The sequence below is a fragment of the Aquarana catesbeiana genome, linkage group LG13, assembly GCF_042186555.1.
Source record: "Aquarana catesbeiana isolate 2022-GZ linkage group LG13, ASM4218655v1, whole genome shotgun sequence".
NCBI lineage: Eukaryota > Metazoa > Chordata > Amphibia > Anura > Ranidae > Aquarana > Aquarana catesbeiana.
The window spans coordinates 193633357-193772393 of NC_133336.1; the positions used below are offsets into that span (position 1 = coordinate 193633357).

The window sequence follows — 139037 nt, forward strand, 5'->3', positions numbered from 1 at the left end:
TGCCAGTTCACCAGAAGGAGTAGCGGCACTAGTACTGCTCTGCTCCATATGAGGGACCTGCGGTTCTTGCACTTCAAGGACAGAAGAAGAAGTTCGGGGTCTGGTACGCCTGACCCTAGCAGGGACCACAACTCCATCGTCAGAGCTATCTGTCATGGAGCCGCTGTCCTCTACAGGATCGTATTCTGAGCCTGAACTTGACAGATGAGTGACTTCCTCTTCACTATCTGTCATGCTCAGAAACGTGTAGGCCTCTTCACTAGTGTACCTTCGATTTGCCATTTTGGCCTCTAAATTTAGGGGTACACTAGTGAGACTCACAGGCAAAAAAGCTCCTGACTGTCAGCGACTGATTCAAAACGCTACCAAAAAACTGTTAGCGATCGCAGGGATCAGGCCTGACTCTGCGAACGCTGCAGTTATGTGTGCTTAGTGTTTTGTGACAGTTATCGATCGATACTGCACTTGGGTGGGGTGGGCTGGGCCGAGGAGCAAAACGCAGGTGCTAGCAGGTATCTGGGCTGATCCCGCTAACACTGCGTTTTTTTGGGGGGCCCTAAACTGCTGGGGAGTATAGATCTGATCGGATCAGATATCGATCCGCTCAGATACTATAGCACTAAGGGAGGTGTATGCTGCGTGCGTGGGTTTTAGCGGTACTGGCGCTAACCTGACGCTGCCTGGGGCGACGCAGACCTTATCTGACCCTAAAAACTTAACTTATATCACCGCCGGGCAATTAGGGGGTTAAACCTTTATAAGGTAATAAACGGCGGGTGCCCTAAAACTATAATAAACTATAAAAAACAAACCAACTAACCAGCGTCACCCGTAACAATTATATGGTGATCACTGGTGAAAGGGTTAACTAGGGGGCAATCAAGGGGTTAAAACCTTTAGAAGGTAGTATATGGGGGTCCCTGTCGCTATAAAACACTGACAGCGAACCTATATACTTACCTCCCTAACTAGCGTCACCTGTGTCACTAATACAGCGATCAGAAAAACGATCGCTTAGTGACACTGGCGACGGGGGGTGATCATGGGGTTAAAACTTTATTAGGGGGGGTTAGGGGGGTACCCTGGACCTAAGGGGGGTACCCTAGACCTAAAGGGGGCTAACCTAACTGCCCTAACACTTATAACTGACACAAACTGACACCAATGCAATAATCAGAAAAAAAAAAAAACCTGCTATTGGTGTCAGTATGTGTGGGGGTACAGGGGGGTGATCGGGGGGTGACTGGGGGGTGACAGGGGGGTGACAAGTGTGCCTGCGTGTTCTACTGTATGTGTAGTGTTGGTGCAAACTTACTTGGATGTCTTCTCTCCTCGGCGCCGGACGAAAAGACCGACTCGAGGAGGGATGACATCACTTCCTCCGCTTCTGTTTACATTCACAGAAGCCGAGGAAGCACATCATTGGCCAGGAGCGATCGCGAGGGGGGAGCCACGAATGAGTGGCCTCCCCCTCACCTTCGATCGACCCTGACCTCGATCCGACCGCCGCTGGCACCGGGGGGGGTCCGATCGGACCCCCCACCCGCGGGCAGGCAAGGACGTACCTGTAAGTCCTTTTGCCTGCTCGTGCCATTCTGCCGACGTATATAGTCGTGCGGCGGTCGGCAAGTGGTTAAAGGAAGCTCCCAGTAGAAATACACATTATAATATTGCTGCCCTTTTCCTGAAAATGCTGATTTCCTGTCTTTAATGCTGATCCTCTGGTCTACATTGCTGCCCCGGAACATGTATGCAGATCAGAAGATCTGGTGTCACTTGTGGCCTATTTGCTCCAAGTCAAATTGGAAAAACTGGATTCCACTACTGGGCTTTGTTGTTGCAAAAATTCAAAACAGCTCTTTATTGTACACTATCCATCAAGTATTGAATTCTTATAACTTGTTATTGCTGATCTTATAGGTGATCCACTGAGGACAGATGCAATAGAAGTAAATGTGAGTATTACAAAGTGCCTTAAACAAGTTTGGTAAGTGTTGTCTTATAGTGGTTGTGGGTGATGAGTGCCCCTTTAAATGTCAGTAGTGTGTGACCCCTTAAATGTTGGTGGTAAGTGGCGAGTGTTCCGGTAATGCTGGTGGTCAATTCTGTTTTCCTCCAAAACATTGGTGGTCAGTGTACCTTTTTATAGCCTATATACTCTGTACTCTCTTGATGTTCAGTGGTGGTCAGTGGGTCCCCCTTCTTGTTGCTCAATGTGCCCCTTTACAAGTCTATATACCCTGTATATACGAAAAAAGCTGCGTTATATATTAATAATCAAAAAAATGTGACCTAAAAGATATTCATAAAATAAACATGAACAACTCATAATGTCACACCAAAAGATGAATAATCGCTGGTAAATTGTGCTGAATAAACATAAAAGTGAATATATTGAATACAAAAACATATTGAATACAAAAATATATCAATAATAAATATATGATAGAGTCCCGTCCAATGGGCTATTTAGAAAGAAATCCCACTGAAAGTGCAGTTCTTAGTGATTGTCCCAGTGATGATATCTTAGCCTTTCATATGTTAGTTAGTGGCATACGTCCACAACACCATAGGAGATGTGGTAAAGTGCGATAGAAAAGTTCCTCCACCAGTGATCTCGATGCCGCCCACCAGCTTTTTAGATCTCTTTTTTAAGGAGATTGTGAGTGCCTGTGGCTGTTATCCCCAGCCAAGGGTCTTTAATACTTGGATGGCTAGACGTCACCGGACTCTCTATGTGGGATGTCCTCTGTGGTAGTAGGTACACGCTCCAACAACTTCCCTCGCGTCTCCGCTCTATACTCTCCGGGAAAAGAACGTACCCAGTACTTCCTGCAAGCCTAATTTTCTTCCGGGTAGTGCCCGGAAATTTTATGACTATCTTTTAGGTCACATTTTTTTAATTATTAATATATAGCACAGCTTTTTTCGTATATATTGTATTTAGTGTGTGTGTCTCACATTGTAGTTGCAGCTTGGTTCTTTTTATTGTTTTTTTTTAAGTTTTACTTGTATAGCGCAGTATTATTACTTTTTCTATATACCCTGTACCCTCTGGATGTTCAGTGGTGGTCAGTGGGCCCTTCTCCTAGCTGCTCAATATGCCCCCTTTCTTTGGTGGTCAGTAGGAGCAGCTTTACCTACAAAATGACCGGAGAAGAAGAATGCAGAAGATCATCAGAATTGGCAGCAGAGGAGGAAAGGACGGCCTCACAAATGTAAACAGTAGTACTGTTTACATTTGTGATTGCTGTGATTGGCCATCGCAGCAATCAAAAGGCACAGAGTTAATCAAAATGTCTCTGTGCCTAATGAGTGCACTGGTTAAATTACTGTGCTAAACCACAGTATGTCAAACGAAAACTAAAAGCAGCTAACACTAAAACAAAGTCCAAACGTAATAAAATATACAGTGTAGCGCTACAATGAGAAGACAATGAACTATGATGTCCAATAGAATGATAAAGCGAAAAATTAGTGAACGAAATATAAAGTCCAATATTCACTGAAGAGGACTGTAAAAATTAAAGAAAATTCAAAAGGTAAGTCCATCCCATGCTTGATAGCCAATCTCCAATTGAACACGGACTACACAAACAGTTTAAAAAAATAACTGTGCAGTGATGAATATAAAACAATCTTCTGTAGAAGGAATAAGATGGGTACTCTTCCCGGATGTGGTGGACACACTTACCATACGGCAGTGGGTCAATTGGGCTTGTGTGGGCCAAATGCCACAGGGTTACGGTTTGGCAGGTAAGACAGCCACTCTGTAGGGGATGGTTCCACTCCTCATCCGTGGTGGTCCAACCGGACAAAACCTTGGATCCCAGCAACTCTCCACCGTAATGTGTGGCTTCCACCTTGTGGGGGAGCGGTCTGGAAGTTGTTGGTGTGCATAAAATGGACTCGATCGGGCCGGGATAAAAATAAGAAAAAATGGAGGAACTCCATATGGTGCAGGTCAACAAAACCCGAAAAGCATTTATTTTAAAAAAACAGTACATGACATTCAATGAGTACAGGTACTGGTGATCACAAGTATAAAAAGTATATAAAAATCAATAATGGGAGCAAGCATAGGACACCCTGAAATAAGGCATAGTTACTCATGCCTTATTTCTGCAATGCCATTTAAAAACAGCCATCTTCCTGCCATTTTGATACAGTCCAGCAGAAGGGAGTTGGTTGTGTTGTTTTATTATGACTTTGTTTTATCTATTTATGTGTATTTTTTATTTAGAATCCTATCTACTCTGCTATGAGGCCCAAATCTATGCGTCGTTTGGCGGCCGCCCAAGAAATGTCCGATGAGCCAGAAAGCATCTATCAGAACATTTAATCCTCACCCGTCTTCTACTGGGCCTACCAACTACTAATGTAAATGGACTGACTTATAACAAGTTGGTTTCATGTCTTTTGTTTGACTTGGTGGTGTGTTTTTGGATTTTTATAGGATTTGTTGCAAAAAGTGGCAGTTGATGAAGGAAAAAACTGGCAGTTGGTCGTCAGAGTACCGACAAGCATCTGAGTTGTGAAGTTTAACAGCAGATTTTTGCAAGTATTCCTTTCTAAAAGACCACCATGAGTTGAATAAAAACAAGCTAGGTTTCACAAAGGCAGCCAATTAGGAGTTAGCTTTCCTTCTTAAGCTACAGTTGACTAAATGACGTGTTGTATGTTGTAATTTGATTGGTTGCTGGGAGTAGAAGATGTGCTGTCAAGGCTTAAAATATCTTCTAGTTCCAAGCCAGTTTAATACCATTGCACTTGTTTTTTGTTGTACAATACCCGAGAATTGCTGCAAACATTTTTTTTGTGTTTTAAGTAAATTATAATATTGTTTTTGGATATTTACAAGTCTATAAACTGACCTTCAATAGTATCTCTTCCATCATGTTGATAAAATGTATACCAACATTATGTGGTTGATTTACTAAAGGCAAATAGACTGTGCACTTTGCAAAATGCAATTGCTCCAGAGCTTAGTAAATGATCAGAAGCTCTGCTGACTTCAATCATCCAATCATGTGCAAGCAAAAATGCTGTTTTTTTTTTTTACCTTGCACGTGATTGGGTATTCTTTGCAAAGTGAAGGTTTACTTCATTTACTAAGCTCTGGAGCAACTGTACTTGCAGAGGGCAACTGTACTTTACAAAGGACACGGTCTATTTGCCTTTAGTAAATCAACCCCTTTACAGTGTGTGTAAGTGGAGACACTTGAGGGGGGTCTCAAATGGTATTGGAACTGCACATAACTGTCAATGCTGATACACTGAAGCCCATAATTTATATCAGAGGTCACCAAACTTTCTAAACAAGGGGCCAGCTTACTGTCCTTAAGATTTTATCGGGGCCAGACTGTGCCCAGGGGGAGTAAACAATGCCCCAGCTTTGGTATTGGGGGAGAAATAGTACCCCATTGTTGGTGTCAGTGGGAGGAATTATGCCCCATTGTTGGTGTCAGTGACCAGAATATTGCCTCAAGGGCAAAATAAAAGCAAGTAAAAAGGCCTCATCCGATACCAAGGCCGCAGTTTGAAGTAGTTTATTTTACCAAAAAAGGTTTACTGTCAGTTACAGTGCCTTGAAAAAGTATTCACACCCCTTGAAATTTTCCACATTTCATCATGTTACAACCAAAACAAAAATGTATTTTATTGGGATTTTATGTGATAGACCAACACAAAGTGACACATAATTGTAAAGTAGAAGGAAAATGATAAATAGTTTTCAAAATGTTTTAAAAATAAATATGTGAAAAGTGTGGGGTACATTTGTATTCAGCCCCCCTGAGTCAATACTTTGTAGAACCGCCTTTCTCTGCAATTACAGCTGCAAGTCTTTTTGGGGATGTCTCTACCAGCTTTACTTAGCTAGAGAGGGACAATTTTGCCCATTCTTCTTTGCAAAATATCTCAAGCTCTGCAGGGCCGATCCTAGGGTCACTGGCGCCTGGGTGCAGAAATATTTCTGGCGCCCCCACATGGGCGTGGTCATCTTACCAACTCCTCCCCTTTACAAACGATTCTATGGCAACGACTCAAATACAGAGCTGCTCCTCTAAGAAGTCTTCGTTACCCTGAAATCCTCCCATGATCTCTTAACAATAAAGAAAATACAGGAAGAGAGAACACTAATGAGACCTGGAGGGGAGTCTCTCTGATGCACACAGAGAGGGCTTCTGTTAGAAAGAGTCCCAAGACATAATACAGGATACGGTCAAAGACTGCAGACATGATACAAGAGATGGTCAGAGACTGCAGACATAGTACAGGAGATGATCAGAGACTGCAGACATAATACAGGAGATGATCAGAGACTGCAGACATAGTACAGGAGATGATCAGAGACTGCATACATAGTACAGGAGATGGTCAGAGACTGTAGACATGATACAAGAGACAGTCAGAGACTGCAGACATGGTACAGGAGATGATCAGAGACTGCAGACATAGTACAGGAGATGGTCAGAGACTGCAGACATGGTACAGGAGATGATCAGAGACTGCAGACATGATACAAGAGATGGTCGGAGACTGCAGACATAGTACAGGAGATGGTCAGAGACTGCAGACATAGTACAGGAGATGATCAGAGACTGCAGACATGATACAAGAGACAGTCAGAGACTGCAGACATAGTACAGGAGATGATCAGAGACTGCAGACATTACACAGGAGATGATCAGAGACTGCAGACATAGTACAGGAGATGATCAGAGACTGCAGACATGATACAAGAGACAGTCAGAGACTGTAGACATGATACAAGAGACAGTCAGAGACTGCAGACATGGTACAGAAGCTGGTCAGAAATTGCAGACATGATACAAGAGACAGTCAGAGACTGTAGACATGATACAAGAGACAGTCAGAGACTGCAGACATAGTACAGGAGATGGTCAGAGACTGCAGACATAATACAGGAGATTATCAGAGACTGCAGACATAGTACAGGAGATGATCAGAGACTGCAGACATGATACAAGAGACAGTCAGAGACTGTAGACATGATACAAGAGACAGTCAGAGACTGCAGACATAGTACAGGAGATGATCAGAGACTGCAGACATGGTACAGGAGATTATCAGAGACTGCAGACATAGTACAGGAGATGATCAGAGACTGCAGACATGGTACAGGAGATGATCAGAGACTGTAGACATGGTACAGGAGATGATCATAAACTGCAGACATAGTACAGGAGATGATCAGAGACTGCAGACATGGTACAGGAGATGATCAGAGACTGTAGACATAGTACAGGACTGCAGACATGGTACAGGAGATGATCAGAGACTGCAGACATAGTACAGGAGATGGTCAGAGACTGTAGACATGGTACAAGAGACAGTCAGAGACTGCAGACATAGTACAGGAGGTGGTCAGAGACTGCAGACATGGTGCAGGAGATGATCAGAGACTGCAGACATAGTACAGGAGATGGTCAGAGACTGTAGACATGATACAAGAGACAGTCAGAGACTGCAGACATAGTACAGGAGATGGTCAGAGACTGCAGACATTATACAAGAGATGGTCAGAGACTGCAGACATAATACAGGAGATGGTCAGAGACTACAGACAAGATAGAATAGATGGTCAGAGACTGTAGACATGGTACAGGATACGGTCAAAGACTGCAGACATGATACAAGAGATGGTCAGAGACTGCAGACATAGTACAGGAGATGATCAGAGACTTCAGACATGGTACAGGAGATGATCAGAGACTGCAGACATAGTACAGGAGATGGTCAGAAACTGTAGACATGATACAAGAGACAGTCAGAGACTGCAGTCATAGTACAGGAGATGATCAGAGACTGCAGACATAGTACAGGAGATGGTCAGAGACTGCAGACATGATACAAGAGATGGTCAGAGACTGCAGACATAGTACAGGAGATGATCAGAGACTGCAGACATGGTACAGGAGATGATCAGAGACTGCAGACATGGTACAGGAGATGTTCAGAGACTGCAGACATGGTACAGGAGATGATCAGAGACTGCAGACATGGTACAGGAGATGTTCAGAGACTGCAGACATAGTACAGGAGATGGTCAGAGACTGTAGACATGATACAAGAGACAGTCAGAGACTGCAGACATAGTACAGGAGGTGGTCAGAGACTGTAGACATGATACAAGAGACAGTCAGAGTCTGCAGTCATAGTACAGGAGATGATCAGAGACTGCAGACATAGTACAGGAGATGATCAGAGACTGCAGACATGGTACAGGAGATGATCAGAGACTGTAGACATGGTACAGGAGATGATCAGAGACTGCAGACATAGTACAGGAGATAATCAGAGACTGCAGACATGGTACAGGAGATGATCAGAGACTGCAGACATAGTACAGGAGATGGTCAGAGACTGTAGACATGATACAAGAGTCAGTCAGAGACTGCAGACATAGTACAGGAGATGATCAGAGGCTGCCGACATAGTACAGGAGATGATCAGAGACTGTAGACATGATACAAGAGACAGCCAGAGACTGCAGACATAGTACAGGAGGTGGTCAGAGACTGCAGACATGGTGCAGGAGATGATTAGAGACTGCAGACATAGTACAGGAGATGGTCAGAGACTGTAGACATGATACAAGAGACAGTCAGAGACTGCAGACATAGTACAGGAGATGGTCAGAGACTGCAGACATGATACAAGAGATGGTCAGAGACTGCAGACATAATACAGGAGATGGTCAGAGACTACAGACAAGATAGAATAGATGGTCAGAGACTGTAGACATGGTACAGGAGATGATCAGAGACTGCAGACATGGTACAGGAGATGATCAGAGACTGTAGACATGGTACAGGAGATGATCGGAGACTGTAGACATGGTACAGGAGATGATCAGAGACTGCAGACATAGTACAGGAGATGATCAGAGACTGCAGACATGGTACAGGAGATGATCAGAGACTGCAGACATAGTACAGGAGATGGTCAGAGACTGTAGACATGATACAAGAGACAGTCAGAGACTGCAGACATAGTACAGGAGATGGTCAGAGACTGCAGACATGATACAAGAGATGGTCAGAGACTGCAGACATAATACAGGAGATGGTCAGAGACTACAGACAAGATAGAATAGATGGTCAGAGACTGTAGACATGATACAAGAGACAGTCAGACACTGCAGACATGGTACAGAAGCTGGTCAGAGATTGCAGACATGATACAAGAGATGGTCAGAGACTGCAGACATGATACAAGAGATGGTCAGAGACTGCAGACATGATACAAGAGATGGTCAGAGACTGCAGACATGATACAGGAGATGGTCAGAGACTGCAGACATGATACAAGAGATGGTCAGAGACTGCAGACATGATACAAGAGAAGGTCAGAGACTGCAGACATGATACAGGAGATGGTCAGAGACTGCAGACATGATACAAGAGAAGGTCAGAGACTGAAGACATGATACGATACAGGAGATGGTCAGAGACTGCAGTTCCTATGGACGTTAGTAGATAATGGCCGATCGGCCCTCTCACCTGACCCAGCGATGGTTCCTCTGATCAGGAGTCAGCTCACTCTGAATTGCCCATGGTGACTCCGCTGGGTAGAACCCAGATCTGTATTCTGGCAATGACTCCATTCCTTTCTCTGCCAGGGATGGCACCAGGCTGTGTGTCTTTCACTCTGGTGGCGCAGGGCAGTGGGGTTTCCTCTCTGATGGTGTTCCCTCAGCACTGCCCTCTCCCTCTGGAGTCCTGGGTGTACTTCCCTGAAAGCTTTCCCAGGCTCCTGTATCTCTCTCTCTCTCCCATTCAGCTGAGCCTGCTGTGTGGGCTGCAGTTTCCGTGTTACAGTGGGGCTGCCAGTCCTCGGGACTACATGTCCCATAATCCTCTTCTCCTTTTTCTATTCTATTTTTCCCTAGCTTTCCGGGGGAAGAAACATAGTGGGAGGCTGTGCTGGCCAGTGCCGCTCACTAGTATAGCAGTGCACGTGCGGAGGAGAGGGAGAGGGAGGGGAAGGGGCGAAAGGAGAGCCCGCAGCTGCAGTGACGGCACTAGGGTTGGTGTCACCAGGTGCGGTATAACATGGTGTCACCCTCCTTCCACCAACTTTAGTCCCCCCTTCGTCAGTGCAGACCCCCCACTAAGTATAAACCCCTCTCTCAGTACAGACCCCCCTTCATCAGTATGGACCCCCCCAGGACAAACCACCCCCCTCCATTAGTAGACCCCCACCAGGACAACCCCCCCTCCATTAGTACAGATCCCCCCAGGACAAAGCCCCCCTTCATTAGTACAGACCCCCCAGGACAACCCCCCTCCATTAGTACAGACCCCCAGGACAAACCCCCCCTCTATTAGTACAGACCCCCAGGACAAACCCCCTCCATTAGTACAGACCCCCCAGGAGAACCCCCCTCCACTAGTACAGACCCCCACAGGACAAATCCCCCCTTCATTAGTACAGACCCCCCAGGACAAACCCTCCTCCATTAGTACAGACCCCCCTAGGACAAACCCCCACTATTACTACAGACCCCCCAGGAAAACCCCCCCTCCACTAGTACAGACCCCCACAGGACAAATCCCCCCTTCATTAGTACAGACCCCCCAGGACAAACCCCCCCTCCTCTAGTACAGACCGCCCACCAGGACAAACCCCCCTCCAATAGTACAGACCCCCCAAGAGGACAAACCCCCCTCCATTAGTACAAACCCCCCCCAGGACATCCCCCCTCCATTAGTACAGACCCTCCCGGACAAACACCCCCCTCCATTAGTACAGACTCCCCCAGAACAACCCCCCTCCATTAGTACAGACCCCCCCAGGACAACCCCCTCCATTAGTACAGACCCCCAGGACAAACACCCCCCTCCATTAGTACAGACCCCTAGGACAAACACCCCCCTCCATTAGTACAGACCCCCAGGACAAATCCCTCCATTAGTACAGACCCCCCAGGACAAATCCCCCCCTTCATTAGTACAGACCCCCCAGATCAACCCCCCTTCATTAGTACAGACCCCCCAAGACAACTCCCCCTCCATTAGTACAGACCCCCCAGGACAACCCCCCCATTAGTACAGACCCCCAGGACAACCCCCCCATTAGTACAGACCCCCAGGACAACCCCCCATTAGTACAGACCCCCAGGACAACCCCCCCATTAGTATAGACCCCCCAGGACAACCCCCCATTAGTACAGACCCCCAGGACAACCCCCCCATTAGTACAGACCCCCCAGGACAACCCCCCATTAGTACAGACCCCCCCGGACAACCCCCCCATTAGTACAGACCCCCAGGAAAACCCCCCATTAGTACAGACCCCCCAGGACAACCCCCCCATTAGTACAGACCCCCCAGGACAGCCCCCCATTAGTACAGACCCCCCAGGACAACCCCCTCATTAGTACAGACCCCCCAGGATAGCCCCCCCATTAGTACAGACCCCCAGGACAACCCCCCATTAGTACAGACCCCCAGGACAACCCCCCATTAGTACAGACCCCCCAGGACAACCCCCCCATTAGTACAGACCCCCCAGGACAACCCCCCCATTAGTACAAACCCCCCAGGACAACCCCCCATTAGTACAGACCGCCCCAGGGACAAACCTCCCTCTATCAGTACAGACACATAACACCCGTGCGGCAGCTAGAGAGGACAGTGTGAAGCCGCGCCGCCCGGGTGAAGAACAGATCGAGACAGGCAGCAGCTTAGGCGGGAGTGAGAGACAGAGGAGAGAACCTGTGTCAGGCTGCAGGCACGGGCCGCCCCCCCCTCCTCCCCCCAGCGAAGTCACTGCGCGGCTGGTCTCTCTCAACACAGAGACCAGTCGCTCAGATCTCCGGCGGCTGCTCTCCTCTGAGCGGAGGAGGAGGGAGGGGGGACAGGCACTAGCAGTGAAAAGCACAGCGGCCGCTCCGCAGCGGTGACCTGCGGACAGAGCTATCCAGAAGTGTCCAGAAGCACGGAGGGGAGAATGAGGAGGGAGGGGAGCACTCTGGCGCTTCAGCGCCCCCACCTCTCTGGCGCCTGGGTGCACTGCACCCCGTGCACCCGCCTGGGACCGGCCCTGAAGCTCTGTCAGATTGGATGGAGAGCGTCTGTGAATAGCAATTTTCAAGTCTTGCCACAGATTCTCAATTGGATTTAGATCTGGACTTTGGGCCATTCTAACACATGAATATGCTTTGCTCTAAACAATTCCATTGTAGCTCTGGCTGTATATTTAGGGTCGTTGTCCTGCTGGAAGGCGAACCTCTGCCCCAGTATCAAGTCTTTTGCAGACTCTAACATGTTTTCCTCTAAGAAAGCCCTGTATTTGGCTCCATCCATCTTCCCATCAACTCTGACCAGCTTCCCTGTCCCTGCTGAAGAAAAGCATCCCCACAACATAATGCTGCCACCACCATGTTTCACGGTGGGGATGGTGTGTTCAGGGTGATGTGCAGTGTTAGTTTTCCACCACACATAGCGATTTACTTTAAAGCCATAAAGTTTAATTTTGGTCTCACCTGACCAGAGCACCTTCTTCCACATGTTTGCTGTGTCCCCCACATGGCTCCTCACAATCTTCAAATGGGACTTCTTATGGCTTTCTTTCAACAATGACTTTCTTCTTGCCATTCTTCCATAAAGGGCAGATTTGTGGAGAGCACGACTAATTGTTGTCCTGTGGACAGATTCTCCTATCTGAGCTGTGGATTTCTGCAGCTTCTCCAGAGTTACCATGGATGCCTTGGCTACTTCTCTGATGAATGCTCTCCTTGCTGGCCTGTCAGTTTAGGTGGACGGCCATGTCTTGGTAGTTTTGCAGTTGTGCTATACTCTTTATATTTTCGGATGATGGATTGAACAGTGCTCCGTGAGATGTTCAAAGATTGGGATATTTTTTTTATAACCTAACCCTGCTTTAAACCTCTCCACAACTATATCCCTGACCTGTCTGGTGTGTTCCTTGGCCTTCATGATGCTGTTTGTTCAATAACATTCTCTAACATACCTCTGAGGGCTTCACAGAACAGCTGTATTTATACTGAGATTCAATTACACACAGAAACTCTATTTACTAATTGAGTGACTTTTGAAGGCAATTGGTTCCACTAGATTTTAGTTAGGGGTATCAGAGTAAAGGGGGCTGAATACAAATACACCCCCCACACTTTTCATATATTTATTTGTAAATAATTTGGAAAACCATTTATCATTTTCCTTCCACTTCACAATTATGGGTCACTTTGTGTTGGTCTATCACATAAAATCCCAATAAAAAACATTTACGTTTTTGGTTGTAACATGACAAAACATGGAAAATGTCAAGGGGAATGAAGACTTTTTCAAGGCACTGTATCCTCATAGTATTTTACTGTACATACAAAATGTCTTCTGACACCGCTCACTTCCTATACCCACAAACAGAGATCTAATCTATCATCACTGGCCACAACAAGACCGCTCTCTATACATCTTCCTTCCTGTTCAAATTAGAATCCTGAGTCAAATCTTGTATTAATCTCTATGCTATGTTAGACTTAATTTATTTTTAAAAGCCCAATTCCAGATGAAACTTTTCTTTGGCAAACATGTGCGGTATGTTGTACAATAAAAGTAGAGTTTTCCTTTAATAATCCTGCTTTAGTTTTTGTATTCCATTCCTTTATGTTACGCTGTCAGTACATTTACTGGACTGGAAAATGTGCGCAAACCCCAAAGGTTAATAAATAAATGAGTGATGGGGCCACCACCTAAGTGTAGCCATTTAAATATATAAATAGAACATAAAAACATATATGCACTCACTATATCAATTGAAGGGTGGGCAGATCCTAAATATCATCCATGCCAAGTATGTCCGGGAAATGGCCAGGGATGGCAGAGTTCAGCTATCATTGCTCTTTGTTGGCTACTGCACTGTGATGTTAACAAGGAGCTGGACAATTTTATATACCGACCAATGTATCAGATGATTACCTTCGTCCATGATTACTATTTTCTGTAAATCTTTCAAAATAAGTAAAGGTTTCTAGAACCTGGAAAATGTGCGCAAACCCCAAAGGTTAATAAATAAATTAGAGATGGGGCCACCACCTGTGTAGCCATTTATTAGTATATAGTATATATTTATTAGTATAAATAGAACATAAAAACATATATGCACTCACTATATCAAGTGAAGGGTGGGCAGATCATAACTATCATCCATGCCAAGTATGTCTGGGAAGTGGATGTATAGAATAATTCTACGCTACCCTAAAAAGAAACACAGAAGCAGCCAACACGACCAACAAAGTATAAGATTGCAAAACAACAAAAAAGTGTGGCGCTAAACAATGTCACATATAACTGTAAACCAGTCAATAAGGAATGAGAAGGATCAATTGTGTCTGCTATGAACAGGTAGTCCTCATGTGGACATTACAGATGGGTAGTCCTTATGACAATATGTTGTAAACGAAATAATGAAGGATTATATAGACATCTCGAATAAAAATCAGCTCACTACCACCGAGAGATGAAGAGGCTTACCAGATGAGATGGACCCAATGAGGCATACGCCGGATTGGGTCGGACAAGGCTTGGGTAGTGAGTGGCTGTGTATACTCCGAGAAGGATGTGATCTCGTGGATTTGCTGTATTCCTCCAGATAGCACCAGGAACTTGAGAGGTGTACGCAATCTCCCGGATGTGGGAGGTCATGTAGATCTTAAGGAGGTGGTGGGGTGTTCCGTGGGTGAACCCCGCAAAGACCTGAAAGGTTTGGTATGGATTTTGAGTGGGACCCCTACGCCATTTTTTTTTAAATTTTGGTTCGGGGTTGCCCTGTGGGGAAATCCCATGCCGTTTTCATTATTTGAACTTTTATGTGTATTGTCAGACTGACAATTCATTAATAGCCGTGAGTAGTTTTAAATTACTTTTTTTCCTTTGAAATGTCATTTTGCTGTCAGACTGTTCTAAACACGGGAAACATGCGTCCTTTACAGGCATACTATAGACACCCCCCAGGTACAAAATTTAAAAAGGAATATTACACTTTTATTGTTTCAATTTAGGCATTATCTAAATCACTGCTCCCAAAAAAACTTTTTTTGCATTGATCCATGTCCCCTGGGGCAGGACCCAGGTCTCCAAACACTTTTTATGACAATATCATGCATATAAGCCTTTAAAATGAGCACTTTTGATTTCTCCCATAGACTTTTAAAGGGTGTTCCGCGGCTTTCGAAATTGCTTGCGAACACCCCAAATTGTTCGCTGTTCGGCGAACTGGCGAACAGCCGATGTTTGAGTCGAACATGAATAATGGAATAGATGCGTATTCCATTACGGGCCTGTTCTCAGGCACATATCTGTACCCTGTGGTAGCAAACTGCTGCATTTTTTAATCTATTTAGTTTATCTTTTGTTTTTAATGTTAACTCCTTTGAATGCTGATGGAGTTTTTTTGAATAAAAAGTTATTATACTTACTACACCATGGGAGCCTCCTATTTTTCTTTCTATGAGGGAGCCATTGTGAACACCTTAACTCAATAGTAAGGAAATTACCCGGATGCTCAGTAGGACTGTGGTGGAGAGGAGATTGTGATCGTAATACCCCATGCAGTCTGCCCCCTCTGGGGCTGGTGGATCCGGGAAGCCATTGGGAAAACCAACAGCACGGAAATCATCCAGAATGCCCTACACGATTGGTGTGGAGAGGAGATCATGATTGAGATACCTTACGCTGGTTGCCCCTTCTGGGGCTGTTGGATTCGGTGAGTGGGGACCCATAAGGGGGAGCACAAAAGTCACAGGAATTATCTGAGAGCACTCAAGTCACGGTTTTCTTTTGCTAAGAAAATTGCTTGGAACACTGGGTTTGAACAGTTTTTCACTCTAAGGACTATAATCACAAAAAAAAATTTTAATTGATTCTTTTCTGCACTAACTAGTTCGAGATGCAATTATTTGATCACTGGACTTTGATTATGATGTGTATTTCTTTGCAATACATTTATATATATACATTTATTTGCACTGTTTAGGCAAAGTTTATTATATGCTTTGGATATTATTTGCACTAGTAGAGCACATATATGTTTTACGTTTATATGTTATAGCCACTTCACTTTGTGGTGGTATATGGTGCAGACCTATCACAGCTGTAGGGGCCTCAGCACATATCCCTTACTTATAGGGTTTGTTCGAACTACCATTGAAGACAGCTCCTTGTCTAATCATTTATTTACTTTTGCTGTTATATATATATATAATTATAGACCTATAATTTTGGTAACTAATTTTTCCTGCTGGTATTAGGTACTTCTACTAGGATCATAAAATCACCTGGGGATATAACATAACCTAAACCCCCCCCCATACACTAACCCATTCAACCCCATAGAGAGCGCCATACCCCTTTTCAATTTAATTCAAATAATCAACGGAGAATCCTTAGGGAAGCTCCTTTAGGGGGGCAGCATACCTAAACGATTGTTCTAAGTGCAGCTTTCACATTTATTTTATTAGGCAGTTGATTCTACTAGCTGCAGTATAATCATTATATATACATCCCAGTTTTGTGCAGCTACATCTCACTGCAGGCCAATAGTATGTCTGGAAGGCCAACAAGGAGAGGCAGACAGTCACAAGCCAATAAATGAGGGCAAGCAGGCTCTGTGTCTAGAGGCAGCAGTGCTGGTCGTGGACACGGTGCATCTAGGGTTGCCACCTCATCCCTTTAAAATCGAACACACATTAATTACACAGGTTCTGTGGCTGATTAAGGTGGTAATTAAACTCACTTGGTGCCTTAGCTGCATTAAATTAGCCTCAGAACCTGTGTAATTCATATGTGTTCGGGTTTAAAGGGATGAGGTGGCAACTCTAGGTGCATCCTCATTAGGGATGAGCTTCGAGTTCGAGTCGAACTCATGTTCGACTCGAACACTGGCTGTTCGCAAGTTCGCCGAACAGCGAACAATTTGGGGTGTTCGCGGCAAATTCGAATGCCGCGGCATACCCTTTAAAAGTCTATGGGAGAAATCAAAAGTGCTAATTTTAAAGGCTTATATGCAAGTTATTGTCATAAAAAGTGTTTGGGGACCTGGGTCCTGCCCCAGGGGACATGAATCAATGCAAAAAAAAGTTTTAAAAACGGTTGTTTTTTCAGGAGCAGTGATTTTAATAATGCTTAAAGTCAAACAATAAAAGTGTAATATCCCTTTAAATTTCATAGCTGGGGGGTGTCTATAGTATGCCTGTAAAGGGGCGCATGTTTCCTGTGCTTACTCGTGGCTATTGCATTGCCGACAATACACATAGAAGTTCATTGATAAAAACAGCATGGGAATTCCCCACAGGGGAACCCCGAACCAAAATTTAAAAAAAAAATGACTTGGGAGTCCCCCTAAATTCCATACCAGGCCCTTCAGGTCTGGTATGGATATTAAGGGGAACCCCGGCCAAAATTAAAAAAAAAAATGACGTGGGGTTCCCCCTAAATTCCATACCAGACCCTTCAGGTCTGGTATGGATTTTAAGGGGAACCCGCGCCAAAAAAAAAAAAAAAAAAAAACGGCGTGGGGTCCCCCCAAGAATCCATACCAGACCCTTATCCGAGCACGCAACCTGGCAGGCCGCAGGAAAAGAGGGGGGGACGAGAGTGCGCCCCCCCCTCCTGAACCGTACCAGGCCACATGCCCTCAACATAGTTACATAGTTACATATAGTTACATAGTAGGTGAGGTTGAAAAAAGACACAAGTCCATCAAGTCCAACCTATGTGTGTGATTATGTGTCAGTATTACATTACATATCCCTGTATATTGCGGTCATTCAGGTGATTATCTAATAGTTTCTTGAAGCTATCAATGCTCCCCGCTGAGACCACCGCCTGTGGAAGGGAATTCCACATCCTTGCCGCTCTTACAGTAAAGAACCCTCTACGTAGTTTAAGGTTAAACCTCTTTTCCTCTAATTGCAATGAGTGGCCACGAGTCTTATTAAACTCTCTTCTGCGAAAAAGTTTTATCCCTATTGTGGGGTCACCAGTACAGTATTTGTAAATTGAAATCATATCCCCTCTCAAGCGTCTCTTCTCCAGAGAGAATAAGTTCAGTGCTCGCAACCTTTCCTCATAACTAAGATCCTCCAGACCCTTTATTAGCTTTGTTGCCCTTCTTTGTACTCGCTCCATTTCCAGTACGTCCCTCCTGAGGACTGGTGCCCAGAACTGGACAGCATACTCCAGGTGCGGGCGGACCAGAGTCTTGTAGAGCGGGAGAATTATCGTTTTATCTCTGCAGTTGATCCCCCTTTTAATGCATGCCAATATTCTGTTTGCTTTATTAGCAGCAGCTTGGCATTGCATGCCGTTGCTGAGCCTATCATCCACTAGGACCCCCAAGTCCTTTTCCATCCTAGATTCCCCCAGAGGTTCTCCCCCCAGTGTATAGATTGCATTCATATTTTTGACACCCAAATGCATTATTTTACATTTTTCTACATTGAACCTCATTTGCCATGTAGTCGCCCACCCCATTAATTTGTTCAGGTCTTTTTGCAAGATTTCCACATCCTGCTGAGAAGTTATTGCCCTGCTTAGCTTAGTATCATCTGCAAATACAGAGATGGAACTGTTTATCCCATCCTCCAGGTCATTTATGAACAAATTAAATAGGATTGGTCCCAGCACAGAACCCTGGGGGACCCCACTACCCACCCCTGACCATTCTGAGTACTCCCCATTTATCACCACCCTCTGAACACGCCCTTGTAGCCAGTTTTCAATCCATGTACTCACCCTATGGTCCATGCCAACGCACCTTATTTTGTACAGTAAACGTTTATGGGGAACTGTGTCAAATGCTTTTGCAAAATCCAGATACACCACGTCTACGGGCCTTCCTTTATCTAGATGGCAACTCACCTCCTCATAGAAGGTTAATAGATTGGTTTGGCAAGAACGATTCTTCATGAATCCATGCTGATTACTGCTAATGATATCATTCTTATTACTAAAATCTTGTATATAGTCCCTTATCATCCCCTCCAAGAGTTTACATACTATTGATGTTAGGCTAACTGGTCTGTAATTCCCAGGGATGTTTTTTGGGCCCTTTTTAAATATTGGTGCTACATTGGCTTTTCTCCAATCAGCTGGCACCATTCCAGTCAATAGACTGTCTGTAAAAATTAGGAACAACGGTCTGGCAATCACCTGACTGAGTTCCCTAAGTACCCTCGGATGCAAGCCATCTGGTCCCGGTGATTTATTAATGTTAAGTTTCTCAAGTCTAATTTTAATTCCGTCCTCTGTTAACCATGTAGGTGCTTCCTGTGTTGTGTCATGAGGATAAACACTGCAGTTTTGGTTACTGAAGCCCCCCGATTCACTCGTGAATACTGAGGAGAAGAATAAATTCAATACCTCTGCCATCTCCCCATCCTTTGTAACCAGATGTCCTTCCTCATTCTTTATGGGGCCAATATGGTCTGTCCTCCCTTTTTTACTGTTTACATACTTAAAGAATTTCTTGGGATTTTTTTTGCTCTCCTCCGCTATGTGTCTTTCATGTTCTATCTTAGCCATCCTAATTGCACCCTTACATTTCTTATTGCATTCTTTATAAATTCTGAATGCTGTGGATGATCCCTCAACCTTGTATTTTTTGAAGGCCTTCTCCTTTGCTTTTATATGCATTTTTACATTGGAGTTAAGCCATCCAGGATGTTTGTTCGCTCTTTTAAATTTATTACCCAATGGGATACATTGGCTAATGCCCTTGTTTAATATGCTCTTAAAGCAAACCCATCTCTCCTCTGTATTCTTTGTTCCTAATATTTTATCCCAATTTATGCCTTTTAGCAAGGTTTGTAGTTTAGGGAAGTTGGCTCTTTTGAAATTCAGTGTCTTTGTGTTCCCTTCATGTCTCCTATTTGTGTGATTTATACTGAAACTAATTGACCTGTGATCGCTGTTACCTAAATTGCCCCGTATTTCCACATCTGTTATCAGGTCTGTATTGTTGGTAATCAGTAGATCTAGTAATGTTTTATTTCTAGTTGGTGCGTCTACCATCTGACCCATAAAATTGTCCTGCAAGACATTAAGGAACTGGCGAGCCTTAAATGAATGCGCGGTTCCCTCCGCCCAGTCTATGTCTGGATAATTAAAATCCCCCATTATGATAACACTTCCCATCCTTGCTGCTAATCCAATTTGTGATAGGAGATCCGTCTCCACTTCCTCCCTCAGGTTAGGGGGCCTATAGCATACTCCCAGTATTATTTTCCCCTTAGCTTCATCCCTTTGGAGCTCTACCCATAAAGATTCCACCTCCTCCCTAGCCCCCTCAGTGATGTCATCTCTCACATTCACTTGTACATTATTCTTGATATATAGGCATACCCCTCCCCCTTTTTTACCCTCTCTATCCTTGCGGTATAGGGTATACCCTTGAATGTTTGCCAGCCAATCATGAGAGCTGTTGAACCAGGTCTCTGAAATTCCCACAAAATCCAAATCCTCCTTGTACAACAGTATCTCTAGTTCACCCATCTTGTCCGCCAGGCTCCTGGCATTGGTGAACATGCCACATAGTTTAGACCGGTCGCATATTGTCCTCGTATTGGGTGTTTCAAGATTGCAACTTGGACTTGCTACTATACTCACCTTGTGTTTTTGTGCTTTGGTTAACCTACCACTAATGCCCCCAATACTACCCTCTGGAATATCTTCCGCGCTGGCTATCACTGTCTCTGGACCCTCCCCCCCATCGCCTAGTTTAAAAACCCCTCTAACTTTTTGGCCATCTTCATTCCCAGCAGATCTGCACCCTCCTCATTTAGGTGCAGTCCGTCCCTTCTATAGTACCGGTTACCCGGTAGCCCCCAAAACACCTTGTCCCCATGTTGATGAGGCAAGGGCCTCATCCCCACAACCCTGGCCGGTGGTTGTGGGGGTCTGCGGGCGGGGGGCTTATCGGAATCTGGAAGCCCCCTTTAACAAGGGGACCCCAGATCCCGGCCCCCCCTGTGTGAAACGGTAAGGGGGTACTTACCCCTACCATTTCACTAAAAAACTGTCAAAAATGTTAAAAATGACAAGAGACAGTTTTTGACAATTCCTTTATTTAAATGCTTCTTCTTTCTTCTATCTTCCTTCATCTTCTTCTTCTGGCTCTTCTGGTTCTTCCTCCGGCGTTCTCATCCAGCATCTCCTCTGTTAGGTCTTCTATCTTCTTCTCCTCGGGCCGCTCCGCACCCATGGCATGGGGGGAGGCTCCCGCTCTTCTCTTCTTCTTTTCTTCTCTTCTTACTTCTTCTCTTCTTCTCTTCTTCATTTTCTTCTCCGGGCCGCTCCGCACCCATGCTGGCATGGAGGGAGGCTCCCGCTGTGTGACGGCGTCTCCTCGTCTGATGCTTCTTAAATTACGGGGACGGGGCCACCCGATGACTCCGCCCCCCTCTGACGCACGGGACATGAAGGGACTTCCCTGTGGCATTCCCCGTGACGTCACAGGGAAGTCCCGTCAAGTCACCGTGCGTCAGAGGGGGGCGGGGTCACCGGGTGGCACCGCCCCCGTTATTTAAGAACGTCAGACGAGGAGACGCCGTCACACAGCGGGAGCCTCCCTCCATGCCAGCATGGGTGCGGAGCAGCCCGGAGAAGAAAATGAAGAAGAGAAGAAGAGAAGAAGAGAAGAAGAGAAGAAGAGGAGAAGAGGAGAAGAGGAGAGCGGGAGCCTCCCCCCATGCCATGGGTGCGGAGCGGCCCGAGAAGAAGAAGATAGAAGACGCCGCAGAGGAGATGCTGGACGAGAACGCCGGAGGAAGAACCAGAAGAGCCAGAAGAACCAGAAGAAGAAGATGAAGGAAGATAGAAGAAAGAAGAAGCATTTAAATAAAGGAATTGTCAAAAACTGTCTCTTGTCATTTTTAACATTTTTGACAGTTTTTTAGTGAAATGGTAGGGGTAAGTACCCCCTTACCATTTCACACAGGGGGGGGCGGGATCTGGGGGTCCTCTTGTTAAAGGGGGCTTCCAGATTCCGATAAGCCCCCCGCCCGCAGACCCCCACAACCACCGGCCAGGGTTGTGGGGATGAGGCCCTTGTCCTCATCAACATGGGGACAAGGTGTTTTTGGGGGCTACCCCAAAGCACCCTCCCAATGTTGGGGGCATGTGGCCTGGTACGGTTCAGGAGGGGGGGCCGCACTCTCGTCCCCCCCTCTTTCCTGCGGCCTGCCAGGTTGCGTGCTCGGATAAGGGTCTGGTATGGATTTTTGGGGGGACCCCACGCCGTTTTTTTTTGGCGCGGGGTTCCCCTTAAAATCCATACCAGACCTGAAGGGTCTGGTATGGAATTTAGGGGGAACCCCACGTCATTTTTTTTTTTAAATTTTGGGCGGGGTTCCCCTTAATATCCATACCAGACCTGAAGGGCCTGGTATGGAATTTAGGGGGACTCCCATGTCATTTTTTTTTTTAAATTATGGTTCGGGGTTCCCCTGTGGGGAATTCCCATGCTGTTTTTATCAATGAACTTCTTTGTGTATTGTCGGCAATGCAATAGCCGCGAGTAGTTTTAAATGGGTTTTTCCTTCGAAATGTCATTTTGCTGTCAGACTGTTCTAAACACGGGAAACATGCGCCCCTTTACAGGCATACTATAGACACCCCCCAGCTACGAAATTTAAAGGGATATTACACTTTTATTGTTTGACTTTAAGCATTATTAAAATCACTGCTCCTGAAAAAACGGCCGTTTTTAAAACTTTTTTTTGCATTGATCCATGTCCCCTGGGGCAGGACCAGGTCCCCAAACACTTTTTATGACAATAACTTGCATATAAGCTTTTAAAATAAGCACTTTTGATTATTCATGTTCGTATCCCATAGACTTTAACGGTGTTCGCGTGTTCGAACGAACTTTTTTCCTGTTCGCACGTTCTGGTGCGAGCCGAACAGGGGGGTGTTCGGCTCATCCCTAATCCTCATCAGCACATGGCCGTGGGACATGCTTTGCCTTTTTTTTGGCAGCTGGCCATGTTGAGCCGCAATATGCGGAAGACTTGGTCAAGTGGATGACCAAGCCGTCCTCATCCTCCTCATCCTCCTCATCCTCCTCATGGCATCAGTCACTCCTTCCCTAGCCCCACCATGTCCTCCTGAGGAGTCCCTCGAACTGTTTGACCACAGTATTGGGTAAATGCTCCAGGAGGGTGCCCAGCATTTTGAAGGCTCAGATGATGGTACTCAGCTAGAGGAATCAGTAACGTGAGCCCAGACAGAGGGGGTGCCCAAGAAGGACAGCAATCTGGCAGTCATGTTCCCCCTGCTGCAGCATACTGCCAGGTTTGCTCCAGTGATGAGGAGGGAGAGGATGATTAGGTCACTGACTCCACGTGGGTGCCTGATAGGAGAGAGGAGGAGGAGGAGGCACATCAGCAATGAAGCAGGATGCCCTCCAGGGGCCAGTCTAAGGGCAGCACACTGACTGCATCACACTGCAGAGCTCCGCATGGAGGAGGATTGTGTCAGCATGGAGGTGGAGCCTGGCACGCAGCATCAGCAGCAGTCTTTAAGGGATCATTTACAGTCCCAAGAAACCCATGGACTTGTAAGTGGCTGGGAGGAGGTGGCTGCGGATCATGTCATCCTTAGTGACCCAGAGGACTCTGAACCTAATGCCTCAGCAAATCTACGCTGCATGGCCTCCCTGGTCCTGCAAAGTCTGCGGAAGGATCCTCGTATTCGTGGTATCAAGGAGGGGGATCGTTTTTGGCTGGCAACCCTCCTTGATTCACGTTACAAGGGTAAGGTTGCGGACCTTATCTTGCTGTCGCAGAGGGAGCAGAGGATGAAACATCTTCGGGAGGCCTTGCAGAAAGGTCTGTGCAACGCGTTCCCAGAGACTGGGAGGTTACAAACTCCTGTTCCTGGACAACGTGTTGCTGAGGCTTCGGTCAGTCAAAGAAGGAGCGGTGGAGAAGGTTGCCGTCTGACCGATGCGTTCAGACAAATTTTTAGTCCGCAGCCCCAAGGTATGGTCGCTTTTAGCAACCATCACCAGCGTCTGTTTTACATGGTGCAGGAATACCTAGGGGCAAGATTTGACTTGGACACCTTTCCCACCGAAAATCCTCTGGGTTACTGGGTCTTGAGGATGGATCACTGGCCAGAGCTTGCACAGTATGCAATTGAGCTACTGGCCTGTCCTGCATCCAACGTTCTTTCAGAACACACATTCAGTGCTGCTGGAGGCTTTGTAACCGATCACAGGGTGCGCCTGTCCACTCACTCGGTCGATCGACTGACCTTCATAAAAATGAATCAGTCTTGGATCTCCACCAGATACCAAGCACCTGATGCTGATGTAACTGAATACATTTTTTTTTAAATATCAGATCCCTTCAAGACTGCCTATGCTGATGCTGAGTGACTATCCTGTTATGCTGAGTGACTATCCTCTTCCTCCTCAATGATCATGCTGATAGCTTGTATAAATATTTTTGTTTCCTGTGCTCCAACAAGAGTATCTGTGAGGTGTTGCAGTGTTGTGGCACCAGCACCAGTGCCTAAGGCCCAATTTTTCAGCCCCTGTTTAACAGGGGCGTGTAATTACAATTTTTAATGCAATACTTTGCAGCAGGGCTCGTTGCTGCGCTCCAACTAGAGTATGTGTGAGGGGTTGCAGTGTTGTGGCACCAGCACCAGTGCCTAAGGCCCAATTTTTCTTCCCCTGTTCAACAGGGACATGTAATTACAATTCTTGATCTAATGTTTCACAGCAGGGCCCGTTCCAGCGCCCACAAAGAGTAAGTGTGAGGACTTACAGTGTTGTGGCACCAGCACCACCACCATTACCAAAGGCCCAGTTTTTCTGCCCCTGTTCAACAGGTGCATGTAATTACAATTCTTGATCTAATATTTCACAGCAGGGCCCTGTGAGGGCTTACAGTGTTGTGGCAACACCAACACCTAAGGCCACAATTTCTGCAGAGTATATAGGGCAGGCCCCTACTTTCAAACATCCAACTTGCAAACGACTCCTACTTGCAAACAGAAGGAGACAACAGGAAGTGAGATGAAATCTACCCCTAGGAAGGGAAATTCTCTCCTGTAAGAGTTAATATGGGAAAAACGTTTCTCCTTTCCACTGATGCTTTATCACCAATCCTTGTTTCACTAAAAACCCCAAATTTTCTAAAAACATTTGCCATTGGGACAGAAAGTGAGGTGAAATCTTCTGAAGAGGAGCACAGACAGCAAAACAAATGTCACAGGGGTGATAACCCTTCCCTATGTTTTCCGAAAAGTTTAAAATCGATTTTTTGACTGGAGCTAAACATGTTAAAAATGTACCAGTTCAAAATTACATTCTACTTAACAACAAACCTGTCCCTGTCTTGTTTGCACCGCCTGAATACTGCTGTTCAGAGTATATAGGGCCTGGTGGCCCCACGCCTTTCCTTTTTTTAATTTGGGTGTGGGGTTCCCCTTAATATCCATACAAGACCCAAAGGGCCTGGTAATGGACTGGGGGGTACCCATGCCGTTTGTCTCACTGATTTTCATCCATATTGTCAGGACCCGACATTACATTATAGCCGCAAGCAGTTTTAAATGACTTTTATTCCTTTAAAAATTTCATTTTGTGCAGGGACTGTTTTACGCATGTGAAACACGCGCCACTTTACAGGCATACTATAGACACCCCCCCAGGTACGATATTTAAAGGAATATTTCACTTTTTTTTTTACTTTAAGCATCATTAAATCACTGCTCCTGAAAAAACGGCCATTTTTAAAACTTTTTTTTTTGCATTGATACATATCCCCTGGGGCAGGACCCGGGTCCCCAAACCCTTTTTAGGACAATACCATGCAAATTAGCCTTTAAAATTAGCACTTTTGATTTCGAACGTTGGAGTCCCATAGACGTCAATGGGGTTCTAAAGTTTGTGCGAATTTTCGGTCCGTTCGCAGGTTCTGGTGCGAACCGAACCGGGGGGTGTTCGGCTCATCCCTAATACCGACAAATGGATCAGATGATTACATTCGTCCATGATTGCGATTTTTTGTAAATAAGTAAAGGTTTCTATCTACTTTGGAGTATATGTCCACCCTAAACATTTTTTTTTATATTTTTGGATAAAGTAGAGAAGGATTAGAACCACTGTTGGGTTTTTACTGCCATGTGATTCCATTAGAGACATTTCTTACCTACTGTGAAGTTTCGTACAAACGATCGGATTGTTGGCCAACAAAACCGTGGAATTTTGTCCGAAGGGCATTGGCCCAAACTTGTCTTGCATACACACAGCCACACAATTGTTGGCCAACAAATATGAACGTAGTGATGTCCTACATTGTTTTTCAGCTCTTTAGCGCCACCCTTTGGGCTCCTTCTGCTAATTTCGTGTTAGTAGAAGTTTGGTGAGTGTTGATTTGCGCTTTCCATTTCGCACTTTTCAGTTAGTTTCTGAACGGCCGTTCGTCATCCAGACATGTTGCGGAATCGGAGGAGATAATGTGTTATTTATTATTGGCCTTGGAGTTATTGCTTTGACATTTTTTTTTGGTTAAATAATGATTTGATTTGATATATTTTCTATATTTTTGGATGCATAGTATGCACTTTTTGGTTAAGTTCTATTGGCAGATAGTATGTCTAATTTTATTTGTTTTCTTTTTTAATGCACAATAAAAAAATTGTGTAGAATAATACTTGGCTATGTGTTTTACTTCAAATGACAGTTTGGGAGTAGGCAGGTACATTTTAAAATACAATGTAAAATTGACAAGAAACACCAACATAGTTGTATCTTTGATCTTAAAAACTACGGGCTAATGGTGTTGTGGTAACTTTCCCAAATTAAAAAAAAAAAAAAAAAAGCATAATAACATTATTCTTGATATCACTAGAAAAAAAAAAAAATCCTTTGAAAATTACGTTTGGCAGAACTCCATCAGTATCACCAGCAAAGCAGCTTCATTATTATCCCATTAAAGAAGAAGAGAATTGTGCGTTGCATTTCGAGATTTCATAATTTGCCGCGTCACAAATGTTAATTCTGCATTATCAACGCTAGTTTACAAGAGCGACCACTTCTGGCTCGTCCTTGCTTCCGAGCATGCGTGTTTGTACTTTGGAACTTTTGTCCGACAGACTTGTGTACACACGCTCGGAAAATCTGACAACACACATTTGTTGGCGGAAAATTTGAAAACATACCATCCAACATTTGTCCACGGAAAGTCCGACAACAGTTGTCCGATGGAGTGTACACACGGTTGGATTTTCCGCCAACAGCCTGAAATCACACATTTCCAGTTGGAAAATCCGATTGAGTGTACCAGCTTTGAGAGTAACAATGGGCTTTACCAGACCAGTAGGAGAGGTAAAATCTGCAACAAGAACACAAGAAAAAAATACAGCGGAAGAAAGAAACAAAGAAACCAAAACAAATTAAGTTATGTGTAATCAAATGGAATGACACAGGGAAAAAAGTATTGAAAACGCTACCTGAAATGTATTTAATACTTCATACAAAATATTTTGTTGGTAATGACAGCTTCAAGACGCCTCCTGTATGGAGGAACGAGTCGCATGTATTGCTCAGGTGTGATTTTGGCCCATTCTTCCACACAAACAGTCTTTAAATCTTGAAGGTTCCGTGCGCCTCTTCTATGAACTCTGATCTTTAGTTCTTTCTATAGATTTTCTATTGGATTCAAGTCAGGTGATTGGCTGAGCCATTCTAGCAGCTTTATTTTCTTTCTGTGAAACCAATTGAGAGATTACTTGGCTTTGTGTTTGAGATCAATCTCTTGCTGAAATGTCCACCCTCGTTTCATCTTCATCATCCTGATAGATGGCAGCAGATTTTAATCAAGAATGTCTTGGTACATTTTTCCATTCATCCTTCCTTCAACAATATGAAGTTTGCCATTACCGTATGGGAAAAAACAGCCCCACACCATGATTATCCCACCTCCAAACTTCACTGTTGGTATGAGGGTGTTTTTGGGGTGATGTGCAGTGTGACATGACCTCCAAACATAGTGTGTATTATGGCATCCAAAGAGTTCAATTTTGGTTTCCTCTGACCAGATTATATTCTCCCAGTATTTCACAGGCTTGTCTAAATGTTGTGCAGCAAACTTTAAATGACCTTCATCATGCTTTTTCTTCAGCAATGGAGTCTTGCGTGGTGAGTGTACATACAGGCCATGGCAGTTTAGTGTGTTACTTATGGTTTTCTTTAAAACAATTGTACCTGCTAATTCCAGGTCCTTGGCTCTTGGACAACTTCTGATATTTCTTTCTTTTCACTCCTCTGTCAGAAATCTTGCAAGGAGCACCTGGTCATGGCCTATTTATGGTGAAATTATGTCCTTTCCACTTTAGGATTATGGCCCCAACAGTGCTCACTGTCATCAGTATGTTTTGCAACAAGAGGCTGCAAAAGTCTTGAGTGAGCTCTTTGCTTTTACCCATCTTGAGATGTTTCGTGTGCAACACCTGGGTACTGAGACACCTTTTTATAGGCCATCATTTGAGACTGAACCAGCTGATATTAATTTGCACTGACAAGGGGCTTTCTAATTACTGATAGATTGCATCTGGTGTCTTGGCTTTCAATGCTTTTTTACACCTCCCTTTCCTCATGTGTTCAGAAAGTCTGACCGTGTGTACGCGGCATAACTGAACTCAGAGCAGAGACCTCACTAATAGAGCCCCGAGAGATAGAAGAGACTGTCATATGGTTTAACTCTCCATCAAACCACAAACCTTTAAAACACAAAACCCCTAAACCAAACTCTAACCTCTAAACAAAGTTATATAAGCTAATTATACCATTTCCTATGGTATACTTACCTCATCCTCTGATGGGAGCCTCTGTACTATCAGCATGTAGTTCTGCTGGAAAAGCAATGAAGCATTTTAGATCTTTGTATTATTTAAAAGTTTTTAACACCTATTGTAAATCCCAAAAATGTTGTATGCTCAAAAAATTAATATCAAAAAACAAAAAACCTTCTACACAGTTGAGAAGTCAAAGAACTCCTATGAATCCAATAGTGTAAGTGTAACATAAGTATATTGTATGTTCCATTTATTTCTTGCTTATTTACTTATTTTTTATTATGCAATGAGTATTTGCATCCTGTTATTTTACTGTATATGTATATAACATTTCCCAACTTTTAATATCTTCTTTTCTAACCTGAGAGAGTAGCCCATTCCAGTTAGCTAGGTGCTTAAAAAACTACAAGCAATGCACAACAATACCTCAAAACAGAACATTTTATATATAGCTCAAAAAAGTTAACTACGGGAGGCTCTGAGTCTTTTTCTTCCCACAATCCCCTTGGATCCCAGATTTTTTTCAGAGATACCTTGGTTCTGTACTATATAGTTATTAGCATTAGTCTATCCTAAAGCATCATCATTTTTCTTGGGACAGATAGGGCTTTTATTTGGTAGCTGGTTTGGATATATATATTATTATTTTCTAGGTTTTTGAAAGCTCAATGTGAAAATTCATGTTTTACTTAAGGAGATCTTTATTCCCACCTTCTTTAATTTAAAGTTTAAGATTTTGGTAAAGGATTTTCATAGAGCAAAAGAATGAATTTCACATCTGGTATAGTAGACATCAAGGTACATACATCATTCTGTGCAATAATATTAAACCTTTTTTATTAACATTAACTCTTTATTCAGAATATCACAGTAGTGTTACAGTATATGAACGTGTCATATATGATCATAGTAAGCCTTCTTGTAAGTCACCGAAGGATGTGTCTGTTGTGAGCGCCTATTTTGGAAGAGATCTAGCCTATAAATCCCATCCTTTTCTTTCATGAAGATCATTCTGCCACATTCCGTAAACATCCCAGGTGACATGGATGATATGATGAGCTGCTCATACTACATAGGCCAGCTGGATGGTGGAATGGTCTTGGGAAGAAGAAGATGAGCAAAGATGTTGGTATTGGAGCTGCCTAGCAATATTAATTAAATCATTTTGTTAAAGCCGGTTATTAAGTTGGGTGCTACCATTCATCTTGTGGATGGGGGTGTGGCTTTGTTAAAAATGAGCTATTCCTCCTTTTCCCATCCACTGCCCACCAGTTAGATGAAGAATTTAGATTCATTTTGAGTTCAACTGAACCTATTGGGGTTTATTTACTAAATTGGGTGCAGATCTGCATAGAAACCAATCAGTTTCCATGTTTTTTTTGTCAAAGCTTAATTGAACAAGCTGAATTAGAAACCTGAATGCCTACCATGCACGGCTGTACCAGATCTTGCTCTCTCCAGTTTTAGTAGATCAACCCCCCTGAACTCTCTCCGGTCTCCCCCCAAACATATCAACACTCACTTCTAGATAGCACCCTACGCACAATCTCTATTCTAGACATAAACCTCTCTCCTTTACTCTAGTCACCTCTTCATACTTGCGTATGTAAGACATCTCAGGTGCTTCTCCTCTCCGCCGGAATTTCCTTCTATTTTCTGTTACTCAGACTGTTACTGGTGGTCAAAACGTTCCTATCCTGAACGCAATTCTTTCGTGTTCAGGAGGGGGAGGTTGAGGGTGGTTGAAGCTCCCCTAGGCGCAGCAGCTTCTAAACGCTGGTAAAGCCCATGTGTACATGGACACATAGGCTTTTATGGAGTTGAGTTTAGGAGCTTTGGCAAAAAAAACGCCAAAAGCTCCTAAACTCTAGTTTAGAAGCTGTAATGTACATGAAGCCTTATAGTGGACCTGACAGTAATTTTACAAGTCTTCAGAAATACATTTCTCACATACCACTTAGTGGTGATGTTGGGTGATTGAGCTAGGTCACATAGGAGCAGGGAAGGAGTCCTTAGCGCTATGTCACCTAAAAATCATGACCTGTAGCTTAACACAGGGCTTCCTTTTCCTTACTTTCTGTTATGGTTATTTTCATTTTCGATAGCAATGATAGTATGTGCCTAATCCCCAACAATTACAACAGTTCCAATGGAAAAGAGTATCTTTTTCACATGGTAGATGCTGCTGTAGTATACCCCCGAGTCTATCACCTGTAGATCATGTATTTTGAAAGCATTACTGTCAGCTTGCAGGTGTATTTCGATATGCATTTGCTGTCTTTTCAGCTTTTAACTGGAGCTAATGGGTCTTCCATATCCCAATTGTGGCAATACTAAAAAAAAAAATAAATTGTGCTGCTAAGTTTTCCACTTTCAGACAAGAACCACCTGTAGGCAGTGTGTGTGGTTAGTCCAGCAGTCGGCTCAGGCTGGGGAAGGGGTTAAATATGTTTGGCTCAGTTCCCGGGCTTCTGGTTTTGGAAGGCCCATCTGTGAAATAAAGAGGGGGACAGCTAAGCCTCAAAGATAGATAGCCGGTAATCGGAATGGAGCACAAAGGGTCAAGGGTATGGAGATCCACCTGTGAACGCTCATCTCTAAGTCAGGGAACTACCTAAATGTTAGATTTTTCACATTACCGCAGTCTCTGCCTGGTCCCATACATTGATGGGCACTCTGTGCAAGTGTTACCCTATGTGCATGGGTGCAGTAGAATCCGCCTACAACATGGTGCAGTCAGGAAGGAGGCACTCCTCCTACAAACCAACATGAACACAAAGCAAACCATTGTTAGCATCAATCAAAATAGTCTGAAATGTATATTATAATCTCCCACAACCATGAGGCTGATATGAAAGAAATGTCTCCAGAAGGTAAAACGTAAAGATAACATGGGAAAAATAATAAATATAAACTACATGTAGCTCACACCTACATAAACTTGTTTGACATCCCATTCTAATACCATGGATATTAATATAGAGCTGCCCCCTCCTCCCCCAACTTTGAAGCTATAACAGCCTCAACTTCCTTTGAAAGGCTTTTTGCAAGATTTTGGAGGGTGTCTGAGAGAATTTGTGTGCATTCAGCAAAAATAGCATTTTTTAGGTCAGGTATTGATGTTGGATTGATATTGAACAAGAAGCCTTGATTTGCAATGGACTTTGTAGTTCATCCCCAAAGGTTTTCAGTAGGGTTGAGGTGAGGGGATCTGTATAGGACACTAGAGTTCCTCCACACCTAACTGGTCCAACCATTTCTTTATGGAGCTGACCACCATTTATGATATCAGGTACTGATACTCAATGAGAAGACCTGGCTTGCAATCGCTGCTTCAATTCATTCCAAAGGTGTTCCGTAGAGTTGAGGTCAGGGTTCTGTAAAGATATTCCACACCAAACTGGTCAAACCATGTCTTTATGGAACTGGCTTTGTACACAGGGGCAAATCCGTGCTGGAACAGAAAAGGGTCTTCACCAAACTGTTACCCATAAGTGTGTGCAGCCTATTGCATTAGGGTGTGCACCCAAAAGCTCAAACACACATGCCTTTCGCTGCCGCGTCAGTTGCAAGGGGCAGTGAATGAATGGGAAGTTCTCTGTGCTGAGTGGCTTTCTTTTCATTCACAAACTGAAGCATAGTAAACACAGTTTACTAAAATTACAGGTTTACTAGCCCCTTCCCCTGCTCTCCATCCTGGAAAATCCCCTGCAGCATTTGAGGGGAAAGGAGGGAAGTCAGCAGGACCAGAGGGGCTAACAAGGGAGGGGGGAGCCTGGGCATAAAATATAAATGTAAGCAAGTATATCTCTAAAATAAAATTGCTAGGTCCGAATTGTGGAAAAAAAAAATATAACCATGCAGATAAGTAAGTGTCACATAAATGCACTAGTATTATGTACTTTAAACTGTAAAGACACATACACACTTAACAAATAAAATCAAGTCCCCATATAGATCCAATATTTACAGTATAGTGCACTCACAATTGTATATAAGATATGCACAGTAAAAATGAATGGTCAGTGTACAGCTCCTCACCATACTTCCAGGTTCCATCAGACCAGAAATTATGTCACAGGCCCCACCTAACATGTTGCGTCAGTGGTCAGCTTCCAGGTTTTATTGTCAAATTTCAAAAGTACAAAAAATAAGGTATAGACCCGGAAAAGAGACTCTGGCACCTTAGAAAAGTGGACTATAGCGACCAAACACAGGAGACAAAATCAAAAATAATATAAAACATACTTTTTATTATACATTGTTAAAAGAGGAAGTTAAAAAACATATACATACACCCCTATACATATAGGAGAAATAGCGCCTTTACATAAGCTGTGAGTTGCTCCAAAGGACAGGTGTAGTCACATCTACCACAAAATGGATATTGTCCAATATGGATGGTGCAAAATTGGATCTGATGCTTAAAAGGTCAACGCGTTTCACCAGATATATGGCTTCTTCAGGAGCCAAGAGCGGAGCACACAATCGGAAGCAGCTCAGGTGATCCATCCACCCATCTAGGCTCAGGGTGGGCACAGGGGCACAAGGAGCTAATATCTTTCCACAAAAGCAGGTAGAGGTGACCAGGACAAAAGCTAGGAGATACATCTGTGCAGATACATGGAAAACAGCACAATTAAGAGACTGTTCATATGAAAATATATGGTGCCCTTCCAATATGGTTGGATTGTGTCCAAGATATAACTTGTACAGGATTCACAGATCCCAAAAATAATAAAAGGGGATGATCATCCTAGTTCCCATATTCAAATGGAGCCAGGTGGTTATTCAACATACGAGGGAACAAATGAAAACTGGCTACTGTCCAAGGGATGACCATTCTCAAATTGGAGATAAAGAGAGGAAGACATGTTTGTAGTACAAATCATGAGAACAGCTTATGGGAAACTTTGGTCCCCCTATAGATACAGCGCAGTAAGTAGGTGTTGACACCCAGGGGGAAATGTGTTATTGGCAGGATCATCAGGTCAAAATAAAGGGAAAAGACAACTAATGCTGCCACCACACCTAAGGGTAAGTATGCTGCAATATATGACATTTTGTTTTTTGGTTGAGATACACTTCTTCAGGCAGCAGAGGGTGCTGTTTACCACAAGGCACTTTCCAATAGTAATATGTAAGGCACTTAAAGCGTAACTCCACTTTTGTTGAGAAAAAAAATTCCCATCTGGGTGATCTATGTACATTGCAAGGATTATAACAAACTTTTTTGCAGATTCCTACCTTTTGTTATTCTGAAGAAATCCATGTGTGTTTGTCTGTACCTCTGTTCTGAGTGAGTCTAATGGGAGTGGTTTCATAATTATCAGTCAGGTGTGGAGATGCGCAACACTAATGAGAAAATCTGCTGTGAAATGCATCCCTTTAGACGTGTTCCTATTGAAAGTATCTCTCAAAAAATGACATTTTTGTAGCAGGGGATGCTGGAAATCTGACTTGTATCTAAGGCCCCATTCACACTAGCGCGTTTTTTGATGCATTTTGCATTTTGCAGAAATGCACGGGAATTTTTTAACATGGGTTCCTATGGAACATGTTCACATCAATGCTTTTTTGTATCTCTGCGTTTTTGGAAAGGGTCGGGGACTTTTTTTCATGCAAAAAGCAGCGTTTTGCATGTAATGGTTTTCAATGGACAAGCATCAAAAACGCAAGTGCACCGTTTTTGCAGCGTTTTTGATGCGTTTTTGGTGCGTTTTTGGTGCGTTTTTGCCGTTTTTTTTTTTTTTTTGTAATTTTTTTTTAAGACTGTAAAAAAAAATGAAAAAAAAAAAAAAAAACAAAAAAAAACGCAAAACGCAAATCGCGGCAAAAACGCGGCTCAAAAACGTGCCAAGCATGAAAAAAAAACCTCCAAAAACGCTCAAAAGCAACATGCATAGGTGTGAATCGAGCCTTAGGCAGACTTCTGGGAAAATTGGTGAGCCAATCACACAAGCAGGAAATGATGTTTCTGGGGAGGGATCAGTGCACACTATGTGTACAGAAAACCTCCAGGTAGCCATATTGCAATGTATTCTCAGAAAATTACATTGGCGGCAGATTGAAAAGGAAAGGTAATTTTTAATAACATTCAATTACAATATGATAAGTGTCTCAATTATATGCGCTATATTATTTTTTTCCCTATGAAAGTGGAGTTACACTTTCCAGAGGAAGTAAACCCTGGTGGGTTTTTCTTCCTTTTTTCTTCCCTGCAAAGTAAAGGCATAATGTGCTAGTATACATTGCATACTAGCACATTATGTGACACTTACCTGCAAACGCAAACACTTACGGCACACGCTCCTGAAGAAACGGCACGGGTGTCTGTTCCTTCAGAGCGCATGTGCCGATGACATCATTGGCGCAGTATACAGTAAACATCTCCTAAACGGTGCACGTTTAAGAGATATTTACAGTACCTTTAAGTAAGTCTTATTCTAGGCTTACCTATAGGTACAACTTGCACAGGGAGGTTTACAACCTCTTTAAAGTAGAACGATAGACAAAACTTTTATTTTCATTTTGGTTAGAGTAAGGGAGGGTTATAACTTCTGTAAGGTTTATTTTTGCCATTTTTGTTTCATTTGGGAGATTTCCCTTCACTTCCTGTCCTATAGCCAAACAGGAAGTGAAAGGAAATCCCTGCAATTTAAGGTAATCTCTTGGGGACCCCCTATTTTTCCATTCATCCTTCCATCAATGACATGAAGTTTGTCAGAACCGTATGCTGAAAAACAGCTCCACACCATGATGTTCCCATCTCCAAACTTCAACGTTGGCTGTATGCGAGCGTACATACAGATCATCGCGGTTGAGTGCATTACTTATTGTTTTCTTTGAAACAATTGTACCTGCTATTTCCAGGTCTTTCTGAAGCTCTCCACAAGTGGTCCTTGGCTCTTGGACAACTCTTCTGATAATTCTTTTCACTCCTCTATCAGAAATCATGAGAGGAGCACCTGGTCATGGTCGGTTTATGGATAAATGATGTTCTTTCCACTTCCGGATTATGGCTCCAACAGTGCTCACTGGACAATTCAGAAATTTGAAAATCCTTCTGTAATCAATGCCATCAGTATGTTTTGCAACAATAAAGTTACAAAGGTCTTGAGAGAGGGCTTTGCTTTTACCCGTCGTGTGACCAATCACAGCTAGTATCACAAGGTTTACAATGCATGGCATGAAAGGAAGCCATTCATTGTTTACAACTGTCATGTGATCTGTTGTGATTGGTCACAGCAGTCACATGGTACCGGCAGTGAGCCAATACACTGATCAGTCATCTACTGTGTCCCTGGTGGACAGATCATGCCGGAGTACGGCCTGGATCGGCCACACAAGAACAATAAGGTTCCCACCCGTCATTTTACAATGACATGTGCAGGAAGCAGCTAAAGACCACAGGATACAACAGGAGCACTTCCTTTGCTATGATATTGCTTGGTCATACTGAGATTCTCCAATATCCCAATATGTCTCTGCTCTAATCCGACTGCCAGTTGGAGACATTCCAGGAGACTGACAAAGGATACACCCTATAAGGTATAGTTGCCAACAGTCATGATTTGGCCGGGACATTCACGGAATTCAGACCCATGTCCCGGTCTGAGAATGTCCCGGCCAGAATCCCAGGAAACTGGCTTTGTCCCAGGCAGGAGTGGACTGGGCCGGGGTGTCTGATCCCTCATAACAAAACTCGCTCTGCCGTCACCTAGTGTCATCCTGGCCTGCCCACATAGTAAGCTGGGTGGACTGGTAGTCGGGACTGGGTGATGGAGGGAGAGATGTAGCAGGCAACATGAGTCAGCTACTGACTGAGGAGGTATCAAGAGCCGGGCTGCATCTCAGCCAATGGGTGTGCTGGTACCATTATCGGCAGTGTGCATGGAGCTGCTGTGGAGCCGCGTTACTGTCAGGTGAGGTGAACAGTACTGGAATCTGTAAAGAACAAAGTATAGCCAAACCTGTATGCAGCAGTGTCTCTCTCCCTCCTTCTCTCTCCCTCTCCCTCCCTCTCCCCCCTCTCTACATCTCTCTTCCTCTCTCTCTATATATCTCTCTCTCTCTCCCTCACTCACTGTCCCTCTCACTCTCTCTCTTCCGATCTATCTTTCTCTCTCTCTCTCCCCCTCTTCCTCTCTCTCTCCCTCACCCCATCTTTTTCACTCTCTATCTCCCTCTTTCTCTCCCCCATCTCTCTATCTCTCCCTTTCTCCCTCCCTCTCTCCCTCTTTCCCTCTACCTCCCTCTCACCCCCCTCTCTCTCTTTTTCTCTTGCTCTCTCTCCCCCCTTCTCTCTCTCTCTCTCCCCATCTCTCTCCCCCTCTCTCTCTCCCTCTCTCTCCCCCAGACACAGCACGGGAGGGGATGAGGAGGTCTTTGGTACCCTTAAAGCCAGGTCGTCATTTGGCCATGGGTTTTTCAAGCTTAAAAGCAACACTAAGAAAACTGCCAGCACACACAATCTAGGTAGGCAACTGTCTGTCTTCCTGTAAAACTTCCAGCCTAACTGCTGACAGGGAATGACATTTGCTGGTACTTGTAGTCCTTTAGAATTGTCCAGGCCCTCCATCCCTCTTTTTCTCTTTCTTTCTCTCTCCCTCTTTCTCTTTTGGGATGCCTGCCTTTACACGAGAAGGCCTGGCTCGCAGTCTTCACTCTAATTCATCCCAAAGGTGTTCTATCAGGTTGAGGTCAGGACTCTGTGCAGGCCACTCAAGTTCCTCCACCCCAAACTCACTCATCCATGTCTTTATGGATCTTGCTTTGGGCACTGGAGGAGGGGGGATTATGGTGTGGGGATGTTTTTCAGGGGTTGGGCTTGGCCCCTTAGTTCTAAGTGAAGGGAACTCTTAAGCCGTCAGCATACCAAGACATTTTGGACAATTTTACGCTCCCAACTTTATGGGAACAGTTTGGAGATGGCCTCTTCCTGTTCCAACATGACTGTGCACCAGTGCACAAAGCAATGTCCATAAGGACATGGATGAGCGAGTTTGGGGTGGAGGAACTTGACTGGTCTGCACAGAGTCCTGACCTCAACCTGATAGAACACCTTTGGGATGAATTAGAGCAGAGACTACGAGCCAGGCCTTCTCGTCCAACATCAGTGCCTGACCTAACAAATGCCCTTCTGGAAGAATGGTCAAACATTCCCATAGGCACGCTCCTAAACCTTGTGGACATCCTTCCCAGAAGAGTTGAAGCTGTTATAGCTGCAAAGGGTGGGCCAACTCAACATTGAACCCTACGGACTAAAGCCTTGTACACACAATCGGATTTTCCGATGGGAATTGTGTGATGACAGACTGTTGGCCTAAAATCCGACCGTTTGTACGATCCTTCGGACAATTGTTGTCGGATTTTCCGCGGCCAAATGTTGGATGGTAGGCTTATAAATTTTCCGTGGACAAATGTCTGTTGTCAGATTTTCCAAGCGTGTGTACACAAGTCTGTCGGACAAAAGTCCAAAGTACAAACACGCATGCTCAGAAGCAAGGACGAGCCAGAAGCGGTTGGTCTTGTAAACTAGCGTTCGTAATGGAGAATTAACATTCGTGACGCAGGAAATTATGAAATCTTGAAATGCAGCGCACAATTCTCTTCTTCTTTAATGGGATAATAATGAAGCTGCTTTGCTGCTGATACTGATGGAGTTATTGCAAACAAATTTTCAAAGGCTTTTTTTTTCTACTGATTTTAAGAATAATATTATTATGGTTGTTATTTTTTTATTTGTGCAAGTTATCACAACACCATTATCTGGTAGTTTTTAAGGTCAAAGATACAACTATGTTGGTGTCCCTTGTTAATTTTACATTGTATTTTTTAAACTGTAACTGCCTACTCCCAAAATGTCATTTGAAGTAAAACACATAGCCAAGTATTATTCTACACAATTTTTTTATTGTGCATTAAAAAAAGAAAACAAATAAAATTAGACATGCTATCTGCCAATAGAACTTTACCAAAAAGTGCATTCTATGCATCCAAAAATATAGCAAATATATCAAATCAAATCATTATTCAACCAAAAAATAAAATAAAAGCCTCATGCATGTGTCCTGCTTCTTAATATGGGGGGTCACCAATGCCAAGAGTTGGTGAAAGCAGGGATCCGTCATCCGGAGATAATTACGAAAATCATCCTGATTATTCTCCTGGAGCTCCCGCAGCAAAGGCATATGACATAATTGGTCACGATTAATAAAGCAACCAATTTTTAGTCCAAGAAATCCTCCTCCTCCTGTTCCTGGACTGGACTTGGGTCAAAGCAATAACTCCAAAGCCAATAATAAATAACATGTTATCTTCTCCGATTCCGCAACATGGCTGGTTGACGAACGGACGTTCAGAAACGAACTGAAAAGCGCAAATCAACACTCACCAAACTTCTACTAACACGAAATTAGCAGAAGGAGCCCAAAGGGTGGCGCCTGACAATTGAACTTCCTCTTTATTGGCTCTTAGTACATCTAGTACGTCACTAGGTTTGTGTTTGTTGGCCGACAATTCCTTGCTGTATGCAAGAAAAGTTCCTGGCCAACGCCCTTCAGACAAAAGTCTGACATTTCGTCTGCGGAAAATCCGATCGTGTGTACGAGGCTTTAGACTGGGACGTCATTAAAGTTGATGTGCGTGTAAAGGTAGGCGTCCCAATACTTTTGACAATATAGTTTATATAAATGTTATCTCTATTGTGGTAAATTTGATGCCTCTCTATAATTAGTGCTCAGTCACCAGTCAAGGCAATAATTGTGACTGCTTTTTGATTTTCATGCTGTTATACTAAAAATAGAACAGCCAGAACAATAAAAATTGCAAGTGATTGTTGGAAAGGAAAGGTTTATTTATTATATGTTTATGTGATTAATTAAGTAAATAAATCATAATCCTTACATTTTATAAACATAATAAATCTGCAGATTTTTAAAGCACGTTTCATACTTCCCCATAGCGGTTTCACAGAGGACATAACATCTCCTCCTTCTTCCTTCCTTCATACTACAGACACATCTTTTTACAATTAAATTGGTAAAAAAACAACCTTCTTGCACATTTTTCTGTCATCATGTGTCCAGAATTATCGGTAATATTGGTCTGTAAGTACAGCTCACTTAAATCTATACCATTTTCTCATGTTGTAGCATTACATACATACCTAATTATTGGGAACAAAAATATTATAACAATCAATTCATTGTTCTGTCCACACCAAGTATAAAAAAATACTGGTTATGTTTTTTTTATAAACAATTGCATTTATTTAAAATGAAATATATGTTTTACCTCTTTTTATTTTTAATTTTTATCTTATGTTGCTCAGTGCTGCTGATCTCCTGCAGTCTCTTTACAGTCACTTAAGGGAGAGAGTGCAAAATCTGGTACAACCAATCAGCTTTCAGTTTGTTTGTTTTTTTTTTGTTGCCAAAGCTTAAAAAAACAAGCTGAAGTTAGAAGCTGATTGGCTCCCGTGCACAGCTGCACTCTGCCGTTTTTAGTAAATCCACCTCCATACTGCCTACCTGCATTCATCTTAAGGAGCGTGCATGTAGAAGTATCCAAATGCACATGACGTTTCTCAGGTCAGTGTTGAAGTCTGGCATTTGGGCTTAAAATATCGCAGAAATAAAACTCACCGGCCACTTTATTAGGTACACCTTGCTAGTAAAGGGTTGGACCCCCTTTTGCCTTCAGAACTGCCTTAACCACTTCCTTACCGGGCACTTAAACCCCCCTCCTGCCCAGTCCAATTTTCAGCTTTCAGTGCTGACGCACTTTGAATGACAATAGTTCGGTTATACAACACTGTACCCAAATGAAATTGTTATCATTTTGTTCACACAAATAGAGCTTTCTTTTGGTGGTATTTAATCATCACTCAGTTTTTTTTTTGTTTTTTTCTGCTAAACAAACAAAAAAGACAGAAATTAAACAAAAGTAGTTTGTTATAAAATTTTGCAAACGGGTAATTTTTCTCCTTCATTGATATTCGCTGATGAGGCTGCACTGATGGGCACTGATGGGCAATTATGGACACTGATGGACTGCTCTGATAGGCACAGATAAGGCGACACTGATAGGCCCTGATGGGTGGCCCTGATGGGCACTGATATATGTCACTGATGGGCACTGATAAGCTGGCACTGATGTCCCTTGATGGGTGGCACTGATGGGTGGCACTGATGAGTGGCACTGATGGGTGGCCATGATGGGCACTGATATATGTCACTGATAGGCACTGATAAGATGGCACTGATGGGTGGCCCCGATGGGCACTGATATATGTCACTGATGGGCACTGATAGGTGGCACTGGTGGGCACTGGTAGGTGGCACTGATGGGCACTGGTAGGTGGTATTGATAGGCAGCACTGGTGATGAGGCACTGATTGGTAACATTTATAGGTGGCACTGTGGGCACTGATAGGTGACACTGTGGCCACCGAGAGGTGACACTGTGGGCACTGATGGGTGGTGACACTGTGGGCACTGATGGGTGGTACTGTGGGCACTGCACTGGTAGGTGGCGCTGGTGGGCACTGGTATGCGGCACTGTTGTGCACTGGTAGGTGGCACAGGTGGGCACAGAAGCCTCTGCAGAGGCTCTCCACGATCGGGATTGATGTCCCTCTCACAGCCGCCAGTGATTGGCTTTTTTTCTCGGAAACCAGCTGCACAGTGGAGGTAGGTATGACATGTTTGTTATTTTAAAAAAATAGAAAAAGAGGGTTTACAATCACTTTAATCCTTTAATGGCTGAGCTGTGAATTGTCAAAAAGCAGGGTAGAGATGGTACAATGGCTTTACATATGGAAGACAGGTGGGGTAAAAGGCCCTCGACCCTGTTGAAGGATGGTTGTTCTAGTTTGATGTAGATGGCCTCCTTCACGCTTCGTAAGAATGGTTGTCCTCTCTATCTCCATAATGCTTGTAAACCCCCCTGAAAGCCAGGCATGTCTTTACAACACATTATACTAGCATTTCCTGTGGCCACACCTACCCATGTATGACAATATGTAGTGATAATGGCACATCTATTTGTAGCTCTATATGGGAGCATTAATAGAGGGTGACAATGCTGCCACATCAATCATAGAGTGTATGCAAAGACAGAAGTGTTGGGGAAACACTTTTATAACAAGATTTTTCATTCCTGCACAAGCAAGACGGAGAGTGGCAAAAAAAATAGTTGAAGAAAAAGGTAATACATATTTTTATTTTCGAGATGAGGACCTAGACACTTTACTATCCTCTGTGAAAGAAATACTCCCGATTTATTAATTAAAATAATTATATAGTTAGATAGTACAAAGTATTTTTTTACTAATCTCTTTTTGTCTCTTTTACAGTGCTGATGGTGGGGAAATCAGGTAAGTAGACATGATTTTCTGGGATGATTTTTCCTATGCCTAGTTCTCAGTGGTCCCTCATTTGGAGGGACTGTCCCGCTTTTGTAACTAAATCCTTCTGTTTCTCTTTCCTGCCTAAATACCCCTCTCTTTTCTCTGGCGTATAGCAATAGTTGTTCCTTTTGCTACAAACCTTTCAATCATCCTTTAGATCAGCCTTTCTCAATCTTTTTTTCCCAGATGAACCCCTAAAATAGATTTTAGGTCTCGAGGAAACCCTACTTAAAGCGATTCATCAGCAGTCAGTGAAACAAATGGTCCTAGTGTAGGCAGGTTGCCTACAGTATGTTAGTTAGGCAGTTGGCTGGCCAAAGTTAGGAAGGGGTTAAACCTGCTTCTGCAGTTTCCCAGTCTTTTCTGGGCTCTGCCCTCTCCCCTTCACTGTAAATAAAAGGGGGGAGGGCTCTGTACGGTGGGCTGCTGCTGCCTGCATGGGAGAAAGGCAGGACAAGCCCAAAGATGTGATCTCCAGCTACTCTCCAAAGTTCCCACATTTAGGAGAATGTTACGATGTTGGCAGCGGAGGACTGCTGCGCCTTGCAGTCCGTCGGAAAGCACTGGGAGTCCAAAGATCTGCCAGATCCTGGAGAACATCAAACATGGACTACTACCTTCACCACTTCAATACAGGGCACTTTTGCCCCTTCCTGCCCAGGACATGTTTCAGCTTTCAGCGCTGTCACACTTTGAATGACAATTGCGCGGTCATGCAACACTGTACCCAAACTAGATTGTATAATTTTCTTCCCACAAATAGAGCTTTCTTTTGGTGGTATTTGATCATTAAAAAATTTAAAAAAAAACACTGGGGTTTTTTTTTTTTTTTTTTGCTAAACAAACTAAAAAAGAATGGCATTTTTGAAAAAAAAAGTTTTTCTTTGTTTCTGTCATACAATTTTGTTTTCTCCTTCACTGATGGGCACTGATGAGGTGGCACTGATGGGCACTGATGAGATGGCACTGATGGGTACTAATAGAGGGTGACAATGTTGCCACATCATAGAGTGCATGCAAAGACAGAAGTGTGGGGGAAACTGATAAGGTGGCACTGATGGGCACTGATGAGGAGGCACTAATATGTAGAACTGAGGGGCACTGATAGGCGACACTGATATGCAGCACTGATGGGCTCTGATAGGCGGCACTGATTTGCCAAGTGGTGTTGGCCCCTGAACTGTGCAGGCACCACCAAATGGGGGTACAGCTCATGGAACGCCTAGCATCCTGAGCAGGGACCCTGGTTGAGAATGGCTGCTTTAGATTCTTGCATTGGCTGATTCTATATGCAAATATAAAGGAAAATAAACAGTGAAAAAGCCTTGTGGAGTTTTAATGACCATTCTTGCACTTTGTCCTGATAGTGTAGCACTAACTCACGGTGGAGCTGCTGGTTAAAGCAGGTCTGTTACCTTCACCTTGCTTCCCTTGGTTTCACCGGCACCGGCCGGGTATATGGGTTCCGTTGAGTTTACTTCTGGACGACACACACACCAACACTGGAGTACGTTTTCAATGCTTTATTGAACAAACAAACTTTAGGAAGTAACAGGAAAGAGGCGGAAAAGGAAACTTTCAGGAGAAACACAAATATCTTCTTATAGAATCTTAGTAACTAATGTCCCGGTAGAATTCAGATAATTAGGTGAAATGTGCTCCCCTTGTGGGACACACTCCTTGCTCGTCTGGATAGGCCTCTCTCACCGGTCTAGCAGCCAGTACGCAGCACGAACCAAAAGTCTCTGCCACAGACTCATTAGGGGGGTAAATCCGTACGATCCTCTGCCACAGGATGTATCAGATTTTCTCTGCAGTGAAAGTCAGTCACAGTGCCTGAACCTTTAAGCCGAACCGGCAACACTATGCTGTATAGTTACTTCTTTTGGATACGTCCTTCGACCGAGTCACCAGGCCCCTCTATAGACCAGCACGCTGCGTGATCTTTCCAAGACGGGTCCTCCCCTGGGATCTCCTTAGCCGTCCAGCTTCATCACACAGGACCGACAGCTCAGGACCATTCCTCAGCCGCGGTTATAGGCCCCAGACAAGCCTCTGGACCCACCCCTGCGCCACAGCATCGTGGGCCTCCCGATCGGAGGACCACGAGGTAGCTCCTTAATGCATACCTGTCGGCCAGGAGGGCCAGCAGGTGGCTAAAAAAACCATTGAACATGGCGTCTGTCCCATAAATACCCTCTTCCCAGAATGCAATTCGGAGGACCACCTCCACCGAGCTTGTCTCCGAGACAGGGGAGCATCTATACACTTCGACACATTGCCTTTCCAACACTGACCAGTGATAACAGCGACACCCACCGGTCAGCACGGAAGCACACACAACGTCAGCCAAGCTGGAACAAAGGCAAACTTTTAACCTTCCTAACACACAATTTACTAAATTTACCTAACCTGCGGTAGATTGTAAATCTACCAGCGCTACAATGGCATTATCAGGGTATGGCACGGGGTCTGTCATTTGCCCAAATTTTCTGCGCTAAAAGGTTTTCCTTTTTCCCATCTTAAAATGTTGGGAGATATTCCTATTTGCCACAAATGGGGAACCACACTTGCCCCCCATATTATAACACAAATATGTCTATTTCATTATATATACATTTTTTAATTTCAAGAGTAAAAAAAAGTCAATATTAGGCAGTAAGAAATTCCTCCAGTACAAGAGTATGTAGCCATGTAGAACGTGTTATGTAGTATAATATTACGACTGTGTGTGGTATACATCAACATTAATAGCCTTTATTACCCTCTAAAAGAGGCAATAGATTATATACCAATTATGGCCTTCCCAATGGTACATAATACAAAGATTTTTTATGTTTTAAAGTAAAGCTGGGCTGCCCTTTATGATCTATGACCCTTCTTCATACTCAATTTATCACTACACAACATGCAAAATGATATACCAACCCCCTAGTAAAAGTGTCCACACTGGTTGAGAGACGACCGAAAGCAACACAACTTCTTGTCTATAAACTCAATAAATTCAGTAAACCTTCTTTTAGGTTAGGTTTATATGGCCATTGTACCTCCTGTTGTAAAACAGCCTGTAGTATACAGAATTCAGTAGCTCAAGCTGAAGACACACAAGTAAAGTAGTCAGAGCATTGACTCATCTCCCTACCCCCTCACTTTCTTTAGACATTTCTGGCAGTCAAAGCACGGCTAAAGACGGGAAGATTCTGCTATGCTGTCTCTTTTTGTAACTTATAGTGCTCTGGGAATCCTTTGTCATGTATAAAAAGAATCTATACTCCTAATAATATAATACAATTAAATCAAACACATTATTCTATTTTGGAGGTCATATAATTCCCTTCGGGATTAGTCAGATTGCCACCTCCACCCTTTACCCACTTTTAGGGTTAATTGAACCCAATTCACAGACCCTGTGAATTGGGTTTAGAGAGCCTGTTCAGTCTATACCTGTCCAAACTCATTAGACCAAAACAGATTTATATCATAAAGAACACAGATGAAAGGATTGGCTGCAGAGAAAATATATTCTACAATTTTACAGATCTCTGATTGTATCTTTTTTTTCTGTACTGTCTCTTTAATAATTGACAGTCTTACTTTGTAGGATCTTCGGTGAGACCTGTGGTGACCTTCAAGCCAAACTGGGACAAGATCTTCACAACTGAGTCTCTAACAATGACCTGTAATGTGGGGAAACCTATTCCAGCAGATATGAGATACACCTGGTACAAGAATAATAATCTGATACACAGAGGACAAATCTTTGTTATCCAAAGTGCAAAACAAGATAACAGTGGGAATTACCAGTGTAAAGGCTCCAATACTGACAGAAGTGACCCGGTCAGACTGGATGTCAGTAATGGTGAGTAAATATTCTGTACAGGGAATGTGTTATGGTTTTGGTCAATGTATTTTCTGTTAAATTCACAAGTTTATAAAATGATATTTATTTTTGCAATATTTATATACAACCTTAGCTTTACAAATGGGCAACTAATACCCAGTAAATCCATCACACTCACTTTGCAAAGCACTCCTGGATGCATGTTTAACCACTTCAGCCCCGGAAGGTTTTACCCCCCCCCCGCCGTTACGTTAAAGAGGGGGTCCGCCGAAAAAAAATATTAAAAGCCAGCAGCTACAAATACTGTAGCTGTTGACTTTTAATATATGGACACTTACCTGGCAGCCAAAGCCGAGCCATCTATTGGCTCTCGGCTGCTGCCCCTGCCATCCTCGGTAAGGGAATGAGGAAGTGACGCCGTGTGGCTTCACTTTCTGGTTCCCTACTACGCATGTGCGAGTCACGCTGCGCGTCCTCTCTGATCCCTGTTGTGTTCTGGGACCTGTGTGTCTCCCAGAATACACCGGGGGGAGGACAGAGTAGGCGCCGGAAGTGGTGTAGGTCACCGCAAGCGCCACGGTGATCTATGCGAGGAAGTGGGAGCAAATACCTGTATTAGACAGGCATCGGCTCCCCCCCCCCCCCTGAAAGGTGCCAAATGTGACACCGGAGGGGGGTGAGGAATCCAAAAAGTGGAAGTTCCATTTTTGGGTGGAACTCCACTTTAACTTACGATTATGCGGTCGTGCGACGCTGTACCCGAATAAATTTGATGTCCTTTTTTGCCCCACAAATAGAGCTTTTTCTTTTGGTGGTATTTGATCACCTCTGTGGTTCTTATTTTTTGTGCTATAACCAAAAACATTTTTTTAAAAAAAACAATATTCTTTACTTTCTGCTTTAAAACATCGAATTTCTTCATCAAATTTAGGCCAATGTCTATTCTGCTACATATCTTTGGTAAAAAAAAAAAAAAATCCCAATAAGCGTATATTGATTGGTTTGCGCAAAAGTTATCGCGTCTACAAACTATGTGATATTTTTATGGCATTTTTATTTATTCATTCATTTTTACTAGTAATGGCGGCGATCAGTGATTTTTAGCGGGACTGTGACATTGTGGTGGACAAACTGGACACCTAACTGACACTTTGACATTTTTTTGGGAACCAGTGACACTAATACAGTGATAAGTGCTAAAAATATGCACTATTACTGTACTAATGACACTGGCAGGGAAGGGGTTAACACCAGGGGCGATCAAAGGGTTAAATGTGTGCCTAGGGGGTGCTTGCTAACTGTGTGGGGGATGGACTCACTGGATGAATACAGAGATCCGTGTTCCTGCTTAGACCACTGTGTTCTTCCCTGTCAGAACAGGGATCTGCCTTGTTTACATAAGCAGATCCCTGTTCTGCCTCTCTGTGGAGTGATCGCGGGTGGCCCCGGCGGACATTGCGCCCCCCGGACCTGCTGATTGGTTCCCTCTCTGCCCCTCCCCCGCTGTCTATTACACAAAATGACGTACAGGTATGTTGTCTCACACAATAGAGCCGTCCTGCCGCAGTATATGTACTGCAGTCGGTCAGCAAGTGGTTAAGGGAAACTTGTACTAATTTAAGGAAATCACCCAGATTCCTTTTGGCTTAAAGTGTATCTAAACCCAAGAATAAAAGTTGAATGTATTGCAGCTTACCTTTCCCTAGATGTGTTGGTTGAATTTGTTTAATTTTCTTTATTTTCACCTGGTAATCCTGCCAGGAACACAACCTCATGTCCTAGGGTGTGTGACAATGCGAGGCCTTGCCACTGTGAAGACAAGAGCGCAGGACTCCGGAGTATCGATTAGGAGCGGAGAAAACTGTTTTTACTGCTTTCTCCAGATTTTGGTATTCTCGGATTGGGCTCCATAGTTTGGAGATTTCAAAGTGTTTTGGGAGGGAAGAAATCCACAACACAGTGTCCAGGTCTTGCTGAAGACCAGCAGGATGTGGGTCCAGGTGCGCACAGCCCTTATAATTGTAGGTTTCAGCATAGCTCAGGACTTCCTTTAGGAGACAGCGGTGTGCCCCCGTTTAGAGACAGAGGTGTTCTACTCAACTGAGACAGCACTTCATTCTAGAGGAGAGATTCTGTGTCCACAGGACTGAGAGAGAGTTGAGACGGCTGAGAGAGTCTGGGAGACTAGAGACTGGGAGAGCCAGTGTCTTGGTACCTGTTCCCTCAGGTTGGTAATTGACATAATATCAGACGATTGGGAGGAGATATTGGGAAGAGGTAGATCATTGTTAGACAGACCTTGCTGTAATGTGATTTGTATATATTGATATGTTTCAGGCTGGGTGATCCTGCAGGCTCCTCTCTACATTCATGAAGGTGACGATGTGACTCTGAGATGTCACCATTATCCCGGATATTCTGGAGGAAGGACGATATTTATCAAGGATAACACTGCAATAAGATACTGGGGATCCGATTCTGTATTCCGTATTACAAACATAAGTATTGATAGATCTGGTAAATATACATGTGGAAAAGTGGTCTCTGGAGGTCGTCAGGAGTCCTCAGAAGTATCTATTTCTGTCAAAGGTAAGTCCTTCTAGTTGGATTTGGGTGGGGATGTCGCAGTGTGTTATGTCCAAGATCTTCCGCTAACTAGTTTATATCAGGTTGGGCTCATCTTTGTGTCAGGTTATCATTCTCACTGCACCTCCATATTGATTTTCTATATTTTCTAATTATATACAATATCATAGTTGCCAACATTTCACCAAAATTTTTAGGGACACTTTTTTTTGCAGAAAGTCAGCGTAGGCGGAGCCGTGTGTTAATAAGGGGCATCCATTTTTGTGGGTGTGTCTGGTATTTAAAGAAATTGCAGCGTGCGAATCGCAAAAATGGGTGTGGTTTAAATTACACTAAATACTGGGTTGTGGCTTAAAAAGGGGTGTGGTTAAATAGAGTCTGTTTACATCCGCCTGTCCATAGGGATGCATGGACCTTCCCATGTGATAGGGGCCTTAGTTACATACATAGTTACATAGTAGGTGAGGTAGAAAAAAGACACAAGTCCATCAAGTCCAACCCATGTGTGTGATTATAGGTCAGTATTACATTGTATATCCCTGTATGTTGCGGTCGTTCAGGTGCTTATCTAATAGTTTTTTGAAACTATCGACGCTCCCCGCTGAGACCACCGCCTGTGGAAGGGAATTCCACATCCTTGCAGTAAAGAGCTCTCTACGTAGTTTAAGGTTAAACCTCTTCTCTTCTAATTTTAATGAGTGGCCACGAGTCTTATTAAACTCCCTTATGCGGAAAAGTTTTATCCCTATTGTGGGGTCACCAGTACAGTATTTGTACATTGAAATCATATCCCCTCTCAAGCGTCTCTTCTCCAGAGAGAATAAGTTCAGTGCTCACAACCTTTCCTCATAACTAAGATCCTCCAGACCCTTTATTATCTTTGTTGCCCTTCTTTGTACTCGCTCCATTTCCAGCACATAAAGTGATGGGGTCAGCAAGGAGTGACTGGGATAAATTGGTTGCTGTTAGTTGACATGTAGAACTCTCCTGATTATAAGAAATTGGCCAGTGCAATTTTAAACCCAATTTCTCACAGTCCAGTGACTGCTGGATAAAAAAAAACTTTACCTTTAAAGTGCCTCTTTACCATCAGAGCCCACTTTTACCATCAGTGCAGTCTAATCACTGCAGTCTCATCAGTGTCCATCAGTATAGCCTATTAATGCCCATCAGTGCAGTCTCATCAGAGCAGTCTCGTCAGTGCAATCTCATCAAAGCAGTCTCGTCAGAGCGGTCTCGTCAGTGCAATCTCATCAGAGTAGTCTCTTCAGTGCAATCTCATCAGAGCAGTCTCAACAGTGCAATCTCATCAGAGCAGTCTCAACAGTGCAATCTCATCAGAGCAGTCTCGTCAGTGCAGTCTCATCAGAGAAGTCTCTTCAGTGCAATCTCATCAGAGCAGTCTCGTTAGTGCAATCTCATTAGAGCAGTCTCGTTAGTGCAATCTCATTAGAGCAGTCTCGTCAGAGCGGTCTCGTCAGTGCAATCTCATCAGAGCAGTCTCATCAGTGCAGTCTCATCAGAGTAGTCTCTTCAGTGCAATCTCATCAGAGCAGTCCCAACAGTGCAATCTCATCAGAGCAGTCTCATCAGAGCGGTCTCGTCAGTGCAATCTCATCAGAGCAGTCTCAACAGTGCAATCTCATCAGAGCAGTCTCATCAGAGCGGTCTCGTCAGTGCAATCTCATCAGAGCAGTCTCGTCAGTGCAGTCTCATCAGAGAAGTCTCTTCAGTGCAATCTCATCAGAGCAGTCTCGTTAGCGCAGTCTCATCAGTGCAATCTCATCAGAGCAGTCTCGTCAGAGCGGTCTCATCAATGCAATCTCATCAGAGCAGTCTCGTCAGTGCAGTCTCATCAGTGCAATCTCATCAGAGCAGTCTTGTCAGAGTGGTCTAGTCAGTACAGCCTCATCAGAGAAGTCTCTTCAGTGCAATCTCATCAGAGCAGTCTCGTAAGTGCAGTCTCGTCAGTGCAGTCTCGTCAGAGCAGTCTCATCAGTGCAGCCTCATCAGTGCAGTCTCGCCAGTGCAATCTCATCAGAGTGGTCTCATCAGAGCATTCTCATCAGAGCAGTCTCATCAGAGCAGTCTTTTCAGTGACATCTCATCAGTGCAATCTCATCAGTGCAGCCCCATCAGAGCAGTCTCATCAGAGCAGTCACGTGAGTGCAATCTCATCAGAGCAGTCTCATCAGTGCAGTCTCATCAGTGCAATGTCGTCAGTGCAATCTTGTTAGTGCAGTCACCAACCTAGTAGTGAGAAGGACCTACCTGGTCCTAGCCACTCCAGCCGAGCTCCGCTCACTATCCGCGGGCTCAGCAAGCAGATCAAGGAAGAACCCATACCTTTAGCGGTTTACCAGAGTCTTACATCTCAGGCCAATAGGATGGAAGTAGTCCCATCAGTCCCGTAAGTCCTGCACCTCTTTTTCCTTGCTTCCCCCTAAAGGAAAGCTGCCAGAAAATAGAAAACCTCAGATTACATTCCTGTATGCCTTGGTCATTGCATTGCTTCCCATGACCAACTTTAGTCGGTAGACTCTCACCAGACTTTTTATCCAGAGCACTTCTTCACTATCTATGGTACAACCCTATCACTATTTTGGGGATCTCCAGTGTCTACCTAGGCACTTACACTGTGTGTTCACTACAAGGGCCCCAACCCTAACCATGGCATCATCTAGTGGTCAGTTTGGGGAACTACAACTGTGCCACTACACTACAGCTCCTTCCCACAATGCTAGACATATTAAGACAATGCACTCTCCGTGTTACTATTACAACATACATATAGTTAAAAATGTGGCGAATAGTTGCTCAATCTGATACAACTCTTCTTTTCAGTGACCATCAAGTTAAATTGTTCATTGGTAAAATGTGTGATCTTTTTGTTTTACAGAACTATTCAGAGCTCCTGAAATAAAAGTGAAGCCAAACCCAGTGCTGGAAGGAGATCACATGACCCTGACATGTGACACGAGTCTCAGCCCACACAGACAGACGGATCTTCAATTCGCTTTCTACAGAGATCAACTGACTGTTCAGAATTTCACTTTATCTAATCAATATGGAGTCGAAATGATTCAGCTGAAGGACTCCGGGAAATATTATTGTGAAGCAAAAACTTTAAACAGTAATGTGAAAAAGAGAAGCAAGGAGTTGAATATTGAAATAAATGGTAAGTACAATTCAAGATTTGAACTATATTTGGATAGTAGATGTGTATAGATTATTTTTCACTGTACACTGTGTATGTACACACATTTTGTATTCATTTACACATCTTTTATATAGCTTTGCACTTTTCTTTGGCACAGTGGAGTAAGAGGGATTGAGGCTGGGTTCACACTATACTACACGACAATAGTATATTACACGACAATAGTACGACTTTCATCCTACTTTGCTCTGCGACATTGATCCTACATTGGTCCTACATTCATCCAACTTTTATGAACAGGATACTACTTTGATCCGACTTTTCAGATAGTACACTTGTCCTTTGACCAATCAAAACTAACACACACAATGGGAGGGGCTACAGCAGGGGGCAGGAAATAACACAATGTCGGATGCCAAAGTCAGATGGTTAGGACAAGGATCCGACTTTGATCCTACTTCAATGATAGTCAATGGGCTGAAGTAGGATCAAAGTCGGACCAAGGTGGTACAGGGAGCTTTTCTAAAGTCGGAACGACTTGTGTCCGACCAGTTAGGACGGCTCCAATAGGGAAATATTGAATTTCACACGTCATGCGACATTAGCTTCCAATGTCGGAGCGTTTGTCGGACCAGTGTGAACCCAGCCTAAGGCTGGGTTCACACTGGTGCGACACGACAGCCGTCCTACTTTGGATCTGACTTTGCCCTGCGCCATGAAGCCGGCATGTGTCCGACTTTCAATGAACGGGGATCCGACTTGGATCCCCGCCAATGTGTTTGGTATGAATCTTTAGGGGGAACTCCGTGCCAAATTTTAAATAAAAAAACAGCATGGGTTCCCCCTCCAAGAGCATACCAGGCCTTTGGGTCTGGTATGGACCTTGAGGGGAACCCCCTACACCGAAAAAACGGCGTGGGGGTCCCCCCAAATCCATACCAGACCCTTATCCGAGCACGCAGCCCGGCCGGACAGGAATGGGGGTGGGGACGAGTGAGCGCCCCCCCTCTCCTGAACCGTACCAGGCCGCATGCCCTCAACATGGGGGGTTGGTGCCTTGGGGGAGGGGGGCGCGCTGCGGCCCCCCACCCCAAAGCACCTTGTCCCCATGTTGATGAGGACAAGGGCCTCTTCCCGACAACCCTGGCCGTTGGTTGTCGGGGTCTGCGGGAGGAGGGCTTATCGGAATCCGGGAGCCCCCCTTTAATAAGATCCCGGCCCCCCACCCTATGTGAATGAGTATGGGGTACATGGTACCCCTACCCATTCACCTAGGGAAAAGTGTCAATAAAAAAAAAAAAACAGTACACAGGTTTCAAGATTAATTTATTGGGCAGCTCCGGGATCTTCTTCCGACTTCGGGGGGAGGGGGTGTCTTCTTCCGACTTCTCCCGGTGTTCCGCCTCTTCTCCCGGGCCCCGCCGCTATCTTCTTCCAGCTCTATTGCCAGCGAGGGGCCCGGTCTGCTGCCGCTGTCTTGTCGCCGCTGTCTCGCCGCTTCTTCTCTTCATCTCTTCTTCCGATGTTGACACGACGCTCTCTCGGGCTGGAATGCTCTCTGTGCGCTCTGCTATGGCTTATATAGGCAGTGACCCCGCCCCCTTATGCCGTCACAGTCCCTGGGCATGCTGGGACTGTGACGGCGTAAGGGGGCGGGGTCATCGGGTGATGACCACGCCCCCTAAACCGTCACAGTCCCAGCATGCCCAGGGACTGTGATGGCATAAGGGGGCGGAGTCACCGCCTATATAAGTCAGAGCGGAGCGCACAGAGAGCATTCCAGCCCGAGAGAGCGTCGTGTCAACATCAGGAGAAGAGGGCAGAAGGCAGAAGATTGAAGACCGGGCTCCTCTGCTATAGCAAAAGAGCGGCAAAAGAGCAGAAAATAGCGGAGGAGCCCGGCAGAAGATCCGGAGAGCGCGGAGAAGAACCGGAGAGACCCCCGAAGAGAAGAAGGCAGCAGACCGGGCTCCTCCGCTATAGCAAAAGAGCAGAAGATAGCAGAGGAGCCCGGCAGAAGACCCGGAGAGCGCGGAGAAGAACCGGAGAGACCCCCGAAGTCGGAAGAAGACCCCCAAAGCCGGAAGAAGACCCCCGGAGCTGTCTAATAAATTACTTTAAAAATCTGTGTAGTGTTTTTTTTTAATTGACACTTTTTCCCTAGGTGAATGGGTAGGGGTACGATGTACCCCATACTCATTCACATAGGATGGGGGGCCGGGATCTGGGGGCCCCCTTATTAAAGGGGGCTCCCGGATTCCGATAAGCCCCCCGCCCGCAGACCCCGACAACCAACGGCCAGGGTTGTCGGGAAGAGGCCCTTGTCCTCATCAACATGGGGACAAGGTGCTTTGGGGGGGGCCCGCAGTGCGCCCCCCTCTCCCCCAAGGCACCAACCCCCCCATGTTGAGGGCATGCGGCCTGGTACAGTTCAGGAGGGGGGGGCGTTCACTCGTCCCCACCCCCATTCCTGTCTGGCCGGGCTGCGTGCTCGGATAAGGGTCTGGTATGGATTTGGGGGGACCCCCACGCCGTTTTTTTGGCGTAGGGGGTTCCCCTTAAGGTCCATACCAGACCCAAGGGCCTGGTATGCTCTTGAAGGGGGAACCCATGCCGGTTTTTTATTTAAAATTTGGCGCGGAGTTCCCCCTCAAGATCATCTGAGCACAAGTCGCATGCCCGAAGTCGAACCATGCGAGACCGTGATCCGACTTTGATCCGATTTCAGTGATAGTCATTGGGCTGAAGTAGGATCAAAGTCGGACCAAAGTAGTACAGGGAGCATTTTCAAAGTCGGACCTACTTGTGTCGGACCAGTTAAGACGGCTCCCATAGTGAAACACTGATTTTCACACGTCATGCGACATGAGCTCCCAATGTCGGAGCGTTTGTCGGACCAGTGTGAACCCAGCCTCAGGGGCGGTTTATTTGTATATCTCTTGCTACAAACCATTGTCTATTTAATTACCACCTGCAGCCATGGATGCCATTAATTTTCTGTCTAACAGACGGATAATCCCGGAGGATATCTTCTCCGCTAATCAGATAATCACTGATGGCGAGGAAGATGTCTCGGGATCTTTAAAGAAGTTGGAAAATCTTTTGGAGAAACAAGTTAAAACTTGATGGGATATTTTCACGTTTGAACATTAAGCAAAGGAGAATCTCATTTTTAGAAGCCTGAGATGGGAGGTGTCCCCTCAGGATGGTCGTACTGAATAAGTATATGGATGAATGGCTGGAAGTGATTTCTATTCATTGACCACTGATGATATATCACTATTTCCCTTTTTTTAGACTCACAAGCAGTCATCCATATTTTTTATTAATGGGATCAGATTGTGTTTCAGTCATGGTTTGTCCTGTGCAGCTGTATGATAGTTTCATGACTAATATATATAGCTTATATTTTAAACTAGACAAATTCATTATCTCCTGTTGAAATGTTCATTTTAATTTAATAATATTTTTTCATTTTTATTGGTTGCTTTTCCACAGTATCACTGTAACTAGTGGTGGATTATAAATTAGGATATGTCATATGTCATATATGGTAATGCTGGACGCAGCATTCTAACTACACACCGTAAAAATGTTTGTGATCCAATTTTTTTATTCAGTTTTTGCACCTGCGCTTCACAGTCAGGGGGAAACGATGTGTGAGCATGTGCAGAGCAGGAGGTCACATGACTGATGATGATCACATGACTGATCATAGATAGTATATAAGGATTGATGAACCGTCCGTGTGGCCAATCCCATTTGAAGAAGTCTTTTCGACGAAACATGTCTGGGGCGTGGTTACACAGCATTCCATCGCACTTGACATTAGACGCCCCTGTCTGAGGAGGACTACACCGATCGGATGGCTGGGCCTTAGAAGGTTGGGTGAGAGATACACCAGTTTACACTTCAGGTCCGCTGTGACCGCAGTGCACCATTGGATCACTGGTCCTGTTGCTTGCTGTGGATTTTTTTAAAGGCTTTTATGTTTCAGTTTAAAAGTGAGTGTAACCATTGAAGTGTGTTTGGAGTGATTTTAATAAATCTGTCAAAATGGTATCACGCTATGTGGAGCAATTTATTCATTTTTTCACATATGGAACTGGCTTGATTGGATTCACGGTTCATCACATGCAACCCAGGTGTGTTTTTTTTTTTTTCTGCAGAAACCCAGGTGTGGTTTAATTGCTGTTTTGCCGAACACGAGAGTGGGAGGCTATACAATCTGGTGAGTGCGCTATCACGGTGGTGTGGTGGAAGAGTAGAAGATTTATCACACAAGAAGATTGAAAAACAACTGTTGAGCTTGATCATTCATTTCTTGTAATTTATTATCTATAGCGACACTTTTCACTGTGTGCTAAAAAAAAAAAAAAATTTTCATGATAAAAATTTTTTTTTTCATGATACTATTATTTTTATGTATAAGTAGAAGGTCATAGGCATCATGCTGCTCTGACCCATTATTTTAAACAATTTTTTATTAGCGCCGCTATCGCTATCTGTACACGTGTGAGAGGTATAGTTTTGGGATTCGGATCAATTTACGTATTTATTTAAGTGGCAGCTTTTTTCACTGTACACTGTGTATGTACACACATTTTGTATTCATTTACACATCTTTTAAATAGCTTTGCACTTTTCTTTGGTGCAGTGGAGTAAGAGGGATTCAGGGGCGGTTTATTTGTATATCTCTTGCTACAAACCATAGTAAGAAGGACCTACCTGGTCCTAGCCACTCCAGCCGAGCTCCGCTCACCATCCGCGGGCAAGCAGATCAAGGAAGAACCCATACCTTTAGCGGTTTACCAGAGTCTTACATCTCAGGCCAATAGGATGGAAGTAGTCCCATCAGTCCCGTAAGTCCTGCACCTCTTTTTCCTTGCTTCCCCCTAAAGGAAAGCTGCCAGAAAATAGAAAACCTCAGATTACATTCCTGTATGCCTTGGTCATTGCATTGCTTCCCATGACCAACTTTAGTCGGTAGACTCTCACCAGACTTTTTATCCAGAGCACTTCTTCACTATCTATGGTACAACCCTATCACTATTTTGGGGATCTCCAGTGTCTACCTAGGCACTTACACTGTGTGTTCACTACAAGGGCCCCAACCCTAACCATGGCATCATCTAGTGGTCAGTTTGGGGAACTACACCTGTACCACTACACTACAGCTCCTTCCCACAATGCTAGACATATTAAGACAATGCGCTTTCTGTGTTACTATGACAACATGCATATAGTTAAAAATGTGGAGAATAGTTGCTCAATCTGATACAACTCTTCTTTTCAGTGACCTTCAAGTTAAATTGTTCATTGGTAAAATGTGTGATCTTTTTGTTTTACAGAACTATTCAGAGCTCCTGAAATAAAAGTGAAGCCAAACCCGGTGCTGGAAGGAGATCACATGACCCTGACATGTGACACGAGTCTCAGGCCACACAGACAGACGGATCTTCAATTCGCTTTCTACAGAGATCAACTGACTGTTCAGAATTTCACTTTATCTAATCAATATGGAGTTGAAATGGTTCAGCTGAAGGACTCCGGGAAATATTATTGTGAAGCAAAAACTTTAAACAGTAATGTAAAAAGGAGAAGCGATGAGTTGAATATTGAAATAAATGGTAAGTATAATTCAAGATTTGATCTATATTCAGATAGTAGATGTGTATAGATTATTTTTGGAAATTAAGACTATCATTTAGTGTCACTTTCAAGGTAAATCTCTCCAATAGGACACAGTTGGCAAAGAACAGGTGTTAGTGTTAAACTATTGCTTACACCACCCAGAAATGGAAAATGGCTTTAGATATACTCTAAGTGCTAAAGGTTTTGCTTTCCTATGACATTGTTGATTTATCACCACCTTAAATGGCTTACTTCTGTACTTCTTTCTTCCTTTCGCTCAGCTCCCAGACTAGAGGCAGAACCCCCTCAGCCCCGGGGTCCCCTCTCTTGCTAAACGATACAGCTTCCTCACTCCATCTTCCACCCGAATCCCCTGCTGGCAAGGCTTTACAATATTTAAGGGCTAATGCCAGCCCTCCTGCCTTAGGATTGGCCAGATTACCATAAATATGCAGATTAGTGCTTCCTAGCCTCCACTCACTAGCTTCCAGAAACTTCCCCCTTTTCTTAGAATGGGGGGGGGGGTACCAGAGGCCTGACCTTTAGAGCCCTCCAGCCTGGCCTACAGTAACCTGACCTAATTACACAGACTTACACAACTACCATGAGTCAAAAACACTAATTGACCTACACTAGTCTAGCACTAGAGGGTGCTACGTGAGTAAAGACCTTGCTGTGGGCTTTGGGTGTACTTGTGCTAGAAGGGATCTAAGTACCAAACGTTTGCTACGTGGATTTGTGGCTTCTCTGATAGAGTTCTAGATTTACTGACTATTACCTGTTATCTCCAGGAAAGATTGCTGTAAGTGTAAGATTAGTGAGAAGTTTGCCCACCCATTATTGTTATTGATCGTTTTTTGGAGTATCCTGTGACCCGAAACCCATCTCCTGTTAAAGTTCTTCAGCAATAAATATTAAAAAGCCATCCCTTAGACTAATGCCCCGAACAAATGTTGGATGTGAGCTTGTTGGCGGAAAGTCCGACCGTGTGTATGCTCCATCGAACATTTGTTGTCTCAAATTTTCCGCCAACAAATGTTTGTTGTCAGACTTTCCTATCATGTGTACACAAGTCCGTCAGGCAAAAAAAAAACGCATGCTCGGAATCAAGTACGAGCCGGAGATATAACTAGCGTTCGTAATGGAGATATCACATACGTCACTGCGTTCGTAATTGTTCGCCAACATTTGTGTGATCGTGTGTATGCAAGACAAGTTGGAGCCAACATCCTTAAAACAAAAATCCACAGTTTTGTTGTCGGAAAGTCCGATCGTGTGTATGGGGCATTAGCTTGTATAGTCATGTGTGTGGGACTGTATGTGTGACCATAGGCATGCGCACAGGGTGTGCCAGGTGTGCCTGGGCACACCCTAATCACCCTGTGCTGCACAGATTTCCTCTGCTGCTTGGCTGCAGAGAAAGGGATTGGGGAATCTCTGTCTCAAAAGTGAGACATCAGGGGTCGGTCTAGACCCCTGATATTTCACCAAAGCCCCCAATGGGCTCGTAAAAGATTGTAAAAAAAAAAATAATAATACATTTTTGCAAAAAAAATGTAAAAATGTAAAAAAAAATAAAATAATAATTGCTCTACTGACACCAACTTCTGCTCTACTGTCCATTACCCTACTGCTATATATAGTTATATATATATATATATATATATATATATATATATATATATATAGAGATATATCTCTATATATATATATCTCTATATATATATATATCTCTATCTATCTATCTATATATATATAATATATATATATCAAAAGGGTGCTTCTACTAAATACTGAGCAAAGGGTCTGAATACTTAGGACCATGTGATATTTCAGTTTTTCTTTTTTTAATAAATCTGCAAAAATGTCAACAATTCTGTGTTTTTCTCTTAATATGGGGTGCTGTGTGTACATTAATGAGGAAAAAAATTAACTTAAATGATTTTCGCAAATGGCTGCAATATAACAAAGAGTGAAAAATTTAAGGGGGTCTGAATACTTTCCGTCCCCACTGTATATATATACATACATACACAATATATACACACAGATATGTGTTTGAGCTTTGGGGTGCACACCCTAATGCAATAGGCTGCGCACACCTGTGTGTGTGACTGTTAGCCTCTGTACGTTTGTGGGAGACCTGGTCATATTCTCAGTGGCCCCTTTGGGTGTAAGCGCTACATACAGCACATACACTTTAAAAATTGAAAACCTGTACCATGTGTAGCACCCCTTGTGTAAAGTAGCTAAATTTAGTTGGGCCTCTTTTGTAGCCAGAGAAGCCAGGGTTAATTTGTTGAGTTAGGTTGGCAGAGTTCCGAGGGCTGAGTCTCTGTCGCCTCCCTCTGGCTTCTAGAAGCTCCTGGAGAGTTTTAGAAGTTAGATGGCGAAGGGGCAGAGATAAGGCCTGAATATTTATGGATTCTCCTCCAATCCCTCGGTAAGGGATGAGTATTCTGGAGCCTGGCCATGTGGGAGCAGAGTCCAGGGTCCAGTGGCCTGGTTTGTGCTGGGGGGCTCTGCCTCCAGGCAGAAGGAGATAGAAGGAAGGTGCCAGAGAGGAATAAAGAGAGAAGGAGAGGAAGCCTCACCCCCTTCCAGCCTCAGCTAGGCTTAGCTGAGTCACCCTGGAAGCCATTGGGATCTGTCCAGCAAGAGGCCTGTTCAGCAGTCACCACATGAACTACAGGAACTTTCCAAGGGACTGAGTGAGTAGCTTCAATGCTATATCCCAGAGCCTATAGAGGTGAAGCAGTCCGGTTCATTACCCAGCTAGCTATCTACAAGGGACAGCATAGAGACATTTAAGCCATCATAGCTACCCTACATCTCTGACTGGGGATTGTAGAGAGGAGCCAGGTGCTTTGGCATTACTCTGAGGAGGGGGAGTACCTACAGTAAGAAGTTTCAGATTGTCCTTTTCCAGTTGGGCTATTCAGTTTGTTGTACTGGAACACAGCCTTGTGCCCTGTTCTGGAAGCCAGAGACAGTTGTTCCATGTTTTTCGAGTTCTATTATATTACAGTTCTGGGCATCCCATACCACCCTTTCCCCATCCAAGTTGATTCCCCTAATAAACTAAAAACAAAACAAAGCCCTTGGACTGGTTTCTGTCTGCAGAGTGTGTCCTTAAAATACCTGTTGCCTGGCTGTGTATGTAAAGGGGGACCATCAAATCTAGCGTCCCTTACGGGAGTAGCGCTACACATGATTATTCAGAATGGATGTTTCCATTCAAGAGACCTCAAAAATCAATAAAATAATGTGTGTGTGTTGTAACTTTAGCTGATCAGTATTCATGAATTAAACAATCAATCCCAAATCCAGGACTAGGGATGAGTATGAGCAGTAGCAGCCGGAGGCGATGGCACTACCCCCCCCCGCTCGCTGTCTGCCGATCAGTCCAGCACTTACCCCATGTAGGTGGCAGGTGGTGGCTTTGGTGTCCTCTCCTCCAGCACGTCGGTTTCTGCCATGCGTCTCCTTCTCCTAGGTGCTAGGCGTCTAATAGGATCTCCTGATGTTTTGGCCAATCAGGAAACGGGTCTCACGACCTGCTTCCTGATTGTCGGGGAGGTGATTTAGTGTGAAAATAGCAAATACTCATTTGCTATTGTCACACAACTGGGTGGGATCTGCGCCCCGAGCCCACCCTTATTTGAAGCTTATTAGAGCCTCTGGCTCTAATCACATGCTTCAAACCCCCCCCCCCCCATTGGAATCCATAGTCTGGCATCCTGTATGTCGATCAGCTGGCCGGACGCATGGATGGGGGGAGGAGCCACCACTTAGTATTGATTAAGACCTGCAGATGATTGGCCCAGTACAAGTGACAGGTGGACTTGCACACTTGGGTTCAGATCCCTGTCCGAACACACCCAGGCTCATCTTCACTCTACATGGCACCATAGGCTTGCACACAGGGTGATTAAGGTGTGTCTGGGCACACACCTAATCACCCCGCGCGCTAGTGCCTTATCATCCAGTTTTCAGGGCATATGGCCCCGAGGGAAGGGGAGCCCACTGTGCCCTGTCACAGTACACCTCCAGTAATCCATTGTATCAGCAACGCTGGACCTGCTCCATCATTTCCTATGGTGTTTCTGCCTGCGAGTTGTGGCGGGTGCACTGTGCCAATCTTGTAATGTCTCACTGGTAGGATCGGCAGTGCCAGTGTACAGTGTGCTATTCACACAGGACAGAGGAGGCTGCATCTACCCCGTCCATACTCCACCGCCTTACAAAACCTGCTGGTGTGAAAAAGCTTTTTATGGAAGTGGCAGAATTAAATACAGAGCACACAGCAGCTCTAATCCTGACTGCCTGAGCCAAGAGAGCAGCTTGGGACCATGATTGTGAGTAGCAGGAATACTGAACATCCTCCTTCTCTCTCGCCTTCTCTCACCTCCTCTCTCTCCTACTCTCTCTCTCTCTCTCTCTTCCCTCTCCCTGGAACCCCCCTCTCTTCCCTCTCTCTCTTCCCTCTCTTCCTTTTTCTCTTACCCTCCACCTACCTCTCTCTCTCTCTCACCCCCTTTCTCTCTCTCTCTCACCCTCTTTCTCTCTATCGCCCTCTCTGTCTCTCTCTCTCTCTCTTACTTACCCTAATCTCTCTTTGTCACCTCTTTCTCACCCCCTCTCTATCTCTCTCTCACTTCCCTCTCTCTTCCTCACCCTCATCCCTTTTTTCACCCCCCCTCCCTCTCTCCCCTCTGTCTCTATTGCCCCCTCACCCCCTTTCTCTCACCCCCCCTCTCTCCCCTCTGTCTCTCTTGCCCCCTCACCCCCCTCTTTCTCTCTCTCTCTCTCTCTCTCTCTCTCTCTCTCTCTCTCTCTCATCCCTCCCCTCTCTCTCACCCCCCTTCCTCTCTCACCCCTCTGTCTTTCTCTCACCCTTCCTCCCCCCCCCCCATATTCTTCTCTCTCCCCCCACCTCTTTAACCCCCTCCCTACCTCCATCTCCTACTTTCTCATCTCTCTCTCCCTTCTATCTCTATCTCTCTTCCCCCTTCTTCCTCTCCTTCCCCCTTCTGTTTCTATCCCCTCATGCCCTCTTCCCCTCTTAGTTTCTAATAGGATATTTCAGGTCCTTGATAAAAAATGCGCTGTTAGTAGATTTTCTATGTTTTCATATTAAAAACATAAAGTTTTTTTGGAGGTTGGCAACACTATCAGGAAGGAGCCTAATGGGAGCCGAACGGCCGCACAAGGCAAGTGACCCCTCAATCATTAGGCATTGTTACTGTACTACATAACCAACGGCGCTACCTACACCCCCCAGAAACCACACTCAACTTTTGCCACAGCACGCTGCTAGTGCCTCACTTTCATTGGGGCCCAAATTATGTTCTTGCACTCAGGCCCACTGATTTCATAAAACGTCCCTGCCATACGCATTAGCATTATCGCTCTGTGTGTCGGCAGGGAGATGGGAAATGTATTAAAACATTAAAAAATGTTTTAATACATTTTTAATTGTTTGTTTACATTTATTTAAGAGTATGTGTGTATATAAATATATATATATGTAGCCATGGTGTTGCAGCTAATAACAAACAATCCGCCAAATCACCCCACTGCCAGACTTCATACATCCTTTCCAGAGACAATGAACAGTCTTTTGCGACCTTTGTTTTTTTTGTTTTATTGGTGGGTACAACTTGGATAGGGATTGGAATATGGGATGCCCATAGGATTTATAATTGCCATCATATTTATAATTGAAGCACAAAAGCACAATGTTAGAGCCAGAAGATTGAATGCGCAAATTGAATTAGATAAGAATCTCCTCCTGCATCTCCATGCAGACTCCTCCTGCGGCTCAACCTCTGCAGACTATTCCATCTAATGCCGCGTACACACGAGCGGAATTTCCGACAGAAAGAGTCCAATGGGAGCTTTTCATCGTATATTCCGACAGTGTGTATGCCCCATCGGACTTTTTCCATCGAAAATTCAGACGGACTTAGATAGAGAACATGTTCTCTTTTTTTCCGACGGAACAAATTACTATTGGAAAAAACGCTTGTCTGTATGCTGTTCCGACACACAAAAAACTATGCATGCTCTGAAGCAAGTACGAGACGGAAGCGCTCGGCCTTTCTAGTGCCGTTGTACGTGTTGTATGTCACTGCATTCTGGACGGTCGGAATTTGGTGTGACCGTGTGTATGCAAGACAGCTTGAGCGGAATTCCTTAGGAACTCCGTCGGAAAAACCTTCAGAGTTTATTCCGACGGCAAAACCGGTCATGTGTAAGTTCTCTTACCATCACCGTGTGAAGGACAGAGACATCACTAATGACCGTGTAAAAGCAATGAAATATGACACCTCCTCTTCTATTGAACAGTAGGGGCCCACTCTGAATAAGCCTCCCTACTGTGGCTCTGGTTACTCCCTGCCACTAGGCCTGAGGCCTGCAGCACCTCTCCCCGGAGGCCTATTGGGTTAAAAGCATATCTTCTAGGAAATATAGCCAACCCAGCTTGCAAATCATGCGCCTACAGGCCACATCGACTTGACACAGATCCCCACAGTCTCTTTTCAGGACTCCCCATCATGACCGTGTACTAGCAGAGTTCTCTCATAGACTCCTTGGCACCTCCAGCCCTCCACTGTGGTAACACTCACCGACCTTCCAACAGCCCTGAGTCCTTGATGAGGAACTTTGACTGGACCATACGTACCGACAGCTTCACCTGCCCTTCTGCTCCAGGAGTTCCCTGCCATCCGACCGTGTGGTGGCAGAGACATTGCCAATGACCGTGTAGAGGCAATGTTCCCTCACAGCTCTCCCCGGGCCTTCTCCTGCGATCGGCACACCCCCCCCCCTCCCAGATGGAGATGGCCTCCTGCTACTGTCTAACATGCCATTCCTCACTTCACTCAGCCGACTTCTGCCCCAGTGGCATATCACCTCAGCTTATATATGAGGCCCGCCCCCTGCCAATACCGATGAGGATTGATCAGGGCTCACACACAAGCTGCCTACCACTTCAGTTCTAGGCCCAGCCCCCTTTTCTAGAACATTCTCCTCAGAAGCAGGGGAGGCTCCCCAGAACTGATGTGCAGGTGGTCACACCCACTGCTACTCTGACCACTCCCAGCCCCCAGATCAAAACAAACAGGCCTAGCATGCAGCATACGCTTGCCTAAATTTGCCTGTGCTGGATAACCTAGTAAAAATAAACCTTACTAGCACCTACCTATTGGTAGAGGGTGCTACATTCACCCTCCACCAAAAATCACAGCTGTCCTCAGCTGTGGAAAAGAATTTACAAAAATTCCTCCTGGGCCCAGGAGTAAAGGGCATCCCCCCAAAAAAAAAATATATATATATATATATATATATATATATATATATATACACTCTGATTATATATTTACATTGTACAATCATACACACATCCTAACGTACAGGTCCCTGTAGCTACAGTCATACAAGTGGAGGCAGAGCACTACTCTCGGGGGGAGGAATACTCTGCCTAGCACAGGTCTTCATCTGTTGTCCCACGGTGGGGATGGACAGCCGTCCCATCCCTGTGTTCCTTAGAGAAGACAAAACATACACACAGTTTAACTATACACTAACTATACAACATTCACCAGGTAGAGGGGGTTATCATCCTCCACTTGGTAAATAACACATTTTTTTTTTTCAAATGTATCAGAAATGGCATGCAGTCCTCTGCTTTTACACTTACTCCCTAAAAAGGAGTCTTATGCCGCGTACACACGAGCGGATTTCCGGCATACTTGGTCCGGCGGACCAGAGTCTGCCGGACAATCCGCCCGTGTGTAGGCTCCGGCGGACTTTTCCGGCGGACTTTTTCCCAAAAGCCCGCCGGACCTAGATTTGAAACAAGTTTTAAATCTTTCCGTCGGACTCAGCTTCTGGCGGAAAGTCCGCTCGTCTGTGTGCTGGTCCGACGGAAAGCCCCCTCGTGTGTATGCTTGTCCAACGGACCAGATACGACGCGAGGGCAGGGTATTGCATTTCGCTCTCGCTGCAATAGGAAAAACAAATTTTCCTATTGCGGCGAGCGCGGGGCATACCAGGCCCTTAGGTCTGGTATGGATTATAAAGGGGAACCCCTACGCCGAAAAAACGGCGTGGGGTCCCCCCTAGAATCCATACCAGACCCCGATCCGAGCACGCAGCCCGGCCGGTCAGGAAAGGGGGTGGGGATGAGCGAGCGCCCCCGCCCTCCTGAACCGTACCAGGCCGCATGCCCTCAACATGGGGGGTGGGTACTTTGGGGGAGGGGGGCCCTGCGGGCCCCCCCCACCCCAAAGCACCTTGTCCCCATGTTGATGAGGACAAGGGCCTCTTTCCGACAACCCTGGCCGTTAGTTGTCGGGGTCTGCAGGCGGGGGGCTTATCGGAATCCGGGAGCCCCCTATAAGAGGGCCCCCAGATCCCGCCCCCCCACCCTATGTGAATGAGTATGGGGTACATGGTACCCCTACCCATTCACCTAGCGAAAAAGTGTCAATAATAAAACACACTACACAGGTTTTTAAAATAATTTATTAAACAGCTCCGGGGGGGGGATCTTCCTCCGGCTTCGGGGGTCTTCTTCCGGCTTCGGGGGTCCCTCCGGTTCATCTTCTCCCGGCGTCCGGTTGGTTCTTCTCTGCTCTCTCCGGCCTCTTCTCCCGGTGTTCCAGTTCTTCGGCCGCCTCCTCCGCTGTCTTCAGGTAGCTCTCTTGCCAGCGGAGGTCCGGACTTCTGGGCTTCTTGTCTTCTCTTCTCTTCTCCAGATGTTGACACGACGCTCTCACCGGCTGAAATGCTCTCTGAGGGCTCCGTTGTGACTTATATAGGCAGAGATCCCGCCCCCTATGATGTCACAGTCCCTGGGCATGCTGGGACTGTGACGTTTTAGGGGGCGTGGTCAACATCACCCAGTGACCACGCCCCCTAAAACGTCACAGTCCCAGCATGCCCAGGGACTGTGACATCATAGGGGGCGAGGTCTCCGCCTATATAAGTCACAACGGAGCCCTCAGAGAGCAGTCCAGCCGGAGAGAGCGTCGTGTCAACATCTGGAGAAGAGAAGAGAAGACAAGAAGCCCAGAAGTCCGGACCTCCGCTGGCAAGAGAGCTACCTGAAGACAGCGGAGGAGCCGGCCGAAGAACTGGAACACCGGGAGAAGAGGCCGGAGAGAGCGGAGAAGAACCAACCGGACGCCGGGAGAAGATGAACCGGAGGGACCCCCGAAGCCGGAGGAAGATCCCCCCGGAGCTGTTTAATACATTATTTTAAAAACCTGTGTAGTGTGTTTTATTATTGACACTTTTTCCCTAGGTGAATGGGTAGGGGTACCATGTACCCCATACTCATTCACATAGGGTGGGGGGCCGGGATCTGGGGGCCCTCTTATTAAAGGGGGCTCCCGTATTCCGATAAGCCCCCCGCCCGCAGACCCCGACAACCAACGGCCAGGGTTGTCGGGAAGAGGCCCTTGTCCTCATCAACATGGGGACAAGGTGCTTTGGGGGAGGGGGGGGCCCGCAGGGCCCCCCCTCCCCCAAAGCACCCACCCCCCCATGTTGAGGGCATGCGGCCTGGTATGGTTCAGGAGGGGGGGGGCGCTCGCTCATCCCCACCCCCTTTCCTGACCGGCCGGGCTGCGTGCTCGGATCGGGGTCTGGTATGGATTCCAGGGGGGACCTCACGCCGTTTTTTCGGCGTAGGGATTTCCCTTTATAATCCATACCAGACCTAAGGGCCTGGTATACCCCGCGACGGGGCTCGCAAGGTGTCAATCTCGCCGATAAAAGCGGCAAGATTGACTTCCTTTTCTAGTCCCGTCGCACCTGAGTCACGTTCAAAATGAACGGACTTGTCCGTGTGTGGGCAAGTCCGTTCATTCTGAAAGTCCGCCGCAACTCCGGTGAAGGTCCGTCGGAAAGACGGGCGGACTTAGCCCGCCGGAAAGTCCGGTCGTGTGTGGGCAAGTCCGTCCGTTTTAAAGTCCGGCGCACCTGGCGGACAAAGTCCGTCAGAAAGTGTGCCGGGCCAAGTATGCCAGAAAGTCCGACCGTGTGTACGCGGCATAAGAGACCTCCTGCAGAGTGCAGCCTTATCAAACATGCCAGTATTAAGAAAAGGAAACCTTCTGGTTGCTTCTAGTAGGAGGGGCCCCTCCCGAAAGTCAGGTAGCAAGAAGGTTTAACAGGAACAGTGCATCCTAGTGTCCATGATAACTTTCCTTCCATTAGGCACCCTGGGTGGTGGGCAAAAGCTGTCCCTGCAAAATTTTCAAACTGTCATTGAAGAGGACCACCCAGGCCCTGCCCTGTCCTTGCAGTCCTGGTGGCTGGCTCCATGTGGGCTGCACAACACAGCAGTCCTTCCTCACACATAGAACCTGGGATCCCGCAATCTCCTCCGACTATCCCCCTCTCCTCTGACTGAGACTGAATGGCTCCTGGTAAGCCGACCCGCCTTCACAATCAGGACTCAGTCTCTGTGAATTACACAACCCAAACTCCACTTCTGCTTGATGACTTTGAAACGGGCCCAGACAGCACTCTCTGGGACCCAGAGCGGCTTGGGGACGTGCCAAAAGACCCATACAATGTCATCCTCCCACTGTCCCCATGAGCTATCTATGATGTTCCCCTTTTCCCGGCAGGACACAGGCACTTGGGGCCTTAATGACCCATTGCCTGTAGGTGGGTGCCCTGGTCTGGGTAGTGGAAGGCTGATTTGTGAAGATCCTGTTGGTTTGCGCTGGGGTCCATGCTGGAGACTGTGGTTTCTCCATTTTGTCAGATGGGGTATCAACAGAGGGGGAATCTCCGGTTTCCCATTCTTCCTAACTGGAGCCCACCTTGGGGGAGGACCAGGAGAACAAATTCTCCACTGACCCGAACCTCTTCAACACTCTGGGTGAACCCCAATCTATGACCCGGCCCTCGCTCACCACATCCAGCTCACCTGAAGGTATTCCCTCCTGCAGCATGGGCTCCCACTGGATTGGCACAGCAAGGGTCTTATGCCCCGTACACACGATCGGACATTGATCTGACATTCCGACAACAAAATCCATGGATTTTTTGTGACGGATGTTGGCTCAAACTTGTCTTGCATACACATGGTCACACAAAGTCGGTCGGAAATTGCAAACGTCAAGAACGCAGTGACGTACAACACGTACGACGAGCCGAGAAAAATGAAGTTCAATAGCCAGTGCTGCTCTTCTGCTTGATTCCGAGCATGCGTGGAACTTTGTACGCTGGAATTGTGTACATACGATCGGAATTTGCGCGAACGGATTTTGTTGTCGGAAAATTTGAGAACCAGATCTCAAATTTTGTGCCTCAGAAATTCCAATGGAAACTGTCCGATGGAGCCTACATACGGCCAGAATTTCCGACAACAAGCTCCGATCGCACATTTTACGTCGGAAAGTCTCACTGTGTGTACGGGGCATTACTTGGAGCCGGCTCTTCAGGGATATCAACCGGAGGCCGCACACTGACTCCTGCAGCCTCCGGGCCCCTGGTCAGGCCATGGGTCTCCAAAGCAGTCTCTTCTCCTCCTATGTCCTGGAACTCTGGGGTAGACGCACCTGTCAGACACTCCTCTCCATCATGGGCCTCTCCGGCCCTCCGAATGTTCTGCGGCTGCAGCGTGCATAGTCCCGTGAGCGGATGGATAGTGTAGTATCTCGATTCCCGCTGCACCGGCCCTAAGCGGGTTAGTGCATCCCCACAGTGACCGCACCGGGCCCAGGCGCTGACTCCGATCGTCGGTAGATGGCACCTAGAACACAGCATGCATAGCTGCTCCACTCCTCCGATCACTACCAAGGCGAGTCCCCCACAAAGTTCCAATCAGATGCCAGTGTCAACCAGCACCCGGTCCTGTATTTCAGGCAATCGCTGTACATCGGGCATCTTCCGATCACCCTCCGCCATCTTCCTCCACCTCGTGTCTGGTTGCGCAGCACGCTGAGTTCTTTTCTGTCCTCCGCTGGGGCGTGACTCCGTCCACATGCTCGTTGGTTTAGCGTGCGAGGAACTGTAAGCTTCAAACAAGCTTCAAACAGTGTGCGCTGTAGTGACACAGGCGCTGATTAATTGCAGGCACGGTCCAGGCTTAGCTTTAAAACTGCGTCAGAGCTGGAACTGAAAGCAGGCAAACTGTACAACGATAACCATTAAACATAGTAAAGTCTCTCCTGTGATATCCTACTGTGTGGGACTGACTGTGCAACATCCCGTCAAAGACACCCCCTCGTTGCCTTCCGTTACTAGGGGCAACAGCAGATATCCTCAACTCCTTTTACTGTGTTAAGCAGGATTAATAAAGTCAAACATTTTATCTTCTCTGCAATGCAGTGAACAATGCCTGTGCCATGCAGAGTGCTGGACATATTTCTAATCCGGACTGCGATCGCTCGTTGTGGTTTCCACGGGTGATAGCACAAGGTTACAGTCACTGGTTGCAGGGCTTTTCTCTGTAGTGAGTGTCCATTGAAGCAACTGAGTGCAGGGGCGTGATAGCAGCGCTCATCCTGGAGGGTTGCTATGCACAATATCATTTAGCGACACTTCTGAATTTGGTTGCTATGGGCAACGGCATGAGGCAAAAGTCAATTTTAGAGGAAATATAGTATTTTGCCCTAGTTGTACCCCAAACATTGGCAAAACAGACAAAGTCTCCCTTGGCTTTTGCGGTTGCTAAGGGCGACGGCCAGCAGGTTAACCGTGAAGGCAAATCTCGGTGGGACCTCCAAATGTAGCCTTGGTGTTACAGCTAATGACAAACAATCCTCCAAATCACCCCACTGCCAGACTTAATACATCACTTCCAGAGACAATGAACAGTCTTTTGCAAGCTTTTTTTGTTGTTTTATTGAGGGGTACAACTTGAATAGGAATATGGGATGCCCATATGATAAGTCTTTGCCATCATATTTAAGGATTTAAGTACACTTTGAATAAAGTTAGAGCCAGAAGATTTAATGTGCATATAGGATTTAGTATTAGTTTACATAGTTGCCAACAGTCCCGATTTTCCCGGGACAATCCCGATTTTGGGACCCTCGTCCAGATTTAATCTTGTCCCGGGTGTTTTCCCGAATTTTTGGGATTGTACCGAGAAAATTGTGAGTGTTTTTGTAAAAAAACGGCAACGGCTCCACAAAAATGGCCGCCGTCGGCCCACGAGTGAATCAATCATTGTTTCCCCTTGTGTTCAGTGCAGGGGAGAGGGGCAGCCAATCGGCTTCTCTCTTCAGTGTACAAATAGAAAATTCTATTGTACACTGAAGCCTATTGGCTACAGGGATTGGCGACCCCTCCCCCCTCTCCACTGAACACAAGGAAATCCTCCCTCCACTCTGCCCCGTGTGTGTCAGTGTCTCATCTATGACAAGAAGAGAGGGGGGCCGCCGGGGAGCAGCCGCTCTCACGACACAGAACTTACTACAGACATGCTTCCTGCGCTACTCCGCATACTCTGGCTAGTTGGTAATGTGCCCCCTGAGGTGCCCCATGCCCTAATGTGCCATAATGTGCCCTGATGTGCTATGTGCCCTGACGTGCCCCGTGCCCTGACGTGCTATATGCCCTGATGTGCCCTGATGTGCTATATGCCCTGATGTGCTATGTCCCTGACGTGCTATGTGCCCTGACGTGCCTCGTGCCCTGATGTGCTATGTGCCCTGACGTGCTATGTGCCCTTATGTGCTATGTGCCCCGACGTGCTATGTGCCCTGACGTGCTATGTGCCCCGTGCCCTAATGTGCCATGTGGCCTGATGTGCCATAATGTGCCCTGTTGTGCTATGTGCCCTGATGTGCCCCGTGCCCTGATGTGCTATATGCCCTGATGTGCTATGTGCCCTGATGTGCTATATGCCCTGATGTGCCCTATGCCCTGATGTGCCTTAGGTGCTATGTGCCCTGATGTGCTATATGCCCTGATGTGCCCTGATGTGCTATGTGCTCCGTGCCCTGATGTGAAAAATTCTATTGTACACTGAAGCCTATTGGCTACAGGGATTGGCGACCCCTCCCCCCTCTCCACTGAACACAAGGAAATCCTCCCTCCGCTCTGCCCCGTGTGTGTCAGTGTCTCGTCTATGACGAGAAGAGAGGGGGGGGCGCCGGGGAGCAGCCGCTCGCACGACACAGAACTTACATCAGACACGCTTCCTGCGCTACTCTGCATACTCTGGCTAGTTGGTAATGTGCCCCCTGAGGTGCCCCATGCCATAATGTGCCCTGATGTGCTATGTGCCCTGACGTGCCCCATGCCCTGATGTGCTATGTGCCCCATAATGTGCCCTGATGTGCCCCATAATGTGCCCTGACGTGCCCTGTGCCCTGACGTGCCCCGACGTGTTATGTGCCCTGACGTGCTATGTGCCCTGACGTGCTATGTGCCCTGACGTGCCCCGTGCCCTGACGTGCCATGTGCCCTGATGTGCCCCATAATGTGCCCTGACGTGCCCTGTGCCCTGACGTGCCCCGACGTGTTATGTGCCCTGACGTGCTATGTGCCCTGATGTGCTATGTGCCCTGATGTGCTATGTGCCCTGATGTGCTATGTGCCCTGACGTGCTATGTGCCCTGACGTGCCCCGTGCCCTGACGTGCCATGTGCCCTGATGTGCTATGTGCCCTGATGTGCTATGTGCCCTGACGTGCTATGTGCCCTGATGTGCCATGTGCCCTGATGTGCCCCATAATGTGCCATGTGCCCTGATGTGCCATAATGTGCCCTGATGTGCTATGTGCCCTGATGTGCCCCGTGCCCTGATGTGCTATATGCCCTGATGTGCTATGTGCCCTCATGTGCTATATGCCCTGATGTGCCCTGATGTGCTATATGCCCTGATGTGCCCTGATGTGCTATGTGCCCTGATGTGCTATATGCCCTGATGTGCCCTGATGTGCTATGTGCTCCATGCCCTAATGTGCTGTGCCCTGATCTCCTATGCCCTGATGTGCCCCGTGACCTGATGTGCCTTGTGGCCCGGTGCCCCGTGCCCTGATGTCCTGTGCCTCAATGTCGTGTTCCCTGATGTGCTGTGTCCTGATGTGCTGTGCCCTATACGCTGATGTGCTGTGCCCTATACGCTGATGTGCTGTGCCCTATACGCTGATGTGCTGTGCCCTATACGCTGATGTGCTGGGCTCTGTACCCTGATGTGCTGTACCCTGTACCCTGATATGGCCTGGTGTGCTGTACCCTGATATGCTGTGCACTGATGTGCCTTGTATCCTGACGTGCCTTGTGCCCTGATGTGGCCTGACGTACCCTGATGTGTTTTGCCCTGGGCCGGTCTGGATGAAGTCCAGGGCCACATTTTTGTCTCAGTCCAGCCCTGGCCCCCTCCCCCCATATCACCACCATACCTGACCCTCTCCCCCCATATCACCACCATACCTGCACCCGCCTCCCCCCATGACAACACCATGCCTGCATCTCCCTCCCCCCATGCCTGCACCCCCTCCGGCCTAGTCACCACCATGCCTGCACCCCCTCCGGCCTAGTCACCACCATGCCTGCACCCCCTCCGGCCTAGTCACCACCATGCCTGCACCCCCTCCGGCCTAGTCACCACAATGCCTGCACCCCCCAGGTCACCATCATGCCTGCACCCCCAAATCACCACCCTGTCTCCACCTTTCCCCAAGTCAGCCTGTAACACCCCAAGTCACCATGCCTCCACCCACACACCTCTCTCCCCTTGTCACCACTCTTGAGGAGATGTAGCTAGACTGCAGCCAACACTCCGCTGGGAACACCTGACGTAAGAGGTACTGTACTGGGAATGCCTGATGGAAGGACAGACTCTGCTGGGGGCACCTGATGTAAGGACAGACTCTGCTGGGGGAACCTGATGGCATCTGGTGGCAGGCGACGTAGCAGGTGATACGCTCAGGGGTCCCACTGATTCTGCATTATGGTGAGTTGAATGATTTCATTTTATATTACAATGTTTTAATAGAAATAATGCGATTCAATCATCCTGAGACCATAACAACCATGGTGCCGGGATGATTGAAGTGCTAACACCAGGTGTTTGGACTATCTTTATCTGCTGATTGTTAAACTTTCTAGAATACACATATTTTTATTGTGTAGGATCTGGGGCTGCTGTACCGTCATTCCCCTCTCCCCCTCTCCCCCTTTCCCTCTCCATCCCTTATCCATCTCAGACTCTAACCACACCCTCTTGAGCCACACCCGTTTAAGCCACACCCACCATTTCATGTAAACCACGCCCGTTTTTTGCCGCAATGCGCTTCGCGCGCCACACTTGTATTTCTTGCTAAACCATGCCTACAAACGAATGCCCCACCCCCTAATTATTGTACAGCTCCGCCTACAGCCAAAAAAGTGTCCCACTTTTTTTTTTGCGATGTTGGCGACTATGAGTTTACTCCTACATCTCTATGCAGACTGTTGCTTCTCCTGCGGCTCAACCCCCGCAGACTTTTCCATCTAACGCCGTGTACACACGGGCGGACTTTTCGACTGGACTGGTCTGACGGGACGAATCTGTCGGACAATCCGACCATGTGTGGGCTTCGTCGGACCTGCAGCGGACTTTTTCGGTCGAAAATCTGATGGAATTTAGATTTGGAACATGTTTCAAATCTTTCCGACGGACTCGAGTCCGGTCGAAAAATCAGCTCGTCTGTATGCTAGTCCGACGGACGAAAACTGACGCTAGGGCAGCTATTGGCTACTGGCTATGAATTTCCTTGTTTTAGTCCAGTCGTACGTCATCACGTACGAATCCATTGGACTTTGGTGTGATCGTGTGTAGGCAAGTCCGTTCGTTCGAAAGTCCGTCGGAAGTCCGTCAAAAGTCCCTCGAAAATCCGTCGGAAAGACCGTCGGACCTTTGATGCCGAAAAGTCCGCCCATGTGTACACGGCATAAGAGTTCTCTTACCATCCGACCGTGTGGTGGCAGAGACATCACTAATGACCGTGTAAAAGCAATGTTCTTAGATCTCTTTCACCTCCTGCCCATAACTTGTTTCCTCCTGTACATTTGTTTCCTCCTGCACAAACTTGTAGTTACTGTATTGAAATATGACACATCCTCTTCTATTGAATAGTAGGGGCCCACTGTGAATAAGCCTCCCTACTGTGGCTCTGGTTGCTCGCTTCCACTGGGCCTGAGGTCTGCAGAACCTCTCCCCGGAGGACCAGTGGGTTAAAAGCATATCTTCTAGGAAATATGGACTACGGTTCCCAGACAGCCCAACTTGAAAATCATGAGCCCGCAGGCAGCATCGACTTGACAGATCCCCACAGTCTTTTTACTGTTTCAGGACTCTCCATCATCCACCGTGTGTTTGATGAAGACTCCGCTAGTGACCGTGTACTAGCAGAGTTCCCTTCACAGACTCCTTGGAACTTCCAGCCCTTGGCACCTCCAGCTCCACTGTGGAAACACTCACCGACCTTCCAACAGCCCTAAATCCTTGATGAGGAACTTTAACTGGACCATGCATACTGACAGTTTCTCCTGCCCTTCTGCTCCAGGAGTTCCCTGTCATCCAACCGTGTGGTGGCAGAGACATTGCCAATGACCGTGTAGAGGCAATGTTCCCTCACAGCTCTCCCCAGGCCTTCTCTTGCGATCGGCACACCCCCCCTAGATGGGGATGGCCTCCTGCATTTGTCTTACATGCCATTCCTCACTTCACCAAGCTGACTGACTCCAGTGGCATATCACATCAGCTTACAAATGAGACCCGCCCCCTGACAATACCAAATGGGGATTGGTCAGAACTCACATACAAGCAGCCTGCCACTCCAGTTCCAGGCCCAGCCCCTCTTCTAGAACATTCTCCTCAGAAGTAGGGGAGGCGCCTCAGAACTGATGTGCAGGTGGTCACACCCACTGCTACTCTGACCACTCCCAGCCCCCAGATCAAAACAGACAGGCCTAGCATGCAGCATAAGCCTGCCTAAATTTACCTCCGCTGTGAGGAGTTGTGCGGCCCGCGGTACAGGTGGCCGGTCGGTGTGTACGTGCGGTGACTGGACAGCCCGGAACGGCGGCGGTCTGTACAGAGCTCTGTGGTGCTTGTGCATCTAAGATAATGGAAGATCAGTGTCAGGCCATGCAGGGACCTCCAGTGCCTCAGTTGCAGCCACAGGTCACACATTGAGGAAACGGATCTCCTGGCTGTAGTGATTGAATAGCCTTACTTCCTATCAGCACCCTTAAAGATTCCAGGTTGAGTTCTAAGCCATCTGCGTTTTAAAGCTTGCAAGCTGTTCTCTTGTTCTTTCTCTCTTTTTGGTATATATCTACTGAGGGAACGGTGATCTGAGCCTGGAGAGAGCGGAAGTATTTACTACACCCAAAAGGCCCGGGCTGGGTTTTAAGCCATCTGCTCATACTGCTTGCTGTTTGGTAAGCGCAATTTACAGCCACGGTGGTCGGGCACCTCACTATTTATTTTCCATACTTTTATGGTGTTCGGGTGATCCTTAGCGCCCCTGTTTGATGCCCACAGATAAATCTTTTGGACATTTATTCTCTTTTAGCGCAGTTTTTTAATTTATACTAAATTTACCTGTGCTGGACATGTAGCACCCTCTTACTACTGGTAGAGGGTGCTACATGTACAAAAGTGGTCTATGGAAATCTGGAGTACTCAGATGTATCTATTTCTGTCAAAGGTAAGTCCTTCTAGTTGGATTTGGGTGGGGTTGTCGCAGTGTGAATTGACGCAGTATGTTATCTCCAAGATCTTCCGCTAACTAGTTTATGTCAGGTTGGGCTCATCTTTGTGTCAGGTTAGCATTCTCACTGCACCTCCATATTGATTTTCTACATTCTGTAATTATTTACCATATGTACGTGGGAGCGGGGCCGTCTTTAACGTGGGGAAAACAGGGCAGCTGCCCCGGACCTAGTATTTGTTGCAGGGCCCAAAGCCCCTTGAGCCCACGCTGCCCGCAAATTGGAGCCCCGATGATGCCACCGCAGAGCGCACTAGGGAAGCAGTGCTGTATTCCCCAGCTAGCAGAGAGGGAGCGGGGCTGGGAGCTCTATTGACGCTCTCACCCCGCCCCATGCACCCTCTATGCTCAGGAGGGAGCGGCTGTAGTAGGTGTGGAGAGCTGTGTGGGAGCCCCTCCCCTGGACCTCTGAAGATGCATGTTGAGCCCGGCTGGCCAGGTATGTTTTTCCTCCCCTATGACTGCCTGACTGCTATTCTAAACCCTGAGCTGTTCTGTAAAATGTAAACTCTCTGTCCATCCCCTGCAGTATGTCCGCACTCTCTGTCCATCCCCTGCAGTATGTCCGCACTCTCTGACCATCCCCTGTAGTATGTCCGCACTCTCTGACTGTCCCCTGTAGTATATCCGCAATCTCTGACAGTCCCCTGCAGTATGTCTGTACTCTCTGACTGTCCCCTGCAGTATGTCTGGACTCTCTGACTGTACCCTGCAGTATGTCTGCAATCTCTGACCGTCCCCTGCACTATGTCTGCACAATCTGACCATATCCTGCAGTATGTCCACAATCTCCGACCGTCGGCAAATAGTGAACCCACACGGGAAGGAGATTCAGCATGAAAATAGCAACTGGGTTGGCTCGGTTCGCAGTGCTCTGCACCCCGAGCCCACCCTATTTTGAAGCCAATTAGAGCCTCTGGCTGTAATCACGTGCTTCAAAAAAATACCTCCCATTGGAATTCATGCATCTGGTGTCCTGCAAAGGGCCGGATGCATGGACAGTGGGGTGGCACCCGTGCGCCCTTAATGGATGGACCACCCCTGCTCTCTGTGTTACTATTACAACATGCATAGAGCTAAAAATGTGGAGAATAGTTGCCCAATCTGATAAAACTCTTCTTTTTCAGTGACCATCGAGTGAAATTGTAGATAGGTAGAATAATGCCCCGTACAGACGGTCGGACTTTGTTCGGACATTCCGACAACAAAATCCTAGGATTTTTTCCGACGGATGTTGGCTCAAACTTGTTTTGCCTACACACGGTCGCACAAAGTTGTCGGAATTTCCGATCGACAACCACGCGGTCACGTACACCACGTACGACGAGACTAGAAAAGGCCGGTTCAGAACCAAGCGCGGCACCCTTTGGGCTCCTTTTGCTAATCTCGTGTTAGTAAAAGTTTGGTGAGAGACGATTCGCGCTTTTTCAGACTTGTGGCTTTCAGATCGTTTTCTGCCGTTCAGTTTGTGCTTGTGGGTTTGTATCTGCTCTTCAGTGCGTGCAGTCAGTTCGTATCGGAGTTTTCTGTGTGATCTTGCCTGCTCGTTGCTGTTTTTCAGGTCGCTCTTCACAGGCCTTGCTGTTCTTCAGTGCGTTCTGTTACTTCGTTCTGAGCAGCCGACCGTTTTCTAGCCATGTTTCGTATACGTACTCCTCGTACAGTTCGTGCTGTGCGGGGGCTTGGTATTGGGGTCCTGACCTTGACACAAGTCCAGTCCATGAACAGGGTGGGGAGGAGTTCATGGACCAAGAATTGGTTGCTTCAGCGTGACCAGTTCTCTCATATGCCTTTGCTCCGTGAGATCCGTGAGAATAATCCTGATGATTTCAGGAACTTTCTCAGGATGACGGACCCCGTATTTCACCGTTTGTTGGCTTCGCTGACCCCCTATATCGGCAGGATACCTGCATGAGGCAAGCCATCACTCCGGAGCAGAGGTTGGTCGCTACCCTGCGGTATTTGGCGACAGGGAGAAGTCTGCAGAACCTCAAGTTCTCAACAGGCATCTCCCCCCAGGCTCTTCTTTGTGGACATTTACTGCTTGTGTTTGTTTTAGCTGACCCTGACAGAAATGTGTGGAGTGCAGAAAATGTCGTGATTGTGTAACCTTATACAAAGCACTGTTGGCTGTTATTTACTAAATGCAAAGACACTTTTCACTACAAGTGCACTTGCAACTGCACTGAAACTGCACTTGTAGTGCAAAGAGGATTTGCCCTTAGGAAATTACCCCCATTTTCTCATAAAACAACAATTACATCACCCCAAAAGTGTTGTAGTGTTGAGACAATAATCCACACATTCTTGATGAGCAATCTTTTTAATACCTGCACAATCACATGTGCATTTACCAAAGGTTTTTCTGACAAACCAACATGTTTGTTGTATAACAATTTTTGTGGTGTCATTATCCAAAATCAAAATGTCCATTTTATAGAAAACAGGCCTGTGTAAAACCCACAAGAAAGACACAAATCTTGATCTTACAAAGTTCACATTTGGTAGAACTTGAAGGCAATATCAGACATGAGTATTTAGGAACTGTGTTTGATATTGCGTTCAAATTTGGAAGATGCACACAAATTTCCCAATGTCAACATGTGCTATCTGCCATCACGGGGGATCAAGGGACGTGTTTTGGGGGAGAAAGCCCTTCCTCACCGCTACTTTATTATTGAGGAAGGGGTTGCACCCCCAAAACGCGTCCATTGATCTCCCGTGATGGCAGATAGCACATGTTGGCACACTGTGTGCATCCTCCAAATTTGGCTTTGGGAAAAATCACAAAAACATTTCGCACATTGTAGCAGACAAAAGAAGAAAGTGATTTGGAGGGGTTTTAAACTCGCCCCAAAACATCAATGATGTTTTTATATTTTGGAATAACATCATTGATGTTTTGCTTGATGTTTTCCAATTGTAAATTACACCCCATGATCTCCCCGATCACGATCTGGGCACTTTCTGATGTGAAAGGATCTTCATCCACAACCTCACGATCACCTAAAAAGAGAGGAAACCCAAAATAAATTAGGTCGAAAAAAAATGCCGCCATCCATCTCTTATCGGAGCCTGTGGTCGCAGACACTCACCTGTTGTGGTGACTACTTCCACCACGTCTTCTTCCTCCTGCTCATCTTGTGTTGGGTGGATTTCCCCTTCTTCCGGGGGGGGGGTCTCTGGTCTCCTCAGATGAGGGGTGTCCTCCGAGTCTTTTCTCCCCTATGTAAAACAAAAATGGTATAATTAGCACACAGATATTTGATGGCAGAACTAGAAAGATGAAACATTGCTTGGAAGTGGGGTACAATGATCTATTTTAGCAGAGTTCCAAGATGTAGCTTTTTTAGTGTCCTTTGTCAAGCTGCAATACTTTACCTGTTTGGTACAAGCTTCACAGATGGAGACCCCCCTATAGTATACACTGGAGCACCTGTGTGGCCCCCCTAATAAAAAGGGTGTTCTGGGGTCCCACACTAGTGCTCCAGTGTCCAGATGTGAAAACAGCTGCTGAGTGTCCTCTCCTTACACAGAATCTAGTTTGCATTTCATTGTAGTAACCAAGCCATCTACACAACCCAATTCTTTGAAGACAAGTATAGGGCCTCAAAATGGTGGCCAAATGCATATGGCCTAAACAATGGTATTTTATAGTCCAAAATAAAAATGTGTGATCCGAACGAATAATGTGCCCATGAACATGAAAGTTGCCATTTTAAACTGTACAACAGTTCCTAAAAGCAGGAGCAGCACGAACGTAATAAACACAAGAACAATAGGAACACAGCACAACTACTTACTTTTTTGCAGCAGTCTCCGGATCTTTCTGTACTGCTCATGTTCTCGTAATTTCAGGTCCGACCACCGCTTCCTGAGCTGATCTTTCGATCGTCGTACCCTGAATTTCCGGTGCAGACTCCTGACCACTTTTGCCATGATCTTGGCCTTTCGGTCATTGTGTTTGGGGTAAGGCCCATACTTTCCATCATAGTCGGCCTTCTTCAGGATGTCCACCATTTCCAACATCTCCCCAAAGGACATATTTGAGTCCTTTAATCTCCTTCTGGATTGGGACGTTTCAGGCTCCGGCCTTTCCTCCGCCTCCTCCTCCTCGTTGCTCCAATTATCAGGATCCTGCTGTCTCTCCGCCATGTGCTCTTCCTCCACTGCACCGAACGAAAAGGGGCGGGGAATAGAATAGAAAGAACGTCAGGGGCGGGCGGAGTTATACGCATGCGCAATGTGTATAAATCGTAACGCGCGTGTCTTACGTACGATCTGTGAGCGGAGGAAGGAGCATCGGAGACGCCGATCGTGCTAACGAAGGTAGGATCTAAACTTGGGCCTATACTGCTTCGAAATGGAAGCCTATATTGTAACAAGATTAGGGGAGTTTGGCCTGACAGTAGGGTTTGTCTTGTGTTGTGTCTTGCAGAGAAAATGGATGGGTTCAACGACCACAATTTCCTGCCCCTGTTCATAGACAAATACAGGGAGCTGCCCTGTCTGTGGCAAGTGAGACACCCCCACTATAATCACAAAGAGAAGAGGCAGGCAGCGCTGGAAAAACTGCTGGAGTTGGTGAAGCCGGTGGTCCCCACAGCAACCATCCCTTATTTAAAAGCCAAAATTGGTGGCCTGAGGAGCACTTATCTTAGGGAGCGCAAGAAGGTCACAGATTCCCAGAGATCCGGAGCTGCAGCAGATGACATTTATGTCCCCAGGCTGTGGTACTACGAGAGACTGCGATTTCTGTCAGACCACACTGAAGTCAGGGAATCCCTCTCTACTCTTCCTTCCACACTTCCTTCCATACCAGCTGAGGCTTCTGATGTCCAACCTGGGCCTTCCAGCCAGGAAGAAGTGGAGGAGCCCAGCTGGAGTCAGGTATAGCATTCTTCTACAGATTTCTGGGCAATAAATAAATGATGTTTACTAGATGTTATTATTGATCATTAATTGCTGATTAAAAAAAGTGTTTTACATATCAATAGACAGTAGTGGGCACCAAAAATTGGGACAAGAATGCAAAATGCTGGGCTCAGAAGGATAGTCTGTTATATTTGTTAACATTGAATTTGCAGCAGTCTGGAGGTGAAAATTGTGTGTGATTGATGTAAAAAAAACTAAAACTATGTCCCTTTTTCATACACAGGAAGACCTCAGCCAGGAGGAGGCTGTGGAATGTGGTAGTCAGGAGGAGGCGGGGATTATTAGTGTCAGCCAGGAGGAGGCGGGGATTAGTGGCAGCCAGGAGGAGGCGGGGCTAAGTGTCAGCCAAGAGAAGCCTGGGACAAGTCGCAGCCTGACTGAGTCTCAGGTTCCTCCCCTCCGCTTTCCATACAAAAGGGCCAGGAAGGCCACTCCCAGTCCTGTGCAGGATTCAGCGTACAGACTGATCCAGGTGGCATCTGCGTCCCTCAGAGCCTTCCCCAGTCCTGAAGAGGCCTTTGCCTGCATGGCTGCCACCAAATTGCTGGGCATGCAGGAGGGCCAACGCAAGATCTCTGAGGACCTGATTTATAAAGTCCTACGTAAGGGGGAGAGTGGGGAACTGACACACAAGACGGATGTCATTGAGATCGATGATCCTCCTCCTCCTCCTCCTGCTGCCACAACTCCACCACCACAGCCAAAGGCTGGAAGGAAGCGTGGAAGGAAGACCAAAGAGTGATTGCCCTGGGTTCAGTCTGGTCTGACAGAAGATGCAGTCTCTCGTATGACCACAGCCTGGGGACACAGATGTCATCTGCTGCTTTCCGGATCTCTGGGACTTCTGGACCAGACTGCCCTCCCTTAGATAAGGACTCCTCAGGCCACCAATTTTGCTTTTAAATAATTGATGGCTGCCCTGGGGGTCCAAGGCTTCGCCCACTTCTGCAGTTTCTCCAGCATTGCCTCCCTCTTTGTTTATAGTTGTGAGCCCTTAATAAAATTTTTTAGGTAAATTCTACTCTCCTGTGTGTGTTTTCATCCAAAAAGGACAATTTGTTGGTGACGATTCAGGTACATTTCTAAAGTACAATGTGAAATTAACAAGGGACAACAACACCAACCAATCTCCTACAGATTAAATAGAACAACATATCAATGGTGTTGTGGAAACTTGTCACAAAAAACACACAAACATTTTCGGGAGTACAAATCAAAATCACCAAAAAAAAAAAATTAAAAAAGAGAAACACAAAAAAAGATTCTACATTAAAGTAACAAAAAAAAAAAAAAAATTATGTTGTCAGATGTGAGAAATCAAAATATATTGAGGGAATCCCGATAAATAGTAACGAAAGAAGTTTGTGAGAAGTGTGTGTGAATATGAGCAGCAAAACTACTTAATTCTTGTCACATTATAAAGAAGAAGAGAGTGCGCTGTATTAAACTATTTTGAACATTGCAGCGTGACGAAAGTGCTGTATCCATTACGAACGCTAAGTTTACCAGAACGAGCTGTCCCATCTCGGAATTTCTTCTGAGCATGCGTGGCACTTTGTGCGTCTGAACAGGCCACACACGGTCGGAATTGACGCGATCGGATTTTGTTGTCGGAAAATTTTATCTCCTGCTGTCCAACTTTGTATGTCGGAAAATCCGATGGAAAATGTCCGATGGAGCCCACACACGGTCGGAATTTCTGACAACACGCTCCGATCGGACATTGTCCATCGGAAAATCCGACCGTGTGTACGGGGCATTACAGAGGCCCACTGTGTGATCTTTGTGTTTTACAGAAGTATTCAGAGCTCCTGAAATAAAAGTGAAGACAAACCAGATGCTGGAAGGAGATCACATGACCCTGACATGTGACATGAGTCTCAGCCCACACAGACAGACGGATCTTCAATTCGCTTTCTACAGAGATCAACTGACTGTTCAGAATTTCACTTTATCTAATCAATATGAAATGGTTCAGCTGAAGGACTCCGGGAAATATTATTGTGAAGCAAAAACTTTAAACAGTAATGTGAAAAAGAGAAGCAATGAGTTGAATATTGAAATAAATGGTAAGTATAATTCAAGGTTTGAATTATACTTGGATAGTAGATGTGTATAGATTATTTTCGGAAAATAAGTCCATTATTTAGTGTCACTTCCCCTTCCTGCCCAGGCCAATTTGTAGCTTTCAGCGCTGTCACACTTTGAATGACAATTACGCAGTCATACTACACTGTACCCAGTTTCCATTTTTATCATTTTTTTTCCACACAAATAGAGCTTTCTTTTGATGATACATAATCATTACTGGGGTTTTATTTTTTTCTAAACAAAAAAAGAATGAAAAAAAAAAAGTTTTCATAGTTTGTTATAAAATTTTGCAATCAGGTAATTTTTCTCCTTCACTGATGGGCACTGATGAGGAGTCACTGGTGGGCACTGAAGGGTACTAAAAGGTGGCACTGATAGGCACTAATAGGTGGCACTAATTGGGACTGATAGGTGGCACTGTTGGGCACTGGCAGGTGACACTGGTGGGCACAGGTGAGGCAACGGTGGCTCTCTGTGTGAGGGATCAATGTCCCTCTGACAGAAGCCGGTGAACAGTTTTTTTTTTTTTTTTTTTTTTACCGGCTCTGTTTACATCACGTGATCAGCTTTCATTGGCTCCATTAGGAAGTATTAGACCAAGAATACATTTTATTTCTATTGCTCCCTCTTTCAGAGTCCTTCACTGACTCGGAAATCGGCTCTGGCCTGTGAGGGGAACAGATCGGATTTAAAAGTGGTCTCTGCGGTGGATTCGCCACAAGATCACTTTTATCGGGGGCGGGAGAGGGCCCCCTCCCGCCACGCTCCGGTCATCTCTGCCGCTTACTGGAGATGCCGCTAGTGGCGTGTTGACCAGAGTGTGGCCCTCTCCCGCCCCCGATAAATCCACTGCAGAGACAACTTTTAAAGAGGACTGCTTGCCATTTCTGGAAATACCGAGGTTATGGCAGCTATCTGCGGTGTGCGGTGAGTGGTTAAAAGAGGAGTTTGGGATCTGAAAAAAAAAACATTTATACTCACCTGGGGGGATGCAGCATCTGTCCCCCTCCGCCTCAGTTCTTGGTCTTCAGTGAGCTGAAAGATGGTGCCAATCAGTCACCATCTCTCTAATCTGCCGCTCCAGCGCTTACTTGTGTGCGAGAGGCCTGTCAGTCATCTGGTCGGATCCCAACAATATCTGCAGAGCCCAGACCAGCTCTTTGACGTCAGTGGACAGCAAGCTATAGCCCAGAGTTCTGCACTCTTGTGACCCACAGAAGAAGTAAAGCCAAAAGAGTTTTGGCCCTACTTCTCCTTTGATGTAAAGTTCTCATTTCTTTGAGTAATTTTCTTTAAAAATCAAATCAATATTATTTTGATCTGTTGTTGCCAGGCCCTTAAACGGTGTGGCACCTACTCTGCCCTTTTGGTAAACCAGCACTGCCCAAGATTCCATAAAGAAAATGTGTGGATCAATTGGTAAACATCTTAAAGAGGAGTTCCACCCAGGGGGTCCATTAAAAAAAAAAATTAAAAGTCAGCAGCTACAAATACTGCAGCTGCTGACTTTTAATTGGACACTTACCTGTCCCTGGGTCCAGCGATGCGGGGGATCGAAGCCCCGCTTGTCCCCCTCCCTCCGCTCGTCAGCATTTCAACTGTGGGCGCCGGGCTGTGGCTTCACAGCCTGGCACCCACTGTGAATGCGCTGCGCGCCGTGATTGGCCGCTCAATCACCTGGGACCTGTAATGGGTCCCAGATGATTGACAGGAGGGAGGGAGCAGAGCCGAGCCCTTCCTGTGCCGAGGGGGAAGTGATGTCGCCCAGGCACTGGAAGAGGCAGACTACGAGGGACCACCTAGCAACAGGCATTTAGAGGTAAGTAAAAAAAAAATATCCAAATGTTTTTTTTTTTTTTTTTTTTTTTTTTTTTAATTTTTCAGGTATTTTTGTTTTTTTGGGTGGAACCCCACTTTAACCACTTCAGCCCCGGAAGATTTTACCCCCTTCCTGACCAGAGCACTTTTTACAATTTGGCACTGCATTGCTTTAACCATTTAACCAGTTGCCAACCGGCCCATAGCCAAATGACAGCTGCAGGGTGGTTGGATAACTCTGGGAGCACATACTATGACGTGATCCCAGAATCCCCCTGGGGCGCGCACACAGGAACATCCGTGACTGCCGGATCCAGAGGACCTGGCACATCACGGATCACGGTAAACGCCCGCTGATCGCGGCCATTTACCATGTGATCGCTGCGTCAAATGACGGAGCGATAACATGTAACATGTCAACATGAAAACATGTCATGACGTCGGTTCCTCTCTCCCCTCTGTGTACCGATCGGTACAGAGGGAGAGGGATCGGATGGCAGCAGCGCTGTAGGCTGGATCTGTAGTGCCCACAGCGCTGTTCAGTGACAATTGCTGTCACATCCATTGATCCATCCATCCATGCTCAGCCACCCCCCCCCATGCTCAGCAATGCACTACTGCCCTGCACTACTCTGCAATACCCTGCAATACCCCGCAAAACTCTGCAATACCCAGCAATACCCTGCAATACTTTGCAATACTCTGCAATACCCCGCAATACTCTGCAATACCCCGCAATACTCTGCAATACCCCGCAAAACTCTGCAATACCCAGCAATACCCTGCAATACTTTGCAATACTCTGCAATACCCCGCAATACTCTGCAATACCCCGCAATACTCTGCAATACCCCGCAATACCCTGCAATACTCTGCAATACCCCGCAATACCCCGCAATACTCTGCAATACTCTGCAATACTCTGCAATACCCAGCAATACCCTGCAATACCCCGCAATACTCTGCAATACCCCGCAATACCCCGCAATACCCCGCAAAACTTTGCAATACCCCGCAATACTTTGCAATACTCTGCAATACCCCACAATACTCTGCAATACCCCGCAATACTCTGCAATACCCCGCAATACTCTGCAATACCCCGCAATACTCTGCAATACCCCGCAATACCCCGCAATACTCTGCAATACCCTGCAATACCCCGCAATACTCTGCAATACCCCGCAATACCCCGCAATACCCTGCAATACCCTGCAATATTCTGAAATACCCTGCAATACTCTGCAATACTCTGCAATACCCTGCAATACTCTGCAATACCCTGCAATACTCTGCAATACCCTGCAATACTCTGCAATACTCTGCAATATCCTGCAATACTGTGCAATATCCTGCAATACTCTGCAATATCCTGCAATACTCTGCAATACCCCGCAATACTCTGCAATATCCCGCAATACTCTGCAATACCCCGCAATACCCCGCAATACTCTGCAACAGACATGGGGGTAAGTCACACATGTGCAAGTCACAAGCAAGTCTCAAGTCTTAACCTTCAAGTCATAAGCAAGTCCTAAGTTACTGTGGCGAAAAGCAAGCAAGTCAAGTCGAGTCCCTGCTAGAAGTCAAGCAAGTCAAGTCAAGTCATTTATTTTGGTCAAGTCACAAATTAAGTCAAAATACTGATCTACCCCATTTCCATCCTTAAAATTAGTTAAAAGTCAGTTTTCAGGAAAGGTTTTGTTTCATTTTCAACATTAACAAAACTGCTTAGTGCTTTTTTCTTGGCATATTTTGCCTAGGCCAAGACACAGCACTGGTGGTGCCAAGTCATTGCAAGTCATTGCAAGTCAAATAGCCCAAGTCAAAGTCAAGTCGCAAGTCATTAGTGGCAAGTCAAAGTCAAGTCGAGTCATTTATTTAATTTTGTCAAGCAAGTCGCAAGTCCTCAAACAGGTGACTCGAGTCCGACTCGAGTCAAGTCATGTGACTCGAGTCCCCCACCTCTGCTCTGCAATGCCCTGCAATACTCTGCAATGCCCTGCAATACCCTGCAATACTCTGCAATGCCCTGCAATACTCTGCCATACCCAGCCATACTCGGCAAAACCCAGCCATACTCTGCCATACCCAGCCATACTCTGCCATACCCAGCTATACTCTGCCATGCTCAGCCATACTCGGCTGTACTCGGCCTCTGTATGTGGCTAGGCTGTGGAAGTCTCACACATGTGGTATCGCCGTACTCAGGAGGAGTAGGAGAATCTATTTTGGGGTGTCATTTTTGGTATGTACATGCTATGTGTTAGAAATATTGTATAAATGGACAACTTTGTGTTAAAAAAAATGTGTTTTAACCACTTCCCGCCCGCCGGCCGTCATACGACGTCCTTGACTTTGTGCGGGGATATCTGAATGATGCCTGCAGCTACAGGCATCATTCAGATATCAGCTTTTTCAGCCGGCGATTCCCTATACCATAAGAATGATCAAAAAGGCTTTTCCACTGCTTGATCGTTCTTACGGGAGGCGAGAGGGGACATCCCCCCCTCCCGCTGCCCTCAGGTGCTTCTACCGACTCACCGCTACGATCAAAGCCAGGATCGTTTTTATTTATTTTTTTTTTATTTCAGGCTTCCCAGCCTAGAGGTAAGATGTGGGGTCTTATGTAAACATCCCTTGTAATAGAAAAAAAGCATGACAGGACCTCTTAAATATGAGATCTGGGGTCAAAAGACCTCAGATCTCATATTTACACTAAAATGCAATTAAAAAAAAAAATTGTCATTTAAAAAATCCGCCGCAGAGACCACTTTTCACTTGTAGCGGACCATCAGGCCGAACACGAGGATACCAGGGTTATGTCAGCTAGCTGCTGCCATACCAACGATATTCCTCCTCCAAAGTAAGGACGTATATCGGCGTTCAGCGGTCCGGAAGTGGTTAACTGACAATTGCGCGGTCGTGTGACGATGTACCCAAACAAAATTTGCGTCCTTTCTTTCCCTTAAATAGAGCTTTTTTTTGTTTTGTTTTTATCACCTCTGCGGTTTTTATGTTTTGCGCTATAAACAAAAAAGCGACAATTCAAAAAAAAAAAAAAATCAATATTTTTTTACGGTCTGCTATAAAACACATCCAATAAAAAAATGCCCTCTGGCGGCTCTTAAAGGGAAACCCGTATATACACGGATTTTGCCCAGGAGAGCCATTGTGCCACAGTAAATCTGCGTGAGCCGGTCGGGAACCGGTTAAACAAAAAATTGTTAAATTGACCTATTCTGGCAGAATTGTCTATTCTGATGTAGCAATTACTCTCGGTGGAGCTGCTGGTTTATAGCGGGCTGTTACCGTCACCTTCGTTACCTCCATTTCACCAGAACCGGGTCTAGGGTCCCACTGAGTTTAACACCAGACAATGTAGGCACCGGACACTTGAGTATCTTTTCCAATGCTTAAATAAACGTAAATTGAAGGAAGTAGCAGGAAAGAGGTAGAAGGAAAGCTGCAGGGAAGTTCAAACACCTTTTCTTAGTGTAGTATTAGGAATTGAAAGCTTGTAGATTAATATACTTTCTCTGTAGAGTTGAATCTTTGCCCGCCTGGATAGGTTTCTCTCACTAACCTAGCAGCCAGTACGCAGCACGAACAAAAGTCTCTGCCACAGACTTGATCGGAATGAAACCCGTACGATCCTCTGCAACAGGATGTAATGGTTTATGATGAACAGCAAACACAGCACTAGAACCTTTAAGCCGACCCGGCAGTACTATGCGGTAGGATTACTTTAGGATGCGTCCTCCAACTGAGTCACCAGGCCCCTCTCCAGACCAGCACTCTGCATGGTCCTTCCATGACGGGTCCTCCCCTGGGATCTTCTCAGTTGTCCAGCTTCTTCACATAGAATAGACAGCACAGGACTATTCCTCTGCCGCTGTGGTAGACCCCAGACAAGCTTCTGGGCCCACCCACATGCTGCAGCGACGTGTGCCTCCCGATCGGAGGACCACGAGGTAGTACTCTTAGCACATACCTGTCGGCCAGGAGGGCCAGCAGGTGGAACGGAACGAACCTCAAAACATGGCGTCTGTCCCATAAATACCCTCCCCCAGAATGCAACTCGGAGGACCACCTCCACCAAGTTATCTCTGGGACAGAGGAGCACTCATACGCTTCAACGCGTTGCTTTTCCAACACCGACCCATGGTGACAACGACACCCATAGGCACAGTGTGAAACTACACGCAACTCAGCCAAGCTGGAACAGAGGCAAATCTGACTACGTATAACAGATAACCCACTAGGTTTACCTATCAGCAGTAGATTGAAAATCTACCAGCGCTACATACTCCCCCCACTACAATAGACGTTGTCCTCAACGTCTGTCAAAATAACTCCCAAGCTTGAGAGTAGGTATTTGAACTTAAAACTTGGATAAGGGCAAAGAAGAAGAAAAGACAGTATAAAGATATTACAGTTTCAACATTTATATAACAATGTTCACATCCGCAAACAAAATCACATTATGACTGTCACAACCCCACTGTCTATCTAGCTGAAAAGCCTAACAGCTTGATAGGAGATCCAATTATTCCTGAAAAAAAAGTTAGACACACACTAAATATGTACAGTACCCTCAATAAATGGTTTAGGAGCAAAGTCTCATTCCAAAAGAAGAATGACACTCTCTTCCCGTATATCTTTTTCTTTTAATGAAACAAACTGAAGTAACTTGAGAAGTCCATCCCTACTTTTAGGCAAATCACCTCCTTTCAATAAAGAAAATCCAGCTAGCAAAGAGTCTTTGAATTTAGAAACGCTGAGATGAACATTATCATTGGATCACGAAGATCTCTAAACACTGACACTGTCTAAGTAAACACCCCAAAGTTCTTTGTTCATAATCACAAATAGGGATGAGCCGAACACCCCCCTGTTCGGTTCGCACCAGAACATGCGAACAGGAAAAAAGTTCGTTCGAACACGCGAACACCGTTAAAGTCTATGGGACACGAACATGAATAATCAAAAGTGCTAATTTTAAAGGCTAATATGCAAGTTATTGTCATAAAAAGTGTTTGGGGACCTGGGTCCTGCCCCAGGGGACATGGATCAATGCAAAAAAAAGTTTTAAAAACGGCCGTTTTTTCAGGAGCAGTGATTTTAATAATGCTTAAAGTCAAACAATAAAAGTGTAATATCCCTTTAAATTTCGTACCTGGGGGGTGTCTATGGTATGCCTGTAAAGGGGCGCATGTTTCCTGTGTTTAGAACAGTCTGACAGCATTATGACATTTTGAAGGAAAAAACTCATTTAAAACTACCCGCGACTATTGCATTGCCGACAATACACATAGAAGTTCATTGATAAAAACGGCATGGGAATTCCCCAAAGGGGAACCCCGAACCAAAATTAAAAAAAAAAAATGACGTGGGAGTCCCCCTAAATTCCATACCAGGCCCTTCAGGTCTGGTATGGATATTAAGGGGAACCCCGGCCAAAATTAAAAAAAAAAAATGACGTGGGGTTTCCCCTAAATTCCATACCAGACCCTTCAGGTCTGGTATGGATTTTAAGGGAAACCCTGCGCCAAAAAAAAAACGGCGTGGGGTCCCCCCAAAAATCCATACCAGACCCTTATCCGAGCACGCAACCTGGCAGGCCACAGGAAAAGAGGGGGGGGACGAGAGTGCAGCCCCCCCCTCCTGAACGGTACCAGGCCACATGCCCTCAATATTGGGAGGGTGCTTTGGGGTAGCCCCCCAAAACACCTTGTCCCCATGTTGATGAGGACAAGGGCCTCATCCCCACAACCCTGGCCGGTGGTTGTGGGGGTCTGTGGGCGGGGGGCTTATCGGAATCTGGAAGCCCCCTTTAACAAGGGGACCCCCAGATCCCGGCCCCCCCTGTGTGAAATGGTAAGGGGGTACAAAAGTACCCCTACCATTTCACTAAAAAACTGTCAAAAATGTTAAAAATGACAAGAGACAGTTTTTGACAATTCCTTTATTTAACCACTTAAGGACCGCCTAACGCCGATTTACGTCGGCAAAGCGGCACGGGCAGGCAAAATCACGTACATGTACGTGATTTGCCTTCCGCGGGTGGGGGGTCCGATCGGACCCCCCCCCCGGTGCCCGAGGCGGTCCCGTTCTGTTCCCCGGCGATCCGAGATGAGGGGGAGGCCATCCGTTCGTGGCCCCCCCCTCGCGATCGCCGCCGGCCAATGGGAACATTCCTTTGCTGCTGTATGCTAAACAGCAGCAAAGGAAATGATGTCATCTCCCCTCGGCTCAGTATTCCGTTCCAGCGCCGAGGGGAGAAGACATCAATGTAAGTGCACAACACACACACACACAGTAGAACATGCCAGGCACACAAAACACCCCAATCCCCCCCCCGATCGCCCCCCGATCCCCCCCCCCCTGTCACAAACTGACACCAGCAGGTTTTTTTTTTTTTTTTTTTCTGATTACTGCATAGTGTCAGTTTGTGACAGTTACAGTGTTGGGACAGTTAGTATTACCCCCCTTTAGGTCTAGGGTACCCCCCTAACCCCCCCTAATAAAGTTTTAACCCCTTGATCACCCCCTGTCACCAGTGTTGCTAAGCGATCATTTTTCTGATCGCTGTATTAGTGTCACTGGTGACGCTAGTTAGTGAGGTAAATATTTAGGTTCGCCATCAGCGTTTTATAGTGTCAGGGACCCCCATATACTATCTAATAAATGTTTTAACCCCTTGATTGCCCCCTAGTTAACCCTTTCACCACTGATCACCGTATAAACGTTACGGTTGACGCTGGTTAGTTCGTTTATTTTTTATAGTGTCAGGGCACCCGCCGTTTATTACCGAATAAAGGTTTAGCCCCCTGATCGCCCGGCGGTGATATGCGTCGCCCCAGGCAGCGTCAGATTAGCGCCAGTACCGCTAACACCCACGCACGCAGCATACGCCTCCCTTAGTGGTATAGTATCTGTACGGATCAATATCTGATCCGATCAGATCTATACTAGCGTCCCCAGCAGTTTAGGGTTCCCAAAAACGCAGTGTTAGCGGGATCAGCCCAGATACCCGCTAGCACCTGCGTTTTGCCCCTCCGCCCGGCCCACCCAAGTGCAGTATCGATCGATCGCTGTCACTTACAAAACACTAAACGCATAACTGCAGCGTTCGCAGAGTCAGGCCTGATCCCTGCGATCGCTAACAGTTTTTTTGGTAGCATTTTGGTGAACTGGCAAGCAAGCACCAGGCAGCGCCAGGTTAGCGCCAGTAGCGCTAACACCCACGCACGCACCGTACACCTCCCTTAGTGGTATAGTATCTGATCGGATCAATATCTGATCCGATCAGATCTATACTAGCGTCCCCAGCAGTTTAGGGTTCCCAAAAACGCAGTGTTAGCGGGATCAGCCCAGATACCTGCTAGCACCTGCGTTTTGCCCCTCCGCCCGGCCCGGCCCACCCAAGTGCAGTATCGATCGATCACTTTCCCTTACAAAACACTAAACGCATAACTGCAGCGTTCGCAGAGTCAGGCCTGATCCCTGCGATCGCTAACAGTTTTTTTGGTAGCGTTTTGGTGAACTGGCAAGCACCAGCCCCAGGCAGCGTCAGGTTAGCGCCAGTACCGCTAACACCCACGCATGCAGCATACACCTCCCTTAGTGGTATAGTATCTGAACGGATCAATATCTGATCCGATCAGATCTATACTAGCGTCCCCAGCAGTTTAGGGTTCCCAAAAACGCAGTGTTAGCGAGATCAGCCCAGATACCTGCTAGCACCTGCGTTTTGCCCCTCCGCCCGGCCCAGCCCAGCCCACCCAAGTGCAGTATCGATCGATCACTGACACTTACAAAACACTAAACGCATAACTGCAGCGTTTGCAGAGTCAGGCCTTGATCCCTGCGATCGCTAACAGTTTTTTTGGTAGCGTTTTGGTGAACTGGCAAGCACCAGCGGCCTAGTACATCCCGCTCGTAGTCAAACCAGCACTGCAGCAACACTTGGTGACGTGGCGAGTCCCATAAGTGCAGTTCAAGCTGGTGAGGTGGCAAGCACAAGTAGTGTCCCGCTGCCACCAAAAAGACAAACACAGGCCCGTCGTGCCCATAGTGCCCTTCCTGCTGCATTCGCCAATCCTAATTGGGAACCCACCACTTCTGCAGCGCCCGTACTTCCCCCATTCACATCCCCAATCAAATGCAGTCGGCTGCATGAGAGGCATTTTCTTTATGTCCTCCCGAGTACCCCTACCCAACGAACCCCCAAAAAAGATGTTGTGTCTGCAGGAAGCGCGGATATAGGCGTGACACCCGCTATTATTGTCCCTCCTGTCCTGACAATCCTGGTCTTTGCATTGGTGAATGTTTTGAACGCTACCATGCACTAGTTGAGTATTAGCTTAGGGTACAGCATTGCACAGACTAGGCACACTTTCACAGGGTCTCCCAAGATGCCATCGCATTTTGTGAGACCCGAACCTGGAACCGGTTACAGTTACAAAAGTTAGTTACAAAAAAAGTGTCAAAAAAAATATATATATATAAAATAAAAAAAAAATAGTTGTCGTTTTATTGTTCTCTCTCTCTCTATTCTCTCTCTATTGTTCTGCTCTTTTTTACTGTATTCTATTCTGCAATGTTTTATTGTTATTATGTTTTATCATGTTTGCTTTTTCAGGTATGCAATTTTTTATACTTTACCGTTTACTGTGCTTTATTGTTAACCATTTTTTTGTCTTCAGGTACGCCATTCACGACTTTGAGTGGTTATACCAGAATGATGCCTGCAGATTTAGGTATCATCTTGGTATCATTCTTTTCAGCCAGCGGTCGGCTTTCATGTAAAAGCAATCCTAGCGGCTAATTAGCCTCTAGACTGCTTTTACAAGCCGTGGGAGGGAATGCCCCCCCCCCACCGTCTTCCGTGTTTTTCTCTGGCTCTCCTGTCTCAACAGGGAACCTGAGAATGCAGCCGGTGATTCAGCCAGCTGACCATAGAGCTGATCAGAGACCAGAGTGGCTCCAAACATCTCTATGGCCTAAGAAACCGGAAGCTACGAGCATTTTATGACTTAGATTTCGCCGGATGTAAATAGCGCCATTGGGAAATTGGGGAAGCATTTTATCACACCGATCTTGGTGTGGTCAGATGCTTTGAGGGCAGAGGAGAGATCTAGGGTCTAATAGACCCCAATTTTTTCAAAAAAGAGTACCTGTCACTACCTATTGCTATCATAGGGGATATTTACATTTCCCGAGATAACAATAAAAATGATTAAAAAAAAAAATATGAAAGGAACAGTTTAAAAATAAGATAAAAAAAGCAGAAAAATAATAAAGAAAAAAAAAAAAAAAAAAAAAAAGCACCCCTGTCGCCCCCTGCTCTCGCGCTAAGGCGAACGCAATCGGCGGTCTGTCGTCAAACGTAAACAGCAATTGCACCATGCATGTGAGGTATCACCGCGAAGGTCAGATCGAGGGCAGTAATTTTTGCAGTAGACCTCCTCTGTAGATCTAAAGTGGTAACCTGTAAAGGCTTTTAAAGGCTTTTAAAAATGTGTTTATTTTGTTGCCACTGCACGTTTGTGCGCAATTTTAAAGCATGTCATGTTTGGTATCCATGTACTCGGCCTAAGATCATCTTTTTTATTTCATCAAACATTTGGGCAATATAGTGTGTTTTAGTGCATTAAAATTTAAAAAAGTGTGTTTTTTCCCCAAAAAATGCGTTTGAAAAATCGCTGCGCAAATACTGTGTGAAAAAAAAAAATGAAACACCCACCATTTTAATCTGTAGGGCATTTGCTTTAAAAAAATATATAATGTTTGGGGGTTCAAAGTAATTTTTTTGCAAAAAAAAAATAACTTTTTCATGTAAACAATAAGTGTCAGAAAGGGCTTTGTCTTCAAGTGGTTAGAAGAGTGGGTGATGTGTGACATAAGCTTCTAAATGTTGTGCATAAAATGCCAGGACAGTTCAAACCCCCCCCAAATGACCCCATTTTGGAAAGTAGACACCCCAAGCTATTTGCTGAGAGGCATGTCGAGTCCATGGAATATTTTATATTGCGACACAAGTTGCGGGAAAGAGACACATTTTTTTTTTTTTTTTTTGCACAAAGTTGTCACTAAATGATATATTGCTCAAACATGCCATGGGAATATGTGAAATTACACCCCAAAATACATTCTGCTGCTTCTCCTGAGTACGGGGATACCACATGTGTGAGACTTTTTGGGAGCCTAGCCACGTACGGGACCCCGAAAACCAAGCACCGCCTTCAGGCTTTCTAAGGGCGTGAATTTTTGATTTCACTCTTCACTGCCTATCACAGTTTCGGAGGCCATGGAAAGCCCAGGTGGCACAAACCCCCCCCAAATGACCCCATTTTGGAAAGTAGACACCCCAAGCTATTTGCTGAGAGGTATAGTGAGTATTTTGCAGACCTCACTTTTTGTCACAAAGTTTTGAAAATTGAAAAAAGAAAAAAAAAAATGTTTTTTCTTGTCTTTCTTCATTTTCAAAAACAAATGAGAGCTGCAAAATACTCACCATGCCTCTCAGCAAATAGCTTGGGGTGTCTACTTTCCAAAATGGGGTCATTTGGGGGGGTTTTGTGCCACCTGGGCATTCCATGGCCTCCGAAACTGTGATAGGCAGTGAAGAGTGAAATCAAAAATTTTCACCCTTAGAAATCCTGAAGGCGGTGATTGGATTTTGGGGCCCCGTACGCGGCTAGGCTCCCAAAAAGTCCCACACATGTGGTATCCCCATACTCAGGAGAAGCAGCTAAATGTATTTTGGGGTGCAATTCCACATATGCCCATGGCCTGTGTGAGCAATATATCATTTAGTGACAACTTTATGCAAAAAAAAAAAAAAAAGTGTCACTTTCCCACAACTTGTGTCAAAATATAAAATATTCCATGGACTCAATATGCCTCTCAGCAAATAGCTTGGGGTGTCTACTTTCCAAAATGGGGTCATTTTGGGGGGTTTTGTGCCACCTGGGCATTCCATGGCCTCCGAAACTGTGATAGGTAGTGAGGAGTAAAATCAAAAATTTACACCCTTAGAAATCCTGAAGGTGGTGATTGGTTTTCGGGGCCCCGTACGCGGCTAGGCTCCCAAAAAGTCCCACACATGTGGTATCCCCATACTCAGGAGAAGCAGCTGAATGTATTTTGGGGTGCAATTCCACATAGGCCCATGGCCTGTGTGAGCAATATATCATTTAGTGACAACTTTTTGTAAATATTTTTTTTTTTTTTGTCATTATTCAATCACTTGGGACAAAAAAAATAAATATTCAATGGGTTCAACATGCCTCTCAGCAATTTCCTTGGGGTGTCTACTTTCCAAAATGGGGTCACTTGGGGGGGGTTTGTACTGCCCTGCCATTTTAGCACCTCAAGAAATGACATAGGCAGTCATAAACTAAAAGCTGTGTAAATTACAGAAAATGTACCCTAGTTTGTAGACGCTATAACTTTTGCGTAAACCAATAAATATACGCTTATTGACATTTTTTTTACCAAAGACATGTGGCCGAATACATTTTGGCCTAAATGTATGACTAAAATTTAGTTTATTGGATTTTTTTTATAACAAAAAGTAGAAAATATCATTTTTTTTCAAAATTTTCGGTCTTTTTCCGTTTATAGCGCAAAAAATAAAAACCGCAGAGGTGATCAAATACCATCAAAAGAAAGCTCTATTTGTGGGAAGAAAAGGACGCAAATTTCGTTTGGGTACAGCATTGCATGACCGCGCAATTAGCAGTTAAAGCGACGCAGTGCCAAATTGGAAAAAGACCTCTGGTCCTTAGGCAGCATAATGATCCGGGGCTCAAGTGGTTAAATACTTCTTCTTTCTTCTATCTTCCTTCATCTTCTGGTTCTTCTGGTTCTTCTGGCCCTTCTGGTTCTTCCTCCGGCGTTCTCGTCCAGCATCTCCTCCGCGGCGTCTTCTATCTTCTTCTCCTCGGCCGCTCCGCACCCATGGCATGGGGGGGAGGCTCCCGCTCTTCTCTTCTTCTTCATCTTCTTCATCTTCTTCTCTTCTTTTTTTCTTCTCTTCTTCTCTTCTTCATTTTCTTCTCCGGGCCGCTCCGCATCCATGCTGGCATGGAGGGAGGCTCCCACTGTGTGACGGCGCTCCTCGTCTGACAGTTCTTAAATAACGGGGGGGGCGGGGCTCTGACGCACGGGACATGACGGAACTTCCCTGTGGCATTCCCCGTGACGTCACCGTGCGTCAGAGGGGGGCGGGGTCACCGGGTGGCCCCGCCCCCGTTATTTAAGAACTGTCAGACGAGGAGCGCCGTCACACAGCGGGAGCCTCCCTCCATGCCAGCATGGGTGCGGAGCGGCCCGGAGAAGAAAATGAAGAAGAGAAGAAAAGAAGAAGAGAAGAAGAGAAGAAGATGAAGAAGAAGAGAAGAGCGGGAGCCTCCCCCCCATGCCATGGGTGCGGAGCGGCCCGAGGAGAAGAAGATAGAAGACGCCGCGGAGGAGATGCTGGACGAGAACGCCGGAGGAAGAACCAGAAGAGCCAGAAGAACCAGAAGATGAAGGAAGAAAGAAGTATTTAAATAAAGGAATTGTCAAAAACTGTCTCTTGTCATTTTTAACATTTTTGACAGTTTTTTAGTGAAATGGTAGGGGTACTTTTGTACCCCCTTACCATTTCACACAGGGGGGAGCCGGGATCTGGGGGTCCCCTCGTTAAAGGGGGCTTCCAGATTCTGATAAGCCCCCCGCCCGCAGACCCCCACAACCACCGGCCAGGGTTGTGGGGATGAGGCCCTTGTCCTTATCAACATGGGGACAAGGTGTTTTGGGGGGCTACCCCAAAGCACCCTCCCAATGTTGAGGGCATGTGGCCTGGTACGGTTCAGGAGGGGGGGGGGCCGCACTCTCGTCCCCCCCTCTTTTCCTGTGGCCTGCCAGGTTGCATGCTCGCATAAGGGTCTGGTATGGATTTTTGGGGGGACCCCACGCCGCTTTTTTTTTTTTTTTTTGGCGCGGGGTTCCCCTTAAAATCCATACCAGACCTGAAGGGTCTGGTATGGAATTTAGGGGGAACCCCACGTCATTTTTTTTTTTTAAATTTTGGCCGGGGTTCCCCTTAATATCCATATCAGACCTGAAGGGCCTGGTATGGAATTTAGGGGGACTCCCACGTCATTTTTTTTTTTTTAATTTTGGTTCGGGGTTCCCCTTTGGGGAATTCCCATGCCGTTTTTATCAATGAACTTCTATGTGTATTGTCGGCAATGCAATAGCCGCGGGTAGTTTTAAATAAGTTTTTTCCTTCAAAATGTCATTTTGCTGTCAGACTGTTCTAAACACAGGAAACATGCGCCCCTTTACAGGCATACTATAGACACCCCCCAGGTACGAAATTTAAAGGGATATTACACTTTTATTGTTTGACTTTAAGCATTATTAAAATCACTGCTCCTGAAAAAACGGCCGTTTTTAAAACTTTTTTTTGCATGGATCCATGTCCCCTGGGGCAGGACCTGGGTCCCCAAACACTTTTTATGACAATAACTTGCATATTAGCCTTTAAAATTAGCACTTTTGATTTCTCCCATAGACTTTTAAAGGGTGTTCCGCGGCATTCGAATTTGCCGCGAACACCCCAAATTGTTCGCTGTTCGGCGAACTTGCGAACAGCCAATGTTCGAGTTGAACATGAGTTCGACTCGAACTCGAAGCTCATCCCTAATCACAAATAAAACCGAGGATCTGGCAATGTCAGTTTCTTTCCCAGTTCATCCACTGTAGTGATAAAGTACACAATGTCATCTTTTCCAGGTCTGCAAATGACCAATTTGTCAGCATAGATGTGCCAACTAGGGATGAGCCGAACACCCCCCTGTTCGGTTCGCACCAGAACATGCGAACAGGAAAAAAGTTTGTTCGAACACGCGAACACCGTTAAAGTCTATGGGACACGAACATGAATAATCAAAAGTGCTAATTTTAAAGGCTTATATGCAAGTTATTGTCATAAAAAGTGTTTGGGGACCTGGGTCCTGCCCCAGGGGACATGGATCAATGCAAAAAAAAGTTTTAAAAACGGCCGTTTTTTCAGAAGCAGTGATTTTAATAATGCTTAAAGTCAAACAATAAAAGTGTAATATCCCTTTAAATTTCGTAGCTGGGGGGTGTCTATAGTATGCCTGTAAAGGGGCGCATGTTTCCTGTGTTTAGAACAATCTGACAGCAAAATGACATTTCGAAGGAAAAAACCCATTTAAAACTACTCGCGGCTATTGCATTGCCAGTCTGACAATACACATAGAAGTTCATTGATAAAAACGGCATGGGAATTCCCCAAAGGGGAACCCCGAACCAAAATTTAAAAAAAAATGACGTGGGGGTCCCCCTAAATTCCATACCAGGCCCTTCAGGTCTGGTATAGATATTAAGGGGAACCCCGGCCAAAATTTTTTTTAAAAATGACGTGGGGGTCCCCCTAAATTTCATACCAGACCCTTTAGGTCTGGTATGGATTTTAAGGGGAACCCCGTGCCAAAAAAAAAATACGGCGTGGGGTCCCCCCCAAAAATCCATACCAGACCCTTATCTGAGCACGCAACCTGGCAGGTCGCAGGAAAAGAGGGGGGGACGAGAGTGCGGGCCCCCCCCTCTTGAACCGTACCAGGCCACATGCCCTCAACATTGGGAGGGTGCTTTGGTGTAGCCCCCCAAAACACCTTGTCCCCATGTTGATGAGGACAAGGGCCTCATCCCCACAACCCTGGCCTGTGGTTGTGGGGGTCTGCGGGCGGGGCTTATCGGAATCTGGAAGCCCCTTTAACAAGGGGACCCCCAGATCCCGACCCTCCCCCCTGTGGGAAATGGAAAGGGAGTACTTACCCCTACTATTTCACTAAAAAACTGTCAAAAATGTTAAAAATGACAAGAGACAGTTTTTGACAATTCCTTTATTTAAATGCTTCTTCTTTCTTCTATCTTCCTTCATCTTCTTCTTCTGGCTCTTCTGGTTCTTCCTCCGGCGTTCTCGTCCAGCATCTCCTCCACGGCATCTTCTATCTTCTCCTCCTCGGGCCGCTCCGCACCCATGGCATGGGGGGAGGCTCCCGCTCTTCTCTTCATCTTCTTCATCTTCTTCTCTTCTTCTTTTCTTCTCTTCTTCTCTTCTTCATTTTCTTCCCTGGGCCGCTCCGCAATCAAGCTGGCATGGAGGGAGGCTCCCGCTGTGTGACGGCGTCTCCTCGTCTGACGGTTCTTAAATAACGGGGGGCGGGGCCACCTGGTGACCCCGCCCCCCTCTGACGCACGGTGACTTGACGGGACTTCCCTGTGACGTCACGGGGAATGCCACAGGGAAGTCCCGTCATGTCCCATGCGTCAGAGGGGGCGGCGTCACCGGGTGGCCCCGCCCCCCGTTATTTAAGAACCGTCAGACGAGGAGACGCCGTCACACAGCGGGAGCCTCCCTCCATGCCAGCATGGATGCGGAGCGGCCCGGAGAAGAAGATGAAGAAGATGAAGAGAAGAGCGGGAGCCTCCCCCCATGCCATGGGTGCGGAGCGGCCCGAGGAGAAGAAGATAGAAGACGCCGCGGAGGAGATGCTGGACGAGAACGCTGGAGGAAGAACCAGAAGAACCAGAAGAAGATGAAGGAAGAAAGAAGAAAGAAGAAGCATTTAAATAAAGGAATTGTCAAAAACTGTCTCTTGTCATTTTTAACATTTTTGACAGTTTTTTAGTGAAATGGTAGGGGTAAGTACCCCCTTACCATTTCACACAGGGGGGGGCGGGATCTGGGGGTCCCCTTGTTAAAGGGGGCTTCCAGATTCCGATAAGCCCCCCGCCCACAGACCCCCACAACCACCGGCCAGGGTTGTGGGGATGAGGCCCTTGTCCTCATCAACATAGGGACAAGGTGTTTTGGGGGGCTACCCCAAAGCACCCTCCCAATGTTGAGGGCATGTGGCCTGGTACGGTTCAGGAGGGGGGGCCGCATTCTCATCCCCCCCTCTTTTCCTGCGGCCTGCCAGGTTGCGTGCTCGGATAAGGGTCTGGTATGGATTTCTTGGGGGGCCCCACGCCGTTTTTTTTTTTTTTTTTGGCGCGGGGTTCCCCTTAAAATCCATACCAGACCTGAAGGGTCTGGTATGAAATTTAGGGGGATCCCCACGTCATTTTTTAAAAAATTTTGGCCGGGGTTCCCCTTAATATCCATACCAGACCTGATGGGCCTGGTATGCAATTTAGGGGGACCCCCACGTCATTTTTTTTTTAAATTTTGGTTCGGGGTTCCCCTGTGGGGAATTCCCATGCCGTTTATATCAATGAACTTCTATGTGTATTGTCAGACGGGCAATGCAATAGCCGCGAGTAGTTTTAAATGGGTTTTTTCCTTCGAAATGTCATTTTGCTGTCAGACTGTTCTAAACACAGGAAACATGCGCCCCTTTACAGGCATACTATAGACACCCCCCAGCTACGAAATTTAAAGGGATATTACACTTTTATTGTTTGACTTTAAGCATTATTAAAATCACTGCTCCTGAAAAAACAGCCGTTTTTAAAACTTTTTTTTGCATTGATCCATGTCCCCTGGGGCAGGACCCAGGTCCCCAAACACTTTTTATGACAATAACTTGCATATAAGCCTTTAAAATTAGCACTTTTGATTTCTCCCATAGACTTTTAAAGGGTGTTCCGCGGCATTCGAATTTGCCGCGAACACCCCAAATTGTTCGGTGAACTTGCGAACAGCCAATGTTCGAGTCGAACTCATCCCTAGTGCCAACCATAGTTCCAGTGTAGGAAACGTCCACTGAAGCGTTCGTCCATGACAACAGAACATCCAGTTTTCTGGAAAGGCTTAGGCACAGACAAATAGTCCCAAACAGCTTCACTGTACCACAGTTCCCGGTTGGCCTCGATTTCCTGCATAATTTCCTGAGGAACATAGGGAAACTCCAGACCATATTCTGTGGCAACACGTTTGGTAAGCACTCTCTGTAAACGTGCAAGTTTAGGCAAAGATCTATTTTTCCCCAAACCAGGAGGCACACAAGAGTTCAATGATTTGCTCACCATAGACCTGACGGGTGTCGGAAGCAAATTAGCAACTTTAGACAATGTCTCCTTAGCAGTACTGTGCAGCTCCACACAAGGTGATGTCTTCCCAGAGTCCATGGCTGTCCACTCTGAGAAAGTCAAGGCAGAAGCAACATCTTCGCCCTGGGCCCACAATAGTTCCTGTGACATTGTCTCAAACATATCATCATCACCGGAGAGATCTGACATGGAATCTATCTCTGAATCTCTAAACTCTTCTGCTGGCAAATATTTACACAGAGTCCCAGACATGTTCCCCTTTGATCTCTCACCCGTTCCTGACGTGGACTTCTCCGGATCCATATGTTTCTCCGGCTCCGGTTTGGGTAGTCTCTGGGGTAGACCTTGACCACGGCCGCGGGAAGCCTTTACATATCCCACCTTCCTCTGGACAGGTGCAACGGGGATAGGTAAACAGGTGAAATCACAGTCTGTTGTTCTCCAACAGCAATAGTAGCAGCTTCTACTGTGGCAATACCTGTTGCCCAGTCCACCCGATAAGCACGGGGAGACATAGTAGGTTGCTTCACTATGAACAAATATTCTCCGCACTGCAAACAACGAACAAATGGACGGAGATGTATGGACAGTCCTTCACACTTGTGGCAAAGCATGCCCAGCCCTTCAATATCTCCGACTGTGTAGAGAACAAACCTCCCCTGCGGTTTCAGACGAATGCCAGTATCTGTCAGCAGGGTTCCGGTCAACATAGCACCCGCAGCGGTACTCGTAGGGAACATCTTAGGTCCCATAGCTGGCGGTATCAATGAAAAAGAAGACATGGCCGCACTCTAATCTTCTCAGCACGATCACGAGGCCTCTCTTCTCCTCTGGCGCCAAACACACACACGCGTCCCACGCGGTAACAAGTAGGTTAGACTCCTCCCACTTGCTCTTCAGATCACGTAGCTCCCGGGCTTTTACTTCTCACCCACAGCCTACGCACAGAAATAATGTCCTGCACTTTAACCCCTTCTTCTCTCCAAAAATTGACAAAGTCCAGAAATTTGTTCCAACATAAACTCCCGGTGAAATACTTCTCAGGGTTGCGGGAGGTTGACGGCTAACAATCCCGGATGAGCCCTCACATGTAGCAATTACTCTCGGTGGAGCTGCTGGTTTAAGCGGGCTGTTACCGTCACCTTCGTTACCTCTATTTCACCAGAACCGGGTCTAGGGTCCCGTTGAGTTTAACACCAGACAATGTAGGCACCGGACACTTGAGTATCTTTTCCAATGCTTTAATAAACATAAATTGAATGAAGTAGCAGGAAAGAGGTAGAAGGAAAGCTGCAGGGAAGTTCAAACACCTTTTCTTAGTGTAGTATTAGGAATTGAAAGCTTGTAGATGAATATACTTTCTCTGTAGAGTTGAATCTTTTCCCGCCTGGATAGGTTTCTCTCACTAACCTAGCAGCCAGTACGCAGCACGAACAAAAGGCTCTGCCACAGACTTGATTGGAATGAAACCTGTATGATCCGCTGCCACAGGATGTAATGGTTTATGATGAACAGCAAACACAGCACTAGAACCTTTAAGCTGACCCGGCAGTACTATGCGGTAGGATTACTTTAGGATGCGTCCTCCAACTGAGTCACCAGGCCCCTCTCCAGACCAGCACTCTGCATGGTCCTTCCATGACGGGTCCTCCCCTGGGATCTTCTCAGTTGTCCAGCTTATTCACATAGGATAGAGAGCCCAGGACCATTCCTCTGCCTCTGTGGTAGACCCCAGACAGGCTTCTGGGCCCACCCACATGCTGCAGCGACGTGTGCCTCCCGATCGGAGGACCACGAGGTAGTACTCTTAGCACATACCTGTCGGCCAGGAGGGCCAGCAGGTGGAACAGAACGAACCTCAAAACATGGCGTCTGTCCCATAAATACCCTCCCCAGAATGCAACTCGGAGGACCACCTCCACCGAGTTATCTCCGGGACAGAGGAGCACTCATACGCTTCAGCGTGTTGCCTTTCCAAAACTGACCCATGGTGAAAACGACACCCACAGGCACAGTGTGAAACTACACGCATCTCAGCCAAGCTGGAACAGAGGTAAATCTGACTATGTATAACAGATAACCCACTAAATATACCTATCAGCAGTAGATTGAAAATCTACCAGCGCTACACTGACAAAAAAGGTCATTCCCTGGATACTAGCAAATTTTGCCTAATTGTACACTGACAGCTGTACATGCACAGCTTGGTCTAAACTTTCGGCATGCTGTGAGCAAGTGTTGGGAGGCGGGACAAAGTAAGTCCTGTGTTCATGCAGGAGAGCTACATCATCCCTGGTGGTCCATTACAAAAAGAGTAAGGACCCAGAAGAAGACCTAGAGAAGATATCAGGGACAGAGCAGTAAGGGACTGAACCCCCCCCCCCAGGTTCGGTTTGCACCAGAACTCCCGAACAGGGAAAAAGTTTGGACCTGAACCACAAACTCTGTTAAAGTCTATGAGACCCGAACATGAAAAATCAAAAGTCCCCATTTTGAAGGCTAATCTGCAAGTTATTGCCCATAAAAAATAAAAAAGGGTATGGGGGCTCAGTTACTGCCCTGTGGGACATGTATAAATGCAAAAAAAAAGTTTTAAAAAATACTGTTTTTAAAGAAGCAGCGATTTTAATGATTGCTTGGTGGGTCCCCTTAGTCTGCCTGCAAAGTGGCGAATCTGTACTGTGTATAGAACCTACTGCAAAAAAACTGACATAAAGAAAAAGAAGACATTTAAATTGACTTTTGCGGCTGCAAAAAAAAAACGTGTGCCCCCCCCCCATGCATACCAGGCCATTTGGGTCTGGTATAGATTTTAAGGGAATTCCATGCCGAAATGTAAAGAAAAAACGGCGTGGGGTCCCCCCAAAATACATACCAAACCCTTATCCAAGCACGCAGCCTGGCAGCCCAGGAAAGGGGGGAGATGTGCAAGCGCCCCCCCGAACCATGCCAGGCCACATGGTAGGGGGCTCTTCCCCCTCCACCCCAAAGCACCTTGTCCCCATATTGATGGGGACAAGAGCCTCTTCCCAACAACCCTGGGCAGTGGTTGTGGAGGTCTACGAGCAGGGGGCTTATCTGAACCGAGAAGCCCCTTTTAGAAAGGGGGCCCCCACTTTCCGCCCCCCAATATGAATGAGTATGGGGTACATTGTACCCCAATGTAGATCCATCATCAATTACGATGCCTGCAGCACCGCCGGACCCAAATAAAGAAAAAAAATGTTCCCACCCGCGATGAAGGCTAACCGCCAAATGCCTGCTCTTCTGTCTGACAGTTCTTAAATAGGCAAGGGGCGGGGCCACCTGGTGGCCCGGCCACCTTGTGATGTCACTGACCGGTGTATGTTGGGTAGGTAAAGTAGAACTGTCAGGTGGCCCCGTCCCCTACCTATTTAAGAACTTTTGTGGTGGAGCGTTTTTTTTTCTTCTTCAGGTCTTGTGGTGGGCTTCGTGACTGACAATGGCTCTACATTGGGGGGACATTTTTTAAGCAAAGGAATTGTCAAAAACTGCCTCCTGTCTTTATTTCTTTGTGACACTTTTTTTAGTGAATTATTAGGAGTACAATGTACCCAAACTCATTCACATGGGGTGCGGGATCTGGGGCCTCCTTGTTAAAGAGGGCTTTCAGATTGCTTTAGATGCTTTAGGGTGGGGGGCCCCAAAGCACCTGCCCCATGTTGAGGGCATGTGGCCTGGTATGGTTCAGGAGGGGGTGGTCATTTGCTCATCCCCCCCTTTCCTGGCATGCAAGGCCGCATGCTTGGATAAGGATCTGATATGGATTTTGGGGGGACCCTACGCCAAAAAAAATGGTTTGTGGTACCCTCAAAATCCATATCAGACCCTTATCTGAGCACGCAGCCTTGCAGGCCAGGAAAGGGGGTGATGAGCGAGCGACCCCCCCCGAACCCTACCAGGCCACATGCCCTCAACATGGGGCAGGTGCTTTGGGGCCCCCCCACCCCAAAGCACCCAAGGACCTGGTATGGATTTGGGGGGACCCCCACACTTTTCTATTGCCTGCAAATTCTGCATTTTTTTCTAATCAGGTGTCAGTGGGGAAGCTCGCTGACAGCTAATGACTCATCTCTTGTTAAGGACACGGCGGCTGGCTTCCCGGCATCGCTCCTTAATAATCTATTGACTGTGCGTTTGACGGGCAAACATCCCGCTGAGCACACAGAAAATTCTGGAGGGAGAATTGGTGAGAGAGGAGGGGGGGCACTAGTAAGAGAAGAGTGGGGAATTGGTGAGAGAGCTGGGGGTGCATTAGTAAAAGAGGAGGGGGAATTGGTGAGAGAGCTGGGGGGCACTAGTAAGAGAGGAGGGGGGAATTGGTGAGAGAGCTGAAGGACACTAGTAAGAGAGGAGGGGGAATTGGTGAGAGAGCTGGGGGGGGGGCACTAGTAGGAGAGGAGGGGGGGATTGGTGAGAGAGCTGGGGGGGAACTAGCAAGAGAGGAGGGGGGAATTGGTGAGAGAGCTGGGGGTGCATTAGTAAGAGAGGAGGGGGAATTGATGAGAGAGCTGGGGGTGCATTAGTAAGAGAGGAGGAGGGATTTATGAGAGAGCTGGGGGGGGGGGCATTAGTAAGAGAGGAGGGGGGAATTGGTGAGAGAGCTGGGGTGCATTAGTAAGAGAGGAGGGGGAATTGGTGAGAGAGTAGGGGGGGCACTAGTAGGAGAGGGGGAATTGGTGAGAGAGGTGGGGGGTCACTAGTAAGAGAGGGGGAATTGGTGAGAGAGCTGGGGGGGCATTAGTAAGAGAGGAGGGGGAATTGGTGAGAGAGCTGGGGGAGGGCCAATAGTAAGAGAGGAGGGGGGAATTGGTGAGAGCTGGGGGCATTAGTAAGAGAGAAGGGGGGGATTGGTAAGAGAGCTGGGGGGTATTAGCAGAGGAGAGGGGGGCTTTAGTAATAGAAGAGGGGAAAATTGGTGAGAGAGCTAGGGGGCACTAGTAAGAGAAGAGGGGGGAATTGGTGAAAGAGCTGGGGGCATTAGTAAGAGAGCTGGATTTTGTTTAACCACACCAATTAAGTCCCTCCCACCATTAAAACCTTGGCCCCACCCACATTTTGCTGCTACGCACGTCCCAGCTCACTTACTCCCTCAATTGTCCCTCATTCTAAAGTTCAAAAGTTTGGAGGTATGCTTTTGCATTCCCATAGACTTGTATGCGGAGCAAAGCTGTTCTGAAGTGAACAAAAGCCTGCTGACACAAACCTCAGCACCCTATCCTAATCAAATAATCTTTAAAAGCACTAGTGGAAAGAAGACCATGTTTTTTTACTTTAACTACTTCAGCTCAGGAAGGTTTACCCCCCTTCATGGCCAGGCCATTTTTTGCGAAATACAGCACTGCGTTACTTTAACTGACAATTGTGCCGTCGTGCGACGCTGTACCCAAATATAATTGATGTCCTTTTCCCCACAAATAGAGCTTTCTTTTGGTGGTATTTGATCACCTCTGTGGTTGTAATGTTTTCCCCTTACAAACGAAAAAAAGAGCGACAATTTTGAAAAAAAAAAAAAAAATGTTATTGTCTGCTATTAACCACTTCAGCCCGGGAAGGTTTTACCCCCTTCCTGACCAGAGCACTTTTTACAATTCGGCACTGCGTCGCTTTAACTGCTAATTGCGTGGTCATGCAATGCTGTACCCAAACGAAATTTGCGTCCTTTTCTTCCCACAAATAGAGCTTTCTTTTGATGGTATTTGATCACCTCTGCCGTTTTTATTTTTTGCGCTATAAACGGAAAAAGACCGAAAAATTTGAAAAAAAATGATATTTTCTACTTTTTGTTATAAAAAAAATCCAATAAACTCAATTTTAGTCATACATTTAGGCCAAAATGTATTTGGCCACATGTCTTTGGTAAAAAAATGTCAATAAGCGTATATTTATTGGTTTGCGCAAAAGTTATAGCGTCTACAAACTAGGGTACATTTTCTGGAATTTACACAGCTTTTATTTTATGACTGCCTATGTCATTTCATGAGGTGCTAAAATGGCAGGGCAGTACAAAACCCCCCCAAATGACCCCATTTTGGAAAGTAGACACCCCAAGGAAATTTCTGAGAGGCATGTTGAACCCATTGAATATTTATTTTTTTTGTCCCAAGTGATTGAATAATGACAAAAAAAAAAAAAAAAAAATTACAAAAAGTTGTCACTAAATGATATATTGCTCACACAGGCCATGCGCATATGTGGAATTGCACCCCAAAATACATTTAGCTGCTTCTCCTGAGTACGGGGATACCACATGTGTGGGACTTTTTGGGAGCCTAGCCGCGTACGGGGCCCCGAAAACCAAGCACCGCCTTTAGGATTTCAAAGGGCATAAATTTTTGATTTCACTCCTCACTACCTATCACAGTTTTGAAGGCCATAAAATGCCAAGATGGCACAAAACCCCCCCAAATGACCCCATTTTGGAAAGTAGACACCCCAAGCTATTTGCTGAGAGGCATGTTGAGTCCATGGAATATTTTATTTTTTGACACAAGTCACGGGAATGTGACAATTTTTTTTTTTTTTGCACAAAGTTGTCACTAAATGATATATTGCTCACACAGGCCATGGGCATATGTGGAATTGCACCCCAAAATACATTCTGCTGATTCTCCTGAGTATGGGGATACCACATGTGTGGGACTTTTTGGGAGCCTAGCCGCGTACGGGGCCCCGAAAACCCAGCACCGCCTTCAGGATTTCTAAGGGCGTAAAGTTGTGATTTCACTCCTCACTACCTATCACATTTTTGAAGGCCATAAAATGCCCAGATGGCACAAAACCCCCCCAAATGACCCCATTTTGGAAAGTAGACACCCCAAGCTATTTGCTGAGAGGCATGTTGAGTCCATGGAATATTTTATATTTTGACACAAGTTGCGGGAAAGTGACAATTTTTTTTTTTTTTTTTTTGCACAAAGTTGTCACAAAATGATATATTGCTCAAACATGCCATGGGCATATGTGGAATTACACCCCAAAATACATTCTGCTGCTTCTCCTGAGTACGGGGATACCACATGTGTGTGACTTTTTGGGAGCCTAGCCGCGTACGGATCCCCGAAAACCAAGCACCGCCTTCAGGATTTCTAAGGGCATAAATTTTTGATTTCACTCCTCACTACCTATCACAGTTTTGAAGGCCATAAAATGCCAAGATGGCACAAAACCCCCCCAAATGACCCCATTTTGGAAAGTAGACACCCCAAGCTATTTGCTGAGAGGCATGTTGAGTCCATGGAATATTTTATTTTTTGACACAAGTTGCAGGAAAGTGACAATTTTTTTTTTTTTTGCACAAAGTTGTCACTAAATGATATATTGCTCACACAGGCCATGGGCATATGTGGAATTGCACCCCAAAATACATTCTGCTGATTCTCCTGAGTACGGGGATACCACATGTGTGGGACTTTTTGGGAGCCTAGCCGCGTACGGGGCCCCGAAAACCCAGCACCGCCTTCAGGATTTCTAAGGGCGTAAAGTTGTGATTTCACTCCTCACTACCTATCACATTTTTGAAGGCCATAAAATGCCCAGATGGCACAAAACCCCCCAAAATGACCCCATTTTGGAAAGTAGACACCCCAAGCTATTTGCTGAGAGGCATGGTGAGTATTTTGCAGCTCTCATTTGTTTTTGAAAATGAAGAAAGACAAGAAAAACATATTTTTTTTTCTTTTTTCAAATTTCAAAAGTTTGTGACAAAAAGTGAGGTCTGCAAAATACTCACTATACCTCTCAGCAAATAGCTTTGGGTGTCTATTTTCCAAAATGGGGTCATTTGGGGGGGTTTGTGCCATCTGGGCATTCCATGGCCTCCGAAACTGTGATAGGCAGTGAAGAGTGAAATCAAAAATTTACGCCCTTAGAAAGCCTGAAGGCGGTGCTTGGTTTTCGGGGTACCGTACGCGGCTAGGCTCCCAAAAAGTCTCACACATGTGGTATCCCCGTACTCAGGAGAAGCAACAGAATGCATTTTGGGGTGTAATTTCACATATTCCCATGGCATGTTTGAGCAATATATCATTTAGTGACAACTTTGTGCAAAAAAAAAAAAATTGTCTTTTTCCCGCAACTTGTGTCACAATATAAAATATTCCATGGACTCGACATGCCTCTCAGCAAATAGCTTGGGGTGTCTACTTTCCAAAATGGGGTCATTTGGGGGGGTTTTGAACTGTCCTGGCATTTTATGCACAACATTTAGAAGCTTATGTCACACATCACCCACTCTTCTAACCACTTGAAGACAAAGCCCTTTCTGACACTTTTTGTTTACATGAAAAAATTATTTTTTTTTGCAAGAAAATTACTTTGAACCCCCAAACATTATATATTTTTTTAAAGCAAATGCCCTACAGATTAAAATGGTGGGTGTTTCATTTTTTTTTTTTCACACAGTATTTGCGCAGCGATTTTTCAAACGCATTTTTTGGGGAAAAAACACACTTTTTAAAATTTTAATGCACTAAAACACACTATATTGCCCAAATGTTTTATGAAATAAAAAAGATGATCTTAGGCCGAGTACATGGATACCAAACATGACATGCTTTAAAATTGCGCACAAACGTGCAGTGGCGACAAACTAAATACATTTTTAAAAGCCTTTAAAAGCCTTTACAGGTTACCACTTTAGATTTACAGAGGAGGTCTACTGCTAAAATTACTGCCCTCGATCTGACCTTCGCGGTGATACCTCACATGCATGGGGCAATTGCTGTTTACATTTGACGCCAGACCGACGCTTGCGTTCGCCTTTGCACGAGAGCAGGGGGGGACAAGTGTGCTTTTTTTTTTTTTTTCTTTATTAGCTCTATGGTCAGCTGGCCAAATCACCGGCTGCATTCTCAGGTTCCCTGTTGGGCCAGGAGAGCCAGAGAAAAACATGGAAGACGGTGGGGGGGGGGGGATCCCTCCCACTGCTTGTAAAAGCAGTCTAGAGGCTAATTAGCCGCTAGGATTGCTTTTACATGAAAGCCGACCGCTGGCTGAAAAGAATGATACCAAGATGATACCTAAACCTGCAGGCATCATTCTGGTATAACCACTCAAAGTCCAGCAACATACCAGTACGTTGCTGGTCCTTGTATTGTAAACTTTTTTTTCATGCAGCCTGTGGGCTGAACGAAAAAAAGATATTGATCGGTGGGTATGCCCACCATTAGAATACCTCCCTTCATCCGCCCACTTCTAATGATGGGCATACATGCACCATTTATATATGCCGAAGCATGGAGGCATCCTCCCGCAAAAGGCAGGAGCAAATTGCTCCTCCACCCACTGCTGCCCCCACGCTTCGGCATATATGCTGAAGTATGTAACTGTGGTGGTGAAATCACCTCCGTCAGCGCTGGAGTCACGGCTTTATATATCGTGGGAGCAAACGCTGTTGCTGTCAAGATAAATAAATCCGCGCTGCAACTGAATGGCGTACCTGCTAAGCAAATGATGGTTAACAAAAAAACAAAGTAACATTACAGTATAACAGTAATACTTACCATACCTGCAAAGCAAATACAAAAAAAAACATAGTAAAAAATAAAACATTTAACGCAACCTGTGCCTACCTAAAATATATATATGCCGAAGCATGGGGGCATCCTCCCGCAAAAGGCAGGAGCAAATTGCTCCTCCACCCACTGCTGCCCCCACGCTTCGGCATATATGCTGAAGTATGTAACTGTGGTGGTGAAATCACCTCCGACAGCGCTGGAGTCACGGCTTTATATATCGTGGGAGCAAACGCTGTTGCTGTCAAGATAAATAAATCCGCTCTGCAGCTGAATGGCGTACCTGAAAACAAAAAAGTGGTTAACAATAAAAAAACAAATTATAAAAAAATTGCATACCTATAAAGCAAACATGATAAAAACATAACAATAAAACATTGCAGTATAGAATGCAGAACAATAGAGAGAGAGAACAATAAAACGACAACTATTTTTGGTTTTTTTATTTTATATTTTTTTTGTATTTTTATTTTTTTATTTTTTTTTTATTTTTTTATTTTTTTAACACTTTTTTTAGTAACTTTAACTTTTAACTGTAACTGTGCCAGGTTTGGGTCTCTCAAAATGCGATGGCATCTTTGGAGACCCTGTGTTAGTGTGCCTAGTCTGTGCCGTGCTGAACCCTACGCTAATACTCCACTAGTGTATGGTAGCGTTCAAAACATTCACCAATGCATAGACCAGGATTGTCAGGACAGGAGGGACAACAATACCGGGTGTCACGCCTAAATCCGCGCTTGCTGCAGACACGACATCTTTTTTGGGGGGCTCGTTGGGTAGGGGTACTCTGCTGGACATAAGGAAAATGCCTCCCATGCAGCCGGCTTACTGCATTTGGATTGGGAAGGTGAGGTGGAGCACCATCTGGAAACAGAAGGGCTCTGACGATCTCTTCCTGGAATTTAAGGAAGGATCCAGTCAGGGGCGGACTGACCAGTCGGTCAGCTCGGCCGCGGACCGAGGGCCCGGCCCCTGAAAGGGGCCCGCCAGCGCCACCTGCTGAAACTGTCAGTGCTCCCGCGGGCCCCTGCGACCATCGTTTCGGGCTCACCCGGGCCCCAGCGCTGCTGGCGTCGCTATTGAAGGGGGGGGGGGGGCGACCACGGGTGACACCAGGCTCAGAGTCGGATTGACACTGGGCACCGCGGCTCCCTTTTTCCCTTCCGATATCCCTCAGCTGCACGCGATGTGAGGGAGAATGGGGGAGGAGGGACGAGGGAGTGAGGCAGAGAGTAGAGACATTGACAAACAGCCTCCTCCTCGGCTCTTACATTCACGCACACAGCCGGGAGCAAGAGCGGGGGAGGAAGGACACCTGCCATAAGAGCTCTGTCGCTATTGGAAGGGGGGGGAGCACGGGTGACACCAGGCTCGGAGTCGGATTGACACTGGGCACCACGGCTCCCTTTTTCACTTCCGATATCCCTTATGTGGAAGGGGGAGTTGTGTACAGGAAAGCGGGGGGGGGGGGTTTGGGTTAGAGAGGACTTGTATTAGAAGGAGGGGGGCAGATTTGAAGTTTGACCCCCCCAGCACAATTCCTCTCCCCTCTCAAAACACCACCTAGCACATATCCTATCCCCCACCCCCTTTCCCCTCCCTAGAATCACTCCTGGCAGCACAAGTGTTACCTGCCCAGGCCCTTCTTACCCCCCTCTTGAAAAGCATCCCGTGGCACATATCATCCTTTACCCCCCCCTCCCAAATCACAGATCTCATCCTAGCTCCATCCTCCCTCACCCCCCGATTCCATCCCAGTGCCATCCACCACCCTGCTCCCATCCTGGCTCCATCTAACCCCCCGATCCCATACCAGATCCATCCACCCCCCAAACCCATTCCAGCTCCATCCACCATCTGCCATTCCACTCCAGCTCCATCCACCACCCCCGTTCCCATCCTGGCTCCATCCACCACCCCGTTTCCATCCTGGCTCCATCTACTGTGGCAGGCTGGGAGGAGAGCCACGGCGATGCACTAGCCTGCTCAGTGCCCCGGGGGTGGGGGGGGTGTGACACCATGTTTTACCACACCAGGTGACACTAACTCTAGTGATGCCACTGCTTGGATGGTAAGGGGGAGGGTGAGCGCTCTCTAATCACACAGATCGGGGATCTCCTGCTTACCCGGCGACCGCTGTCATCCAATGTCCGGCCCCCTGGCTCCTTTGACAGACATCACACTGGTCCAATGCCAGGGGACATGTGACGTCTATCAAAAGAGGTGGGACATTAAATGACAGCGGTCGCCAGGTGTCACAGCAAGAGATACTCGCTCTGTGTGATCCGGCAGCTCTCCTCTCTAACCCCCATGCACTGGTGAGGCTGCTTTCATGGGCACTGGTGAGGCTGCATTGATGGGGGGCTCTTTCCAACATAGGCTCTCAAATGGAAACAGAGAAGACCCGCACACAATATCATTACCCATTGCGCTGCACGCCGCTGCGCACTGGGCCTGCTGCAAACCCTCTAGTTCTACCGTCCCGGATAGGGGCCGCAGTCTCCCTCCAAGTCCCTCCCTCACCTCAGCAAACAGTGCCCGAAACGGCGGAAGAGGAGAGGACACCCCCAGCCGCCCACAGCAGGACCAGGGTGCCATCAAACCACCCACTCTGACCCACCCACAGCAGGGCCAGGGTGCCAGCCAGCCACCCACGGAGACCCACCCACAGCAGGGCCAGCCAGCCACCCACAGTGACCCCCCCACACCAGGGAGCCAGCTAGCCAGCCACAGTAGGGTGCCAGCCAGCCACCCACCCACAGGAGCCAGTCACAGAGGATGCGGGAGCCAGCCACAGCTACAGTACTAATAGTTAAGGTAAGAGGAGTGCTACACAGTGCCAATTTTATTTTTACTTTGTGAGAGGTTGGGGCAGGGGTGAGAGTCATGGCACAAGGAGGTAGACCCTTGAGGACCAGAGTGAATGAAGGTGTTCACTGTACACTTCGTTAGAAAGAGGACCCCTCCAGGTCCCATTATTCCCCTTTGTAGTCTCTAATGGGACCTGCGGGGGACTCTCTCTAATGGACACTGTTAGAGAGACCCCCCTCCAGGTCCAGTAAAAAAAGGCAGAAATTGTACTTTGTTCAAAATGTAGGGGCGGGGTGAGCCATGGGCGGGGTCAGGGGTGGGTCATGGGCGGGGTTTGACAGGGGGCCCTTGCTTTATTTGGACCGGGGGCCCCGAGTGTTGTCAGTCCGCCCCTGGATCCAGTCCGTCCTGAAGCTCTGTATAGCACATGAGCATTCAGCAAAGCCAATTGAAATAAATAAACAGACACTTTTTTGTACCAGCGTCTGGCCTTACGGGCAACTAGGTACGGCGCCAACAACTGGTCGTTGAGGTCCACCCCTCCCATATTAAGGTTGTATTCGTGGACACAGAGGGGTTTCTCCACAACACCAGTCGCCGTAGTAATTTGGGTCGTCGTGTCTGCATGAAGGGAGGTAAGAACGAAAACATTCTTATTGTCCCTCCACTTCATAGCGAGCAAATTATTATACTGCAAGCATGCTCTCTCCCCCAGCCTAAGACGGGACTCTACAAGCCGCTGGGGAAAGCCCCGGCGATTAGGTCGCACGGTGCCACATGCTCCAATCTGATGATCAAACAAGTGACTAAAAAGTGGCACACTCGTATAATAATTGTCCACGTACAAGTGGTACCCCTTTCCGAATAAGGGTGACACCAAGTCCCACACTATCTTGCCAGCGCTTCCTATGTAGTCAGGGCAGTTTATCGGCTCTACGTGACTATCTTTGCCCTCGTAAACCATAAATCTACATGTATAGCCTGTGGCCCTGTCACAGAGCTTATACATCTTGACCCCGTATCTGGCACGCTTGCTGGGAAGGTACTGTTTGAAGGACAAACGGCCAGAAAACTTAATCAGGGACTCATCAACGCAGACAACTTGATGGGGGGTAAACAAGTCTGCAAAACGTTGGTTGAAGTGGTTTACGAGGGGCCGAATTTTGTAGAGCCGATCGTATGCAGGGTCTCCACGAGGACGACAGAGTTCATTGTCGTTGAAGTGCATGAACCGCAAAATCTGCTCGTATCGTGCCCTGGTCATGGAGGCAGAGAACACGGGCATATGGTGAATTGGGTCAGTGGACCAATATGACCGCAACTCACTCTTTTTGGTTATGCCCATGAGGAGGGAAAGGCCCAGAAAGATCTTAAATTCGGAGACCGTAATTGGTCTCCAATCTCTGGCAAGGGAGGACTGGGGAATAGTGGCGATGTGTTGACCAGCGTACAAATTGCTTTGGTCCACAATAGATCTATAGAGATCTTCGGTGAAAAACAGCGAATAAAAATCCAGTGGCGTAAAGTCAACTGTTTCCACCTGAATTCCGGGTTGGCCAGTGAAAGGGGGAAGTACGGGTGCTGCAGAAGTGGTGGGTTCCCAATTCGGATTGGCGAATGCAGCAGGAAGGGCACTATGGGCACGACGGGCCTGTGTTCGTCTTCTTCTTGGTGGCAGCGGGACACTACTTGTGCTTGCCACCTCGCCAGCTTGAACTGCACTTATGGGACTCGCCACGTCACCACGTGATACTGCAGTGCTGGATGTACGACCAGGGTGTACTAGGCCGCTGGTGCTTGCCAGTTCACCAGAAGGAGTAGCGGCATTAGTACTTCTCTGCTCCATACGAGAGCCCTGCGGTTCTTGCACTTCAAGGACAGAAGAAGTTCGGGGTCTGGTACGCCTGACCCTAGCAGGGACCACAACTCCGTCGTCAGAGCTATCTGTCATGGAGCCGCTGTCCTCTACAGGTTCATATTCTGAGCCTGAACTTGACAGATGAGTGACTTCCTCTTCACTATCTGTCATACTCAGAAACGTGTAGGCCTCTTCACTAGTGTACCTTCGATTTGCCATTTTGGCCTCTAAATTTAGGGGTACACTAGTGAGACTCACAGGCAAAAAAGCTCCTGACTGTTAGCGACTGATTCAAAACGCTACCAAAAAACTGTTAGCGATCGCAGGGATCAGGCCTGACTCTGCGAACGCTGCAGTTATGTGTGCTTAGTGTTTTGTAAGTGTCAGTTATCGATCGATACTGCACTTGGGTGGGCTGGGCTGGGCTGGGCCGAGGGGCAAAACGCAGGTGCTAGCAGGTATCTGGGCTGATCCCGCTAACACTGTGTTTCAGGGAACCCTAAACTGCTGGGGAGTATAGATCTGATCGGATCAGATATTGATCCGTTCAGATACTATAGCACTAAGGGAGGTGTATGCTGCGTGCGTGGGTTTTAGCGGTACTGGCGCTAACCTGACGCTGCCTGGGGCGACGCAGACCTTATCAGATCCTAAAAACTTAACTTATATCACCGCCGGGCAATTAGGGGGTTAAACCTTTATAAGGTAATAAACGGCGGGTGCCCTAAAACTATAATAAACTATATTAAACTGTAATAAACTATAATAAACTAAAAAAAACAAACTAGCTAACCAGCGTCACCCGTAACACTTATACGGTGATCGCTGGTGAAAGGGTTAACTAGGGGGCAATCAAGGGGTTAAAACCTTTAGCAGGTAGTATATGGGGGTCCCTGTCGCTATAAAACACTGACAGCGAACCTATATACTTACCTCCCTAACTAGCGTCACCTGTGTCACTAATACAGCGATCAGAAAAACGATCGCTTAGCGACACTGGCGACGGGGGGTAATCAAGGGGTTAACTTTTATTAGGGGGGGTTAGGGGGGTACCCTGGACCTAAAGGGGGGTACCCTAGACCTAAAGGGGGCTAACCTAACTGCCCTAACACTTGTAACTGACACAAACTGACACCAATGCAAAAAAAAAAAAAACTGCTATTGGTGTCAGAGTGACAGGGGGTACAGGGGGGTGATCGGGGGGTGATCGGGGGGGACAGGGGGGTGAAAAGTGTGCCTGCGTGTTCTACTGTAAGTGTAGTGTTGGTGCACTTACTTGGATGTCTTCTCTCCTCTGTGCCGGGACGAAAAGACCGGCTCGAGGAGGGATGACATCACTTCCTTTCCCTCTGTTTACATTACAGAGGGAAAGGAAGCGTTTTCATTCGCCGGGAGCGATCGGGAGGGGGTGGCCAACAATGGATGGCCTCCCCCTCACCTCTCATCGCCCGCGAACGAGAGCCGACCGCCTATGGCACCGGGGGGGGGGTCCGATCGGACCCCCCACCCGCGGGAGGCAGATCACGTATGGGTACGTGATTCTGCCTGCCCGTGCCATTCTGCCGCCGTATATGTGCGTTAGGCGGTCGGCAAGTGGTTAAACACATCCAGTAAAAAAATATTAAAAAAACAAATTTCTTCATCAATTTAGCTATTTTGCCTACATGTTTTTGGTAAAAAAAAAAAAGATTGCTTTGAGCAAATGTTAAATGTGTCTACGCTCTATGGGATATTTTTATGGAACTTTTATGTATTAATTTTTTTTCAAGTAATGGCGGCAATCAGCGGCTTATAGTGGGACTGTGACATTGTGGCGGACACATCTAACACTAAGTGACACTTTTGATACGGGAAGGGGTTAACATCAGGGGGTGATCAAAGGGTTAAATATGTTTCTAGGGAGTGCTTGCTAACTGTGTGGGGGAGGTGCTTTAACTGTATGGAAGAGCCCGATGTTCGAGTTGAACGTAAGTGCGACTCAAACATCCGGTGTTCGCCCGTTTGCCGAATTTAGAGCATTATGGGGCGTTTGTGGGAAATTTGAGCGCCCGCGGAACACCCCATAATGAACAGCGAGACCGTCAATGCACTGCGAGATCGCAGTGCATTGACGGCTGCTGATAGGCCAAAGCATGCACCTGAGCTGCATGCTTTGGCCAATCACAACGCGGTCTGCTGTGAGAGCCATGTTTGGTTAAAAGCAGGGTGCCTTTGACCAATCATGGCTCAGGGGGCTGAGTTCACGCCCAACACTATGTATGGCTGCTTACATAGTGGCCGTACATAGTGTTATGAATGAGAGCAGCAAAATTATAATTGGAAAGGAAAAAATTTCATTCAAAACTGCTCGCGGCTGTAATGTATTGTCAGATCCCGGCAATATACATAAAAATCATTGAAAAAACTGCGTGAGTTCCCCCCCAGTCCATTACCAGGCCCTTCAGGTCTGGTATGGATATTAAGGGGAACCCTGCACCAAAATTTTTTTTAAAATGGCGCAGGGATCCCCCAAAATCCATTCTAGGACCTTCACGTCTGGTATGGATATTAAGGGGAACCCCGTGCCAAAATGTAAAAAAAATGGCATGGGGGTCCCCCCAAAATCCATACCAGATCCTTATCTCAGCATGCAACCTGGCAGGCCACAGGAAAAGGGGGGAGGGAACGAAAAAACACCCCCTCCCTACTGAACCATACCAGGCCACATGTCCTCAACATGGAGAGGGTGCTTTGGGGTCTGCGGGCGGGGGGCTTATCAGAATCTGGAAGCCCCCTTTAACAAGTGGACACCCACATCCCACTCCCCCATGTGAATGGGTATCGGGTACATTGTACCCCTGCCATTCACCAAAAAAAGTGTCAAAAAAGTAAAAATGACAGGACAATAACAGGACAATGGGTAAGGGGTACAATGTACCCGATACCCATTCACATGGGGGGGGGCAAGATTGGAGGGTACCCTTGTTAAAGAGGGCTTCCAGATTCTGATAAGCCCCCTGTCCGCAGGCCCCCACAACCACCGGGCAAGGGTTGTGGGGATGAGGCCCTTGTCCCTATCAGCATGGGGACAAGGTGTTTTTGCACCCTCCCCATGTTGAGGACATGTGGTCTGGTATGGTTCAGGAGGGGGGCGCTCTCTCGCCCCCCTTTCCTGCGGCCTGCCAGGTTGCGCGCTCGGATAAGAGTCTGGTATGGATTTTGGGGGATCCCCACGCCATTTTTATTTCTAATTTGGAACGGGGTTCCCCTTTAAATCTATACCAGACCTGAAGGACCTGGTATGGATTTTGGGGGGACCCCCACGCAATTGTGTTGTTTAATTTTGGTGCAGGGTTCCCCTTAATACCCATACCAGACATGAAGAGCCTGGTAATGGACTGGGGGGGAACTCATGCCTTTTTTTTTTCAATGATTTTTTTTATCTATATTGCCGGGACCCGACAATACATTACAGACGTGATAAGTTTTAAATTACATTTTTTTCCTTTAGAAATGTCGTTTTGCTGTGGTACTGTTATAAACACTGGAAAGATGTGCTACTTTACAGGCAGACTAAGGACACCCCCCAGGCATGATATTTAAAGGAATATTTCATTTTTATTGTTTCATTGTTTAAGCATTATTAAAATCACTGCTCCCAAAACGACCGGACCCCAGGTCCCCAAACACTTTTTATGGCAATTTTGGGGTTTTCCTTCACTTTTGATGATAATGGTAAACAGGACAAATGGAGAGGGTGAATATCCCTAACAGCAATATAAACCTGACAAAGGTTCTAAACCCTCTGCACTCTATTCAAAAATAAAAGCAAGTTTTGTCTTTAGTTGTACTTTAATTATGATAGCCATTTCATACTTTCATTCTTTTTAATTTCTCAAGGTAAAAAGGACATGGATTACACGTTACAGAACATAATTCGACTGTTGGCATCTGGGATCATAATACTTATAGGGTCCTTTATTTTCTACTCCCACATGAAGACTGTAGGGGTTGCCAAGACCATGAATGTTGAAGATGCAGAGGATAGAGTGGAAGAGCAACAACTGTGATCTCAATAACTATAAAGCAGCAACTGTATCTTGTCAGTAATAGGGAATTATGGGAAAGGAGATGGAGACAGAAGTCAGGATGGTTTATCCTTAAAGCTGATTTCTAGGCAGATTTAAAAAAAAACACAAATTATTGCAGCTCTGTAATCATAAATACATTATCTAATAAGTATATTTTATAAATAGAAGCAGTGTATATACCTGAATGTGACCTAGTAGCGACCTCTTGCAGTGCTTATACAGCAGGACTGGAGTGTGAGAAGAAGAAGCAGCATTAGGATCCAATCATTTCATGTGCTGACAAGATGAATGTTGATAGGAGGAGAGATCAGAGTTACAAAGAGATGAGCTCATCACTGTGCTGCTTCTTTCACTGGTCATTCACAAGTTGGGGGCTGGTCCGGGATGACCTGTGCTCAGAGACAGTGGGCTGAATTATGCTGGCCAATAAACTGTGGACATTTACCAGCAGAAAATAGGTACTGTGGAAGAGATCTTTGTATTGAAGGTAAACATTGCAGGAAAATATTTTTTTCATCTTTTAATGGGCTAATTAATTATAACTTGTTACTTTTGGCCAGAGTTCCACTTAAGAAGTATACATAGTTTATGTAATTGTTTCTGCTCCTGACAATCTATAGTAATATATGACAGCGTAGGGCAGCCTTTCTCAACCTTTCAACACAGAGGAACCTTTTAAAATAACTTTCCAGTCTCAGGGAACCCTTACCAAAAATGACTATATCTACAACTCATGATACTTTAGTGCGATGGTCAATGGGGAGAATGCTCCTTACACTTGTGGTCACTGGGAAGAATTGCCCCCTTACAGATAGCTAAAAAGGGCAATGGTGTCAGTGGAAACTTATCTGAGAGACAGAAATTGCTCATTGCTCAAGGAACCCCTAGCATGCTCTGAAGGAACCCTAGGGATCCATGGAACCCTGCTTGAGGAGCCCTGGTGTAGGGTCTATATAGTCATAAATAAGTATTAAAATGACAAAACTGTTATTACCTTCAGCCATCCCTTACCCCAATATGTGGCAGTGTAGACCACAGAGCAAGGTGGAAAAATGTTTGGACAGTGGTAGACCACGTATTCTTTCATAACTTGATCAAAATTATTTCTTGTAAAAGCCTATAAGTATAAACATAGGAGATACCATCTCATATAATAGATCTGTATATATGGAATATTTTTGTTTTATAAGAGGTACAGGGAACTGTGCAGCCACTGAGGTCTATATTTTTGTAAAATACACCAATAAAGCTTTTACCAAATAAACTGTTTTGTTGCTTTGATTTGCACTGAGTTTTTAAACCCAAGAAGTTCATTGATAAACCCAATCCTGTTTGGGGATTGGTCAGGGCTCCCTGAGGCACCCTAGACAGCTCTTTAGAGTTCCAAATGGAAGGGCCCCTCCCCGAACAAACAGGCTCCATAAAAGAGTTAAAATAGAATCAGACCTCACCCTTCAGTGTCCTTGCAACAAGGGAAACCATCCTTTCGTTGGGCACATCCAGAGTGGCAGGCTGGTCTGATCCTGCAGGAAAATCAGGAGGAAAAAAAAACACATTCTGCTCCTCCCCAGCAGTTCATGCGTATGGTCTCCATGCCAACTGTCACTCCTCACAGTCTCCTAGGCATAGAAATGGGGTTGGGCAACCTCTTACGGCTTCCCCCTTCCTCCTGAATGGAGACCAAGTGGCTCTTTGTAGGCCGTCCTGCCTTGGCAATGAGCACCTGGTCCTTGTAAATGGATTTTCCCAGCCGCCACTCACTCTGAATGTCCTTGAAGCGGGCCCAGATCTTACTCTGTGGCACCCGCAAAGGCTTGGGGATATGCAAGAAATCCCAGATCATGTCGTTCTCCCACTCTTCCGGGAGTTCTCCACAACGTCCATGATCTAGGGAGGGACATAGGTATAATCCAGACCCCATTCCAAAGCCACCCTACTCTGCACTTCCCGCTGGAACCAGGAAAACCTTGGCAATTCCTTTAGTCTTCCTTTCCCCGGCAGGACACATGCATCTTGGGACCTCACAACTAGGGATGAGCTTCGAGTTCGAGTCGAACTCATGTTCGACTCGAACATTGGCTGTTCGCAAGTTCGCCGAACAGCGAACAATTTGGGGTGTTCGCGGCAAATTTGAATGCCGCGGAACACCCTTTAAAAGTCTATGGGAGAAATCAAAAGTGCTAATTTTAAAGGCTAATATGCAAGTTATTGTCATAAAAAGTGTTTGGGGACCCAGGTCCTGCCCCAGGGGACATGGATCAATGCAAAAAAAAGTTTTAAAAACGGCCGTTTTTTCAGGAGCAGTGATTTTAATAATGCTTAAAGTCAAACAATAAAAGTGTAATATCCCTTTAAATTTCGTACCTGGGGGGTGTCTATAGTATGCCTGTAAAGGGGCGCATGTTTCCCGTGTTTAGAACAGTCTGACAGCAAAATGACATTTTGAAGGAAAAAACTCATTTAAAACTACCCGCGGCTATTGCATTGCCGACAATACACATAGAAGTTCATTGATAAAAACGGCATGGGAATTCCCCAAAGGGGAACCCTTAACCAAAATTAAAAAAAAAAATGACGTGGGAGTCCCCCTAAATTCCATACCAGGCCCTTCAGGTCTGGTATGGATTTTAAGGGGAACCCCGCGCCAAAAAAAAAAAAAAAAAAGGCGTGGGGTCCCCCCAAAAATCCATACCAGACCCTTATCCGAGCACGCAACCTGGCAGGCCGCAGGAAAAGAGGGGGGGACGAGAGTGCGGCCCCCCCCCTCCTGAACCGTACCAGGCCACATGCCCTCAACATTGGGAGGGTGCTTTGGGGTAGCCCCCCAAAACACCTTGTCCCCATGTTGATGAGGACAAGGGCCTCATCCCCACAACCCTGGCCGGTGGTTGTGGGGGTCTGCGGGCGGGGGGCTTATCGGAATCTGGAAGCCCCCTTTAACAAGGGGACCCCCAGATCCCGGCCCCCCCCTGTGTGAAATGGTAAGGGTACCCCTACCATTTCACTAAAAAACTGTCAAAAATGTTAAAAATGACAAGAGACAGTTTTTGACAATTCCTTTATTTAAATACTTCTTCTTTCTTCTATCTTCCTTCATCTTCTGGTTCTTCTGGTTCTTTTGGCTCTTCTGGTTCTTCCTCCGGTGTTCTCGTCCAGCATCTCCTCCGCGGCTTCTTCTATCTTCTTCTCCTCGGGCCGCTCCACACCCATGGCATGGGGGGAGGCTCCCGCTCTTCTCTTCTTCTTCATCTTCTTCTCTTCTTCTCTTCTTCTTTTCTTCTCTTCTTTATTTTCTTCTCCGGGCCGCTCCGCACCCATGCTGGCATGGAGGGAGGCTCCCGCTGTGTGACGCCCCCCGTTATTTAAGAACTGTCAGACGAGGAGCGCCGTCACACAGCGGGAGCCTCCCTCCATGCCAGCATGGGTGCAGAGCGGCCCGGAGAAGAAAATGAAGAAGAGAAGAAGAGAAGAAGAGAAGAAAAGAAGAAGAGAAGAAGATGAAGAAGATGAAGAGAAGAGCGGGAGCCTCCCCCCCATGCCATGGGTGCGGAGCGGCCCGAGGAGAAGAAGATAGAAGACGCCGCGGAGGAGATGCTGGACGAGAACGCCGGAGGAAGAACCAGAAGAGCCAGAAGAACCAGAAGAACCAGAAGATGAAGGAAGATAGAAGAAAGAAGAAGTATTTAAATAAAGGAATTGTCAAAAACTGTCTCTTGTCATTTTTAACATTTTTGACAGTTTTTTAGTGAAATACCTGGATTGATCAAAAACAAGAAGCACAGACATGGGGAACATGTAACACATAGGGACTTACAAAACAAAAACGTCCGGACGTCTTGGCTATTGATGTCTGCGCAAACCGACACAATGAGAAGTATACAGCAATGCTGAGTAAGGTTTGCTGTGCAGACATCAATTCCCCCGGGGGAGGGGCGGCTCAGGGTGAGGTGTGGAAGGATGTGGGGAGCAAGGAGGGGGGGGGGAATGGGGAAAGAAGACGGGAGGGAACCAGGGAGAGGGTGGTAAGCCGTGGAGTGGGATGCCAAAGTGAGTCCTATAATGGGACATCAATTCATCTTGTTGATGGAAGTGTATCGGCCTTGCATATGTAATTGATGGATCGCGGCTGCCAGGGTCCGGGGTAGTATACAGCAAAATATGCAGTTGTCCGGTGTGGTATAAGTGTATATGCAGAACCGTGCTGTTGAAAAGTCAAGCGGTGATAAACATGGGCAGAAATACATAAACAGGTGGCCGAGTACGTTACCGCTCCCGAGTCCCGTCTGGAAATCCTTGGGTATCTCCAGGTTGCAGTAGCCCCTGTGTAATGAACTGCTCCACTTGACGTCCAGATGAAGCTACACACGTTTGTTTTGTGAAACGCGTTGACGTCACTCCGCCTGGACGTCACGCCTGCAGTCATCCCCCGTTGGGGCTAGCCGGCTCACCTATTGAGGGGGCGTTCCGCTCTACAGCTCGGAACAACCGCACGGAGGGCAACAGATGCACCTGTATGGCCGGCCATCTACCTACATGAGCAGCACCTTTTGGCTCGCGGATAACTTTTTGGGACAGTGTCCGGCATCGTGCACAGTGGCAAGTGGAGCAGTTCATTACACAGGGGCTACTGCAATCCGGAGATACCCAAGGATTCCCAGACGGGACCCGGGAGCGGTAACGTACTCGGCCACCTGTTTATGTATTTCTGCCCATGTTTATCACCGCTTGACTTTTCAACAGCACGGTTCTGCATATACACTTATACCACACCGGACAACTTTATATTTTGCTGTATACTACCCCGGACCCTGGCAACCGCGATCCATCAATTACATATGCAAGGCCGATACACTTCCATCAACAAGATGAATTGATGTCCCATTATAGGACTCACTTTGGCATCCCACTCCACGGCTTACCACCCTCTCCCTGGTTCCCTCCCGTCTTCTTTCCCCATTCCCCCCCCCCTCCTTGCTCCCCACATCCTTCCACACCTCACCCTGAGCCGCCCCTCCCCCGGGGGAATTGATGTCTGCACAGCAAACCTTACTCAGCATTGCTGTATACTTCTCATTGTGTCGGTTTGCGCAGACATCAATAGCCAAGACGTCCGGACGTTTTTGTTTTGTAAGTCCCTATGTGTTACATGTTCCCCATGTCTGTGCTTCTTGTTTTTGATCAATCCAGGTATTGATCAATTTTATCAGGGCAGGGTTACTTATTGGTTATGCTTTTGTATATATCTCCATGTTTTTCAATTTTGTACCTATAATTAATAAATATTCATTTGTAATTAATATACCTATTTAGATTGCCTCTCTCATGAGCCCCGCTTTTCTTTTGGTCCCCCTCTGTTTGGGACAATTTTTGGGTTACTAATGTATGGGGGTTGGAGGGCAACTATTTATTTATTTATTTATTTCAGGTACTTATATAGCACCGTCAATTTACGCAGCGCTTTACATATATATTATACATTCACATCAGTCCCTATACCCTCAAGGAGCTTACAATCTAAGGTCCCTAACTCACATTCATACCTATACTAGGGCCAATTTAGACAGGATACAATTAACCTACCAGCATGTCTTTGGAGTGTGGGAGGAAACCGGAGTACCCGGAGGAAACCCACACAGGCACAGGGAGAACATGCAAACTCCAGGCAGGTAGTGTCGTGATTCGAACCAGCGACCCTTCTTACTGCTAGGCGAGTGTGCTACCCACTACACCACTGTGCCACCCAAACTATACCTAAAACTATAGTTTTAGGTCACGGAATTTCATACATGGTAAAACAAGCCTCATCATTCCATATTTGATCTATGTCCAACACATGTGCGTTTGACATATTTACCGGCCTCTTCCCCGCTCTCCAGTCTGAAACAACGGGAGGAAGGGGGAGCAAGGGAGCACATGGGGGACCCAGGCAACAGGAGGAAGAGGAACAGGAAAAGGAGGGGTGGCATATATAAGTAGTGATCCCCTATATATTCCTCCTGTGGCAGCTGAATGTTGACAAAAGGGAGAGGAGGAGAAGCCTAGCTTCAGATGCTGCAGGAGGAAAATACAGATCGGTTTCACTAAATTCCACTCCCGCCACCTCTCCAGTCCAGGTTCTGAGAGTTGGCAAGGAAGGATTGCGTTTTTTTTTTTAACAGTAAAGGTTTTTTATTTAACAAATCAGCATTACAAAATCATCAGTGTACGACAATTAGTATTCAGTCATTACATCATTATGGTAAAGCATCCACTTAAAGAAAGTGCAGGATCTCACAAATGCATATTTACTAGCTTCCTGTACATCTTGTAGCATATAGAGAGATAATGAAACAACAATATTGTGCATTTTACATACAACCCATTCTATCCTATTCTTTACAACTTACATCCAAATATTAGGCAACCTTATTAGTAATTCCCCTCTAGTCTTCATCTGCATATTCCCCGTCTCCCTCACCCAGTGGGTTCAGAGGATATTCCCATCTGGAGCCAGCTCTGAGGATCAGCAGGTGCATATTCACTACCCCCCAAGATCCGGTACATGTACGAAAAGTTCATCCGGTTAAATATGGTCATCGTCTGGTGTGACCCGATGGCCCCCCGTGTCCGAGGGATGGGCAAGCCCCTAACCGAGACCAGGGACTCCGTCACTCAGTCCCCAGCTCCCGGGCCCTCAACCACGCGCCGCCATCCAGGCAGACCAGACCTTATTGAATTTAGCAGGACACTGCCTGCTTTCATATGTAAGTTTGTACAGTGGCAGCACTGAATCTACCGCTTTCTTCCAGGACCCGAGGGTGGGGGGCTCAGCTGACTTCCAATGTAGCATTATCTCCCTCCTTGCATAGAACAGCATGAGTGTTATAGAAAGTTTAGTGTATCTGTCCCCCTCTACATCGCCCAAGTAGCTCAACAGGAGCAGCATGGGGTCAGGTGACAACTCAGTTTCACATATGTCGTTTAGCACCCCTGTAACACCTTCCCAGTATGGCCCGAGCTTCGGGCATGCCCATACCATGTGCCAAAATGTCCCCTCTCCTCTCCTGCACCGAGGGCACGATGGATCGACATGGAGATAAATTCTAGCCATCCTATGCGGAGTGAAGTAGGCCCTATGAAGAAATTTCAACTGCATGAACCTGTCCTTAGCTGCTATCACAGTTGGGATGTAGGTCGAGACGCAATCCTCCCATTCCTCCTCCCCCAGTGTCTGAATATCCTCCTTCCATTTGTCAAAAGTACGGGTGGGCTTAATGTCATATGCTACCGTCAGGTATATGTACAACGTGGATAGGGGCTTCCCCATTGCACTTGAGGTCAGAAGTCGCTCAACTGAGTCCGGTTCCAGAGTCAGTCTGTCTGGGAATTGCGCCCTCATCGCGTTTCTCAATTGCCAGTATTTGAACTCGAAAGTTCGGGGGAGAGAGTACTGCCGTTTAAGGTCGTTGAAGGGCGTTAGCTTACCATTACTTATAACATGTTTTAGAGTGATTATTCCCCGTGTGGCCCACTGAGAGGGATCTGGAATATCATAGAGATGGGGTAGGGCAGGATTACCCCAAAGCGGAGTATGAGGAGATATGCGATTTGGCTCAGCATATATTACCCTGGCCTCCCTCCACACTCTAATGGTAGTTTTCATTGGGGTCGTCAAAGGATAGGGTGCCTTGGGACCCCTGTACACCAGGTTTGACAGGACCGCGTAAGAGCCCAAGATGGCAGCCTCGAGTCTAACTGCGGGGTTTTGTCTGGGCTGAGAGAACCACCAGCACACCGTAACCAGTACAGCAGCCCAATAGTATATCAAAAAATTTGGAAGGGCAAGACCCCCTCCCGACAAAGGAAGGTAAAGCACCCTCTTCGCCACTCTGGGGGGTCTCCCAGCCCAGATGAAAGAGGTCAGAATCCCCTCTAGGCGTCTAAAAAAGGACTTGGGTATATGGGATGGTGTGTTACGGAAAAAGTACAGAAATTTCGGGAGGAATACCATTTTAAGCAAGTTAATTCTGCCTACGGGGTGAGCGGTAGGGTGCGCCAGGCTGTGCATTTTACTGTGAGTTGGGAGATGAGAGGCTGCAGATTTTTTTCCAAAAACTCATGGGTAGTATTTCTAATTTTGATACCCAGATACGTGAACTCGTCCAGAAGGATTGCGGTTTACCTGTCACCTGTAAAGGGAGCAGCCAGCAACACCATAACTTCAAGCGTATTTATTTTCAAGCCTTCACAGTGAGTACAGTCAGCAGCAGACTAGTTTCGGTGATAAGCCTTGTTGACAGCACACCCCTGCTCACCATTGATAGGTTGTCAACCCAAGGATTAGGGTGTGCCCAGGCACACCTGGCACACCCCTTACGCACGCCTATGGCATTTAGTTTGCTAAAGCTCTGCGTATTATAAAAAAAATTGTATTTAAAAATATATATATATATATATATATATAGATGTTTCACCTGTTTTAATTTTTATCTTTTGTTGCTCTGTGCTGATGATCTCCTGCAGCCTCTTTATAGTCACTTAGGGGTTGATTTACTAAAACTGGAGCGTGCAAAATCTGGTGCAGCTCTGCATAGAACCCAATCAGCTTCCAGGTTTCATTGTCAAAGCTTAATTGAACAATCTGAAGTTAGAAGCTGATTGGCTGCCATGCACAGCTGCACCAGATTTTGAGTGCTCCAGCTTCAGTAAATCTCCCCCTCAGCCCCCGTGTACATCGGGCTGTTTTGACATGTGAAATCACATGTCAATTCGCTGCCTATTCCCGGCAACAGCACCATCCAAATTGATTCCCAATAGTAGTTCCTGCACTACTTTTGGGGACTTCGGGGGGCAATTTCAATAGACATCCTTGCAGGAAGCCTCACAGATGTCTCTGAAATCGCTCCTGAAGTCAGGCTGAAATGTAGGTTTGATATTTAAAACCCGCCTTCAGTATGAACCCGGACTTACTGTCTACCTGCATCCATGTCTAAATGCAAATGGCATTTCTCAAGTCAGGGTCGGAAGTCTGACATTGAGCTTAGTTGGTAAAAAATATTGCAGATATGTGTAGCAAATGTCACTGTATTATACATACAGTATATTTAATTCATTTACTCATTGCTATCCCACTAAAGTTAAACCTGTAATTATATTATTATGGAATATTTTTTTTTTCTTTTTTTAAACCAAAAAACCAATCCAATCTCTATGTAGGAATTTTTTTCCTTGGTTAGTGATCATTACTAATGTCTTAAAGAACCTTGCGCTATGGAATAAAAACAGAAATGTGTAAACAAAAATACACTATATTACCAAAAGTATTGGGACACCTGCCTTTACACGCACATGAACTTTAATGGCATCCCAGTCTTAGTCTGTAGGGTTCAATATTGAGTTGGCCCACCCTTAGCAGCTATAACAGCTTCAACTCTTCTGGGAAGGATGTCCACAAGGTTTAGGAGTGTGTCTATAAGAATGTTTGACCATTCTTCCAGAAGTGCATTTGTGAGGTCAGGCACTGATGTTGGATGAGAAGGCCTGGCTTGCAGTCTCCCCTCTAATTCACCCCAAAGGCGTTCTGTCGGGTTAAGGTCAGGACTCAAGTTCCTCCACCCCAAACTCACTCCATGTCTATATGGACAGTGATTTTTGCACTGGTGCGCAGTCATGTTGGAACAGGAAGGGGTCATCCCCAAACTGTTCCCACAAAGTTAGGAGTATGAAATTGTCCAAAATGGTATGCTGACGCCTTAAGAGTTCTCTTCACTGGAACTAAGGGGCCAAGCCCAACCCCTGAAAAATAACCCCACACCATAATCCCACCTCCACCAAATGATTTGGACCAGTGCACATAGCAAGGTCCATAAAGACATGGATGAGTGAGTTTTGGTCGAGGAACTTGACTAGCCTGCGCAGAGTCCTGTCCTCAACCTGATAGAACACCTTTGGGATGAATTTGAGGGAGAGACTGTGAGCCAGGCCTTCTCATCCGACATCAGTGCCTGACCTCACAAATGCGCTACTAGAAGAATGGTCAAACATTCCCATAGACACACTCCTAAACCTTGTGAACAGCCTTCCCAGAAGAGTTGAAGCTGTTATAGCTGCAAAGGGTGGGCCAACTCAATATTGAACCCTACGGACTAAGACTGGGATGCCATTAAAGTTCATGTGCGTGTAAAGGCAGGTGTTCCAATACTTTTGGTAATAAAGTGTATGTTGATCATAAAATAATCAAACTATCGCTGCTTCCACTATAATGACTACAAAAAATACCAATGTGTGAAAGCGAAAAATCACCACTAGTAGTAGCACTGTGATAATAAACATAAAAACCTAATTGTAGAGTGCATTACTGTTGCCATTTCATAATCAGGGTGAGTTTGTTTTTATATTTTTATTGTGCGTGGCTTTTCCATTTCTTAATAAGCATTGGAAGGATTGGTTACTGTACCATTAGAGACTGTCTTTCTCTTTTATATATTCATTGTGACAGACCCCCGTACTCAAGCGGAGTATATCCGCCGTATAAACTTCTCTTGCTCTATACCAGCAGGATCCAAGATCCCTTCGCCCACCCAGTCACTTGTCAAGACATCAGTGTAGGGTGGTAAAAACATAAGACTGTTTATTCAAATACAGGGACAAAGAGATATACACTCAGGGGACAATCCCCCTTCTTTGCATAATGACACAGGGCAGGGTAAACTTTGCCTCCTCCAGTAACATGGCACACAGGTATATTCAACTTTCCAATAGTAGACAGTCTTTAGGAGGGGCTGCTGGAGAAATTCCCCCCTCCCCTCTAGCAGCTAATCCACATCCACAAATAAATCCCATAATACTGTGCTCCCAAGGCAGACAGAAACAATAGAACAATGGGAGACAGCCACTCAACGAACACATAACAAACCCCCACTCCACCTTAAACTATCTAGCAATGGTTTGAGACACATGTTCATGCATTTTAATGGCTCAAGTGAAAGAGCCCCTTCATTCTTTCAACACAAACCACACATATAGTACCCTGGATAACAGGGATAAAAGGAAATGCTGAGTCCGATGTGGTTGTACGGTGAGTCTGGTTAATGCAGTACCGACTGGGGTTCTCGGTCACCCTGTGCCCCTAATAGACACAGGGTTACTTACACATAGGAGGGGCCAGGGGGGCTGGGAAATGGGTTTCCAGAGCTCTCTAAGCTGAGCTTCACAAGCCCCCCCCCGCCCAAAGTGACTCCCGTCACATTCATGATGCTTTATGAGCTAGATGGAGGGGTAATGTGGTGGTTTTACATGTCGGGAGCTGTCATGGACACACTACTTCCAGAACTGCAACAGGGCTCAGGCACATCCCCACCAAAAGGTCCCCAGTAACGAACAGGCGTGCGCCAATGCGCATGCGCCGATCGCGGAGATCGTGCGTGCGCGCACAGTAACGCGGCTTTGGCGCCCAGTGGCCTTTAAGAGGGGCTTCCACTATTCAGCTCTTGCTGTTTGATCTGCAGCTTCACCTGTTTCCTGTTCCTGTAATCTGCATCTGATCACCTTCTGACCTGGCTCTCTGACTACGCTGCTGTCTCCAATCCTGAACCTTGGCTCTCCTTGACCCTGATCCTGTTTGCTTGCCTGCCTGATCTCCTGCTACCAGAACCAGCCTGAACTTGACCATTCCTTGCCTGCTGATTCTGTTGATCTGATCCGCTGTGTATGACCCGGCTTGTCTGACCTTGCTTCTGCCTGCTCTGCACATCCATGTGCGTTTGCTGCTTCTTGGCGCACCTGCACCCAGCCGACCTGCATCCAGCTCACCTGCATCCAGCTCACCTGCATCTGGCTTACCTGCACCCTGCTGACCTGCATCCAGCTTACCTGCAGCCTGCTGACCTGCATCCAGCTCACCTGCATCCAGCTCACCTGCATCCAGCTCACCTGCATCCGGCTTACCTGCACCCTGCTGACCTGCATCCAGCTTAACAGCAGCCTGCTGACCTGCATCCAACTCACCTGCATCCAGCTCACCTGCATCTAGCTGACCTGCATCCGGCTTACCTGCAGCTTGCTGACCTGCATCCGGCTTACCTGCACCCTGCTGACCTGCATCCAGCTTACCTGCACCCGGCACTCGATCCAGTTCCAGTGCCTCCAAGCGGACGTCATCTCCGGTTCCAAAGAATCCAACAGGCACTCATACCCCACTGTGCTCCTGCGGTCACTGTCCTCAACTCCAGTGATCTGGGAACCAGGGCTGTACGAGAGGTCTCCCTCTGTACGTCAGGCTCACATACGAGGTACGTGTCAGTATCAAACAGCCATGCCTGAGCCTGCAAGAGGGACCTCCGCTACTGATGAAATTTGCCAATAGCTCTCTGTCCTCACTCAAGAGGTGAAATCCCTCCAGGACAGCTATGAACACCTTGAGAGACAAGTGCAGTCCCGGATGAGTATTACAAACCTTCCTTTCAGCGGGTTGTCGTCAGAGGCTTCCCCCACACTCCCTGTAATGATGTTATCTCCAGAACCTAGGGTCCCAATTCCAGAGAAGTTTTCTGGGGATCGAAGCAAGTTTCGGACTTTCCGCAATGCATGCGAGCTGTACTTTTCCTTACTACCCTTAACCTTTTCACGGGAAAGCACCAAGGTGGGGTTTGTTGTCTCACTTCTGCTGAAAGATCCACAAGCCTGGGCTCATCACCTGCTGGAAGAACACCATGTTTCTCTGGACTGTTTGTCATCCTTCTTCGACGCAATGTCACTTCTTTATGATGACCCCCAATGAACTTTCACTGCCGAGGCTGCTCTTAGTACAGTCCTGCAAGGCCGCAGAGTGGTAGAGGACTATATAACAGACTTTAGGCGCTGGAGCGCAGATACCCATTGGAATCATGCAGCTTTACGGCACCAGTTTCGCCTAGGCTTGTCAGAAGAATTAAAAGATGAACTGGCTCGGGTCGGTGTACCAAATTCTCTGGAATCCTTGATTACCCTAACTATTCAGATAGACCGTCGTCTTCGGGAACGCAAGATGGAGAGGGTGACCCAGCAGACTCAACTAACTTGGTTGTTACCCCAAGTGCCGGCAACCTCTTGTTCTGTTCCTCTCAGACCAGTCCCAGTTAATCCTGCACCAACCAAACTAACACCGGACTTTCATAAATCTGGGCAGGTCGGACTAATGAGAACCGCATTATCCGCTGAAGAGCGTCTACGTCGGCAACAGCTCAACCTTTGCTTGTACTGCTGGGGAACTGGCCACTATGTACATTAATGTCCTGCCAAGTATCTTAGATCTTCACCCATCCCATCACACAGTCACCCAGCTCCCTCTACTCACCTGGCGATTCCCATCACCCTTCAGTTGTCCGGAAAGACTGTGTCTGTTACTGCAATAATAGACTCTGGTGCATGCAGTTTTTTTATTTGAACTTTGCCAATCAAAAACGCATTCCACTCCAACACAGGGCTCTAGGACTTTCCGTTTTCTTGGCGGATGGATCCCGAATGAAAACTGGCCAGGTGACTCAAGAGACTCCTCCACTGCCTGTAGTTACTGTCTCAAACCACAAGGAGCTGCTTAAGTTTGATGCAATTGCTTCCCCTTTCTTCCCGGTCATCTTGGGTCTACCGTGGCTTCAGGCCCACAACCCACAGATTGATTGGGGCTCCTGAGAAATCAAGTTTCAGTCTCTCTACTGCCAAGGACACTGTCTGCCCTTACCTCCCAAGTTATCTGGCCCTTTGCTGGGTCTGGAAGCTGACTCAGAATTACGCTAAGTGGTACCCGAACAGTACTACAAGTTCTTTGACGTTTTTAGTAAACGAGGGGCAGAGACACTTCCTCCTCATCGTTCCTATGATTGCCCGATTAAGTTACTGCCCGGAGCTGAAATCCCCTTCGGGCGGATTTTCCCCCTGTCTGAGTGGGAGTTGGAAGTGTTAAAGAAATATGTTAATGAAAACCTTAAGAGGGGGTTCATCCAGCCATCCACCTCTCCGGCTGGGGCAGGGATCTTTTTTGTGGAGAAGAAGAACCACTCATTGCGTCCTTGTGTGGACTACCGGGAGCTGAACAAGGTCACGGTCAAGAACCGGTATCCCTTACCCCTGGTTCCTGAGCTTTTTCAGAGGCTGAGAACTACTGTTGTGTTCACCAAACTCGATCTTCGTGGGGCCTACAATTTGGTTCGCATTCGTGCAGGGGACGAGTGGAAGACGGCCTTCCGTACCAGGTTTGGCCACTATGAATACCTAGTGATGCCCTTCGGCCTTTGTAATGCCCCTGCTACCTTCCAGCACCTGATAAATGATATCTTCAGAGACTATCTGGACATCTTCGTCATAGCCTACTTAGACGATATCCTGATCTTTTCCTCATCCTTGGATCAGCATCGGAAACACGACAAGATGGTACTCAGCCGACTCCATCAGCATGGGCTATATGCCAAACCAGAAAAATACGAGTTCGAGCGGCAGAGTATCCAATTTCTGGGCCTGGTAATTTCCACAGAGGGGTTCAAGATGGACCCACTGAAGGTTACAGCTGTCCTGGACTGGCCTGCACCCTCGGATAAGAAGGGGGTGCAATGTTTTGTTGGCTTCGCCAATTTTTACAAAAGGTTTATCAAGGGATTTTCTGCAATTATCTCCCCGATCACCCAGCTAACAAGACAAAACATCCGATTTCAGTGGAATCCCCAGGCTCAAGCCGCCTTTTCTACCCTAAAGGGACTTTTTACTTCTGCCCCATCTTGAGCCACCCGGATCCTTCTCTTCCTTACCTACTCGAGGTTGATGCCTCAGAAACAGCCGTGGGGGCAGTTATTTCTCAGCGTCAAGGACTCAGGGACCTTATGCACCCCATAGCTTTCTTCTCCCGGAAGCTTTTGCCTGCCGAGAAGAATTATGATGTAGGTGACCGTGAACTTCTTGCCATTAAGGCCGCGCTCGAAGAATGGCGATATCTGCTAGAGGGAGCTGCACATCTCATACTTATCTACACGGATCATAAAAATCTAGAATATTTACGAACTGCCAAACGTTTGAAGCCGCGCCAAGCACGATGGGTGTTATTCTTTTCCAGATTTTCATTTCACATCACCTACCGGCCAGGATCAAAGAACATCAAGCCTGACGCTCTCTCTCGGATGTACGATGACCCCAAGGGAACTTCAGTCCCTGACACCATTTTATCTGGGGACAACGTTCTGCTTTTCCAGACAGACCTAAAGTCCGGTCCAAAACAAGCCTCAGAGGGGGTGTCCGGTCCTCCAGGATCAACCTTGATACCCAGGGATGGGATGCTTTGGAAGGACAGGAACATTTTTGTGCCAGAAAGTTGCCGGACAGAAGTTCTAAGCCTGTGTCACGACCATCCACTGGCCGAACATTTTGGGGTTCACAAGACTCGTGAACTAATCCAGCGCATGTTTTGGTGGCCGAAGCTTGAGGAAGCTTGCAAGGACTATGTCAAATCATGTGTCACCTGTACCCAAAGCAAGTCTGCCAGGACCAAGTCCTGGGGTCTCCTCAGACCACTACCAATTCCTGACAGACCCTGGAGCATGATTGCCATGGACTTTGTAGTGGAACTACCCCCTTCTGAAGGACATACAGCTATCTTTGTGGTGATTGACCGTTTGTCTAAAATGGCCCACTTCATACCCCTAAAGAGTACTCTGTCTGCTTTGGAAACCGCACGGGTGTTTGTCAGGGAGATCATAAGGCTGCACAGGGTACCAACCAACATTGTATCTGACAGGGGAGTCCAGTTCACCTCCCGCTTCTGGAGGTCACTATGCCAAATCCTGAAAATTGAGCTTTCCATGTCATCTGCTTTCTACCCCCAGACTAACAGACAAACTGAGAGGACGAACCAAACCCTGGAACAGTACAGCGGTTGCTTTACCTCGTTTGTCCAGGATGATTGGGTAGCACTTTTGCCCTCTAGCGGAATTCGCTTTCAACAATGCCAGCCATTCAGCCACAGGTCAGTCACCATTCTTTGCAAACTATGGGTTCCACCCTGTCTTCCTGCCTAACATTATCCCGGAGTCTCCAGTTCCAGCAGTACAAAGCACTGTCGAATTCCTGGGTCGCAACAAGTTGTTGCAAGAAGCAATTGCCAAAGTGCAGGCAACCAACAAGAGGCTTTATGACAGGAAGAGAAGAGGTGAATTACGTCTCCAACCAGGTGAACAGGTGTGGCTATCTACCACCAAACTCAAGATGGCTTGCCCTTCAAAAAAGCTGGCACCCAAATTCATTGGCCCTTTTCCAGTTAAAAGGAAATTGAATGAGGTCTCCTATGAGCTTACCTTGCCTGAGTCGCTCAAAGTGCACCCAGTGTTTCACGTGTCTCTGCTTAAACCCACAGTACCTGACCCTTTCCCGGACAGAGGATCGGGGCCACCCGAACCTTTTATTGTTAATAAGGATGAGGAGTATGAAGTGGAGGCTGTCGTAGACTGCAGGAGGAGAGGTAACCAACTTCAATTTTTAATCAAGTGGAAGGGGTATGAAGGAGAGGAGAGCTCATGGGAACATAAGCAAAATGTGCATGCCCAAGAACTGATCCAGGCCTTCTTCCGCAGGCATCCACAGAAAAGAGCTCTTTTGGGCACCCGGAGGTTGCCCTTAAGGGGGGGCAATGTCATGGACACACTACTCTCAGAACTGCAACAGGGCTCAGGCGCATCCCCGCCAACAGGTCCCCAGTAACAAACAGGCGTGCGCCAATGCTAATGCACCGATCGCGGAGATCGTGCGTGCGCGCACAGTAACACGGCTTTGGCGCCCAGTGGCCTTTAAGAGGGGCTTCCACCATTCAGCTCTTGCTGTTTGATCTGCAGCTTCACCTGTTTCCTGTTCCTGTAATCTGCATCTGATCACCTTCTGACCTGGCTCTCTGACTACGCTGCTGTCTCCAATCCTGAACCTTGGCTCTCCTTGACCCTGATCCTGTTTGCTTGCCTGCCTGATCTCCTGCTACCAGAACCAGCCTGAACTTGACCATTCCTTGCCTGCGGATTCTGTTGATCTGATCCGCTGTGTATGACCCGGCTTGTCTGACCTTGCTTCTGCCTGCTGTGCACATCCATGTGCGTTTGCTGCTTCTTGGCGCACCTGCACCCAGCCGACCTGCATCCAGCTCACCTGCATCCAGCAATTTTCTTCAGGTAGCTGTACTGTAACAACACAAGCCTGCCTGTCAGTAGGAAGATAATAACAGGAACGGATCTAGCTAAACTGAATACAGTGTATATATATATATTCATATATATAACACCTAGGATGCATATATATACACACAATACACTGTAAGTGCAGCTAACTGACTGACTGTCCTGCCTAATCTATCTAACTTAAATCAAATGACACTGTCTCTCTGTCTCTCAACGCCGGAACACACTACACAGGGCCGCCGTGTAGGCAGCCTTATATAGTGTGAGGCGTGTACTAAACCCCCTGAGCCATAATTGGCCAAAGCCACCCTGGCTTTGGCCAATTACAGCTCTCTCTACAGACGACGCTGTGATTGGCCAAGCATGCAGGTCATAGTGCATGCTTGGCCAATCATCAGCCAGCAATGCACTGCGATGCCGCAGTAAATTATGGGCCGTGACGCGCCACACGAATTTGGCGCGAATGACCCATATTGTTCGCAATTCGGCGAACGGGCGAACAGACGATGTTCGAGTCGAACATGGGTTCGACTCGAACACGCAGCTCATTCCTACACAGGGTACAACAGGAGCACTTCCTTTGCTATGATATTGCTTGGTCATACTGCGATTCCCCAATATCCCAATATATCTCTGCTCTAATCCGACTGCCAGTTGGAGACATTACAGGAGGTTGACAAAGGAGACACCCTATAAGTTATATTTGCCAACAGTCATGATTTGGCCGGGACATTCACGGAATTCAGACCCATGTCCCGGTCTGAGAATGTCCCGGCCAGAATCCCAGGAAACTGGCTTTGTCCCAGGCAGGAGTGGACTGGGCCGGGGTGTCTGATCCCCCATAACAAAAGTCGCTCTGCTGTCACCCATTGTCATCCTGGCCTGCCCACATAGTAAGCTGGGTGGGCTGGTAGTCGGGACTGGGTGATGAAGGGAGAGATGTAGCAGACAACTTGAGTCAGCTACTGACTGAGGAGGTATCAAGAGCCGGGCTGCATCCCGTCCAATGGGTGTGCTGGTACCATTATCGGCAGTGTGCATGGAGCTGCTGTGGAGCCGCGTTACTGTCAGGTGAGGTGAACAGTACTGGAATCTGTAAAGAACAAAGTATAGCCAAACCTGTATGCAGCAGTGTCTCTCTCCCTCCTTCTCTCTCTCCCCCTCCCTCTCCCCCCTCTCTACATCTCTCTTCCTCTCTCTCTATATATATCTCTCTCTCCACTCACTGTCCCTCTCACTCTCTTCCTCTCCCCCCCCTCTCTCTCCCTCTCTCCCCCCCCCTCTCTCTCCCTCTCTCCCCCTCACTTCCGATCTCTCTCTCTCTCTCCCTCTTTCTCCCTCTTCCTCTCTCTCTCCCTCATCCCCTCTCTTTTCACTCTTTATCTCCCTCTCTCCCTCTCCATCCCTCTCCCCCACTCTCTACATCTCTCTCCCCCTCTCC

General features: G+C 46.5%; 1 protein-coding gene across 1 annotated transcript; it reads left to right on the forward strand.

Annotated features, from left to right (window-relative positions):
- The first annotated feature begins 36666 nt into the window (after positions 1-36666).
- On the forward strand, positions 36667-121645 carry LOC141116641 (Fc receptor-like protein 5). The gene is made up of 8 exons (XM_073609033.1): positions 36667-36784; positions 42220-42240; positions 45875-46132; positions 48452-48703; positions 51600-51878; positions 57212-57490; positions 82968-83240; positions 120247-121645. The coding sequence occupies exons 1-8, from the start codon at positions 36667-36669 to the stop codon at positions 120414-120416; spliced, it is 1650 nt and encodes a 549-aa protein (XP_073465134.1). The 3' UTR covers positions 120417-121645.
- The last annotated feature ends 17392 nt before the right edge of the window (positions 121646-139037 follow it).

Coding starts and splice junctions, on each gene's coding strand:
- LOC141116641 (XM_073609033.1), top strand. CDS start 36,667: ATGAGTCAGCTACTGACTGAGGAGGTATCAAGAGCCGGGCTGCATCTC. Junction 46,133..48,451: donor CAGACTGGATGTCAGTAATG/GTGAGTAAATAT, acceptor GATATGTTTCAG/GCTGGGTGATCCTGCAGGCT. Junction 48,704..51,599: donor AGTATCTATTTCTGTCAAAG/GTAAGTCCTTCT, acceptor TTTGTTTTACAG/AACTATTCAGAGCTCCTGAA.